The sequence below is a fragment of the Plectropomus leopardus genome, chromosome 14 (assembly GCF_008729295.1).
Source record: "Plectropomus leopardus isolate mb chromosome 14, YSFRI_Pleo_2.0, whole genome shotgun sequence".
In the NCBI taxonomy this organism is placed as follows: Eukaryota; Metazoa; Chordata; class Actinopteri; order Perciformes; family Serranidae; genus Plectropomus; species Plectropomus leopardus.
This window is the reverse complement of record NC_056476.1, coordinates 19,563,230-19,707,408: the sequence shown is the minus strand read 5'-3', so window position 1 is coordinate 19,707,408 and position 144,179 is coordinate 19,563,230. Positions and strand designations below refer to the sequence as shown.

General features: G+C 40.9%; 1 protein-coding gene across 1 annotated transcript; it reads left to right on the top strand.

Annotated features, from left to right (window-relative positions):
* Window positions 1-25,860: 25,860 nt before the first annotated feature.
* Window positions 25,861-138,076, top strand: LOC121953328 (ryanodine receptor 3-like). Its single transcript, XM_042500355.1, has 103 exons — window positions 25,861-25,966; window positions 31,107-31,211; window positions 31,825-31,845; window positions 36,382-36,456; window positions 37,331-37,409; window positions 37,938-38,050; window positions 39,341-39,440; window positions 39,988-40,081; window positions 40,941-41,015; window positions 41,578-41,734; window positions 42,363-42,527; window positions 42,951-43,072; window positions 43,991-44,171; window positions 45,598-45,733; window positions 47,418-47,513; window positions 47,805-47,923; window positions 50,334-50,467; window positions 51,636-51,877; window positions 52,127-52,319; window positions 55,113-55,329; window positions 55,817-55,921; window positions 58,958-59,061; window positions 61,176-61,259; window positions 62,689-62,848; window positions 65,292-65,439; window positions 65,781-65,983; window positions 66,407-66,581; window positions 66,942-67,150; window positions 68,027-68,226; window positions 68,485-68,551; window positions 68,641-68,801; window positions 68,920-69,085; window positions 70,777-70,863; window positions 72,061-72,287; window positions 73,230-74,037; window positions 74,441-74,641; window positions 76,914-77,016; window positions 77,706-77,837; window positions 84,652-84,925; window positions 85,057-85,171; window positions 86,615-86,747; window positions 87,998-88,101; window positions 88,227-88,362; window positions 88,543-88,729; window positions 88,869-88,977; window positions 89,062-89,182; window positions 90,620-90,789; window positions 91,801-92,021; window positions 92,326-92,416; window positions 93,130-93,270; window positions 94,948-95,111; window positions 95,270-95,348; window positions 95,893-95,982; window positions 96,083-96,229; window positions 97,615-97,677; window positions 97,829-97,904; window positions 98,179-98,302; window positions 98,652-98,767; window positions 98,860-98,927; window positions 99,033-99,154; window positions 99,329-99,378; window positions 100,327-100,387; window positions 101,306-101,544; window positions 101,755-101,836; window positions 101,946-102,076; window positions 103,222-103,545; window positions 104,217-104,457; window positions 104,566-104,653; window positions 104,753-104,845; window positions 107,200-107,370; window positions 107,501-107,560; window positions 107,658-107,792; window positions 109,175-109,287; window positions 111,630-111,726; window positions 114,172-114,281; window positions 114,574-114,625; window positions 114,701-114,757; window positions 114,853-114,952; window positions 115,030-115,109; window positions 115,346-115,422; window positions 116,635-116,708; window positions 117,822-117,839; window positions 118,502-118,582; window positions 119,269-119,357; window positions 119,446-119,574; window positions 119,698-119,802; window positions 121,652-121,733; window positions 122,593-123,905; window positions 124,076-124,134; window positions 125,393-125,567; window positions 125,687-125,773; window positions 125,857-126,054; window positions 127,192-127,322; window positions 127,410-127,452; window positions 127,555-127,682; window positions 127,794-127,854; window positions 128,016-128,162; window positions 130,308-130,442; window positions 130,527-130,683; window positions 131,417-131,481; window positions 134,809-134,909; window positions 135,632-135,683; window positions 136,989-138,076. Exons 2-103 carry the CDS (start codon window positions 31,179-31,181, stop codon window positions 137,082-137,084), a joined length of 14,430 nt encoding a protein of 4,809 aa, XP_042356289.1. The 5' UTR covers window positions 25,861-25,966; window positions 31,107-31,178; the 3' UTR covers window positions 137,085-138,076.
* Window positions 138,077-144,179: the final 6,103 nt, after the last annotated feature.

Below are 144,179 nucleotides of genomic sequence, written 5' to 3'. Positions count from 1 at the left end.
CCAGTTGCTCCAGCCCACCGATGCTGCTGCTGACACACACACACTCCTCCTCCGGGCGGTGAGCGGGGCTTGAGCACAGGGGCTTGAGCACAGGGGTTTGAGTGACACATGCTGCGGTAGTCGTCCCCGCTGTATGGCCGTGGATTAGCTATATATGCTAATATCGATAGGAGAGAGGAGCCAGCGGAGGCTTCCCGAGTCTGAACAGGCTCCTTTGCAGCCATGGCTGAAGGTGGAGAAGGAGAGGATGAGATCCAGTTCCTCAGAACTGTAAGTACATTTCCTACCGCTTGTGCTTGAAGCGCCGCTCTGGTGACTGTGGAAATATGTGGTGCTCTTTTTCATGGTACCTTGCGTGTGGGATTATTACTGTCGATTGCCTGTCACTTGGCTTTCCTCCCAGATGTTATAGTACCCTATAGCCTAAGATAACCCTCTGCCTTCTTGCAGATGTTAGAGGCGGTGATAGTGCTCTATTGTTTTGCGCATCGCTCACTGACAGCTATTGTCTTTTCTGCAGTCTCTGTCTCCAGAAGTTGACAGCACTAATGTCCCATGTCAAACTTATATATACACCTTGTCTCACCAGTTGTCTACAATTTGACAGGTTGACAGCACCAACACTGTGATTTAACTTAGTCTTAAAATAACTCACATTTTTATAAGCTTGTTCTTGTATCATTTAAATCTTGCTGATTGAAAAATGGACTTCTGAACCAGTGTGCATACTATGTTATGATGTATTCAAAGCCTGGCAGTGTAGGCTGCCTGTCCAGACAGTCACCCCAGGGTTCCTGTGCAGCAGCAAAGGTCTATGCAAATGAAATGAGGACAACATTTTGTCATAAATACAGTGTTGGTGCACTGTTGCAAGGTTATTAATGCTGTCTTACTTGTTGGACATAAAGCCGGTGTGGACAGACTCTATTATATTCTCAAAAAAAACCCATTGTTTAGTATCAAAGAGGCTCAATTTGCTCTTCTTGGCTTAACTACACAGTGAAAATATTATTAAAAATGCATTTCTTAAGCAGAAAATGGGCGTTTAAGATTGGAAATGCCCAGCAGTGTTGGTACAGAGAGGAAAGGTTTCCACTGTTGACAAAGATAGATGATGGCACGATCTGCTCATTTATGGTAAAATGCATTGAGAGGCATATCATGTCTGAAAATACACACTCGTCTGGGACAGATGAAAGAGCAGAGTGCTGGAGGTCTTCCAGAAAGACCCCGAGACAGTAGGAGGTGTTTGGTTGCACATATCACTGTTACTGCTGCTTGTGGTTTCCCTTTATTAAGCTGCTCATAGATGCACAACCTGCTGTAGCTACTTTGAGGTAAACAAAATTGGGATGTTCTTTTTTTTTAATGTAAACCGCTCATTTTCTTTTTTTTTTGTTGGAACTTTGCCATTAGTGTCCAAGTTTTAAAACACATTTTACAAGGCTATGCCTGTTGGTAATCTCTTTGGCAAAAAGGCAAGGCAAAGAAAATGTATTTATATGGCACACTTCATACCCAAAGGCAACCCTAAATGCTTTACAGATGAATCAAGTTAAAGATCATTGTATCTTAATCACAAAGCATGCCCTAAATGGCTGTACAAATAGTAATTTACAAAATATGACATACCTCTGTCCTTGGACCTTTACAGCGGATAAGGTAAAACATTTCCCTTGGTAGAAACCTCAGAAAGAGCAACTGAGGAGGGGTCCTTCTACCAGGATAGATAGACTCCTAGTAATCAACTGTATTTCACTAAATTAATAACAGTGTCAGTGTGCCAACATAGATGTAAGCATACACAATTCAGCTGCATAACACTAACATTTAAGTATCAGATACAGCAAGTGATTGATTCCTGTTGTTTTGGCACTGAAATGTGTACCTACACACACAAGAATGGCAGTGATCTTTAAAACGTCTTTTCCTTTCACTGAGAAAAAGCAGCTACCTCCTCCTAATTTGTCCCGCAGCCCCCCCAACCTTTTAACCACAGCACATAGAGGTCACCACATCAGCATGGCTGCCACTCCAAAAAAGAGCTGACATTTCAGCTGCACTTCTCCTTTTTTGTGGGCCTGAACTTAAATGCCAAACCAATCCACAATCAGGACTTATTTTAAACAAGCGTCATGAGACTTGTGGATTTAATTGTTTCTGCTCGCTTGGCTGTTTTTGGTCCCATTTGCTGGATTCACAGGGAGCATTTTTCCATAGATGTAACCCAGGGAAAATAATTGGGATGTCATTGACTAAAGGAAACGGCTGTTGCTTTAAAAAAAAAAGGGCTTAGCAGCAGCTTGTTGCATCCCTCCACACAGGGAAGCAGCTGACAGGCTGGATGGTGTTGGGATGGGGGCGCAGTGAGCAAGCTTGGTGTTCATGAGTGTAAAAGCGTGTGTGTGTGTGTGTGTGTGTGTGTGTGTGCGCGCGTGTGTGTTGAATGCAAATGCGGAGCTGTAGCTGTGTGGTGCAGTCAGGCTGCACCAGACGTGCCACAGCAGAGCACAGTGCAGAAATTATTCATCAGTCCCAGCAAGGCACAGCTGAACTGCTCAGTGTAGAGGAACAGAACAGATACACACACGAGTATGTGCATGCACACACATACAGACATACATTTGTACACACTACATGAATGACTAAGCCCAGTCATGCAGAAGCAAATGCTCAGTTGGATGCACATATGCTTGTTCAAAAACATACATGCACACACGCACTTGTTCCAAAGTTGCTTTTACATCAGTGGCGCTAAGTGGCGGACAGTCTGTGAGGATATGTAGTGGCTGTACATTTCTTGCCGGCATCCAAATGTTACTTGTTATTGGAGTCAAGGAGCTTGATAAAGCAGTTCACAAACTGCCTTTTCTCCAACAGCACAAAGTAATTTCCCTGGAGTGGTAGCAGAAATTACCCCTGCCGGACTGCTGCCTATAAAGCCAACTCAGTGGGAGGAAAGGAGGAGAGGGAAAAAGCGAGGGGATCTCAGCCATGGGTAATTTGATGTTACAGGAAGAGGAACAGTGCTGATTGTGAGCCAGGAGAGTCAGAGCAAAGCTTCCCCCAAACTACTGTTTAATGTCGGAGGGGGCAAAGGGGCCACGCCGACACTTTAATAAGGCTGAATATGCTACAGGAACTTTATCCGTCCTTTTTGGAAATTGGATATGTCCTCAGATGCGCAAACTCTAGCAGCACTGGTTTCATTATAAGCACTATAGTGAATAAAATATCAGCTTATGGTTACATAGCTCAGGCTGCTCATTATGTGAGAGGAGTTTTTTAAATGAATTGCTTGCCTACTGTGCGTTGTGTCATTAGAGCAGACAGAGAGGAGAAGAAGAGGAGGGTATCCTAAAAAACTTTAGGTTTTGTCTCACTCTGCTTTTTATGTGTGTTTAAACTTGTATAACTATTCTGACAGATGGTCACTTATTAATAAATCCCACAAACTCAAAAAACCTACACCTGACTCTAATCCCCCAGTAACTACAGGGCTCATTTTGAACCTGCCCATCCTGTCAAACTGGAGAGAGTCCAAATCCCACCTTGACTGCAATGACCTCTAAGAGCTTCTTCAGTTTGGTTTCTGCTCAAATCTGAGATGAGTCTGACCCAAGTTGTAAATTACTTATTCTTACCCTTGGATTCTGGTTTTATCAGCATCCTTATCCTTCTTGACCTCAGTGCTGCTTTTAACACCATTAACCATTTCATGCTCATCATTTACATGATTCAAATCCATCCTTGGTATAAATGGCACTGCCCTGTCCTGGTTTCAGTCCAACTCTCCAACAAGCATCTATTTATCCTAATCAACAACTGCAAATTGACCATAGTTTCTGTTGCCTGCGGTCTTCCCCAGGGTTCTGTGCTTGGCCCCCTTCTTTTCATCCTATACATGCTACTACTTGGACAGATCTTTCTCCGCTGTGGCCTCCAGTTTCACTGTTATGCCGATGATACTCATATCTATCTGTCCTCCAAGACCATTGGTGCTGTGACTCACTCCACTCCTACCACCTGCCTATTAGACATTAAAATAAATATAAATTTTTCCAGTTACTTGCAGTTTTTTTTTTTTTTGCAGTTTATGAGACATTTCGTGTGAAGTTGCTCATTGCCCCCCTGTTTTCAAAAGAAATCAAACGAATTTTCTCAGGTTCAAGAGGCTTAAATGCTTGTAAAAGGCGACTAAACCCAGCACAAGATGTCAATCCAGGTGTTAAAGGGTTAATTTTTTGCTTAGACTTAAATACTTGTTTGTTTGTTATCCAAAAGAATGGAAAGCATTTTTGGGAACTCTTAAAAGCTAGAAGTCTGGTGTATTACTATCATTAAAAACATGGCACAGCACGGGGTGAGACCATCAATGCACAGGCACACGCGCTTAGCCTCTCCGTTGCGAGAATCCCTGCCAGGCGAATATCAGAATCTGGTGATCTATTAGCAGTTCGAGTGGGAGTAGCAACTTTGAAAAGGCCAGACTAGGGCTGTGACTAATGCACTGTGGCAGCACTTGGCTTGTTTATGTGAAGGCACCGGTCTCACTTTGCATCCAGGCGACAACTGTCGATGTGGCAAAACAGAAGTAATGCATGGAGCCAAACTGGCAGACCGAAACATTAACCACATCAGCGGAAAAAAAATAAGACCGTAAAGCAGTAAAGTGTTAATTTTGGCAATGCAAGGTGCCCCTGACATCAGTGCCAGAGCTTTTTGCTTCTTTACACACTTATGTCTGTGTGAATTCCCTGTTGGGTGTCACTTCCTTGTTCTTTTGTTGCTGTTGCTCTGTTTTGCTCTTCACTTTGTGATATATCGTGGCTTTGCATGATATTGGTTTGCTACTATGTGTGTTCTGTGCTGTATATTTTTGTGGAGGATGTTGCCCCCAGTTTGACATGGTGATGTGAGAAATCCTTTGAGGGTGGAGGCTTTGTCTAATGACTCCATGCTGACCCATAGACATCCAAAGGTGCCCTTGATCTGCAGAGTGCAGTGAGAGATACACTGTTCTTACAATAAAACTGTACAGAAGTATCTTAAGTTAGGCACAAATTTCCAAGGTTATTGCCTGACCTTCCTCCTCCCACTGAAAAAAGTATTCAGTTTTCCCATGTGTCCTACATCTATGCTGACACTCGCTGATTTTAGAGCTACAAGTACGCCCGACTTGCTTCATATTTGGCTCCTCCTGTTACTCTGTCACTTGCCCCATGTATAATTACTAGAGATCACCATGAAATTATTCCCACTGATGGGAATTCAGTTCAGCACATCATCGCATTCTACTTGACACTAAGGAGGGGAGCTTTAATGTTATTATGATGAGGTCTGCTGTCATTTCATGGTTGAATTAAAAAAAGTAATAGCTCAGTTTCATTAGCAAGCGAAAGGCTTTTTGAGCATAATGGTGCAGATTTGAGTGCAGAGATTCATTCCGAAATAACTTTGTAAAGAAGAGATTTCATGAAACCGAGAAAATATCCTCCTTTCATGCAAATTGTCGCAGGGAATGCCGTCTTGCCTGGTATTTTTGCCATATGTCTTTAGCAGCTGTTGTGTGTTTTCTGAGATGCAGAAAAATGATGCTGCATGGAAATACTTTCCTTATTGCTATATAATATATTCATTTGTGAGCAAGTGTGGAATGGAATTGATTTATAGTGGTTCTTTTCATAGATAAGCTGCCTTTATATATTCTCAGAATGCAACATTATATCATGTATAAGGCATGGTATTGATCAAATGCAGTCTTTTTCTGCAATGCACACATATATACTTCCATATCCTTACTGCAGTATTGATTTCCCTCATATCTCCCATTTAAATCACCTGAGACTCATTCAAAAAACTCAACTTGCAGAAAAGTAAGTTGGTGTAAGGTTCAATGTGGAAGTGTTGTTCAGCAGCAGGCTGTTTCTCTGTGTTGCGTGATGAAGATGGACAGATAAGATAGGCCTGTGATGTAGAGGGAATTAAGCCAGCAGGCCTGCCCAGAGACAACCCAGTGTAAAGCTGCTGTAATGAGCTATTGATCGTGCCACCAAATGAAGAAATTTCCTCAGTAATGTCAGTGGCATGCAGTAAGCAGGCCTGATTGATCTGGCGTTCCAGGGCATGAATATTTAATAAGGCAGTGTAGGAAGCTTCCTTGCAAAGAAGACCCTTTTGTTCTTTTCTTTTTGGTTGTAGACCTCCAACATAATGACCATTTATGTGTCTGCAACCACAGAAGCTTTGATATGGCAGTACTGACTAAAATACATCCATGCATAGAGTATATTAGTTATTTGACCCAAGACAAAGTTCTTTGGTATGGAAATAAATGTGCAAATTACGAACAAAACAAGCAACCAATGATAGTTTAACTCAGAGGTGGTCTATCTGAATATCAAAAATGCTTATTTTTCTTCTTACTTATGGAGAAATTTATCAATCTAGATTATTTGTTGTGAGTTGCTGAGTGTTGGAGATACCGGAGATTTCTGCCTTCTTTTGAATTTAATTGAACAAGAGTTTGTGGTGCTCAAAGCGCCAAAAAAATACATTGGAAAAAGTTAACAGAAATCAGAAATCATGACTTGGTTAAAGATAACCCTCAGACCTTGTTGTTAGCAGTTTTATGTTGGAACTATTCTCTTTATACTGAACTGCATCCACCAACTGTATCTAATATGTAACTGTGTGTTGAGCACCACAAGCCGGGTACTATCTAGTTCCATTATATTCAAGAAAAGGCAGACATCTCTGCACTCGGCAACTCACAAAGCAATCTAAATCAATAAATAGCTCGACTAATATGCGTTTTTTATTTTAGGGTGAACTGTCCCTTTAAATTCTCCACTTAAGTATGTGGGAGAACTTCATCACATACAAATTGTGCTTCTACACACATCAACGTGCTTAAAGTTTTCTCATGTAGCCACATCCAAATTGTTTAATTATTAAAAGATATTAAACATTAACCAGTAAAATATTACACCTCCACTTTGCAAAGCATCAGTGATGATTAGTGTCAAGCCACTTTTGGGAAAGATGTGAATGGGTTCATGCCTCAACACTATAATGTGTATATCTAGTTAGACCCTGAATGGAAACAATAAGCAGATTTACTGAAGTAAATGATATCAACACTTCATATCTGCCTGCCTGTTATCATAAAGTTTAAGTTTAAAACAAAACATTTGATTTGTAATTAATGTAATTTCACTACTTTACAAACTTCCACGAAAGTTTAAAAATGACACGTTTACATTTGATAAAGAATGGCATTCAGTGCATTAACATGTCTGTTCAAATGTGCTAAATGTTTTTTCACATTCAGATAAATAATTATTTGATTCCCTTTTCTGTAGAACAAGCTAATTGTTATTCACAAGAGAGACAAAATAGCTATTGTACCCCGACCAATCCTTCCCTGGCACAGTTCACTTTAATCACAGGCAAAATGATTTTTCTCCCTTATCTTTACAAATAGCGCTGATGTTGATGAGTCATAGCCCTTTTGGTTCTCGGTAACTTCTTTTGTGCTTCAGCCACCTCGTGATATCCACGGCTGGCCACCAACAACAATGCAGTGTAATTAATCCTGCAAGCTCCACTGACAGAAAACATGCAAACAGAACATTGTTGCACACCACTGCTGTGACTTTCAAACATTGCTGCTCATTTTGTGGACAATAAAGGATACGTAAGTGAGTTGTTTTGGTCTGTGTAATGTCACATTACCCAAATTAAAGTTTGAAACATTTGTTGAGCGCAATATCTACGCTGAATGTATTCTGCGGTACATTAGCACGGCCGCTGCGTGATTCAGAGATTTGGTGTTGTTGTTTGTTTGCCATCTTGTTTTCATTTTAACCCAAATATTACCATACGGCCACGTGTGCGCTTGCCACATAGGCTCCACCAGCAGCAGCCACTGTTAGCTTGTTGTTAGCTGCTGCCTCCTCCATAACTAGCAGGGCCATCTCTGCATCTCTGCCTCTCTTTGCCATTGCCTCTTGGCAGTTAATGCTGGCTCACACATACAAGGCTGTATTTCTGAATATGCTGCACTCCAAAAGGCTGTGGCTATCCATTAGTCACTGGCTGTAGAAAATATGTGCCCTCCACAAATTTGTAATGGTGTGCTCTGCACAAATTTATAAATCACAGTTATAAAATCAGTGTCTACGAGCAGTTAAGTGCAGGTGCATTCATAAAACCTAGAACTGCATTGGCTGTTGTTTTAGTTTTAGTGTCGAAATGTGTAGTAATAGATATGGTTCACCTGTATGATGTAATGGCATCCTCTGATTGAACTACCGCTTAAATCTGTTGTAGATTAGCACAAAGACTGGAAACAATGGGAAATAGCTAGCATCAGTCCCACCCAAAAAAGAAAAATTTAAAAATACACAAGTTGGTAGGTGGGCCTCTTTTTACCTAAATACAGAAGCAGGCTTACTGTTTTCCCTTTTCTTCCAGCCTTTTATTGCCTACAAATGGACCTTGTCAACTTGTGGTTAGGACATTTGGAAGTTGTGTACACGATAAGTCGTGCAAACAGCGCTGCTAGGGAGGGGCATCTGAAAGCCTTAAGGCTAACAGTTTTGCAAGCTTTTGAAAAGGTTACATAGAGCAAGAAATGTGAAGGCATAATTATTGAGGAAAAAAAGAGGCCTTTGGGAATATCAACAATTTCTTCAGATGTTTTGTAAAATTATAAAAAACTACAAAACATTAAACCTTTCTTAACCCTTTGGACCCTTGGCAAATTGGCTAAATTTTTTCCAAAAAATGGGAGGGAGACAATGAGCATCTTAACAAGACATCGCCCAAAAATGAATAAAAAGTGACATTACTTTTCTTGTGCTGCTTTCAGACGCCTTACATAGTGTTTAAACCTTTGAACCCTGAGCACATTTGTTTCAGAAAGATAGAAAAAAGGCAATGTACACCATTTGGAAAATTATTTTTTAAAAATACTGTAGGTAAAAAAAATTCTGGGGGAAAAAGAAAATGCTCAAGAGAAATATCTAGGGAACCAGAAAATGTAAGGGATAAATGCACAGGGGAAAAAAAGCTGAGGAAAAAAATATATTTAAAATGATGGTAATTCAATTTTTAAAATTTTGTGACAAAATGATTATGTTCTACGCACTTTCCCACAGTCTTTTTTAATTTAATTTAATTTAATTAATTAATTAATTTTTTTTTTTTTCACAAATTTCAGGTTATTTTCATGTATTTTTTGAACAGAGAATTATCATTATATAATTTCTTTAGAACATACCATCTTAACTGACAGCGAATGCTGTTCAACTTAAACATTTTAGGATTTCCTCACCTTCAAAAGCCCTGTTACCACAGTAACAATGTCAGTGTATCAAACATTTTACCCTGACTAAAAATCATTAAAACGCTCACTATTTTCTGGCCGGGCTTGTGGATCATTCTCCTCCCACATAAAGCAGTTCTGGTGTCTGCCGTAATTATGTCCAATGCTGTCTCCCCACTGTGCCCCTAATAGGCCATTTAGAGGAGTGTTTACTGCTGCAATCTGCTGCTGTTGAGGCTCACTGTGTAGGAGAAACTTAAGTTTACTGAGTTTTTAAGCAAACCTTAACAGTCTTCTGAATATGTTATCCATATGCTGTAGTAGGCAAGGTACTGCCAGTGCCACCAGTGCATGTTACAACTAAGCATCTTATTGACTCGACTTGGTGTGTGTGGTTGAGTAATTTGCAGGATCTTCACACATAGGTGCATCCAGCACTACAGCAATTGCTGTGTTGAGAAAATCCAGCGATTGTCCCCTTCCGGGCGAGTGCCAAAGTCTTGGGCTTTTCATCTGATATTGACAACGGTGGCGTTTCCCACCTCATAAAAGATTCATACCTCTTTAACAACCTCTGCGTTGCACCACGCCAGTACAGACAAGGAGATATTACCCTCTTTATTGGGTCTTGTTGCTGCAGAGTCAACGATGTGTGTTATAAAGAAATGCACTATCCTGCCTTGCCAGCGTGCAGGGTTCAAAATGCACGAAGAGCGAGCATACTCATAACAACACACATTCAACCCACGTTGCCCTCATCAGTGCCCAACATGTTTGCACTTTTCGAGAGTATATCCTGCTAGCATGGCAGCAGCTTTTTGAAGCTTAGATCTGAGTTTAGCGCTGCAGGTGAGGGAAAGCATAGAGACAGTGTAGCATTTTTTTTATTCCCCCACTGAGTTGAGTTTCGCTGCAGCACTGCTCAGTTTTTTTCCTCAGCCCCCGGTAGCACTCCCTCCCAGCTTACAGAAGTGTTTCTGTGGCAGTATAGCTGAGGAGCTGACACTTCAAAAGTACCTCACCAAGCTCTTAATGGCCTCTTCCTGAAGTATATGACAAATCAGAGTGCTGCGGGTTGATATTTGATGCAGTAAAAATTACCCTACAAGAGGCTGTCTTCTGACTCTGAGCCCGGATCAGGGGAGATGTCTGTTTTTTCAGCTGCGTTTTCCCCTGACATGTTGCTCAGGGTGATATGTCCCTAAATTTGTCACTGACTCTGACTATTTTAGCACTCTCTCGTTCTATCTGCCTTCTCCTGTGTGATCCTTTTCTCTGAGCCTCAGCTGTGCTTTAGCTATGACGCCACAACCCCTCACCTGGGCATCGTCACTAGTCCACGAACAAATAGAGTTTGACACGGCAGTCTCTCAGCTGTAGTTCAATCTCAGCTCTCCTCTGTGCAAGCATGTGGATGAGTGCTCCGAAGAATTTTAGTCGGGTCAGGCCTTAAAGGACAATGGATATTTTTATCCCTGAGAAGCTGACACTGCGATCACTGTTATAGGGAATAGGTGTAATACTGTCACGCTGTCCAGGTCGCTGCAGAACATAATTTCTAACATTTTTTTCTGCTGTCTGTGAACAGATAATCTAGTTAGAATAGAAAACTGTATCTATCTTTGCAACAGCGAAGTGCTGAGGGCAATCTTCCCTTTAGAGCTTTTGAATATAATCTATATGTTGATTGGATCACCTCTCCATTGCCATGGCCTAAATGTGAACATGCTTGCACTTGATAAGTCTGTTTAAAGGTCTAGTGTGTAGGATTTAGTGGCATCAAGGGGTTAGGTTGCAGAACGAAAAACTTGTCCCGTGTGCAAATCGTGTAGGAGAACTACATTTGGCAAACACGAAACATGAATGTTCCCATCCAGAGCCAGAGGTTTGTCTGTTCTGGGCTACTGTAGAAACGAGGTTGAGGACTACATGGAAGAGGACCTGCTGTGTCTATTAATATAAAAGGCTCATTTTAGGGTAATGAAAACATAAACATTCTTACATTAAGATGATTTTAAAGATATATAATTTAAATTTATAAAAGAAATTATAATTTTGTATCTATTTACTTCTTTGTCTCCCATTTTTGAGACTCAGTTCAGTGCAAATGTATTGGAGAGAATGATTCCAGGTTAGATTATTAAGACAGGGTGATTTGTATGAGACAGAAAGATACTCTCCTAAACTGTCAAACCTCTGCCTATTTGTCATCTTATGTTCAGCTATTCAAATGTTGCCACGATAAGCCTGACAGCAAAGCTGGATTTAAAAAATGGCAACGTAGGAGCATAAAGAAAAAGAAGAGGTTGCAGGAATACAGAACATCTACAGCGTCTGGAGTTATATAGTCATACATGCTAAACTAATCTAACTGTCTCTTGGCTCCAACTTAAGTCTTAGTAGACTCTTAGCAAAAAAGCCAATAAGCCTTTTCCCTAAAATGTCAAACTATTTCTTTAAAAGACTGACAGGTATATACTGAACTACTGTAGTTTGATATACAGCAAACGACATGACATCCTTTCCTTGTGGACTGAGCGCAGGCTGTGGCATTGCTAAAACACCTGCAATCACTGCTCTCTTTGATATTCTAGGTCACATATACAGTGCTTCCACTCTCTTGACCCGAAAGTAAAATGTAATTTCCATCTCCACACCACTTCAGCCTCTCTCTAGCGTCACGCAGTTGAAATTGTGAGTCAGGTTTCTCTTCCCCTGGACGCGGGATGGTTACAAATGCACCTGTTAGTGCTGCTCTCCCTTCGGACCTCCAGGAAGGCTCTTCCTCTAAAAATACAACACGTTGCTTGTCAGAAAGTAGAAGCAGCCTATTTTCCCTTCTCTGTGTTGTGCCACAAAAAGTCTCAATTCCCCCGGTAACTGCGGCTACTTTGTGGAGAGGAAGCAAAAGGGAGAGGGAGGTAGTTTGTTCCTTTTGTTTCCCTGGTGCAAGTCCCAGCTGTAGCACCGTCACATATTGCCCCTGAGCATCCCCGACGCCATCATGCAGTCAGAGTAAATATGCAATAGAAGCCCAATCTTCTTCCATAGTCACTGCCTCATGTCAAAGCACGTAAAAACATTACAGAGATGTTTCATCGACAAGTTTTTGTTCAGTAGTATGGACAGTGGAAGCCTAAAGCTAGGAAGTGATGAAAATGCTTACTTAGCCTTTCACATTAAAACCACCGCCAGGGAGGAAAAGCACTGCTGCAAGGTGCAATGAAACACTTTAGAGCCCCCCCCTCTGCTCCTTCGGTACTGAAGCATGCAGACAGGCTTAATGCCTCTAGACCTGGGAGGGGTTTGATCTGCCTGCGGGGCTCACTTACGAACGCTTGTTTTATAAACTTTCTCCTCACATGACCTGTAGCAGCCCTCATTTTTAATGCACAAATACTGTAACTTTTACGTAATGTCTCTTCCCTCTGATATACTGAACATCGCGACGCCAACAGCAGCTACAAACCATCCGTGCCATTTAAGATGTAGCCATTTTTCACCCGGAGCTATTTGGCTCACAGTGATCGCCATACTCGTCCAATCTCCGAGATGGATTGCCTCTGTCCATATGGTTGCTGCTGTTCACAGCTGTATAGTGTGAGTGTATGGTGATTGTGTAATTAGATTGCCTACAGTGATTAGGCAGTCCAGGTCTGAAGTGTAATATGCGCCAAATGACTGTTACACACAAACGACCTGAGTGGATCAAATATGGATGGGACTATTGAACCGACACAGATTAGATTATTTTGCAGGGCCTTTGTTGGTATTTTCTCGTTTATTTATTCCTAGAAAGTTAGGTGTGCGGCAATAGACTTTTCAGCCAATTATTTACCTTAAACCAAGCTGGAATTGAGAGATAAAATAGTAGTTTAGCTATTTTTCAGGCTGCTTAAATCTGTGGAGAGAGATAGGACTGCTTCAGGAGCTTTAGCTGATTTGGGTGTGTAAAGTCTTTATGGCTGTGCAAATGAGATGCACAGTACTGTGCAAAAGTCTTAGACCCTATACTGTATATAAAAGTCTATATATAGAGAGAGAGATAGTTATTTTAAGTCAGTTTATTAAAATATAAACAAAGAGTACAGAGAACATGGACAATGAATTAAAACACCAAAAATGTCAGAACAAAATTGTTCAGACTGAAGTCAATATTTTGTGTGAAACATGGAATCATACAACCGTAACAAAAGGTAGCTTAAATAATCAATATTGAGCTTTGGACATGTCTTGAATGCAACCTGGTGTAAATACACCAGAAGATTAGTATGTAAATCTCATATTGTCTGCAAAAAAGAGGTCAACACAAACTAAGTGGAAATGGAGGTCACACTAAATACTTAAAACTTTAGCCTGGAGTTGTTTTATTCTGAAATATCTGTGTTTTCAATACTGTATTCATATTCCCTGTGTGTTCTTATTGGGCGTGTAACGATACATTTTAACAATGATACGATGTGTGTTACGATACATGGTTGGCGATACGATACAAGAACGATATGTGCTCACGTAGAGCGATACAATATGATACGATTCAATGAATAGAAATCGGTCACAGTGACAAGCAAACCAAAAATGGAGGAAAAGAAAATGCCTGTTACTATGCAGTGGTAGTGGAGGTAAAACACTTGAAAAGCATGATACATTGATCTTCACAAACATTCAGTGCAAGGCCTTTATTCAGTATGCAAATGTGGACAAAAAATCCCTCAGCTGACCTGGTATTTCCCTGCCATAGTCTGCCATTATCTGAAGCAACACTGCTGGTTGCTGATGCAATACGAAAGCCCAGAACTTCAGCGACTGAGAGAATGAACCGGAGTAACGGTTACAATTACTTACCATTATAAATGTAAAAAAAACATCCACATAACAATGTTTGACATTCTAAATACAAGGCGCAAATTCTCAGTATCAGTACAATTGATTTATGCCCTAAAAATGATTTTAGATAGATACAAGTCAGACTAGAAAGACGACTTGCTGTTTTCCCATCAACTCAGTATGATTGCAGGAATATCAGTAGATGCATTGACACAATGGATGTATTGTTACATCCCTAGTTCTTGTTGTATCTTAGTAAAGAGACTACTGAGAAATAAATATGTGTGATCATTATAACCTTGCTAAAATAACAAAGTTTAAGGTGGCATAAGACTTTTGCATAGTACTGCTTAAACAAACTTTCATGACCCGATATTTGCAGATTCTGAGTTTGGATCTACAGGTAGAGCACACTGCGTACAAAGGGGAAATGTGTTTAATGATTCTTGCAGCTGTATCCATACTAGTGCAGTCCACAATGCAGCTGCGTGCATTTTGTGCCAGCGAGCGGCCGCTGACTCCGTTCAATAACAAGCTGTAAAGCTGTCATCCTCAGCACCCTTAGCAGAGCCTTTAAAGGAGGCTGAAATTTTAGCGCATGTCGAGATTAATTTATGTTGTTACTCTGGCCTGTGGGTTTTAATGATGTGTATGTTTGTGTGCGTGAGTTCCTTTTCGCTCTCTATGGCTCTGTTTGCCTTTTTTTCCTCTGTCTCTATCGCTCTCTCTGTCTGCGCTCTGGGGGCAGTGTGTTCAGCTGTGTGCCTCAAGATGAGCATTAGCGCTCCCATTTACACGGCGTCATGAGTCATGAGAACAAAGCTTCGCTCCTCTAGTCCAAGATTTCTTTTTTTTTCTCCTGCTCTTTCTGTCTCTGCTGGTGTCACACCACAGTGTGAGAGAGCATTAAGCTACAAGTCTATGAATCAATCCAACAGTAAGCCAGCATAAAGCAGGTGTAAACTCCACCAGAATATTCTAGAACAAACCATTCTTGTCTACAATGCTTCATCTGATACTGGACGACCATTATATGGAAAAAAGGAAATATCCTGCTACAATTACTGTCGAGTTCAAGTGTTGGTGCAAATAAAGCAAGCGTGATTTGAACCTCATTAACAAATGACATTAACAAATGGTCCCTCATTAACAGCATGAGGGACCAGCTATTGATAAATCCATTTCTAAGTTTGTAACGTCCTTCCTAAGTTCTTAGTAACTTTTCAAACAAGTGGTTCTTGAAATCATGTTGCACCATTAAAATTTAAGAAACGTCTTAGCTTGTAAATACTTAACCCAGCTAGCAGGGAATGTTCCCACAACATTGGCTGGTGCAGATCTAGAATTTCTTAATTAGGGAGAAAGAGTAGACATGGATTCGGCCCCTTTTTGTGGATTTTTTTTTCTTACTAAGGCCATTCATGTTTCAAGTCAGCCACTGCAGCCCCTCTGTGGCGAGATCATGAGAAAAACCCAGATTTTGAAACTGCTGTACTCTGGGTTTTTCCTGGTTTTAGTCACTGGCTCCGTTCGTTTTGGAGTGGAAGAGACCTCTGCAGATAACTCTGCTAATTGAACATCAGGATCAGAAATAAAGTGAGCACACATTAGCAGGTGTTGGGTTAGCAAATTGTCTGTGACGTGCAGAACAGCAAAGGCGAAACACTGATGTGTAACGTGAAACAGCCTCATTCAGTTTTTTGTTTTTTTTTAACTGGTTTTAATCATCTGCTCTGTTTGTTTTAGAGATGAAGAGACCTCTGTGGATAATTTGGCTCCTGGTAAAAATCCCCTTTGCATTGCACACTGAAGCAATTCCAACCAGGAAAAGTTTCAGCTGGTTGTCATCTGCAGCACCTTGCAATCAAAAATGATCCTGTGTAAACAGGAAGACACTGTACCATTAAAAGCAGTAGCATAACCACCAAAAATTTGGTTTAGAGGGCCAAAGTGATATTTTAATTTCAAGTGCAAGTCCTTTATGAATGCAGGCAGCATAGTGTGTACTGCAGGAGTCGGTTCTAACATCATCTTTCATCCTACACTCTATGATTGTTATACTGTAGGAAAAGATGGCAAGAAAGAGATATAGTATGCACCTCACACTTACTGTATTTAATTACTTATGCAGATATTTTTAATCTGATTACTGGAGCTGATAACAAAATTAAGCCACGTTGATTTAAGCATGAGTGACAAATACAGTTTGACCTGCTAACTCCTTTTGCATTTTGATGATTCAGAGGTAGTTGATGCCAGTCTTAAAGGGAATAAAAATGTACTCTACACAATGTTACATCATGTTTAACATGTTTAATCTACACCTAACATGACCAGGATGCATTAACAGATGGTTAGGTCAATAATTCTCCTGTGTTTTAATAGTGCGTCATTATAGACTGCAGTCCTCTCCTCTCCTGTTACTGCTTTCTAATAGCCCAGGAAACACCTGGTCTTTTTCTGTACGTCCTCTGTGTGAGTAGGTGTGAGAGGAGAAAGACAAGGCAGGAGTGAAAGCTTGTAGGGGGTGCAACCACTGCCCAGCTGCATTTTGTTCTGCAGTGCCCGACCAGCTGTATCAATCTGTCCAGAACAAAGTCTCTGCATGTGAGCCAGCCTCTGTACAGTGTTGACTGGCAGCAGGCCCCTGGTGATGATGGAGACTTATTAGCCAGTACACTGTAGAGCGGTGTCACATGGGGACAAAGGCAAGTGGAGGCAAGTGCTGTGGTCTGCTGTGTGTGTGTGGTGCATTGGATTTGCTTGCAGGATCTTTTCCATCACTCTCCGTGCTCCTTTCCCTCTTTCCTCTCCCCTCCTCTCCTCGGCTCTCACCTGCGCTGCCATACCCTTCAACCTCCTCCCAGAGGGCCGCTCGGTGCCACTTTCGGATCAGTTTGCTGTTGATTTTTTGGCATGGGATCAAGCCAAGAAAGACAGAACAAATCTGACCTCAAAGAGCGAGGCGGGGAGTGGAGAGCTGCTACAGCTGCAGGAGTGGAGTGGAGTCTGGATTTTATCACCACAAGCCTTTACTTTGATGGGGCGTACTTAGCAATGGCAATTTCTTCTTAACAGGAGGTGTAATTGCCTTTTCTTTATGAACTCCTTATATTTACAAACCCTCTTGTCTCAATGCTTTTTTGAGAGACTCAGGCTTGCAGACGATTGGTAGTTTGGGCTGATGCTGTTTTTATGCCTCTGTGCTGGCCACAGTTGCAGCCAGAGGCATTTTGTTTTCAGGTTTTACCACCATCTCAAGAATGCCTTGAGGGAATTTCTTTGAATTTGGCAAAAAGGTCCTCTTGGACTATCGATGGACTGTAGTGGTCATAGAGTTTCCTAATATTTGGCACAAACGTTTACTCGTACCCAACGACGAACTGATTAGGATTTTGTAGTGATAGGTCAAGGTCACTGTGACATCTTCTGTCTCATTCCTGTGATCGTGATATTTCAGAAACACCTTGAGGGAATTTCTTCAAATTTGACACAAATGTCCACTGAGACTTTGCAGTGAACAGATTAGAATTGGTGGTTGAAGGCTAAAGTCACTGTGATCCTACGTCTGTCTCATTCTGGCCAATGCGATATCTCAAGAAGGCCTTGAGGGAGTTCCCTCAAATTTGGCACAAAATGATTTGGATTTGGTTGTCTAAAGTTAAAGGTTGAAGTCACTGTGACCTCACAAAACATGCTTTTGGCCGTAACTCAAGAATTCATACACTTATAATGACAAAATTTCACACAAATGTCAATAGGATATCATGATGAAGTGATTTTGTATCTAAAAGGCTAAAGGTCAACTTCACTGTAACATCAAATTGTTCTGCAAAAACACTTTTCTGACCATTGTTCAATGGCATATCTCAGAAACAGAAGGGGAGACATTTGAATTGGCGTCATTGATGTTGGATTAGTTACATGCTGAAACTGTGCTGATTGTATAGATCTGCTGTGTGTCTGAGAGGGGGAAGATGTATGTGAAGCATCCATGATTTCGCAGACATGGATGTAAACTGTAGGTGCACAGAGGCATACAACCGGGAGACAGTAATTATTTAGCTTTATGTGCAAGCTTTATTTAACACATTTTATGGATGTGACAGAACACGTTGTTGACATGGATGAATTTCTTGTGGCACTGCCGGGTGTCAAGGCATATTAGAAGCCAAAATCTGTTTCATGAATTCAAACAGGAGGCACATTAATGATGACACTTCTTGTCATGTTGCTTCTGTCCTGTGGGAGTTCTAACACTGTACACCCAAAGTCCTTATTATGCATTGTTTATTTTCTCTGCAGCATTGATGCTTTAAACTTGAGGTCAAATATCTCACATGAAAGCAGATAAAGGATGTTAATGTCATGAGTATAGAGTGCTGGGTGCAACATAGTGCAAGTAGTGGTAATAAAAGCCTTATGGGAGGCATTAGAGCAACACATGAAATAGCAGAGCAATTCAGTTGGCATCACACCCAAACTCATAGAGCTCAAAAACAGGAAGACTCTTGTTTTTCTGCAGAGAGGTACTTCGCTCTTTTCCTCTGTTGCTCCTGCTTGTTTGTGTCTGTAAGATATTTTGTGACTCCGGCTTTACAGTAGTTATTGTAGCGCCTACAGGATGTACTTGAGAATACATTGCCAAAGCACTGCAGCCCTGCGCAGTGCACGATAAGGTGGTGAGAGTCTTTCTCCATGAGCGTGATGCCATGCACTGCACTGCACTACCTGCTGAAAATGCTTTCGACATCTCTTCAAACCAAAAGGCTTAGATACTCCGGACTCCTCCTGAGAGCGTTTTGGTTCAGACCGCTTCTACTTATTCCAGCACTTAAGAGGAAGCCTTCACCAGAATAAGTACACTCCACAAACCCTGGACTTCTCATCTTTGTTGTCTGTATCAAAAACTTTATGTGCATACAGAAAACCGAGCTGGGAAGGAAAGAAAAGACATACTCTTAAATAATTGCACATTTATAAGAGCCTAATGCCAGGATAATTTTTTCACAAGCAATAACAACCCATTACATACCTCTAAACTCTGTAATCACTCCTTACTGTCATCAATAATGATAATTTATTTAGAGACAGTATTGTCAGTGGATAAGTCCATACCAGCAGCTCTGCAAGGTCAGGCCTGTAGGGCAGCACTGGCAGGTTTACACCTTCAGGACTTTAGTGGTTTACAAGAGAAAGTGTCTCTCGTCTCAGCCTAAATTCATTGGCTGGTTGGCTCACCACTGAGACCTTTGGCATGCCTACCTGTCACTATGCAGAAATTTCACCAGGAGCGCATGATTGGATGAAACTGAGAAAATAAGCTGAGTTGTCATCACAGCCTGCTCATTGATATTCTCCAGCGTTACACAACTCACAGGAGTTTTACGCTTTTGTTGTTGTGTGCATGCACACACTCACACACATATACCCACATGTATACACGGTGGAGATGACAAATGCATGGATTTACACAGAACAAAGGAATAAGACTGAGGGAGTACTGTATGAGAAGGGGAGTATTATGATAGAGTGAAATTCAATCTCAAGGTGCCCTTGGAGACTCATCTCACTTCTTACATTATTAAAGGACAGCTGAATGAATTATTGTTTTCTTTAATCTACAGAGAGCTGATGCCCTGACGTCACGTGTGATGCTGGCCGTATCACTAGCTTCTCCAATTTAATTCAGTCTTACTGAGGATTTTTTAGTCAGTCTGAAACCACTGGATGTCCCTGGGATGAATTCTAATGAGTCTGGTGATTCGCTCTGAACGCCACCAGCAGGTTTGGTTTTCAGTGAAATATCTCAGCAACTTATTTGTAGATTGCCATGAGATGTGCTACTCAAATTCATGGTCTCTACAGGATAAAATGTAATTATTTTGGTGACCCTCTTAATTTTCCTCTAGTGCCAATCTTATGTAAAACTTATGACCGCAAACTAATGCATTCCCATCAGCTGCAGCTGTGCTTTGTGTTTAGAGTTATGTAGCAAATATTAGCATGCTAACATGCTAAGATGGTGTACAAGGTAAATATTATACATGACAAACATCAACGTGTTAGCATGGTAACGTTAGCTTAAAAGTCAAGTGTGTAGGATTCAGTGGCGTCTAGTTGTGCGGTTGTAGAACTGAAACTTCTCCAGTGTGCAAAGTATGTAGGAGAACTATCGTAGCCAACATGATAACACAAATACACAAATGGCCCTATCTAGAGCTATTGTTGGATTTGTCCATTCTGGGCTACTATAGAAACAACATGGCGGACTTCGTGGAAGAGGGCCCGCTTCATATGTAGATACAAATGGCTTTTTTTAGGTTAAAAAAAGCACAACAATTCTTATTATGAGGTAATTACAACCCCTACAGAGCCTCTTGTGTTTCAGTACTCTTTGCCTTGTTTCTGTCAAGACAAAGAAGTGAACCACACAACAAAGAGTTGAGAAAGCTTCTACTTTAAGTCATTTGCATATTATGAAAGATTTGAATTAGGTTTCTCTACCTTTGACAGAACCAGGAAGTCCCAGTTTCTCTTTGGCTCACTTTACAGCACTCTGATTCTATGTGACCTTTCTCACTGTTACAATAGAGATCTTTACAGTCGGCCAAAACGAGCACAATCCCCTAAAGTCTGATGTTTTCTCCAGGTTTTGTAAACTGACCCATCTCCAAACTGAGGAGAGCATCTCCTTCTCCTTCTGTTCTGACTGCCATCGCTTAGTGCTTCACTTTATGAATGATTGATAGCAGTGAGTGCCCCCTACTCCTCTGTAGCAGCCAGCTGCAGAGGGGGGTTGAATGAATAAGACGGAGAGAGGAAGAGAAAGAGAGAGAAAGACAACGTCAGAAACATAATTGTGCTCCAGTGCGGGGGTTACACGGGGGAAAAGGGCCAGTTGAGGGCCAGACATAGCCAGAGACATGGGAGATAGCCTCTCTGATCAAAGAGATGCTTGTGTGTGTGTGTGTGTGTGTGTGTGCGTGTGTGCGCGAGCATCTTGGCACCCAGACAGGCAGGAATGCAGTGTGTAGATCGATGCTGTCCTTATATTGCCCAAATCAACCCCATACTCGCTCCCTCAACAAGGAGACTGATTGCATGTTCCATCCCAGCCAAGTGTTGATTTACCGTACAGAGCTATTCATTTCAATCTGCATCCGAGCTGAAGAACATTTTCATATTGATCCAAGACTGTTAGCATTATCAAAGTCAACAGTCCCATGAATGGCACAGTCAATTCCAGCAGTCAGTATTATCTTAATCATATTAGCCTCCTACGGTACAAAAGTATCCCTTACTTTATATTATATAATGACGGTCTGATGGCGACGTTGCCAAACGTTATGATTATGTAATTGCGCACTATTTTTTGAAAGTGATATTCATGAAAATATGAATACTGAAAATACTTGTTTGTTGTTTTGTATGAACTTATGTTTCTTTTAAAAGAAATTCTTCACATCAGAGCCAGAATAGTGTCTAAATCTGTTTCCCCATCAAATGGTGTTTCCCCTTATCTGAACCCAACCTTATCCCCAATGCCACCGTCACGTTATATGGAAATAATGGAAGAGATGGTTAACATCACCAAGACTATTCTAGAGTTGTTCATGTGAGGATATAAGATAAAATATAAAATACTCAGATAGACAATATGACACCATATTTTAGTTCGCAGTCATCCATACAACTTCAAAGTTGTGTGAAATGATAGAACGCTATTTACCAGTTAAAAATGACTAGTGGCGCTGTGCGTGTTTTCACTCATTCACTCCACGGGCAGAAGACGGAGCAAGTCAGCGTTATTTATGAAGTATATTTGTACAAAACAGGCACGGGCAGCGATGAATGAAACACACAGACAGATGGAGGGAGGGAGTTTTCTTCATTTTTTAGTAGGATAGTAGAATTGATCACAATAACTCCGATATAATCTCTAGAAACACATTATGTATGCAGAATCGGTAGGCAACAGGCTGAGATTTTGGTATTGAAAGTGATCTGGTGGTCCAAGTGATCGGGATGAGTGTGTATACCATCACTTGTATCTATTTAACCAACTACATTATCTGTACATCTGTGCTTGGAATTGATGGGGTTTATACTAGAAATGGGTGGGACTTAATTCCACATTGTTGTATTTATTATATATTACAAAACTATTTACAGAACAATCTCAAGATTAAGTTCCAGATCATTTTTTGATAACAAGAACAAGAAATTGAACACATTTACCCACATTTACGAGAACTTTCATTGACACATTTAACTCGAATGATCTTGTATTGGTACAGAGTATGTTATCTGCACTGGATACTCTTTTTGTCCAAGTATTTGGCTCAACCCAACCAAGAAGTGTTGACCAATCCCGTTTGAGTGTGCTTTAGTTGCATACAGCTAAACTAAAATGCATTCAACCCATTGGGTGTCATCTAAAGATGATTTAGCTTTTAATCGTCTTTCTTCAAAAATTCGTCCTCATGTATTTGCAGATATCTGTAAATAGAAAGTAACGAGGCTAAATTGTTGACTGATAGTCAGTGGGTTCTTGGTTTTTGTAAACAATGAACGGCACATGGAAGAGGAAGTCTGCGACTGGGTATCTGTTATATGGATATCTGCCAGCTACACCAGAACCTCTGAAATACTGTCCAGAGTCTAAATTTTCATCAGACCAATAGCCAATAGAAGAATCTAAGATTAAGCCCAATGACGCATAAGCATGTCACAACCCCAGCCAGCCATCCCTGCAATGACTAACCATAACATAATCTAAAACGGAACAGTCTGGGGCAGTGATAGGAAACACTGTTCTCAGGGGAAACAAACTCAAAAAAATACGACCTTCTCCAACGTCACCTCATCTTTCAGTGATGCTCTTTGCTGCTGTAGGCGGTCACGATGAAAAAACATCAGCACGCTACTCACTGATATCGCAAGGCAGACTTTTTTTATCACATCACAAATAACTGGTGTTATCATGAAGGACACAGATCTTTTCCTTCATAGACAAAGGCGCACAATGTGCTTTGAATTAGAATCTCTCTGTGGATCCCATCTGAGGCACACGTGAGCATCAACTGGAAAAGAAAAAATGTCATGCGTGCATTATGAGAGGCCTGAGGCTTGTCATATTGATTTTCATGCAGTGCTTCTAAACTCACAAATGTTAAAAACAAAGCTGTACGCACACATGCACTCAGCGACACACTCATGCAAGTCATCTTTGTTTCTCTCTCGCTCATGCATCATGCTACACTATAATGGAGTGCTTTACTGTTACTACTACTACTGCTGCACCCTGCTCTCAGCACAGTCCCCCCCTTACATTAAATAATGCAGCTGAATGCATTGTGCTGAAGCTCCCCATCCCACAGTGGCCCATATCAGCAGATTCCACTTGCTATTGCAAAGAGTAACTATGTCTAATTTAGCGTTTACAGGGCCAACACTATAAACATAATCAAGCCATTTACACAACAGCAGCATCAGATGTTTGTTTTCAGATGTTGTTTCCCGGAAGAATGCGTATTGGGAGAATTGCTCTTTACTACACCTGCCTTTGCTGAATTGCTACAATTGATACACCACAGAACAGGCTCAATACCCACATGGCTCATTCACACTAAAGATTTAATTGTTTATGTAAGTAGAGTTCCTGCTTATGCCTTTCTTTAACATAAAGAGCGTTGAAAAGCTATGGATTATGTTGTTAATCATTGATAAGATGGTGACTTTTACTGTGTCCCTCATTATCCCTATGCCTATGGCTGTTTGTGCTGATGCTAATATTTTTTTTAAGAGGGCAGTCCAGTAGTCGCATACGGCAATTCTCTAACGCAAATATCAGCATGCGACAGCCTAATTAATAGAAAATATTGATTTTTACTCTCTGAGGGTTGTATTTAGATTCATGTGATTCTGTATTTAAGTTTACTGTGCTCACATTTTCATTAAGACATTTCTTAGATAATATATCCAGAAGTACAACCAGTGGTGGAATGTCACGAAGTACATTTACTCATGTACCGTTCTTTAGTACACATCTGAGGTGCTTGACCTTTACTTGAGTATTTTCTTTTCATACCATTGCATACTTTTGTTGATATAATTAATTTTCTGGATAATGGTTGTTTTTTGGGATGTTTTTTCTCATTTTAATAATTTTTTAATTTTTTAAAAATATTTAGGGGTTTCTATGTTTTCTTTTTATATCTGAGTTTTGGGGTGTGTCTTTTTTTTCTAATAATTTTGAGTTTTTTGGGTATTTAAAAATAGTTTTTTTCTTTTTTCTCCCAATATTTTAAAGGTTTTGGTGTGTTTGTTTTTAAAGATTTTTCTGCATTGGGTATACTTTTTTTTTACTTTTAATACTTAAAGTGTAATTTCCTGATTATACTTACTTTTATCTAAGTAACATTTTCAATGCAGGACTTATACTTTTAACAAAGAATTTTCACCATGTGGAATTAGTACTTGTATTTAAGTCGTGGATGGAAATACTTTGTCCACCTCTGAGTATCACACATATAGGCCTACATGCTCCAATATATGCACGCAAAATTTCACGCATAATTACTAATGCAACATCAAAGCCTCCCTTTTACATACATAAATTAATTAATTTACCACCGTTATTTTCTTTTTAAACGTGTAACGCTCCAATCAATTGCCTCATTTGTACCATATAAACAGAGTAAACAGCCTAAAGGAGATTGGGTTGACTCAAAGGGATCAGCCATGGTTACTCTCTGTTTGATCACCACATTTAGACAGGAAAAGCTCCCAATTAGCCAGGCAGAGGCAGAGAAAAAGGGATAACATGTAGAGGAAGCAAAATATATGTTAGTAGTTAGAATGAATAACCCTTTGTGGTGCACTTGACTGTTTTGTCGTCTTGAATATTTAAGTTTATTGATCCTTATATAAAAATCAGTGACTCCAGATAAAGATGGACAATACATTTCCACTTCTTCCCACTGTGCAAAAATAAAGTTAAAGGATCTTGGATATGGCCGCTGCTGTGTTTCACTTGGGATGCCCTTTGGAGTCACAGTGTGTGCAGTAGCGATGTCCGCGATATCACGTTCCCCCTTGCAACCAATAGCAAACAGCAATATTTATGATATTAAATTATAGAATCAGTATTTAATTAACATACATCAGTGTGATACAAACTGCCTCAAATGACAAAAACCATCATTGGGAAAATCAGTTTCATATGTACTTTGACTTTTGTTTTTAGACCTGTAGACCTTTTGCACAGCAGACATTTTGACATGTCATTGCAGAAAAAACATGTTTTCGAATTAGATTAAGCCAATTTGCTCAGGTTTCAAGGGGTCAATTCTTGTTTTTGTCTGAATATTTATTTACTTGTAGACAAGTCAACAAGTCTAAGTTTTTGTCTGAACAGTACAGAAAATTAGCCATGTGGAAGATAAGGACTACACAGTGGTTCTAAGATAATTATTGTATTGTGAGAGTGAAATTGCATCTTCTGTTGCTCCTCCACTGTGGTGAGGAATGGGTGGCAGTGTAACATTTTCAGTGGCAAAAGAGTCTCCCATGATCAATGCACTAGACTGGGCATGTGTGTGGGTGAAGTCAGACTCTCTCGGGACATGACGCACACACTCACGTGCACAGACACACAAACTGAAGTCCGTTTTGTCTTGACAGGATGATGAAGTGGTGCTCCAGTGTGTGGCCTGCATCCAGAAGGAGAATCGCAAGTTCTGCCTGGCTGCTGAGGGGCTGGGCAATCGGCTGTGTTACCTGGAGCCCACATCAGAGGCAAAGGTAGGCACAGAGAGACCACATCGTTGCACGCTTTGATTCTCTTTAATCTTAAAAACATTCAGCAGAACACAGAGATGCATGTTATTGGTGTGGGGAGTCTCTGCTCAGCTCCTTGATCAAAAATCATCCACTTCATTTGTTTTTGTCTGCAGTTATATAAATCAACCACACACACACACACGCGCATATGCAGCACATAATCAACAAATGCTACATGAAGCAGTTCGCAGAAAAGTGAAGCAGATGAAAGGAAGCATTCACACAGGCATGAGCACCATGGAAACCAAACATCCTTTTAGTTCATCCTCGTTTAGGTCCAAGCGAAGATTCAGTGAAGCCAAGCGGAGACGCACAGATAGGCAGCTCAGCTCAGCACGCTATCAAAGCTGGAACAACAATTCACATCCACCGCAGCCTTGTTGATGAGCTTTTCTTCCAAGGGGGTTTCAGGGATGACGCGACATCTCCGTGGGCCCACCGTCAGATGATAATTCCCAGAAATTACGCCCCTGGATGTGTCTGATGGATTGTTTCATAAACAGTGCTGTTGTTGGCTCTAATTGCCTACAGCTTTATTGCATCTGAGCAGTAGCTGTGGCTGCTGACGCATTTGCTGCGACTAAGTGCAAAGTTGTAATTGAGACGGTTCAATTTAATTGTTTGCCTTTGTAATCAGCAGGTTGCCACCTTTATTGCATTTTTGTGTAACAAATGTGGAAATTATGAAGTAGATCCTCAACCTTGTTCTGCAATATGTTTGTGATCAAGCCATCAGGGAGAAATATTTGAATGATTATTGGCTGTTGGGAAGAATCATGACAATTCAAAGATGCTCTCACCTTTCTCTGGCCCCTGTCGCTCTGCTGTTCATGGCATTAAAGGGATAGTACAGTTTTTTAGCGGGGTTGTAGGGACTACTTATCCAAAGACAGTATATAACATACAGCAGACGTCATTTGGCATGCCCCCAGTTTGGAGAAGCAGACTGAGGTCTGACATGGAAGCTAATAAGGTTGTACCCAACTCAGAATTATGCGTATGCGAATTAAGTTGAATCATATTTGGCTCTTCAATACAAATATTTGTTTTATATACAAAGTTTTAAAGTTTGATGGGGCTAAGCAGGATGTTCTGTGTGACAGCGGCATTCACGTCATATAATAAAAAAGCTAATGGCGCCAACAACAGATTGCAAATGCACATTTTTTGCCAACACCAGATATCAGAGACTGTATCCTATTAACTTGCTGTGAGCTATAAATTCACCACTACTTCACCTTATGTTGTGGTCTGTCACTCCCTCTGTGTCGCTGCAGCATGCCCGCAGCTGCAAAGAGTAGCATGAATGTAAGGAGCACTCGCTGCAAAATTTAGGGGACTAAAGGGTTCCCAGAAGTACACTGCACACCAAAAAACAACTGTTAGACTTGATGCACTCTCAGTCAGCTGAGGGTCTCTGACTGATGATTCGAGTCCCCAGCTTTCGAGGGGCAGCCCTAGAAGCTAAGCAATTTTTTTTTTCTAAAGGGCCAGCAACAAAACATATTTTACCCACCTAAAAAAAAAGTCCAACCAAAAACATCAATGTTTGTTCAAGTAAACTTTTCACTGGGAGTATTTTTACTGATTTTCCTTAATGTCAGACAGTGTTTTTCAATGGGAAAATGAAGCTGATATATCGCTCTTTTCAAAGCCAGACTCCATTTAAAAAAAACAGTGATTTAACATCGCTTAACACAGGAGCTGCTGATGTACAGCTACCTCAGACAGTTATTTTGTTTGTTTGATTTTGTGACTGTGGCGTGTAAAAGGGTTAGTTCAGGTTCACCAAAGTCATACAATAACACACACTAACTAACTGATCGAAGCAGCAGTAGACCAGCAGCCCCTGTGTTCACTGAGCTAAAATCACTGATTTTCTTACTGGAGTCTGGTGACTTTAATGAGAGCAAAGATGGGGAGCTGAAGCCATTAACAGCTTTCCCATCAGAACGGGCTGGCTGACTGCAAGTTAAAGTGCTGAAAATACTCTCATTATAGCGTAAGCTTAAACTGTTATTGATTTTTTTAGGGCGGACTCTTTTTAGGTGGTTAAGATACATTTTGCTGCTGCCGCCGTACACAGTAGTACATTGCTGCTGTGTTGGACTCCAGCCTGCTTCTCTAAACTGGGGGCCTACCAACTTCCATCTACTGTATGCAATACACTGACTATGGAGAAGTCGGCGACCCCATACAATGTAAAAAATCTGCACTATCCCTTTAATGTTCCCATAGCAGCGTCTTTTGACAGCAGGCCTAATTGGCTTTTCCCGCGTTGATTGTCTTTTAGTCAAAATCCATTAGTATTGTCCGAGATTCATTTCGCTCAAGCTATGACACCAGGCGTATACAGTGTGTGAATGTGTGAGACACACAGACACTTTTCAGGGAAACGAGGCTGAAAGAAAAACAAATGAAAGATCCATTCACTTCTGGCGATTATCTTCTCTTCTTTCAACAAGCCCCAGCAACTGCTCTCACAGAGTATGTGTGTGTATGTAGGGGGCTTATTGTGCACAGAGGGAGGTGAGGCTTTCACCCCATATTGCATGGTAATTACACCTGACAGGTGTGATGGATGTTCTCCCTATCTGGCACTTTGTCTTCATTGCTTCAGGTTTTTTTTTTTTTTTTTTTTGAAAAGGCATCAACCCACCTTTGGGATCAACGACAGAGAGGTGAACCCCCCCCCCAGAGATTAGAAGCAGGCCAGGACATCTCCTTTGCTTGGTAAACTAGTCTGATAATGGGACCCAGAACCAGGACGGGGTGAGGTTGATTTAGAGTGTGCACAGTTTAAACAGCAACATCAATCAGCCTGTGAGAAGCTGGTTGATTGTGATATATGACCTGCAGCTCTCGCCTGTCAGCGACTCAATAATAAGACCACTGGAGGGTAGATGCCCACATATTATAATGGAAGTGATGCTGCATCTTTGTTGTTTATTTCGTCATCTACTCTTAATTGTCATTTGCAAATCATCTGTTTTGGCTCCCGTCTTTGTCGCTTCATTTAACAGTTTTAGCAGCTGCAGCTGACTATGAGTTCACTTCCTCTGGGCGATCAGCTTTAACCCTTTTTGACCCTCTCTGTGGAAACAAAAACAAAGACGTCATGTATCCCTGCACACCATCTCACTACGCTCTTTCCCTCATTACACTATTGCTCATCAACCAAACATCGGGGCAAGCTGCTGTAAAGCTTCCCTCCCCCGCTCCGCCTTGTAAGAGGACATCCTGACAGTGCTGGACTCTCATCACCCCTTCCAGCTCCTCTAGACCTTCATTTAACTGCATTGCTCTCTCCAGGCAGCCCCCTCCCCACCAACTGTTACAGTCCTGCACCCACAGAGAGCAAAGGTCCGCTGTTAGTCACCGTCACAGTCAGAGAGATGAGGGCAGGGCTGGGTCTCTTCCCACCAGACCATTTATTTGATTTCTCTACGGTGACACTGCTAGAGGGAAGAGTAGGGACGTGTAGAGGCATCCCTGACCCAAAGAGCATGCTGAAAATGTGAATTATTGCACAGATTATAGGGGGAGGACGTGTAGGTGTTGCATGTACATGTGTTGCATGTGTTCCTCTGCATGTCTGCATGACAATAGCGCATATGAGACAATTAGGATGAAAATAAATTCATATCATGGATATTGCAAATGCATGGATATCATATATGGAGCCTGAAGATGGTCAGTTAGACAATCTGGAAACACTATTGTTGGATCCCGACACATTTGCATGTGTTGCTATAAATCAAGTCATCTCTGTTTGTTTTCACCGAAGCATTTCCACACTCTCGCCTGGAGCGCTTACACTTCAACATGACTTAGATTTTAACGATCAGATTGCTATGGCTGCAAATCTGTTGTTACTACACACTAAAACTGGGCTGTGTGAAGTTTGCAAAATGAGGTTAGATTAACCTGTGTGAATGAACCAGTTTGGGAGGAACTGAGATACTCAGTAAGGAGGCCAGGTCGGGTGTTTAGGTTGATATAATTAATCTTGCAGCCATACCCCACGATATCTCTGTCCCTGCTTCCCTCATTCTGTCAGTGAATCGGCCCTATACTCTCCTGTCCTGGTTTGGGACGCTATTTGGCATCTTCTTCGTCTGTTCAACAGCGTGCTGTCCAAGACCTGGCTTATCTGAGTGCAGACTGACCTGAGAGCACTTAATCTGTTTCTAAAGTACCTTTTAATGAATATCGCCCACTTGATTAAGACGAACTTGGTTCAAGTGCGGTAGAAATGCAGCAGTCAGCACAGATATTATGAGTGGACATCTAATCAGAAAATCCCGGCGGATTCAGGGAGCACTTCTCATTTTTCTGCCTATGTGCGGATGTTTTGCCTGAGCAGCAAAAACTTCTTTACATGCTAAGTCAAAATGAAGATTGATGGGAGGCAGGACAGGTGGCTGTCGTAATCATTATGTTAATGCGGCTTTGGTTATAAAAGAAGCACGCTGGGCCACTATACAGTAAGTAGGGTGCTTTCTGAGGCAGCAACTTTTATAGTAGTAGTCAACTTTTTGGGCCCACACTTTGAGGACATGCTGTACAGTACATACTGTACTGCCATGGTGGTTCCTTTGCTCTACACTCTTGTCACAGAAACACCATATACAAGGTCTAGTCAGTGATTCCCAAGATATTTCTTTCAGGAGTAAGTGGAGGCCAAAAAAAGAGCGAAAAGGAATGTGAATGCATGACTTTCATATGCCAGGTAGACACAAATATGTCTTTTCATGAATGATGCCATGTTGCTCTATTACTCCTGGATGTGGATGTTTTTGCAGATTTAAAGCAGCATTGGACAATTTTGCATCTTGGTGGATTTATAAGGCAGCTCAAGAAAACAGTTTCAAAGATTTCATCACCCCATGAAAAACATGGATAAACTGCACAGTTCTCACACCCAAATGAATTTTTCATTCATCTAAATGAGCAGAGATGGTGTTAAAAAAAATCTGACTCCTGCAGCTTGAAACTATTACCACAAACCAACTACTACAATGAGAACTCATGTGTTAACACTGTATGTAAGGTAAATAAAAACTGTGCTAACTTTTAACCAACTTGTCTTTTGTTGCAGTATGTTCCTCCAGACCTGTGCATCTGCACCTTCGTGCTGGAACAGTCTCTGTCAGTACGGGCCCTGCAGGAGATGCTGGCTAAGAGCGGACAGAACAGTGAAGGGGTGAGTGATGGTGATCACACACACGGATAAGAAACACTCTGACAATCCATACCTCAACTCCACATCCCTGAGTCATGCACTGTATGTCCATTCAAAAGAGTTTGTTGCTTAACAGTTTATTGTAATGAATGCAGCCAGCTTGGTTGAACACTCTTAACTTGTTCAGTCACTATAAAGAGATTAATGGGCAAAAAAGGCCCATTACAGTGGCCTGAGGACCCCGACTGCGGAGAGGTCTGGGCCCCTATGAATATTAATGAGGATAAAGGGGATGCCCTGGAATTACTGCAGCTTTTTCTCAAGTGCTGCATTCACTTTTAGCCCATTTGATTAACACCACGGCTTGAAGGAAAACAGCATCATTTAGCATGTACATATTTTCCTACAAACAAAGAGTGACAGTAGATTTGGCATTTTTTTTTCTCAATCAATATTATGTGACTGAATTTCTGATCAAACACTCATTCATCACCTTAATCTCTGCTCCTGATGTCGTTTTAGTTGTCTTCTTGCAAGTGTGTTTGCTTCTCTTTCGCATTGCTGTGACAGATGTGTAATTCTCCCATCTTTATCTTCTATTCTCTGTGTATAATCTCCATCTTCCGCATGATAGACACGCGGCCCGGACCGATGGGTATGTTCACCACTCATACCATTCCCCTCTCATCCCCCAAAGCATGACGCAGTAGATTAGTCACAATACACAGCCGTCCACTATAAGTCATCACCACTGAACATTTGTCTTCACATCATAAATCATAAGAAATCGTGGTTTATACTAACACCAGAGCCCGTGCTTTGGAATAACTGATGATCGTATGGATTTTTTGTGTACACTGGGTGAGAAGATTGCGTCTGAGCTCCCGTCGAGCTGACAGAGACAAATAGGGGTTCCTATAGACTTCCCAATAAGGTACCCTGTGAAGATCTCACACAACTGTGACGCTGGATTAGCGTCAAATTAACATTAGTCCTGTCCTCTGGAGCATTCAGATGGATGTTCACTGCAGTGTCATTTGTTTTATGCAAACCCCACCACATTGGATAAGCTCTCATTTGTCACAGTGTCTTTAACTCACTCTTTATGATATGAGATGCTGTGAGAGGATGCAAACAGCTGAGACCAGGATTTTTTGCAGCAAGACAGAAAATTATTGATTTTGTCAAAAAAGACTTTGGGTCAGTTTTAGCCACTTTGCTCTTTAAAGCCACGTGGTTAATGATGGTGAGAATTTCCATAAATCCTAAGTTGTTAAGGCTCATATTCATTGACTCAACTCCTGAGATAAATGGATGTTTCAGGGCAAGAGCTTTGTGGCCACAGTGGACTGTCTGTGCAGCCGAATGATGGAAGTCAAGAGCATTGGTTCCACTGCTGCTGTGGGGAGTTTAAGAGCTAGCTGGCAGGGAATTAAGAGCCGCAGCAGAGAAAAAGGGTGCTCAAAATATTAAACGCTGAATTAAAGCTCAAATGGATGTGTTCAACTGGTCGTTCAGCCTCCTCCCTCATGCATCAGCACCTTTTTAAGGCCTTAACATAACAGTTAAAGCCCATCTGTAATTACATTATATAGTTTTCTGCCACAGCACATATATATCTGCTCTGTAAATCACCTCTGAAAAAATCTGAAACCAAAAGGGACACTTATATATTTTGTATGTTTTGGTTTTATGATTGCAATTTGCAGTAATTTGTTGGATTACCATTAGTTCTCTGACTATGTAGATATAAAGCCAGTCAAATCTGAACCATATTTTGCATAAAACACTAATGTCACCTTTCCATCATAGGCAGATGGTTACACTGACTAGCAGCCAGACAGCAGCATGCTAACACAACACGAGAACCACTGTAGCTTTCCTGCTTAAATCTCCATAATATTGAATGTACAAACACACGTCTGGTCCTACACCTTAGCTTGTTAAACCAGCCAACAACATTCAGTGGGTAAAAGTGCACTTGCTAACATATAGTGTCAGGGTAGCAACCTTTGGTCTTAAAAATAATCCTAGCCTCTGAGGCTAAAAAAATGAAGCTTATGTGGAAGTGCCAGAAACTGTTAAAATGACCATTTGAAGCTTGCTTATATAGTAAATCCTATAGATGTATATGTGGAAATAAATTTGTTTACAGCCCAGAAAAAAGGTTGTTTTGGTCTCTATAGCTATTTTAAGCATTAATGACAACTTTACAGGGGGTGAACTTACCCCTTTAAACGTTTTTAAAGTTAAATGTATGCATAATTAGGGGCGTGGTCACTTTGAGTGGCAAGTGGGCACCATCCGCTGACAAGTCGCTAACATGGCAGCTATGTTGGTTCGATAATGTATCTGTAACTCCAGAGTCACAGCTTTTTTTTTTTTTATAGTTTAGTGGAAGTTAATTGTGACATTTTGGTCATTTAAAAAAGTCTTTTTTCAGTGTTTGGTCTTTGCAAGTTCCTTTTTTTCGGTAAGTACATTCTGTTAATAGTTTTAATCCTGATTTTTTTTGCTAGCGAAAATCAGCGTTAGCATTATCACAGTTTACTACAGCTGTAAATGCACGGTGCTAATTAAGCTAGCAGCTAGCGTTAGAGTTAGCTCCACTCTCTCGTCCAAATGTGGTCACTTCTGGCTCCCAAATCCAAAATGCCAATCTCAAGGCTTTAAAAGGAGAGCCCACAAACAAATCTGGAAATGTCATTGCATTATTTACTACAGTCCATGCTAACAACACACTCTTGAAATAATTTGTCAGCTACAGCTTACTGTGCAGGCTTTTCCCAGATCGGACCTCAGTTTACCAGCTGCTGTCAGTCAAACACACACCTCCGGCTTTTGTCTCCCTTTTGAGAATATAAAGCTGATACATTAAAGTCTTTGAAATATGATAAAAATTAGTTTTCAATACAAGAAAGGATCACTACATGTGATTTCAGTTGGACTTTAACATGGTTGCATTTCATACTTTCTATAGCTGAAAGATTTCCTCACCTCAGAAATCTTTTCTTTAACCTTTCACTCCGTTTGTGCCGTTGTAGCAGAGACCCCAAAGACTTTTAGATGGCTTTGGATTGACCATTTGTATTGCGTAACTTCACTGTTTTCTCTCTACTCACTTTTATCTGTTTTCGATACTGTCTTCCTATTCATCATTCTTCGCCCGCGCTGAAATGTCACTGGAGGAAGCGCCATTAAAGGGGAAATGGAGGTTGAATATGTCTCGGCTGAGGCTCTGAGATCAATACGTCTTTGAACAGATGGGCTTATCAATAGACAAGTGGCTGGAGCAAATCGGTAGTTCAGACTGAGGGGACTGCAGACGATCTGCAAAGACAACACGCTTACAACTTGTGTAAATGCCAACCCCCTTTTATCTCAGTACCCACCAGCAACCACTCTGTGTGAATTCGTTGCTGCTCGTCCAAAAAAGCGCTGACCTGTTTGATTCGGGGGTCGCTGGTCAGAAGGGCAAATGATGAGATCAGTGAGTAGATGAGACAAATCTGCTCTGTCGACATTTGTCGTGCTAGTGTTTCTTTTCCTGTGCCACCTCTTTCTGTTGTGGTGTTAGTGAGTCTTCCAAAATCTCTTTATTCAGAGAAACCACAACACTACAGACACACAAACACACACACAGACACACACACACACACACGTGTTATCTGCAGGGCACACACACCAGGAGGCTGCGTCCTGCTAAATGTCATGCCCTCAAATTGATATGATGTCCCTTGTGGTCAACAGCTGGACAGGAGATACACCACTTGTTTTTTTCTCTTATACCGCTCTGATCCAGTCTCCTTCATGGTTCAGTGAGCTGAGGGTAATTCAGTTTTACTCATTTAAGTTGCTCAAGGTGTATTGAATTTTTTTGCTGCAATGTTTCTCCACATGCAGTGGATTCTTTCTCTTATACTGACATGAGCCACAATTCCCCTCAGTGTACTCTCTGTCTGTATAATGCAGTTGACAGCCGGGGGATAAGGAAGTGAGCGAAAGGCTTGGGTTTATTGGTCGTGGTGATTGCAGCTGGATGTGCCTCGCCGCATTAAGCTCAGTACCTCAGCCAGCATATAGCAGTAGCCAGAAGCACAGAAGAAGCCTGGAAGCCAGTGCTGCAGTCTGCACGACACAACTGCATCAAATCACAGGCCCGCTATTGTCCCAGCATCCAATGGAGTGGGGGGGGGTTAATAGAGGGAGAGGAAAGTGAGAGAATGAAATAGAAGAAGTAATAGGCATGGTAGGATGTTTTCATGAAACACTGCCGTGATTCATGTGTCGCTCACATAATCAATCTAATTATGAGAAAATCTACCAAGTGTTGGTAGATTTCCAGTCTTGACAACATATCATTAGTGTCCTGCAGTGGTTAAAGGTTCAGTTAAATGTGACATAAACTATTGTTTCAGAAATTATTTCTGGATCTTGTGCCAATGGCATCACTTCGTAAAACGCAGAAGATTGAGAGTCAACTTGTTTTTCCTAATCCCTCTCAAAAAATTGACTTTTTGACAATCCTGCGTGCCCCGGGACTTAAATCATTTGTACTAAAGACTAAAAGAAAGTGGAGGCAGGCAGAAAAGCTCAGGAGAACAATAGTTCTTTCTGAATAATGACACTCTTTCTTACCTTAATGCTTCCTAGAGGCTCATAAGGAAGGTGAGTAACACGGGAGTTGCTTGCCGAAGAAAAACAACAAAAACTAGTCTTTACCCCCCTTTTGCATCTCTACCAGTAGAGATACCATTTGTTCCCCTCCTGCATCTTAACCCAACCCCATAAGCGGCGAAGTCACTCCCTGCTAATGTTGACATTGCAACGGAGACTGACAGTAGTTCTGCATCCTTCCCGTATTCCTGTAGTCGGAGTGCTGGAAAGATGAGCCCGTATCCTGTTCGCTCACGGATACAGGAGCCAGAAACACCATCTCCCGTGGCAAGTCAGTTTGCATGTCTTCATTGGAGAGATGGGGTGGCAAAGACCTCCTCAGGAGATATGTGGCTTGCAGTCATCATCACTGGCGAGAAGGTCCTCGCAGAGGTCGACATTTAGTGTCAGAGGTCGGGTGTAGATTGAAGCGGTTGGAGGGAGACCACTGGGGCTGTTATGACAGGAGCTTGAGCTGACATGTAACTATGTATTTGTGTGTGTGTTTTTTTTTGTGTGTGAATGTTCTCTGTAGGCAGCGCAGAGCGGAGGACACAAGACACTTCTGTACGGACACGCCATTCTCCTTCGGCATTCCTTCAGCTCTATGGTAAGAGATTGCATGAAATTCAGACCAAATTATAACAACAGTAGGGTCTAAAACAGCAGCATGTAAGAGTTAGAACGATTTAGTGGTATCTGGCGGTAAGGATTGCAGATTGCAGCCAGACGAATCTTCTCCCAGTTAGAATTCCTTCAGTGTCACCTGCTAATGTGTGCTCAACTTTTTTTGCAATCCAAATGTTTAGGAGGTTTTTAACCGCCTGAGCTGAAATATCCGCAGCAGTCTCCTGCTCCAAATAAATTGACAGGATGTTTTAAACTGATAATTACTATAAATTAAGCAGCTTCACTGTAAAAATCTGTGTTTTTCTAATGCAATTTGGTGATCATTAGAGAAGCGCTGCTAGCCCAGAGTCTGCTAATATGTGTTCACTTCTATTTTCTGATAACTTAAGAGCCAGACTACCAGGAGGATTTTACAGGAAGCCAAATTATCTGCAGTGGTCTCCTCTTCTCCAAAACAAACAGACAAATTCTGAATATTAAAAACTACTGCTAACTACTGCGGATGACAAGAAAATGCAGTTGGCCCTATCCATAGCTAGTATTTTTGGTTGTCCATTCTGGGCTACTCTAGAAATATGGCAATGCAACATGGTGATCTCCGTAGACGATGATCTGCTCACTATGTAGATAAAAACATTCTAAGGTAACTATTCTTATTTTCAAGTGATTATACACTAAAGAAAACGTACTTTTTATATTATATTCCATTTTTGCCAATATATCCCCTTAAATCCTACACACTGAACCTTTAACCACCATTAGCATTTTAAGTATATGGCTGGCAAGGTCTTCTGCAGAGACGTGTGTGTGTGACAGCCCTGTTCTGTGTGGTTTGATGTGTCCGTTGACCACAGTACCTAGCCTGCTTGAAGACATCAAGGTCGCAGACAGATAAGCTGTCCTTTGATGTCGGCCTGCAGGAGGATTCAACAGGTAAAAGAAAAGCGCTTTACAGTTTGCTTTTATCCACCTCTTTTTCCTCTTTCATTCTGGCCAGCTCTGTCTCTCTTTGTCTGTCCCTGTCTTTGTTCCTGCGTCTCTGTTTGGTTTCTTTCACTCAGTCTATCTCCTTCTCTCTGCTGTCTGCGAGCCCAGCTCTCTTTATCTCTCTCTCTCTGCACCGTATTTGTTCATAAGCGTGTGTTATCTCAGTTAATATTCCCCGTGGAGCACTGTAGACATACTGTGTGGTTCTTTTGTCGGTGCCGATTTCATCACTGCTGCACATTTGCATTATTATTTGTTTCATAGCATACAGCAGATGAGCAGTCACCTCAATATGACTTAAAATGATTGTTGCCATGGTGCATCCTTGTGCAAGTTCTCATTTCTGCCTGCTCTCGTCTCATTGCATCATCAGTAATCACAAATGACATTGGGCATAGGTAATAAGGTGCTTTCATCGGGTTGTTTGGATTAAAATATGGAGACAGCGTATATACAGTATGTGTATCATTGTAGGTGAGGCCTGTTGGTGGACGATCCACCCTGCCTCCAAACAGAGATCAGAGGGAGAGAAAGTGCGCATCGGTGATGACCTCATCCTTGTCAGCGTGTCCTCAGAGCGATATCTTGTAAGTTTATTGTTTTCTGTTTGATCCTTGAAGCTGTAGCTACTGTGTGTGTGTGTGTGTGTGTGTGTGTGTGTGTGTGTGTGTGTGTGTGTGTGTGTGTGCATAATATGGAGGTCTTAGTGGGAGAGCATCAACTCTTCTTCCCCTGATGTGACAAAATTTCAGATTATCCCCAATCCTGTTACTACATGCTGCACTCTCCCATGACCTCTCTCCTGCAGGAGGCTTTAACGTTAAAAGCAACAACTTTTCCCCTCTGGATGACTGCATGGCTGCTAACAGTTACATTAAACAAAATTTGATCTGCACTGGAAATGTCTGCTTCGGTGGATTATGCAGCCAGTGCCATTTTAAATGAGCCTTTCCTGTTTTCATCCTCGTCACATCCCCACGTCCCACCGCCATCAATAATGATTATGTTCCTATTGCACTTCTGAACTGACCTTTTCAGCAGTAGGCTTCCTCTTTTACTATTATGCCTTCCTGCCCTCTAAGCTCAGCATCATAGCACCGTGTGATGTTAAGCCCGGGAAGCATGTCCCCTGTGATCCATGAAGTTGGTGACAGCCGCCAGCAGGCTGTGTTTACCCCCCCCATGGCAGCAGGGGCACGGCCAGATGACCACTATTGCCTTACAGTCACCAATGTCAATCTAGTAGTCTGTCCCGGCTATCACCCACACAGTGGTATGTGGGGACAGCACCTAGGGCTGCAGAGGGACTCTGGAGAGGGATGATCAGGACACAGCTGCCACAAAATTTGTTTTTGGACACACAAGAAGTTTGAAAAACACAGCCATCTACATACACACTCATTCGCATAGCATCACAGGCCCCCAGATGGTATAAATTTCGAAGCACTTAAGGCATCTGTCCGTCATGTTTATGGTTCAATCAACACTCAGTGATAAATTGGAGTTTGCTCCTGGATGATAAATGATTCCAGAGAGTTTCAAAGTTAAGCTTAACTCTGTCTTGACAAGTCAACATCACATTTATTTTGAATAAATTATTTCATTTAGATATCAGGTATCCAGTGACAATCTTCCCATAGCACCCACGTTTGTTTGCAATAGAGTTGTTCTCTGGGGATTTATTTACAAACAAAAATGTTTAATGACATCTTATTCTGACAGGTTCATTGAATTCATTTCTTTTTATTGTGTAGAACAGAAGAGATGCCTCATAATAAAACATGCTTCGACTGTCTTTGACAGTTAAGCCCATGTGCTGTCACTTCTGTTGATGTATGCAAATAAACGAATGCCACGTGTAATCCTCTTTCCTGCAGCACTTATCCATCTCCAATGGTAACATCCAGGTGGATGCCTCCTTCATGCAAACCCTGTGGAACGTCCATCCCATCTGCTCCGGTAGCAACATAGAAGAAGGTAAACACAAAACTCCAGCCTCCATAATTTCGTCAAAGGTTTCTTCCACAATCCTCTCCATGATTCTCTAGTATTGTTTTCCACCAATTGGTTAAAGGGATACTTTACCAATTTCCAACCGGCTTTGTATTATACTGTATGTAAAAATGAACTTCTCTCCATCTTACCAGTGTCCAGATCTCCCTACTCAAGTCTTTTCGAATTATCGCTGGGTCTAGGGCTATTGCGGAAACTACAGATAGGCAGTGCTGATCAAATATTAACCAAGATTCTGTTACTATGCTGCTTTTTTTCTCACCCCAAATGTTTTCAGAAACGTTTTTATCTTAGTGCTTAACTGCCACCGGCAGGAGTGTTTATTGGTCCAGTGCAGCACAGAAAAACCTGTAAAAGCAAAAGTGCGCCCTAAATTTACAACCCACCTTTGCGATCTAGATAGTCCATGTTTCTAGTACGTATCCACGAGATCGCAAGCATTCACAGTAGAAGCAAAATGTCTAGACTAGAGCCACCATATCTGAATCTTCTGTCCTTCCTCTTCCAATAGGCTACCTTTTGGGTGGTCATGTGATGCGGCTGTTCCATGGACATGACGAGGTGGTCGCCATCCCAGGATCAGACCAGAGTGAAGAGCAGCAGAGGTGCGAAAAACAGCAAGCAGTTGAGCAAACTCCACTGCAGCTTTAGGTGTCACCCTGTAGTGAATCCAAGGCAGTTATGTAGCACACGAGAAGCAAACTGACCCATAAGTTACCTATGGTTCCTCAGCTCCCATCTCCCTTCATAAAAATGCCTCTGACCAGCATGACTCTCAGCCCTCTGGGGAGCCAAAATGGCTGCTGTGTTATTTTTATCTACAATATAGATGCTCAGTGCCAACACAGATAAGGTAGGCCACGGAAAAAATGGCACACTGGGCTCAAAGTGGGTCACAACAGCGGGCAAGGCCCATTCACATTCAGCCAGGTGCCAGGAGATGTGTGTTCCTCCTGGGCACAAACACACATAACCACATGGTGTCTATTTTTAGAACAGCGCACAGCAAACATGGAGGCGGGATTGAATATAATTTTCCCGCTTTGGCTTTTTCTCCCACTGTTGTCCTTGAAATTCACCAGAAGGAGCAAGCTGTTTTAGAGGTCTTTACATTTTTCTGGGGCAGATCAAACACACTCCAAGCTGTCAGCGAGGGGGTGATGAGCGATTTCTTTTATCTCTGGACCCAGTCACCCATATCGCTGATAGACAGTGTAGCTGTGGGTTATCAGGGCGCACACGTCTCCGTTTGAAGGATGTGATGCTGCAGACGGCAGAGTAAATACAGCCAGTGTTTATGTGTACATGCACATCCTCCCCAGTGAATATCAGCGTGACAAATGAGAGGAAAGAGGTGGTGTTCATCTAAGCCAGGATGAATGACCTTGACAGTATCAGTGGTGGCTAGACGTTTAAAAGCATCCACAGACAGACAACCCACTCATGCTTCTCTGGCATCCCCAGGATAGTCAACTATGAGACGGGTAAAGCCGGTGCCAAGGCCAGGTCCTTGTGGAGGCTGGAGCCGCTCCGAATCAGGTGGGTTGGATTTTATCTTCCTGTTTCTCACTACCTATTTTGTTCCATCATTCTCCTATTTTTCCATCCCACCTGTTTCTTTGTATCTGCAGTTTCCTCTCTATTTATTTCTCTCTACACCCGTCTGTCCTTTTCTTCTTCTCCCTTCCTGATTTAACGCTGCACTGTGGCCTCTCTGTCTCTTTTTTCCTCTTTCTCTTCTTCTGTCACTCTCACTTTCTATGTCTTGTCTTTGATGCTGGCAATGTTACAGCCTCACGGAGATGCAGCCTCTTCTTTGTCCATTCCAAATCCTGTGTCATCAATGTTTGTCACATTTATCAAGTTTGTGACCCCTTATTTGTTTCATATTTCCTGAACAGAAACAAAACTGCATAATTAGAGAAATGTTTTCAGCAATTTGCGAATTTTTCCAGCACATGGCAACCGAGATAATTAACAGCTGGCGGCATTGTTTAGATCAGCTAATTAGCAGCTATTAGGCTTCCAGGGTTTATGAAATGCACCTTTTTTTCTCCTTTTATGTTTGCTTCATGTCCATGTGTGGCTGTGACCTTGACAGCTGGAGCGGGAGCCACATCCGCTGGGGCCAGCCCTTCCGACTGCGGCACCTGACCACCGGTCACTACTTAGCCCTGACCGACGACAGGGGGTTGGTGCTGCAGGACCGAGAGAGGTCCGACACCATCGCTACCGCCTTCTGCTTCAGAGCCTCGAAGGTTAGGACACACGTACGCACACAAGGGCACATCGTGTGTTCACTTGACTCCCTGCTGTTCCTCAAGGTGACCTGGGATCAACCGCACACTTGCTCATTAAACGCCAGTGGAACAGAGTTACAAACCTTCACAAATGAACCACCCACTTCCCTTGGACTGGAAAATCACCATTTTCCAAGGACAATGAAAATTACAAGAATTATCGGACCAGTGAAGGCTACACCATAGAGGTTAATTTAGCTGAACTTGCCGACTCTGACTGAACCGTCCATTTAGCCTTACTTCGTGTAATGGAGTTTCTATATATGGCCAGTGATTGTGAGCCAATTAGTGACCCGTCCAACGTGGATTTAAAGCATGTATTATGGCATATAAGTGAAGTCGTTTATCACTGATGTCAATTATGGGTTACAGCTATATCCGATCCTAACAGCAACACATTCAACCATCCCACAGTGATGGATAGAGCCATAAACAGCAGATGCAGTTGACATTTGATTGGTAGTTGATTAAGACCAGATCTACATTCATTGTGTCTGAATGTGCACGTTTATTTTTCTGTGCCAGTTTGCTCATGAGTTCTGCACTGACAACTTTGACGTGTTCATTTTCTCCTCCCCCTGCGCAGGAGAAGCTGGAGCAGAGCCCCAAGCGGGACATCGAGGGCATGGGGGTGGCGGAGATTAAATATGGGGACTCGCTCTGCTTCATCATGCACGTGGCCACGGGACTCTGGCTCTCCTACCAGGCACCTGATGTCAAATCTGCCCGTCTGGGTCCCCTCAAGAGACGAGTGAGTGGAGGCAAACACAAGCACCGTTGAGATGCAAAGCACATACAAAAACAAACAAAATTAATAAATAAAAGAGATTCCTTGGAGCGGATAATTATTTTGAGGGTAATGAGTTGATTGAGTCAAGATTATTGTCTATTAGTTCATATCTCTGCCTGCACTAAATATAAACCATGTCCCTTGGCTATTGTGGCAGAAGTGATGGAGGTGTGCGCGCGATTATGTGTGTGACAATGTGTCCTCCGTGTAAACACAGCCAGATAGCCTGTAGTGTCAGCACCTGTGTTCCAGACATTGTGGCTCAGTGCTGGCTGACGATGGCTTGACACTTTCGCTCCATTAAATTCCTTTTTTTGGTCTTTTTCCTCTATCGTCTCATTGTAATGTCTCACACTCTGTCTCTTCCTGTCATGCCCTCTCAAGGCATGCCTGCATTCGGAAGGTCACATGGATGACGGGTTGACCCTGCAGCGCTGTCAGCACGAGGAGTCCCGTGCCGCACGAATCATCCGTAACACCACGTTACTCTTTAACCGATTTATCAGGTATGCTTGCAGTAGCTGTTCCTCACAAATGCATGCCGTGACGTGATCGCACAAATTGCTCAATTAAACCAAATTAAAGCTCACATTTGTCTCGAGCCACGTTATTACGGTAATGTGCAAAATGCCCTGTCATTGGTACAAGTTGCGTAAGTGCCACGCTGATGATGGTGGAGCCTAATTAATAGAGATGATAAAACAAAGAGTCGCCAATGTCTCCACATCACCAAATTTCAGATGAAGCCTAAAAACCTGACATCTCAAAGCCCCGCAGACTCTTACACAGTCCACACAAATGTGATGCAACGTCCCTCCAGATTGTGAACGCACCCAGTGGAGAGGTAAGCTCTGGGCCTGTGAGTTTTGACTGAGTGGGGTGCCAAAGCCCCAGACAGCTCACTCAGTGGTCCAGTCATGCGTTTCCAAATGGCAAACATTGCAGCGGCGTCACGGCTATGCACTGCCAGCTATGAAAAAGGGAGCCGCCGAGCACGTAAGTGGATGCTTCCAGTGCCCTTATTTGTTATCAAACGGCCTACTTGTCCCCTGGGTCGGGCTCGTGGGCCACTCATGGCGGGAACATGTGAGAGTCTGTCAGCCTCCCCTGCGGCTGTGACACATACATCTCCCCGCACCCCTCCCACAAGTACGACAGGAGCTATTTTTAGCAGGCCAGCGGAAATCAGCATTTCAGCATGGATGAACCTGTGGGCTAAACATTGTGTTAGTCATCACAGCCACTCCGCATGTCTGCTCAACCTCCCAAATTAGAGTGTCTTTACCAGGAGGTTATTATGATGAATGGGCGTATTTTGAAAGCTATACATGATCGCAAACATAAGTGGGGACTGCTGTCATGTCTGTAATGAGAGGTTATTTGTGTGCTGACGTTGTTGTGCCCAATCTGTCTCTCCCTCCCAGAGACCTGGATTGTCTGGGTGTTAAGAATAGAGCACTGGTCGCGCTGCCTGTCGAGGAGGTCCTCCAAACCCTCAATGACCTCATCACCTATTTCCAGCTCCCTGACGCTGAGCTGGAGCATGAAGAGAGGCAGATCAAGCTGCGCTCCCTCAAGAACCGCCAGAACCTATTCAAACAGGAAGTGAGTGTCACCATAAAGGAAGGCGCAGCAAACCGACAGTCCATGAAATATCAATTAATAACACAGTGAGCTGTTCCGCAGTGCAGCAAAATATTAAAAGCCCCCTGGAGTAAAGAGCTTGACTTGTGATTGAGGCAATTTTAGTAAGTGACTGCACGTATGAGTGAGCCGAGAGCAGCGGCAAACTTGCAAAAGACAAAGTATGTGAAAGGCGAATGCAATTGATTCTTTGTGGTGTGTTTCAATGCCATCTTGTATTTGGAGGCATTGCATTCGAAGGTGTCAGCAGTTCTGGTGTTATAAGTTTTCCTGAGGCTGGCACGAGTGCACTGAGGCTTTCTGTTAAGCCTCTAGGATCTAAATTGCTTTCATCAATTACGAAATGTCAGCTGCCTTACTGAGGGGGCCTATGATGTCAAGTGTCTGTACTCCCCTTAAAGGGACAGTTCCCCCCAAAATCAGAAGTACATATTTTTCCTCTTACCTGTAGTGCCATATATCAGTCTAGATGGCTTTGGTGTGAGTTGTCGAGTGTTGGAGATATCGGCTGTAGAGATGTCTGCCTAGTCTCCATATAAAGGAACATTTGATGTTTACATCTTTTCATGAGTATGAGCCCCTCTTCTGTGAATAGACGTTAGCTTCCCTCTGCATGGCGATAAGGTTGGCGGCTGCAGTTTAGCAGAAAGAAAATAGTTACATAATATATTCTGACTGCCATCTAGTTCCATTATGTTGGAGAGTAGGCAGACACCTCTATGACGGATATCTCTAGCACTCAGCAGCTTACACCAAAACAATATAGACTCATGTATACCACTACAGGTGAGAGGAAAAATGTGTATTTTTTATTTGGGGGTGAACTGTCCCTTTAATGCTTACCGGCCCAAAACAATGCGTCATCATATCCTCATGCCAGCATTCATGAATGCAAATGAGCTAACTGATATATATGTGCATTTCTGGTGATGTAAATATCATCAAATTATGTATATTTCAGCAATTCATCTTTCAGCTTATTTACCTGTCTTTCTATGATAGCGACACATCTCCGTCCCACCCCTAATGCATTACATTTAGAAGGTCAATTTGTCAGTGTAGACAGCTGACTCATGATTTTACATGGCATTATAAATCATCTGCATTTTCCATTTTGTCTTTTCACGGTGCCCATTTAGCATATCTGATCACTATAGATATTTCTCTGTGGTATAAATCACCATGACACAACCACCAAATGGGACAGGTGAGGGCCATCAGGCTGCGTTCAGGATAGTCGAGTAAATGAATGCTGCAGAAAAAGAGCTCATCAAATTTCATTGTCATGCTAATGAGAGCTTTGTTATTGATACGAAATGTGTTTTTATGGGATTGTTTTCATGTGGTTATGTGTTGTTGATGTGTTTGATTACTGTGTATTTCTCAGGGCATGCTGACTCTGGTGTCAAACTGTATCGACCGTCTGAATGTCTACAACAGTGCAGCCCACTTTGGGGAGTGCGCAGGGTCAGAGGCCGGAGCAGCCTGGAAAGACATTCTCAACCTGCTATATGAGCTGCTTGGTAAGAAACTGGTCTACCACAAACACACACACACACACGTGCAAACAAACACATGTACACACTTGTACCAATCCTTGACTGTAATCAACCACAGAGACGGGAGTCATTGTTTGAAGATAAAGTGGCTACAGTGGCAATGAAGAAGTTTGCTGACCTGGTGTTTAACAAGTAATTTAGAGATGCCTCAAAGTGGAGGATTGAATTCCAGGGTTAACACAGTCATGAAAAAAATTGCTGAAAAGTCATGGATTTTCACTAAAACATTTTCCAGGCCTGGAAAAGTCACGGTATTTGTAAAAAAAAAAAAATGTCGATTTAACTTTGCTGTGTGTGTGACATTTTGTTTCCTGTCACATGTTTTTTCATTTTCTTCCCACATTCTGACCCTCCCTTTATGTACGCCAGTTAGCTTAAGTTTGAAAAGAGTTTGAATCTGATATTATTGAAGATGCCTGGCAAGTGGGGCAAGAATACAAAAAATGTGGGTTCCTTTAAAAGTCATAGAAAAGTTTTGTCCATAAGTCAATTGTGTTGGAACCCTGAAATTGTGAGGATGCCAGAATCTAGGTTTATACACACACACACACACACACACACACACACACACACACACACCATACCATACAGTAATTACCCCATCTCCAACACTCACGCACATTCTCACATTTTTTGGGAGAAAAGACTTGATGGCATTTAGCTCCCTGAATACCAAAGAGCTTCCCAGTTTATGTTATGCTCTTCCAGAGCATTGGCACAACAACATCAGTCATCACACTCAAAATTTTGGGTGTCCCCTGTTGGCCAGATGGCCTTTTAGCCACTGAATGTCAGTCCTCATCACTGTGCGGTTTTCTGTTTCATGTCCTTGTTCTGGCTGTGCTCTTTGTGCTCCTATAGCACAATGTCATCAGCCATGCCTTTGCAAAATCACTTTAACCTCTTGTACTGCTACCATATGCTCTGTCAGACATAGAAGTATCTCACTAAAGTGATCTGGCAGGAGAAAATATGTATTTCTTGCTCCCCTTCTCTGTCTGCTGTCTACTGCTGCGTCTGATGATGAAATGTTTGGCTGGAACATTTCCTTCACTGGTGGTGACATCAAAGATGCATTTGCGAGCATGCAATGCAAGATTTTCTTCTTGGATATCTCACGTTCCTGAAAAGAGAATATGTAAAAATTATCTTTCGTGCTGCAACACCAAAACCCTGCTGCCCTCCAAGTGTGTCCTTCACACTCTTATTTACACTGATTTCCCCCTCCTGGTTTGTATTAGATTTCCAGCCACGTCTCTCTCTTCCCCCGTTCGCTCCTTCACACACCTGCTCTGGCGCAGCGTTAAGTGGATTTGGGACGCCTCCCTCCTTTCTTCCCTGTCTGTCTGCGTTGGGTGACCCTGTCTTTTTTTTTTTTTTTTTTTTAACTAGGACATACGTGGGTGTGTTTGTCCACTTGTCTTTTCTCTCCTTGTGTCATTCCCTCCCTCTATCTTAAGCATCTTCCAAATTAATATGTATTAGGGTGTCAAAGCAGAGCCTTCCTTGGCTTATTTGAGGTGTCCACCTTTGGATGACATTGTTTTTGCTGCTGCACTAAAGGGGATCCATCAATCCACTTTGGACAAAAACACTGTTTTTGTTCCTGTAAAATTTGACTCAGGCACACTTTCCTTGTGTCCTGCAGCTGCGTTAATTCGAGGGAACAGAAACAACTGCACCCAGTTCTCCAACAACTTGGACTGGCTGGTGAGCAAGCTGGAGAGACTGGAGTCGTCTTCAGGTATGCTCATTATCATTCTCATAAGACACTGAGCCGCCATTGTGAGACAAGTTGCAACACAAAGCTTTCCTTTAACAGCAGTATCGACACGGACATGAGTCTTAAAGGATGTAAAGAGATGACACTGCTTGCTTAGAATTTATATAGGTACTTTTTAAATGTATGATTAAGAATGTACCAGCAGGGTACTCTGTTAATCTATGCAGACTGGATATCTCTTTGACGTGTGTCCTCTGGTGTGTCTTTCTCTTCTGTGGGTGTTAACTAATTGATGAATTTGCGGCTGTGCAGGCATCCTGGAAGTTCTGCACTGCATTCTAATCGAGAGCCCCGAGGCCCTTAACATCATCCAGAGAGGACACATCAAGTCCATCATATCACTGCTCTACAAGCACGGACGCAACCACAAGGTGAGCAGCAAGTCGTGCTTTAACAGTCAATTGTTAATCTGGGGTACCATCTCTGCTGTGATGTAATATAGTGACACATCAGGGCTCGAGGAGAATGTTGAATGAGCCCAGGTGAAGAATAAAGATGGTGAAAATAAACCACATAAAGGCTGTACAGTGGGTGGAAACTGCATTAGGATGAGGCGATAAAACAATGGAATATAATCTTAAAGGAATAGTTTGACATTTTGCTTTCTTTTGCTTTCTTGCTGAGTCAGTTGAAAAGATCTATACCATACTTTCATCTGTAAGGAAAATATGCTGCTGGAGCCCGCTGCTACTTAGCTTATCTTAGCCTAAAGACTGGACAGAAGGGAAAAAAGCTAGCTTGGCTATGTCCAAAGGTAGCAAAATCTATACCAACACCTGTGTAAATATTAGTTGAGACCAGTAGCTTCCTGGAGTCTCTGCTGATTGCCCGGCAACTGTTCTTAAAAAAAAAACGAACAACGCATCTCCATTAACCCACAATGTTTTTAAACGAAGCCTGTCCAAACCAATCACGAGCAGTGCCATTGACTGTGAGCACACTGATCGGCACACACAGCTGTCAGTCATGATGTCAAAGCCAGTTTTTATGGCAGTAAATAGTTAATTAAACCCAAACATGTCAGAACAATGAACACTTGAGCAAACATCAGTGTGATTTCAGGTAAGACCTACCTAAATTGACATCAACTATCTTTAGGACAAATGTATTCGACATGTACTATGATTTTTTTAGTTTGGCTCATGTCTCATTAGCTAACATGAAGGATGCAGGGTTTATGACCTATACTGCAGCCTGCCACCAGGGGGTGTCTGAAATGTTTTGGCTTCACTTTTGCGGAGCTGTCATCTTGTCTATATTTACCATACTGTCAATACTCCTGACAAAGAAGTAGTCTGGCACATAGCCCCATGTTCAGTCTCAACATGTTGTTTATGAGTTATTGTACAGATTAAAGAGCTGAGATGTAACACATAGGTTAGTGAGCTTTAGAGATGCTGGGAGGAGGATTTTGTTATCAAATTTGGAGAGAGCCAGACTAGCTGCTCCCCTCATTTCCATTAAACTAAACTTACTGTTAAGCTAACAGGCTGCGATAAAGTGGTATCAAACGTACACACTGAAGCAGTATAATTTGTTCAGTTTTGATAATTTTCTAAAATTCTCCTCCCTCAACTGGTTTTTAAATGCCTGCAAAACATCAGTGGTGGGAACACCAGGGGGAAATCACGCTGCAATTGTAAAATTGCACATCTTAATTGCACGTTCTACAGTTGTGTGTTGTATGTAACCTTGATATGTTGCTTTTGTGTCTTTTTGTCTTTTGTATTGTAACTGTATGTCGCAATTTTATGCATCTTTAGTGTAAATATTTATTTATTTTTTGTCCTCTTTTTTTTACCAACCAACTGTTATTGTTTTTTCTTTTTTCTTTTTCTTCACTAAAAGCCTAACAGGAGTTGGAAACGTTTTTTGTCGGTTCTGGGCTACTATAGAACAACATGACAGACACCATAGAGAGAAACCGCTTATGTAGATATAATCAGCTCATTCTAATGTAACGAAAACACAAACATTCTTAGTTTCAGGTGATTATACACTAACGATGACATAGTTGAAATACTGAAATATCTCCAGTAGCTCGGATGTTGTCAAAATCTTTTAGTCAAGCAAGAAAGCACACAACAATCACGTAAAGTGCCTGTTTATCTCACATCCAGCCATCTCCAGTTCTTTCCTCATTAGGCTCCCCAAAATGCTTGACTGGATGCTCATTCATTTCCATAACAGTTCCCTTTGGGCCTCTTTGTCACCTCTTCTTGTCTGCAGCTGCTAATTCATTGTGCTTACCTTCTACCAGAACACAAACTTCTGTCTCTGACAGGTGCTTCCTGGGGGTTTGGTTGCAGAGCGTCCCCATCATGAATCAATCAGGTTAACAGTGAAATGAGATCAGGAGCAGGGAGTCAGCTGGCCGGGGTCATAAATCAACCTGAGTGTATAATTTAGCTCTGGAAGCAGGAGAAAGGGTCCATTGATAAAGCAGAGGTGCTCTGGCCTGTCGCCCCTGGCTGAGCTTTCCAGCCCATTTAATTCTATGGCTTTGTTAAGCTAACATCAAAGGGATATTATTGGACATGTTTTGCCCCCAATAAGCATCTCTGAGTAATTATGCAGTGGTTGCATGGAAAGAGTCTGTCCCTAGAGTGGCAACCTGGACAGTGATGGGGACAGAGATAATAAGTAATTTCTGGAAAATGATAGAGTCATATCCAGGGTTTAAAGGGGAAAATAAGGTCAGTGTGACATCAGCTATGTTGGTCTCTTCCTTTCAGTATTGTTGCTTATTTTCTTCCCTGCTGCCTCCACTTTCTGTTTTAGATTCTGGATGTGCTCTGCTCGCTGTGTGTGTGTAACGGCGTGGCTGTGCGAACCAATCAGAACCTTATCTGTGATCATTTGCTGCCCAAGAGAGATCTGCTGCTTCAAACCCAGCTGGTCAATGATGTCCAGAGGTTAGAAAGCCACTCAGCATGTCTCCTTTCATGCTTTTTTCAAATTAATCTACTTTTCAAAATTGCATTTATTTGTCACCAAGTGATTTAAGCACTAGTCTTTGAGTTGTGCTGGCTGTTGGTAAGGGTATTTCTAGAGTTCTTTATAACTATCAACTACTTTCAAACTATTTTCCAAATAAGATTACACTGTAATAGAGTGCCCCAGGGTTGACATTTTTCCGTATTCCAACCTGGAAGCTAATGCCACCCTGGTTCCCTCGTCAAAGAGCCTATGGGATTTTTCCATTGAATTTTGGTTTAACTGGCAGACTTTTAAGTATGTCATCAGTTTGCACCTTATTCTTCTGCATTGGTGTAATCACTAAACAATTAGCGCGACCTGCTGCCTGTCTGGATGAACCAAATCCCAATATTCGCATACAGCAATCCATGGAAAATTGCATAAATTTGCATTTTCTTTTACGCATTTTCTAAAAAGTGGTTAAATGGATGGAAACCCAAGTAAGCTACATCTGGTAGTTAATGAGTGTAAATATTTAGTAACAACTCTTTTTTTAATGTATGACCTAGCCTGTATGATGCAAGTAGATTTAATTTAATGATATGTAAATCTCTACCCAAATGCCCATGTTACAATGACTTTGATTTTATCTGATGTAACCGGCTCCAGACCAATCTCTGTGGGTGTGTGTACATTCAGCCCTCCAGTCTGTGGACCGTGTAATTGAGTTTACAATGTACACATCTAAGACTACATGTCGAGCATACACCGTGCACACCTTACAACATGGTTTATAAATTGGACTGTGGACCATGTACGCTCAACCATGACGTGATAGTTTGGACAGTGAAGCACGCTGAGATTGTACCTGGCCTTTAAATCTCCTGCTATCTCAGCTGGTGAGATCATTTTAACTTTAAAACTGAACTTCACAAATCTCTTTGGATCATTCTCTTGACACTGTTGAAGTGATCTGCTCTGCTCTGCATTAATATTGTCACTTTTAAGGAACTTCCCGAACAAAATACATTAGAAGCAAATTGAATTAACTCATCCTAAGGGCAGACTTTTTCATTAGTTTTCAGAAAAAAAACAAGATATTATGAGGATATCTCACTCCCTCCGAGGGATAACTAATGGTTTCATGTTTCACTTCATCGCCAGTATGAGACCGAACATCTTCCTGGGGGTGAGCGAGGGCTCGGCTCAGTATAAGAAGTGGTACTACGAGCTGATGATTGACCAGGTGGACCACTTTGTGACCAGCGAGCCCTCCCATCTGAGGGTGGGCTGGGCCAATACTAAAGGTTATGCTCCCTATCCTGGGGGAGGAGAGGGATGGGGAGGAAATGGAGTTGGAGACGACCTCTACTCGTATGGTTTTGACGGACTCCACCTCTGGTCAGGTCAGTGGGGTCGAGAAAATTCAGTGTTTGTGCATTACTCATATGATATCATAATAAGCTAACAATGGGCTACAGCCAGGTTGTGTCTAGACAGGATCAGTGCCCTGCAGGGATGATCTCCTTGCCCAGAGTGTGTAATCGTGTGTACAAATTCGTGTGTTCAGTCTTGCGTGTGTGTGTGAGAGATGTGTTCTGTGCCAGCATCACTCACTGGGTCGTATTTCACATGACGTTGTGTGTCCTGAACAGGTCGTATCCCGCGGGCGGTTGCGTCCATGAATCAGCACATCCTGACCTCAGAGGATGTGGTGAGCTGCTGTCTGGACCTGGGAGCCCCTAGCATCTCGTTCAGGATCAACGGACAACCCGTCCAGGGCATGTTCGAAAATTTCAACACCGACGGGCTCTTCTTCCCTGTCGTCAGCTTCTCTGCAGGGGTCAAGTGAGTGTTTATTTGTTTTTCCTGCGTTTTGTCTGAGTCGAACACTCTCCCTGACATTCGGCGATGATGAATGAGCTGCACACAGAAACATGGGCAGATGATGCGGACAAGCCGAAGAAAAATATAGATATATATTGTGCACACTCACACAAACACTGCCCTGCATGAAATCCGTCTAATGCACCCACTCAGTCTGGTCCAAATTCATTAATCCTCAAAGCCTTGAGATTGGACACAGGTAAAATAGACTGGCTTTGGATTCTGCTCTGTTGCCATGGTGACAACAGATAGTGTGATTGACAAGACTTTAAAATTGAATTTCAAGCTCCAGCAGTTTTCCCATGATTCCATGATCGACTCTGACTGTACAGCAAAGCAGTGTTTTGCATTAACAGCTTTCTCCCCCTGTAGCCCGAAGACACTCGACACTAAGAGGCTGCTCTGATTTCATTTGGTCATGTAAGCCATTGGAAAGTGAATTCAGTTCTTGTTACTTGATGAAAATGAATTCTCTAAAAGTAATGTCGTGTACCTGACAGATATGAGCCGCGGAAAGGGAACTGAAAGTCGTGCGTGACTCAGTAAGTTTTGTTTTGAGAAGAATCAGGTTGGACTCGACTTCCGTAAAATTTTAATTAATATCCTGGGCTATTATTTGCATAAACCACTAAACACGTTTATATTTGGAACCAGTGTCTATATCAGAAAGGCTTTTATTTACTGTAATGCAAAATTGCTGAGCAAAGATGGGAAATACAATCATATTTTTTTTATTTAAACCTCTTTTTGTGTCTGTTTTGTTTACTATGACAGTATTACTGTCTTCTTTGGTGCTCGTGGTTTCAGTAAAATGTAGCTAATGACTGAATTGTAGAGAATCTTACCAAGCTAATAATGTGTAGCATGTCCATGAAGCATTTATATTTGTCTGTGTGATCTAAGCAGCTAATTAATGTTAGCTCCAGTGAGTAGCCAACAGTTCTATACACTCTAAGAACTTCTAAAAAATTAACTGCATGGCAACCTGGCCCGACCTCTACTTGAGACAGGTGTTTCTTTGTCAAAATGTGCAGCCACTTTGAGCTAGTAAAAGGGACTGGGTGTTTAATTGGGACTAGGCTGATATTTGAAGTTTTACGGTATTTTTCCTAAAAGTGCAGCATATCGTTGCCTTTTAATGATGATGGAAAGTATAGGGGAAATATATCCTCTGTGGCTGTTAAGACTTTATTTCATCAGTGAAGAAGTCTGCAGCCATGGGGAGTGTATCTATGTTCCTAGGGTCTTATGTTCCCCAGCTCAATATTCTCACAATGTAACACACCTAGGAAACCTTTCAAAGGGTTTTATATTCCCACCAGTGTTTTTGTCCTGGGTCAATATGTTGAAATCACCAACTCATAGCTCATAACCTGCTGATGTTTTACTCTTTGAAACCTACGTTGTGATATTTGCAGGCAGGACAGTTTTCTTGACTTTAATTATTGATACAGTTTCTCCAGAGTGGCTGAACAAAATTTTACCATTCAGACTGATGTAAAACGTTCAACTCCATTTGTGTTTCTGCTATTTCAGCTGTGAAGATATCATTTACCAATCTCTAACAACATTGGTTTTCATCAAAAGACACATGCTCGATACTTAACACAATGCTCGATAAGATAAGGTTTTTGGGAACAGAGGGATGACCTCCAGCCATGCTCTGTGAGCCTGTACTTAGGCACAGCGGTGCTTGAGCTACAGTATATGCCTGCTGCATGCACACAATGACAGTGCAAACATGTGGCTGTTGACCAAAGTTCATCACAGTTTTTCCAGAGGGAACACGGATGTCCATACCAAATTTATGTCGATCCATTCAGCGGCTGCCGAAAAGTTTCGTTTAGTCTTATCGTTCAGCAATTCATATGGAAAGAGCCACCTTCTAACCACTTCTGTGTGGGTAACGACAGCTCCAAGCTTGTACTTGAATCTGACCCACTGAACGGGGTGAATATCTCCACGGATTTGAACGTGCCAGAAAATGACAGGCGTACATCTTTACTCCTCAATAATTGAGGGCTGCAGTCAGAATGGGCTCGGTTGCGTCACCACTACTACTTGAGTAGCTATTTTCGGCGGCCTCTGGAGAGCCTCTTCACAGTGATGGCCTGCGACGTTTTTTGGGGTTTTTTTTTCTGTCTCTGAGCTAAACTTGTCCCTGTTAGAGCAGAGGGTGGAACTGATTGAAGTGGATTTAGAGGAGAAAAACGGTTGCATTAAGCTGGTGGGTTTTCTTTTCACTGGATGCTTTCATTAATAGCTGTCTGATTATCAATTATGATTATAATTTATATTTACACACACTTTTAAATCATTGACTTCTTTTTAATCTAGAATTTTAGTGTGAAAATAATAAGATGAGATAAGATAATCCTTTATTCGTCCCACAGCGTGGAAATTTGCAAAATTACAGCAGCAGAGGGGATAGTGCAAACAGGAAACATTAGTAAAAAAGACACACAGCAGTATAATAGTATGTACATATCAGTAAAAAGGCAAAATAAAAACTACACAGATCAACTGCAAAAAACAAAGCAATAGAATAAAAATCAAAAAGTTAAAAGAAAAACCTAACAAAAAAAAAACTTGGATATTTAATAAGTTAGCAGTCACAAAATAAACTATAAGACATAGTAAGTAAATAGAAGACATTGGAAGTAATAGATTTAATAACCATAATAAAATATTGCGGCAGATTTAATAACAAAAATATGAGACGTGCATAGATTTAATTACATTTTATTTCATCAGGGTGCGTTTCCTGTTGGGTGGCCGACATGGTGACTTTAAGTTCCTGCCGCCATCGAGTTACGCACCATGCTGCGAAGCTCTGCTGCCGAAAGAGAAGATGAGGGTGGAGCCGGTGAAAGAGTACAAGAGGGATGCAGATGGTGTCCGAGATCTGCTGGGCACCACGCAGATAATGTCGCAGGCCTCCTTCATCCCCACACCTGTTGAAACTAGTCAGGTATGCTAACAGGTGACGTGCAGACAAACACGTCTATCCCTTTTAACTGTTTAACTCTTTAATATTCTTTGATACTTTCCTGTTTTGGGGCAGCACGGTGGCTTTGTGGTTAGCACTGTTGCCTCACAGCAAGAGGGTCCCTGGTTCAAATCCCGGTTGGAACGGGGTTCGGTCTGGGCGGGGGCCCTTCTGTGTGGTTTACATGTTCTCCCCGTGTCTGCGGTTTTCTCCGGGGTCTCCGGCTTCCTCCCACAGTCCAAAGACATGCAGCTCAGGTTAATTGGTGACTCTAAATTGCCCTTAGGTGTGACTGTGAGTGTGTATGGTTGTTCGTCTCTATGTGTCGGCCCTGCGATAGTCTGGCGAACTGTCCAGGGTGTACCCCGCCTTCCACCCGATGACAGCTGGGATTGGCTCCAGCCCCCCGCGACCCTTACGAGGACAAGCGGTTACAGAAAATGACTGACTGACTTTCCTGTTTCCTCAGATTGTTATGCCGCCTCATTTAGAGAAGGTTCGAGACAAGCTGGCTGAGAACATCCACGAACTGTGGGGCATGAATAAAATTGAGCTGGGCTGGTCGTACGGCAAGGTGAGAAATATTCCGATTTTCTTCCTGTTCTTATATAATACTTTTACAACTAAATCATCACTCAGGATCGAAAGACAAAAAGCATAATCCATACATTTTGCCATGTTTGTGGACAAATAAACTTCACAAATTACACATTTTCTTAACACATTTGAGTTAAAGAGCAGCTTGAAGTGCATTAGTTGTTGGCAGTATTAGAACTGAGTCATCAAAAGCCTGTACGTCATCTTGCTTTCTCTTTTATAATTTGCGGTTCACACCAAAAAGAGGGTAAGTGGAAAAAAAAACTCACATTTTCCATGTTCGATGCTTTTCACACCATTCATTTAGATGCTTCATTTCAGTTTGTTTGTAGGTAGTAGAGTCATTGTGTCTGTGTTTAGTAGAAGCCATGAATTACAAAGTATTGTCTCACCCAAAGGGCAGAACAGGGTGTTTTGGCAATTTCCGTGCAGCAATAAACCAAGAGAGGAGCCTGTGTTTTAATTGTCTGCCTTTAGTTTTTCTCGTTTAAAAGTAGTTTAATTGATTCTTTAATGACATTATCTGTCATCCAAATGTTAACCCAGGGGCCGCTTTGATGGTGCAGTTATTGTTTGACATTTTGGGTAAAATGCTTGTTTGTGATCTTGCTTAGAGTTATATGAGAAGATCAATACCACTCTCTTAGCTTTTCTTAGCTTACCATAAAGACGTGAAGCAGGGGAAAACATGGCTCTGTTCAAAGTTCAGAAAACACAACCAAGACTCCAGACTATAAGTACAGATCAAGCAAACGGGATACATTGAGTTAAATGGTGAGCTTTAGAGCTGCTTTTTGTTTTGTTTTGTTTTGTTTTTTGATACAGAGAGGAGGGTTTGTTTTTGGAGAGCTTCGACCCAGCTGTTTCCTCTTGCTTCCAGTTTTTATGCTAAGCTTACCATCTTCTGGTTCTCTTGATGAGAAAGTGAATAAGTATTTCCCCAAATATCCAACTATTCTTTGATGAAATCTAAAGTATTAGTAAACACAAAAGTAGAACACCTCTGTATATTTTGAATATGATCATTTGAATTATTATTGTGTAATATTGCATCAAACTCTTTACTTCTAATTGTTTGTCTTTTTTGTCTTCATCAGTGACTTTCTTGGTTTATTGTACATTAACTCAAGGATAACACCAAACCCGTTTTGCCCTTTATGGAACAGATGACAAAACAAACAACAATACGGAACACAGCTCTTATGTCTATAATACAAATGTATATTAGAGTCCTTTGATATAGACCTTCAACCTTTCCAGCACCTTCACAAATCTTGAATGAAGCATGAGGATGTCTGAAAATTGTGAAATGTTTTTGTGTCTAAGTGATTAATGGAGACAACAGCTTTTAAAATGTTTCCCGTATTGAGATAGGCAAAACAGCAATGTAATTTCTATGTCTATTGTGCACCATCAGTTTACCTCCACAAAAAAGTGTTTGTTTTTACCACTGACAGGCTCAGATTGTTATTATAAGTGCCTGAAAACTTGGAGGAGAATACCCTATAGGGAAATAAAAATGTTTATCTTTACCTTTTGCTGATCCTGTCTGTTTGTTAGTGTTTGTAACCAAATCTCGCTCAAGGAGAAGTCTTGTTCTAAAATCTAACAGACATTCTCATTTTCGAAATCAGCTAAATATTCAGCCCTGACACTGAAAATCTTTTAGATAACAGTAAGCTACACTCTCTGTGCTCCAACAACAAATGTGTAATTTCTCTGTAGGGTCCTCTTTGCCACTTCTAATAACAATCTGAGCCTGGCAACGGCGAAAACAAACACTTTTAATGGACGGAAATTGTCGATGTAAAGATGCATGTAGGGATTACATTGCATCCTTTTTTGCTGATGCCACTGCAGCACTCTCTCTCAGTAGTGAACCACTTTCAAAAATGGTTGTTTCTAGCAATCACATAGACACAAAATCATGGAAATATAGGGTCCAGGTTGAAGAATACTAGTTTCCCTTTAGGCTCAGGGGATCAGAGGCACAAGTGTGTCAGATTGTGTGAGATGGTAGGGCTGCATGGCACAAAATGAGCTATACATTTGATATCCGATAACACCAAATATAACATATTACTTTTGATAAATAAACAGATGGTAACTGAACATAAGAGGCAGCAATAAAAAAAGAAACATAGTTACATTTTAAAGTGCAGTTTTCTACTGATACTCTCTTTCAACAAACTCAAAAAGTCTCCGAGTGCAACATCATGATGTGTTTATTATGCAAGACATCGCAATGATGATTTAAAAAATATGATATATCATGCAACTCTGAGAGATTGCTGTGGTGCACATAGTGTAAGCTGTAATTAGCTATAGTATTTCTGAATGTCGTTACACAACAGCTCATTCTGTGATTCATTACAGCAGGATTCACAACAGTCGTCCTGTAGCAGAATGAATAAGCAAAGTGTCGTTTGTTATTTAGTTGCATAAAAATACCCTTTTTGTGTTGTTTGTTCCACAAATATAATTCTGTAAAAGGAAGAACTGCCAGAGGAAAGATTTCCCACAGAGTTCTTGTACTATTCACAAAAGAGCTGGCTGGTGTTCATTGGACCCACACACACAGCTGCATATCTGTACGCAGCCCTGCATGTTTTCTTGGTAAACATCCGCCATTGCCATGCCGCCTCTTCTGAGCAGCATTGCCAAAGGGATTATTTGGTCTCCAGAGAGGCATTACACCTCTCTCACTTGGTATTCCAGTCATACACCTTTCTATCTCCCCCAAGAAAACATGCTCCCTTGTTCCTCCTTCATAACATGTTCACTAGAGTAGTCTTATCACTGCAACCAGTAGCACCCTGTATTTAAACCACATTCTTCTCTCCTTGTTGGTTCACAAAGGCACTGACTTACAAGGCTGTGCATTTCATATGCATATATTTAGTAAACTTTCCCACATGATATACATACAAATAGAGTGACTGTGTGCCAGAGTTACAGGCAACAAAGGGGGAAGCTGGAATATGATCTGTGTGACTGTTCTTTTTTCTCACAGATAAGAGACGATAATAAGCGGCAGCACCCGTGCCTCGTGGATTTCTCCAAGCTGCCAGAAACTGAAAAGAACTACAATTTGCAGATGTCAACAGAAACTCTGAAGTATGTTGCGCATTCAGGACTTATTTTCTCCATGGTGCCTTTGTTTTTGAAGTGATGAGAAAATAGAGCGTGAGACGGATCAAAGAGAGAAACAGACAGATGCATTACAAAGAAACAAAAATGGAGATTAGATTTTTTCTTTTAGTTTGTTTTAAACAGCTGTTCATGGCCATTAATTAGAACATCACACACATAAGAACAAGGATTAGAAGAAAGTATCTGTAAGACAACAATGAATACATATATTCCTGCGGTCAGATTTGACCCTCACTTGCATACTGTTAAATACTGAGGCTTTGTCATGCCCCTCGATGTCTCAAAGAGACTTACAGGGCACCCTTTGAGTCAAGTCAATTTTATTTATAAAGCCCATTATCACAAGTCACAGTTTGCCTGGGAGGCTTTACAGCACATGACATCCCTCTGTCTTTAGACCCTCACATCAACTAAGGAAAAACTCCCCCCAGAAAAAAACTTATAACAGGGAAAAAAAATGGTAGAAACCTCTGGAAAAGTGACTGAGGAGGGATCCCTCTCCCAGGATGGACAATAGTGCAATAGATGTCGCAAAAACCAATTAAATTACAGTAGATGACAAAATGACATATAGGAAAGAGAAAGCAAGAGAAGAGAAAGATAGGGAGGAAGAGAGGGGGAGAGAGGGGGAGAGAGGGGGAGAGATGCACAGCAACAATGATGGTAACAATAACGTAAAATATAACAACATTAATAGACATTAAATTAATAAATGTAATTGATTATAGCATGTAATGTTACATGCAAATATTGTAAGTTGAAATAACAGTCGTGTATAATAATAGTTGAGGCATGACTCATAATAATGGCAGTAGAAGGTGGCGTCGAGCAGGTTCACGACATCAGTGCAACAAAGACCCACTAAATCCTGATCCTGAAACATAACTCTGAGGTTCCTTACTGTGGTGCTGGAAAACAAGGCAATGCTATCTAGTGAAATTATATCCTTAGAAAAACAGTTTCTGAGATGTTTGACGCGGAGTACAATAACTTCAGTTTTGTCTGAATTCAGCATCAGGAAATTGTGGCTCATCCAGGCTTTTATGTCCTTAAGACACACTTGTAGTCTAGATAACTGATTAGTATCATCTGCATATTTTTAGGGTGATTTCTAATAATGTTGCCTAGGGGAAGCATGTATAATGTGAAATGGATTGGACCAAGCACAGAGCTTTGCGGTGCTCCGAAACAGACCTTAGTACGCACGTAGGATTGATCATTAAAATGAACAAACTGAGAAGGATCCAGTAAGTATGAGTTAAACCAGCTTAATGCGTCTCCATGTGCCGCACAACTGAAACACATTGTTAACATTAGTTAAGGTTGTGAAACGGTCACATTTTTTTTTTTACCCATCCACCTCAATACGTGGACTTAATCGTTATTTATACCATGCCAGTTGCTCTTAGTATCAAATATTACTGCAAATAGGTTTACACTAGCGTGAGTTAAAAGCCTAGTGTGTGTCATAAAGATGCCAAAGGGTGTCAATATCAAACACAGAGGGTTGTGACAAAGCGGCAGTATTTGATGCCCTGGGAATGAGAATAGGCTGTCCCTTGAGGGTTAGGAAATTTCCATTTCTAGTGACGCTCAGCCAAACAAGTCTTGCAGATCCCTTTTCCACTCCTCAGATCTCTGCACAACACTAGTTTCCAGTTATAAAGGTTCCCGCGAGACTTATTTCAAGTGCTTTACATAAATGCTCTTTAAATGATACAGGGGAGCGTTGAGGGTTTGCTGTGATTAATCTTGATCCGTGGCACAGGCAGACACATCTGGGTGACTTCGATGGGTTTCTGAGTGACATCAAACTCATTTTTACTGTCACTTTGTCCTCTCACAAGGTGTGAAGAAAATTTGTTAAAAGCACTTCACACCCAGTGCATTCCTCTGGGTTTTCTTTGGCCTTTATCTCCTGACAGATTAGGACACGCACAATTTAACCCATCACTGCTCCATTTGAACACTACCAACCCCTCAATCACGACTGATGGATCTACATGCACAATTCAGACGTAATATCAAGACAAAGCATCATTCGTTAATTCACTTTCTGCTGTTGTTCCCCCTCGCAGGACCCTGCTGGCGTTGGGCTGTCGTGTAGTTCAGGTCAATCCAAATGCTGAAGGCTCCCTCAAAAAGATAAAACTCCCTAAGAAGTAAGTTTGTATGCTTTAATTTTCTGTAAAATGTATTCACACATCTTATTTAAAGATGTAATAAATAACATTTCTACATTTAAATGTCTAAAATCAACTTGCACTTTGTTATAGAGTATTTTTTCTTGAGTTTTGTACAGACAATATCCAAATGTTTGACACAATCTTTATATTCAGAGAAATCTGTAATTTTATTCAAAGCAACAGTGCATTTCATCTGTTTACCTGTCAATGTTGTCAGAAAACCTTTACCCACCTCAGTTGCTCTAACTTCCAGGGAATTACTAGAAACATTAGATGTCATTGCAAACCATACAATGTCACAAAATTAATACAGCATTGTTTTTCTGCAGCACATCTTTTTTTTTTAATAGCATACCATTTCTGAGCACAGTAATTCAGTTGAGACGGATAACAGCACAGGATTACTCCACAATTAAATTTGACACATAAAGTTAGCTACAGTAGTGGAATGGATAGTTGACACATCTGATGGTGAGTTTTAGATTAAGATTGTCGGTCAAACACTCGAGTCTAGATTTTATACTGCATTTACCAAAAGAATGTTCTCTCTGGGTGGTAATAATACGACCAATACTTTTCACACTTTATTTGAAGAACATCAACTTTTGCCATCAAACAGAAGATTTAGGGTCCCACAGGCTCAATTTAGCAGGTTAAGGAAGTCTTTTGTTCCTCGGTCTGTCAACCTTTTACATCAGAGTATATGGCCTCTAAGTAGCCTCTGTTTACCAACAGTCCAACAGTTACAGTAATGGGAAAGATTAATTTGTTGCATCCACTTTTTGTAATATCTGAGTTCGTGGTACAGTTGTGTTGTTGGGTTTAATGTTGTTTGTATTTTTTTTATTCATGTGAATCTAATACATTTGACATCCTGGAATGCATATCAAAAAATGTTTCTAAAAAAGTGAAATCAAATCAAAGCTAGCATGTTAACGTTATCAGCTAATGTTACTTGCAGGTATTTCATTAGAATGAAATGACACAACTTGAATAGACGTAATAAAAAGTAACATGAATGAAACTGTGATTTCTGCCTTAAAGACAACAACTCCCATGATTTCAGCCTACTTCATGACAACGGTGGCAGAAATAAGATACTGTGCATTTAAATGCAGCTTGTGTCTGTAGTTACTTATTTTGGTTGGACAAAAAAATTTAAGAGACAGTAGTTAAAAAAGCAAATTATATCTTGATAATCAGTTAAATCATATAATACCTTAGGCTTTTTTGCAGTCAGAAGGAAGATGGCAAACTAAATAAAAAGATGTTTTTACTCAGAAAAAAGGATTTTGTATGGGCTGCTTAAAAGATTTATATCAGGCTATACATGTGGGTAAACTAGTTCTGGTGGATTTGCGGTTTATTACATCCATAACTTTTTTCATTATGTTTGTTCCTGTAGCTACATGATGTCCAATGGCTATAAGCCGTCTCCTCTGGACCTGTCCGATATAAAACTGACTCCAGGTCAGGAGCTGCTGGTGGACAAACTGGCAGAGAATGCACACAATGTGTGGGCCAAGGACCGCATCAAACAGGGATGGACTTATGGCATTCAGCAGGTACACACTAGGCTGGGACCAAAAAGAACTATTATTTTTTTGAAAAATAAATCTCATCTTAAAAAAGTAACTGCGATGCTTATTACGGTTTAACCCTTGCTTTTAAACTCAATGAAATGAAACAACCCTATTAGCTTATTATACAAAGAAAAAGAGGCAGTTTTGTCTTCTTTCTTCTGTGTCCAACTTTCCTACTGTATTTTTACACGCTCAGTCTCTCCTTTATGGTTCATTAAATCTCCTCCTATACAGTCTGTATCTTACCTGTGCACAGACAGTTTGCTAGCCTGACATTTCCCAGCTATATGTCATCATTTAGTACACAGCAAGATGTTCTGCAGTAAAGGGCAACAAGACACACAACATATTGTGCAGAACACACTCAATACAGCACGTCTTGTTTCATCTGTTAAACGAACAAGTGCTAAAAAGTGCTTTTGTTAATCAGGTTTTTGTTTTATTTTGGTAGCATTGCCATTAAGTTGGATAACCCCCCACCCCCGAAATCATTGCTGTTTTCTGGCATGATGTGATGTGGAATGTGTCATTCCAGCGAAAACTATTTATTTCAATGCAATATGACTAAATTATTCTTGTTTCTGTGGTCAAAGTGGTTGGTTTAAGTAAAAAATAATGGCTATAGTTTGTTTAGTTTGATTGGTTTTGCTTTTTATTAAGTGTAATCATTCTTTCCCCATTAAGTTAATCAAAGTAAGTAAGTTCATTTTGCCCCATTCAGCTAGGTGTAAAAAAAAGAGCCTTGCTGTATAAACACTGGCCTCTGAACACAAGTCAGGGTTAGAATAGAGTGAAGCGAAGAGTTTTGAAATTACCTAGTACCCCACCCCCACTAGGGAGTGGGGTATGAGTAAGAGACCTTTGTCAGATGATCTGAAGGGCTTAGAGGTGCTATACAGATGTAAGAGTTTGGAGATGTATTCTGGGGCAAGACTATGTTGAACCAGTATCCTGAAGCCTATTTTTGTAGTAGGGGAACTAATGAAGGGATGCTCGGATCGGTGTGATGTGGGATATAGAATTGGATTTAGTTAACAGCCTGGCTACAGCCTGAGTCTCAAGTGCGACAGTGCTGCTTGATTGGGAGTAGAGGAAAGAGCATTGCAATAGTTTAGGTGTGAAAAGATGAGGGTATGGATTACCACTGGATCTCTTGTTGATAGTATTGATTTTATTTTTGTGGTGCTGTGGGGTTGGAAGAAGCATGCTGGTACAAGCTTCATCGTCGTCAAGGTCAAAGTTCAGATTCTTGTTAGAGATTACACCCAGGTTTCAATTCAGTTCATTCATTTTCCGTAACCGCTTGTCCTCGCAAGGGTCATGGGGGGGCTGGAGCCAATCCCAGCTGTCATTGGGCGGAGGGCGGGGTACACCCTGGACAGGTTGCCAGACTATCGCAGGGCCGACAGACAACCTTACACGCTCACAGTCAAAAAGGTCAATTTAGAGTCACCAAACAACCTGACCGGCATGTCTTTGGAATGTGGGAGGAAGACGGAGACCCCGGAGAGAACCCTCACGGACACGAGGAGAACATGCAAATTCAAGAGAACGGTCCCCGCCCACGAACTGAACCCCACCTCAACCAGGGATTGAACCGGGAACCCTCTTGTGAGGCAACAGTGCTAACCACAAGGCCACTGTGCCGCCCTTCAATTCAATTCAGTTCAGTTCAATTCATTTTTAAAAATTTTATTTTGTTTTTATTTAATGTTGTTTAATTTTTTTAAAATTTTATTTTATTTTATAAATGATTTAATCGTCATTTATTTCTCACATGGAGTTATACAGAGTACAATTCCAGTAAAATGTGATCCCATCAATTTCTAACTCGTGCTTTGTAGTTTAGTTCTTTTTTTTTCTTCCTCATTTCATTTGCATCTTCATTTATTTCAGTTTCACATTCAAGATTAAGTTAACAGGACCAATAAGATATTTGGTTATATATTCTGTACAGTTTGCATATTAAGGGTCGTAGTTGATAACATGAGACCAGCTAACTGACCAGCGCTTTGGAAATGTGCCACAGCCTTTTTAATTAAGCCCTTTATAGATGTCAGAGAGGGCTGTTAGGCCAGACCAAACAAACATCCTGTGATCTGCATAACCAGCACAAGATTTCAAATTAAGCTCCACAAATCTGCTTAAGTGCTATTAATGCGATACTTCCGTGGTTTTGCCTCGATCCCCTGTGGGAGAACTGCCATGGGAAATGACACAGGAAAGATAGAGGAAGTGAGGGGCAGCAGTAGGGCATTAGCGATAAATTGTCAATTAACTTCTCAATTACAGGGAGGGACTGACAGCACTATTGTTATGTAACAAACATAACATTTGAGAGCTGGCCCACAGTTAAATTGATGAAATTAGCTGATTATGTCTTTTTCTGCATGAAATCATCTCTGTCTGCCTCTCCTCTCTGCAGGATCTGAAGAGTAAGCGCAACCCTCGCCTGGTTCCATACATTCTGCTGGATGAACGCACGAAGAAGTCAAACAGGGACAGCCTGCGGGAGGCTATCCGCACTTTGATTGGCTACGGATACAACATCGAGCCCTCGGACCAGGAAGGCGGTAAGTCTGACTCGTGGACGTGTGCCTATCTGAATGTACAGACGTTCAAATTATACAGTAGTTTTTAAAATGCTGATTACAAAGAGTGGAGGAAAAACATTATGTCCTGACAAATGTGACTTAATTTTCTAGTCCAGATAAAGGATCCTGCCTCCTACTCCCTTTGAATCGACAGTGAAAGAAAACAGTGATGTGAAGTGATTGCCTTTATTCTCCCACAGTGTTAAAATCTTGCAATTAATGGTTCTGCTTTATAATTTCCGTATTTCTTTGACTGATTCTGATGGTTTTTAAGCAGTAATCTACAACCTGACAATGTGGCTGTCCTGTCCACCCGGCAGGACAAGTTGTTGAGCGGCTAAGCATCGACAAGATCCGCTTCTTCAGAGTGGAGAGGACGTACGCGGTGACGACAGGGAAGTGGTACTTTGAATTCGAGGCTGTGACGGGAGGAGACATGAGAGTAGGCTGGGCCAGACCTGGATGTAAGCCGGATGTGGAGCTTGGCACGGATGAGCTCGCTTTCGTCTTTGATGGATACAGGGTAAGCTGTAATCTAAATCTAAATCAATCGCCAAATAATCCACAGAATTGTTTGGTGGGATTCATGTTGATTACTTGGCAGAAAAAACATTTTTTCAAATCAGTAGAATCCTACTCTAAAGTCAGTTTCTTTTTGAAATCTTTGATTGTAATGTTGTTGGATCAAGTGTAATTTTCTTCATACTGTCTGCACTAACTTACCTTGACCATGCCTCAACTTTTTCTTTACTTAAATACTTCATACTTGAAGTTTTTGATATAAATAAAACTAAAATTATGTTACTCCATAAAAAAATGACCATGTTCAAAAAAAGAATTGTTGTAAAGACTAAAACACTGAAAATAAATTACATGAGAAAGATGACTTATGGTGATATATATGCTAAAAAGTGTTTTATGTCATATTTGCACGTGCTGTGTTAAGGGCCACTGTCTGAACATGGGCAGCCGTTTGTTCGGGCGGTGCTGGCATGCTGGGGACGTTGTGGGCTGCATGATCAACATGGAGGACAAGTCCATGATCTTCACCCTTAACGGAGAGATCCTCATCACCACCAAGGGCTCTGAACTCTGCTTCACTGACTTTGAAACTGAGGACGGTGAGAAAGTTTATATGTTGTGGATGTGATGTGTGTGGTAACAGAGCCTGATGTAGAAGCTTAAGGTGAGAGGGTGTCAGACCTGTAATTATAGAAAAAGTTGTTGGTCACTCATCTTTTAATGAAGCCTTCGCATGCAGGGCAGGGAGCCGCAACCCAGAATGACCACGCTGGGGATGTAAGCGAAAAATAAGTGGCTCCCTGTAATGAAATCACCCTTATTTAATGTGACACTTGTAAATTGCCTTTTTGCAAAAGCTGGATTGATTTTCCCTGCCCTCCTACTGTGTGTGTTCTTAGAGGCTATTTATTCTCTCCTCTTTTGCTCTCCCTCCTTTGCTTCCTCTGGCCGTCCTTCAGGGTTTATTCCAGTGTGTAGTCTCGGTCTGTCCCAGGTGGGCCGAATGAATCTGGGGAAAGACGCCAGCACCTTCAAGTACTACACCATGTGCGGCCTTCAGGAAGGATTCGAACCCTTTGCTGTCAACATGAATCGCGAGGTCACCATGTGGTTCAGCAAGCGTCTGCCAACGTTCGTTAATGTGCCGAAGGACCACAACCACATCGCAGTAAGAACAAAAGCACAGACTCTATTTGTTGGTATTAATTAGACAATTGGATGAACCAATGCAGTACCTTTTCAAAATGTGCCTGGTGCATCTGTCGTTTTTCCAACCTTGTCCAACTGCAGCCACTTCTGTTTAACTGAAGCCTTGGTGGCTGTGTTTCCATGGACACCAACGCCATGCGAGTCTTTAGAAACATGAAAGCTACAGCAGCTTGGAAAATAGCAGAAATGGGCTGCAGCAACTTGAATTCAGACTCCTGTACTGGAGGTCTGATCTCGGACTGCCTCAGCTCTTCACCAGATCAGCAAACTTTCTTTTGCTGCCTTTACACAGGTTAAACTCATCGCTGACAAGCAGCTCGCTGGGACTCCAGGCGCTGGGGTTTTGGCGAGCTGTATTGTTACAGCTGCTAACTGAAGGTCCATCTCCAGCCGCCCTCTTTCTATAGAGTAAATGTGTCTTCTGGCAGAGGGGAGTGAGGTGAAGGAATCTCATTTTACAGTGGCTAGTGAGCCTAATTCTTATCTCTTTTCTGGTCTGATTAACATAAAATTAATTATATTCAATGTTCCCTATGGCTATTTTCCAAGCCACTGTAGCTGTGACATTTCATTTGAAACCCACATTAGCCCAGTTTCTACGTGATTGTAGCCAACAAGGCTTTTGTCATATGGGAGTCAGTGTGCTTTAATCTAAAGTAGGTTCAGAATCGGCTGCTTGTTTGGCCTACAGCACTGCTGCTAGCAGCTTTCTTAAGAACCGCTTTGCGTGAAGTCGATCAGATGACCAGTTCTAGAGATATGTGAAGGACAGACAGACAGACAGACAGATTCCTTGCTTTATAGTTAGATGCAAAGACTGTCCTCTTGTTTGCAGGTTACCAGGATTGATGGCACCATCGACAGCCCCCCCTGTCTTAAAGTCACCCACAAGACATTTGGCACCCAGAACAGCAATGCTGACATGGTGTTTTGTCGCCTCAGCATGCCTGTTGAGTTCCACTCCTTCTTCAAACCCAATCCTATTATAGACATGAATGGAGTACATGAGGAAGATATCCTTAAAGTCAAACACAGGTACTCATCTCTTCAGTATCACAAACTTGCCATACTGCAAACAAATCCTGACAAAACACCATACCTACTGTTTGCTGATCAACTTTTATATCGTTGACAATCATGATATCATGTTCAGTGTCAGCAGTATGCAGTGATCATGTGGCGAAAGATGTTTGGTCGTATCAGACATCGTAAAATGGCTTTGAATGTTACTCAGCCATTTAGAGCTGAGGACTTTAATATCCATAATCTCCTTTTGAATGTGGTTTTCAATAGATATCCATTGAGATCTGTGAGGCACAGTGATGAGAGCAGACGAGTGGACTACAGCAGCATCACCACAGTAATGAAGAACCTTTTTTATTTATTGTTTTGGTACCATTTGGTGCAAACACCTGCAGCATTGGTTAACTCTTGCATGTGTTGTTATAGTACTACCACTCTGTAAGGGTCTTCGCTGGCCAGGACCCCACCGGTGTGTGGGTTGGATGGGTTACCCCCGACTACCACTACTATAGCAACAACTTCAACCTCAGTAAAAACCGATCAGTCACTGTAACCCTGGGTGATGAGCGAGGACGAGTCCATGAGAGGTGAGACTGTTTTTTCCTTCTTGCAACAGTTTAAAATTCTTTACTTAAAACTGTTTTTTTAATCAAAATGTAATGTGTGTCAAGACAAGATGAATGACTTATATTTGCACTCTAACAGTGTGAAGAGGAGTAACTGTTACATGGTGTGGGGTGGTGATGTGACCAATGCTGCTCACGCTTCGAGCCGCAGCAACGTTGACCTGGAGATTGGCTGCCTGATAGACCTGGCCACAGGCCTGGTGACATTCACTGTCAATGGCAAGGAAATATCTACTTCCTACCAGGTACTGAACACATATGGTGTACAATCTAAAGGAATAAACCAAGCCAAAGTCATATAATTTTTTATGAAGTAGATACAGTATAAAAAGGTGATAAATCTAGGATTTAATATGCAGAAGAAAACGTTTTTAGATCTTGAACCAGTTTTGAGATGTTCTTAAACTTTGTAAGGACTTGCAGAGTATGGTAAAATTACTTTTAAATGCATACCATGCTGGAATTGTCTATTATGTAAACACAACACTGCAACCTGGCCCCTCCTCCCAACGCTACCTGTACCTATACTGCAAGCTTCTATTGTAGGAACATTAAATTGGATGTAATGGAAAAGCCAATACTTAAGCAAGCTAACTAAGCTAACTGCCAGCACCTATTTTCTAACAGAAAACAGGCCAACTCCACATCACTGTTCATCCTAATCCTCTCCTTTAGTGCCCACCAGCTAAAGTGAAAGTGAAAGTCAGCCCCAGTGTCACTCTTGTTTTGGAACGAGCTTTGTCCTCAAGGCGTTTCACCTCGCAATACTTGCACTGTTTAGGTGCTGTGTCAGCAGTTTTCGTAGCTCCTTCTTGGACGTGAGCTGCTTATGGTCTCGTTACCGTTTTGCAAAGTCCTGATCTCTTTTGTATGCTGTTATTGGCTTACATGCCCAATAAACATACAGAACACAGCAAAACAAGAAGGGAAATCAGCATATCCATATGAAACTATTTTAGGAGATACTATGAAAACGCACACACAATGGTTCGTATGAGCACCCCATGACTGACGCCATGTATTAAACGTTAAGTTATGTCATTAGGTTGAGGCAAATTGAATTACTGTGGTGGTGACAATGTACCTTAAAATGACTCAAAAGATCATTCAAAGTCCAAGCAGTCCAAACAGCAGTCTCCTGGGAAAAGTCCTCTGTATTGTTACCCATACACCACCCCTGCCTCCTTAGAGGACCCTCTTTACTCCTGTTAGCACATTGTTCATGTGATCTAAGCCTTCCCATATACATGGATTATACCAAAATTACTGGATCATGATAACATGGGATATTTAGGAATTTTGGTGCATTACTTTGTTGTAGGAAAATGTACAGTTTAGCAAGTGCATGAGAAATGCAGAGTCTCTGCAGATAATTACACTGCCACACTTTAAGTGTGTCATAAGAGATTAATGAGAGTGATCATTTGAGTCCATACATTGTTTTCTAGGATCACTATTTCATTTGTGTCGACAGTTATTCATTAATGCATCCATGCACCTGTAAGTCACAATTACTACCCATTTAAGCGTCCATATACTCTTCTTTCTCTGTCTGCAGTTTTTCTCCTTGACCTTGAGATTAACTCATCTTTGCATATTTTCCTTACAGAGCGGTGACGTCTGTATTGTTGAATTTCAGATTTAGAATTTCCCTGCACAGATGTACTCTGAGAACTAAACCTTGAAGCACCTTACGTATAATCTTCTTATGTTCTCCCTCACTGAAACTCTGTGCGGCTTCACCCGGCGCTGAGTCATACTGCTAAATGACACACTCCAATGATCATGCATACACATACTAAGTAGTCAAGTTTCATGATGCATCATTAAACTGCTCTCTGCAAGTCATGGTCTTTCACTGCTTCTTAAGCATTTGATATATACTTTCTGTTTTCTGACCTGTTACTGACTCACTGCTCTTCTCTCTCTGCTCCAGGTGGAACCAAACACCAAGCTTTTCCCTGCTGTGTTTGTGCGACCCACCAGCCCTAACCTCTTCCAGTTTGAGCTAGCGAAAATAAAGGTGGAGTCCCTTAATTGCTCTATTACAACAACCTTGTTGCCTGTGCAGTGTGATGCCTGCCATAACAATGTAGAAGAAAGAAGCCGAAATCCTACAAACACACACAGTATTGATTGAGGAAATGCAATTTTACTGCTCACAGTCGGCTCCTTTTCATTTTAACCTTTCCCGCAGTACCTTAGTCTACCTCACACTGTGTTCAGAGATGCAGCCCCCACACAGCATTATACAGCTTCACACCCTCCAGCTAGGTCCACTAGGGTAATATTATAGCATGCTTATGTCTGCAAAGCTTCACTAACAAGAAGGGTACCTGTGTCAGTTGTTTGGAGGAGAAGAAAAAGAGAAGATGTCGCATGACTAAGAAAAAAAGATAGCACTGACACAACAAATATGACAAATTACTTCTTCTTTAGAACAATGATAGCATCATTTTTTCATGCAGTTCAATTGAATTTCTTTTCTTTTTTTAAACTGTAGGAAAAGGTAAGATTATGGAGGTCAGAGTAGTGAATTAGTGTAAAAAAGCCTTGTAACTGCTTGTTTTGCATAGAAAAATAGGAATATTCCAAGTGTGTATATGTAAGTGTACATATGTATATGTGAAAATAAGTCAGTATATGTGAATATGGTAGTGGAAAAAAGAGCGAGAAGATGTCGCATGACTAAGAAAAAAAGATAGCACTGACACAACAAATATGACAAATTACTTCTTCTTTAGAACAATGATAGCATCATTTTTTCAGTGGGGAAAAAATTTAGTGTAAAAAATATAAAAAAAAGCCCCTTTGTAAAAAAAAAAAAAAAAAAAAAACTTTGCTTTTTGATTTGGCAATAGGAAAAAAATTAGGGAACATAATTCCAAAGTTGTGTATAAATAATGTTTAAAAAGGTTGGTTTACAATCATATGTATATGTGAAAATAAGTCAGTATATGTGGATATGGAAGTATTTTATATATATATATATATATTTCTTATATATTTGTATTTAACAAAAACAATGAGGAAAAAAGAAATTAAAGTAGAGACAAGAAAAGAAATGCAATTATTATATAAATGGTACTATATCTGCATTACACAGGCACTTTGATTGTAAGTATTGGAAAAAAAACTAAAACTTTTTAAGCTGTGAGAAAAAAAGAAAAAGAAAAGTATTCCTTTAATCTCCCCCTCGATGTCTTTGTGCCCTCTCCAGAATGCCATGCCTCTGTCGTCCGCCATCTTTAAGAGTGAACATAAGAACCCCGTGCCCCAGTGTCCGCCCCGTCTAGATGTGCAGACCATCAATGCTGTGCTGTGGAGCCGCATGCCTAACACCTTCCTCAAGGTGGAAACAGCCAGGGTCAATGAGAGACATGGCTGGGTGGTCCAGTGTGTGGAGCCCCTGCAGATGTTGGCCGTACATATACCTGAGGAGAACAGGTGCAGGACATGACATAGTGTGCTTATATGTATCTAGCCGTTATCTTTGCCAGGTGTAAGCCTCGAGATGATCATGAGTTTGGTCGTGTGCACGCATGTGGGATTGTGTAAGTGCCTGTGTGAGTGTGTCTCTCTGCAGTTTATCTTGCAAGTTATTTGACTAATCACCCTAATATTTTGTGTGCACATTTATGACTGTATGCTCAAGTACCTCTAGTAGTTTGTGTGATTCCCAGAAAAACCTGTTTTATTTAGTGGTTCATACTGCTTACTCCTCACTCCTCTTGGTTGGCTGGTAGTTGCCTCATACATAGAGAAAATCTCATATCAAAAGGCATTTTCGTCAATCATCTTTGCTAAAAAAAAGCCTTACCTAGTCTCAAACAGGCCACATTTTGGCCTTTGTCAAGGCTGAAAAACTGACATTTTGTCTCGTTTTAAAGACCTGCACATTAATCCCATACCCAGTGTGTTATGATCAACTAAAGTTTGGCACCATACGAGGTGAATAAATCCTTGTTGTTTTATTTGCCACTTTAAGGGAGCCAGGAGGAATAAATAACGACTTATAAATTTGAAATTAAGAACTCGTCTTGTCCTGTTGATTGTTCTCTTATTAAGTGTATACAGTGAGGCAAACCCAGGACTCATAGTTACAGCACCATTACACAATTCTATACATCTTAAAGAAAACTGAGATTATACAATACAAAAATACTTTATTCATTTTACTTACAAACTGCTAAACTCTACTGAGAGCACTTTCCTAATATATTTGTGTGCATTTCCATACATGTGCAAGAGGTAAACTAGAGGACTAGACTCCACAGCGACCCTTACTTTATTATCCTGTGTGGTACACAACACCTGTCTGGCCTCTGAATAGAGTAGATCAGAACAATAGAATGTATTTTGCTCATCCTCCCTCACTTCTTTTCAAAGGTGTGTCGACATCATGGAGCTGTCTGAGCAGGAGGACATGAGGAAGTTCCACTATCACACCCTGAAGCTCTACTGTGCCCTCTGCGCTCTGGGAAACACCCGCGTGGCCCACGCCCTCTGCAGCCATCTGGACCAGTCACAGCTCTTATACACTATCGACAATCAGTACCTGTCGGGCATGTTACGCGAGGGTTTCTACAATATTCTGATCAGCACGCACCTGGAGACAGCAAAAGAGGCTCGGCTCATGATGAAAGACGAGTTCATCATCCCCGTCACGGCTGAGACGCGTTCTATTCGCCTCTTCTCTGACGCTTCCAAAAAGCACCTCCCGCCAGGGGTGGGGCTTAGTACCTCACTCAAACCTCGCCTCAACTTTGCTCCTCCCTGTTTCATCAGCACCAAACGGGAGCAGCATCTCTATAGTCCTCAAATCCCACTGGATATATTGAAGGAGAAATCAATTTCAATGTTGACCGAGGCTGTTCAGGGTGGCGGCCACCACATCCGAGATCCGGTGGGAGGAGGCGTGGAGTACCAGTTTGTGCCGATCTTGAAACTCATCAGCACCTTGCTGACCATGGGTGTGTTAGGTAGTGAGGATGTCCATAAGATTTTACTGCTCATTGACCCAAATGTTTTCAGAGAGGCACGTGAGGAGGGGACCACCGGGGCCACAGACAAAGAAGGACTTACAGGGGCGGAGGAAAAAGCGGTAGAAGCGGGAGAAGAGGAGGCGGCCAAAGAGGCTAAACAACCAATCAAAGGGCTGCTGGAGAAGAGGCTGCCAGAGCCCGTCAAACGACAGGTGATAATGAGCACACAGGAACAGATCTGGCATCATCTTACATGTGTTAAACCTTTGCGTAAACCTCTGAAGTAAATCGCCAAAACATGTAAAAATCAATTAACATCTTCATCTACAAGTGTCAATTCACTCCTACAGACGAACACAGCTTCGCTCTCAATCCCATGCTCCATAACTGCTCCACTGTAATAGACCCATTCAGAAGTCAGTCAGATATGAAATGGCTCTGTCTCGTATCGAACAAATGATCTCTTAAATGTTTCTTTAATAAGTGGGATGATGTGAAGCCATATGGCTGTTTGTATGTATCCCCAATAGACTTGCTTGTAACAGCTGCATCTAGGTGCGCAAGAGTGATGCAACGATGTTTGCTGTCTGTCTCCTCCCCTTGTCTGTTCCACAGATGTGTGAGCTACTTCACTATTTCTGTGACTGCGAGCTGAAGCACCGCATCGAGGCCATCGTGTCTTTCTCCGACAGCTTTGTCTCCAAGCTACAGTACAACCAGAAGTTCCGCTACAACGAGCTGATGCTGGCTCTAAACATGTCCGCTGCTGTTACGGCAAAGAAGACCAAAGAGTTTAGATCGCCCCCTCAGGAGCAGGTGAGATGAGTTCATAGTCACTGCAGGTTTGATGGGCAGAACGTAAAAGTGATTAGAAACACTGATGAAACTAATATGTACAAATCAGCAGAGGGTGTAGTTTCAGGTCACGCATAAATCAGTCTCGAAGCCCATTGGCTATTGACGAGGATAAGTCTCTTGGGGCAATTGCCAATATTTTGGGGGTTCTGGTGTAGCCAGTGTATATCTAGGCCAAGACTTCTCTTCCAAGCGCTGGTTATTTTGGCTAATTTCTATGAACAGAATTCTGAATATGAAGGCAGATAAATAAAAAAGCTAATAACACTATGTTGTCTTCAGGCATTAGCCTATGGGGTTAAAGATTGCATTTCTGCACATGCGTTCAGCCTCATGATTGGTCAATACTACTCTGATTACAAATGGAATCCAGATAACAAAATCTTGTACCATTGCCTATAGATTCTGCATACATATGCAGATGTCTGTTTATAAAGGTAACTACCTTTTTCTTTTGTGCTAGTGTGCTAACATGTGTTCACCAGTTCCAAGTATCTAAGCCAGTGTGTGCCTTATGTAAAGGCAAAGGCAAAAATCAGTACAAAGATGTGCTGTTTTTTTTTTTTTTTATTGTACATTTACCACATCAAAAACCAGGTGCCAATAACATTACTGGAATTTCATGTTTCATATTACATGATATGGCTTCCTCCGTCAGTCCAAAGACATGCAGGTTAGGTCAATGGTGACCTTAAGTTGCCCGTAGGTGGAAGTGTGAGTGTGAATTCTTGTCTTTCTCTTTGTGTCAGTCCTGTGATAGTCTGGCGACCTGTCCAGGATGCACCCCACATCTTGGCCAATGTCAGCTGGGATTGGCTCCAGTCCCCCGCAACCCTGAATAGTATAAGCTGTGATGGATACTGAATATTATATGATATAGAGTTTATACAATGTTATGTTAAAATATATCGAAATGGTCGAAATACGCATTCAAATATTAGCAATGCAGTGCACATCAATGTACATCATGTTTTCCCTTGAACAATTAACATGTAAACTATTTTTACCTTTATAACAGAACAAAATGAATACATTCATTCTGTTTGCACACCTGCACAAGTGTTTTTACTTATCCTGGCTCATTAGACTGCTGCTTACTGTTGGTGAATTTGGACAGATTGAACTCCGTGCGTCGATAAAAATGATGAAAATAAAAGTGTTATTTGTCCAAACCTGACAGGTGCAACAAAGCTAACTTGAGAATGAGGAGAATGTCAATCAAACACAGTCTGCACACTCCCACACACTCCTGAGAAAAGCTCTAATCATTCTCTGTGGTTTAAACATTTTGGTAACCACTGATCTATGCTAACCTGGACACACTGCACAAATGATGACAGGGAAACAGCATCCACACTCATGAAAACCACATCCGTCACTGTCTTAAAACTAATAAGTAGGTCATTTTAAACTGAAAAAAATGTACTTGTGCTTCTTTAAAATGAAGTCTTGGATAAGACTGCCATAGACTATGACTCCATGTCAAATGTTTTTACCTACTTACAGTGTAATTAACATCTTTACCCCGGCAGTTTCATAATTTGCATCTCTGTTCGTGTGATTTTGATGACTCTCACGTTTTCCATGTGACCTCATTGATACTTATGTGATCTAAACGTGCAAATCAGCCGCTGAGGCTAAACGCCACACACACATCTATAATAACTGACCACAAAGAAAGCCTGCAGGCTCACTGCTTCAAATGATGCATGAAACTGGATAATTCAAGGGAAAAATGTTACATAACTTCTTTAATTTTCCACATACATGGCTAATTTCTCTCCCCACCCTCACATTCCCTTTTTAGTTTTTATATAAAACATTCCCTCATTTTGGTTCCAGAGTGAATGAGCACTGGTCCTTGCTTCAAATGTTGCGAGTGCTCTCTTTTTTGTGTGGAACAAAGCCTCAAGGCGAATTCATCCTTCTTCTCTGTGGTGTCATTGCTCCACTGAGCGCAAGCTTACACACACATACAGTATCCCTTGAGGGTCACAGCTGGAGATAAAGTTCAGCGCTTCACAGCTACTTTAATGACTTGTCATAGTGTCCTTCGGTCCGTGAGTGCCGAGGGAGAATTAGCCACTTAAGCAGTGTTTTTTTTCCCTGTGAATCCTACAGTGAGATCACATCATGCTCAGGCGATTGCTTTTGAAACTAAAGAAGGCTTAGAAAGAGGGAGAATTTCCAGATATTGTTTATATGTGTCTGCTTTTATGTTTCTATACTTCAGATCAACATGCTGCTGACCTTCAGTATGGGCGAGGACTGTCCATGTCCAGCAGACATCCAGGAGGAACTGTATGATTTTCACAACCAGCTGCAGCTCCACTGTGGTAAGATGCAGATCTTGCAAAACCCTTTATGGGTGCTGTTGTAACACATGCAGAATGTGGCTTGGCATTGTCTTGTTGGAATAATCAGGGACGTCCCAGAAAAACACGTTGCTGGATGACAGCATATGTTACTCCTATATATGTTGTACCTAACTGTTTTGGAATTGGGGTTGAATATGTATTGTAAATGTTTCAATTGATGGTAGAACTCAGTACATACATTTTTAAAGGTAGCATGAACTGGTAGCATGGATGAAAATCTAAAAGAAAATATAGAAAACATACAGAGTTGTGTCTTTTCCATCAGCTGAATTGTTCTAGTGCCTGTGCTCAGAAATTCTTTTCCCGTCTCTGCAGCTTCCTGTCTCCCGGTGCAGGAGTTACAGTTCATTGCCTCTCACATTTCTCTGACATCTTGATGTTTTGATAAATAATTGAATTGCCCATCTCTCTGTGGTACAACAGATCTAATGGCAGTTTCAGCCGTGCCACATACAGTAACACTGACAACACAACACAGCACCCTCCACACATGAACAATAAAAAGCGTCTCGAAATTGCTAAGAAATAGAAGATGCTGCACATCCAATGCCATGTATGATACACCTGACATGTCTGCTAGCCCCACTGGAAGAGCAGAGATATTGCTCTAATATGCTGAATGCACTGTTTGTGTTTGTGTTGTGCAGGAATCCCCATGGAGGAAGACGAGTCCGAGCAAGACACATCGATCAGAGGCCGCCTCATGATGCTGGTGAACAAGATCAAAGGCCAGTCTCACAAAGCGGAGGAGCCCACAGAGAAGGAACAAGCTGCACCATGTGAGGAAGTCACTGCTTTTATTAGTTTTATCAGCAATGCTACAGTGTGCCTGCTATATCAGTTTACCTGGGCAACAAGCACATACCAAATTGGATTGGAGGTTTGGGATTAAATGTTTTTCATGCATGAATTGGCTCACATGTAATGCCTGATCTAAATATATATTCTGAAGAGCGTAAATTCAATCAGATCCTTGAAACAATAGCAACATAGTGAAACAGTAGCAAGAACAGTGATGCATCATTTCCACAGTTTTGTTTTGTGTCTGTATTCTTGTGTAGTATATAGAGTTAGCCCCCTAGTGTTCAACACCAGGAAATGCCTCTCTAAAGAATGGATAGAAACACCACAGCAGAAATGACAGGAACATCAACTTTGAGTGTTTTTTGCCATGCAGTTGTGTTTCTCCCACTGGCCGCGAGTTTCTACTTGACTCATTGACTTAACAATGTGATGATGTCACAGATTTTTTAAGTCAAATTTTTTACCTCAGGAAAAGTTTAACAAATGTGAAACTTCCATGGATCCGAAAATCATAAGAGAAAGAGCCATAATTGACCTTGTTTAGTTTGGAGCTATCCTGTCAACAATTTTACAAACGTCTTTTTTACAATGGTGATCTATGGCGAAAATGCTTTTGGGCCGCTGGGGATTGTTTTTGGCTGCAATACCACGAGTGGCCACTGGGAAAATACTAGAAGCAAGGCTGAGCTGCTTTCTTGGGGGCTAATTTGCTATTTGGAGGCCTGGTCCATGGATGTATTATAATAGCAAGCATGGTACCAATGTTAGCTAGCTGAGCATGGAGACGAGCCTTCCACTGAGAAAAATGTATAAGTAGAGCTTTATTACATTCATCAGTATCTTAGCAAATTTGTTTTTATGCTACCTTACTGTGGCACAGTGCATGTGATACATCAAAAATCTGCTGCAGAAGTTTCATTTTTTCAACCTGCTCGAGGAAAATTTCAAGCCAGAAAAAAATGGAAGGAGTCTTTGCAAGTACATTGAAGATCACAGAGGTTCTCACAGGAAAGAATGGCCTTCTGTATGAGTCATATACTATGTACACAACGCTATGTGACAATGAGACGTAAGCAGTTCAAGCTTTGGGAAATATTTTCTTTTCTTTTTTCAAAAAAATATCCACGGCAAAGTCCACAAAACCTCCCAAGAAAAGTGTCCTTGACATTGAAGCTGTTCTTTTTCTATACTGCCTGAGCAACATTTGTTATTTTCCCATAAAAGCTCTCACACACAAGTTAGCACTCTCCCCTACATTCTGCTTGTTTATAGTCTCTTTCACTTGTTTTGGTACGAGCTCTCTGTTTGTATTCTTCGCTTAGAGGGAGGCCAGAATTAAAAGCTCCTGTATTGCAGCTCTTGCGCCCTCAGTCTTGCCACTATTTTTCTGCCAGTGTCATGTGGACTGAGTCACCGGGTGGCAGTCATTTCCATTTCAATTTCTTTTCAATTTCGTTATGGTAATATGGAGCCGATGTGGGAGAGACGCTCCGGAGTGAAGAGCGTCTTCAGTCAGCCGCTCCTGGAGATGAGAGAGGAGCGATGAGAGGAAGAAACATTGGTGATAAAACCAAATCCTTCACCTGATTAAACCCATAGACACATATGTACAAATACACAATCGTGAGCACACACACCAGAACAAAAAAACATTTCAATCACAGCACTCAATAACCGAGGTGCCACAACAGTATAAATGCAGAACAAGTTGTATCTAATTTCCTATCTCAAGTAGCACTCTGTGTAAGGGACCAATCAAGTGGATGATTGCAAATTATTACTTAACTTGTAGAAAATGCAGTCTACTTTGTTCTGTTAGCCTATAATATAGACAGCAGTTTTTGTTTTGAAACTGCTTCTCACTGTTCGGGTTTTATTTATTTGTGTGTGTCTCTATTTACAGCAGCAATATTCTATTACAAATGACCTTTCTTAAAAATGACCCTGCTTTGGCAATAAAATGAGACGTGTCTGTTTTTAATTGCCTATATTGGGACTAACTAATGTGAAACGGGGTATTTTATTACCTCTGAAAACCCCTCTGGGAAATTGACCATTGCCACACCATCCCCTGTCTATTCTTTAAAAGCAGTGTTGGCAACAAGAAGTGGCCCAAGTTGAAGATGGATACATTTGAATTGAAATATGCGATCCAGAAAGGCAATCTCTCAGCTGGGATTTGGTGTGACCCTGCTGTGGAGCATATAAGACCACCACGCTGATCTCCAAGGAGCAGGGCTGGATGAAAATAGCAGAGTTTGTATTTCCCATAAAAGAGTGCTTTGGGTGGTGGTGGTGGTCCCTGCAGGCTGATGTGTTCAGGCTGATTGATTAGAAGGCTGGTTTGTGGTGGCAGCTGCAGTTCAGGAGCTTCACATCTACATCTATAGCAGCTGGAGGCATCAAAAAACGAGGGAAGGGAGTGGAATAATTTACAATCTCTGCTGGCAAATTGTCTTATCTGCTGGAAGTGTTTTTTTCTTTAAATCATTCTGCTATTATATATACTGTACGTTGGTGTTGAAGCTTGATTTGTGAGCTACATTTGTTAATCTTGTTTCTTCTGCAGCTTTTGCATAGTAGATTCAGACTTAGGGTCTGGCTTTTTTAGGGATTTGTGATTATTTTTTGGAGGTTAGCAGGAACACAAACAGAAAATAAAAAAACAACAATAAAAGGGCACAAACAGGTGCAACACATCCTAGATAATATCAATAACCACTGTTATAATTAAGTTAAATACAAGCCTCTTTTTCTTCAAAGTTCCTATATTATGCTGATATCCAGATTCTTACTTGTATTTGGCATTTCTAACATGTTGACATTCTTTAATTAAAAAAAAAACAACAACACATTTTTTCTCATACTATCTGCCTGAAGGAACCTGTTCAGCTTTAGTGCCTTTCACTTTAAGACCTCCTCCCCAAAAAGCCCAGGCTGCTCTGATTGGTCAGTGTTTGCAGGTCTTCCACATATGTGCTGTCAGTGTCTCTGCACCATCATTGCAGCCGAGAAATGAGTGTAATCGCTCTGTAGCAACACTTTCTGCTTTTATATTGCATAGTTGAGACATCGTAATTTCACAGCGTTGAACTGAACACGGACTGTGTGCATTTCTTTGTGCATTGGGCATTTTAATACTTTCACAGTATTAATATAGCACCTGTATCTGCTTTAGAATAGGAAAGAAAACACAAATCTGTCTTTTTTACCATTATGGGGCCTTTGAAAGTCACAGAGGAACACGACAGGCCACGACACATTAGTCCCAGATCGTATCAAAAAAATTTCCTCCATCTTCATAATAAAATTAGTGTATCTCCAGTATTTGCCATTTTTTCAAAAACTACAAAACATTCATGCCCACAGAGTCCACTTTCCACACTTGCAAGATTAACTTGCAATCACTTTACAGTCACCACTTCAAACAGTCATTTTTTCACATTTACTGGCAAAAGATGAGGAGCTTGTGACTTCAAGGCCTCCCAAAAGCCTCTGAGAAACAATGACAGATGCTCTTCCAGTATGTGTAAAGTTTACTGTATGGCCAGAGAGAATGTGTTAAATTACTCATCTGGCTCTTTGATTCATATTCAACAAGGGCTTTTCCAAAAAAAAACAAAGATGTACAACAAGACTAAAAGTCTACAAGCAAACCAACTGCTCTGTAGTCAAAGCTAAATGCTACCGTCAGCATGCTATTATGATGACTCTAAAGCCAATTTTTTCCATGTTTGCCATCTCAGTTAGCATGCTAACATATGCTAGTTAGCACTGAACACAAAGTACGACAGAGGCTGATGGAAATGACTTCAGCTTTTCGGATATTTATCATAAACCGCTGGACTGTTTGTGGACGTGTTTGCATGCTGATTTAGTTCATGTTTTGATCTGTTTGGAATTGGATGTATTTTATTTGTAGGCACAGTGTGTAAGAGCTGTGATAGTTGGTATATATTTTGAAAAACAAAATAAAATCTTGTATAAGAAGAGTGATTGCCAGGAATCAGGGGGGTGACTGGAGTGAAGATGACATGATATACTCTGCACTGTTATTGCAGCTATAACTCCTTGCACAGTGGGAGCCTGAAGATACAAAAGGCGCCGTCGTCTTTGCCATTATTTCATAGGAATGAAGTAAGAGGAGTGCAGAAGTCGTTTTCCTCCTCTGATGAATGGTTTATCCGTCAGAAGCATTTAACGCTCAGACATGATGACTTGCCTCACAGAAATGTGTGTGAGAGCATGGGAATTTAACACCAGACTGGTCCGATTTGTTTGTTGGGGTGTAGTGAGGCCAAATTGCTGGAGGGGTGTATTCAAAGGCAAAACAGAGAGGGATGGAACGAGCATGCGTGTTTGATAGTGTGACAGAATGAGAGTCAGGTGTTGTGAAGCATCTTGGCTCAGAGGAAGAAATGTCGCTTCTCGTTCTGGAGCAAGCTGGTGCTTCTGCCCTTTCTCTGACACCCACGCAACTCTCAGCAGCGAGATCGGTTACCGCTGACTGTGACATTCTGCTGGCTCCCCACCCATCACACAACACACATACACACACTTGCAGTGATTGACAGCCTTGTGTCAAACAATCTTTGGAAAACCAACAGATCTAATCAACAAAACAGACACAGAGGCCTTAAAAACACAATCACATAATTGCAATACTTTTAAGGAAATCAATAGCTTACAAATGGCTCCATCTTTTATGGTTCTGAGTTGTTTAATTGATGTCTTTCTCTTCTTTCTCCTCTTTGCACTCATACCCCAGACTCACAAAATATATGTGCGCGCCCTCCTCCACACACCCTATTGATCCAGCTTTAATGAAGCCTTAAGGGTAACCCACATACGAGCTGTCCAAACAAATGTCTCAGTTTAACCACAGAAGCAGAATATTGTACTGTACTGAACTATTAATACCTTGTCCGCTTACCCTCTCTTATTTGTTACATAACAGGGCTTCCTCTCCTCTCTGCTCCGCTGAAAATGTGTCTTTTCATGAATGAGCTTGTGAACTGTTTGCTTTTCGACAGAACAGAATAAAAATAACTCTGACGCTGTTGAAACACAGCTGATTACCTCTACTTTACACAGGCAGTCTTATTAGCTCTACTCAAGTCATGTGAAAGACTTTAAAGAAGCTGCCTCTTTTTTTTTTTGTCATGTGTTCAAGGTCTTATTTGCATCACAGAGCCAGTTTGGGGAGAAAAGGGAGCATCCAGCTGAGTGGAGAACCTTTTAACATCAGTCTAATAGAGCTTTGTGTTAGGTGTGTGTGTGTTTTTCAGGGAGAAGTGCCTCAGTGTGACCTCAGTTAATGGAAGGAGGGTTACAGTATTTGCTCTTAAAGCTAATGATATGCAGTAAGGATTACACAATGCAGCGAGCACTTCGCCATCTAAGCAAGCCTTTCTCTGATATTTTAAAGGCATATCTCCTTTCAATATTAGAAAATCTTTAACCAATAGTCATATTTAGAAAATCTGCAGCAACTCACACCTTTCTTGTCTTTATTATAATCTGCATTGTCACAGAGTTATAGTCATGATGTAGTTTTAATGACCCCTTAAAGCGGTGCAGTTGTTGTTTTGGTTTTATTGCCCAAATTGTTACTGTTTTGATTCTCTCTCACCATTCTCAGCAGCATCATTTCCAGGGGCGCTAACTCAGCTTGGTTGTGTTGTTGTTTCTGGTGCTAAACTGTCTGATGTTGCTCTCTCAGTTAGCGGGCCTTACTTAGATCACCAGAATTAATAAACAGGCTCTTGTGTCCTCTGTCGTGAAAGAAGAAGTCCAATTCTTCTGCTGCGAGACGATGGTGGAGTTTAAAGAGCTATGCGGGAAGCAGGGAGAAGATCAATTTTAGCTGCTTCATGCAGCAGAGAGGTGAAGAAGAGATCAGAGCGGGGGAGGTGCAGGTTGACCCTCTTTTGTAGAGAGTCCCGAGAGGAGAGTGAGCAGCGGTGGAATCTAGGGTTTGGTTGGCCTCACGATGTCACAAGCCACAGTGACCAATGGTGATTGAGCGTTGGCTCCATGGGGAAGGTTTCACACCTAGGTGTGAAAAATGGAAATTTGTGGGAATCTCACTCAGGATGTTCTTTTCAGAATAAAAAGACCTCAGCTGCCATTTTTAATGGGCTGAGGTTACAGCCCGCTGTTTACTTTTTCCAATAAGTTCAGTTGAAGTACCCAAATTAACAAATCATCTGTGGAGTCCAGTGGTCGAAAGACTCAGCTGCCACCAAGACTACTGTTGCTACTTTAATGTTAAATCTTGTGGAGTGTATAACGTGTGAAGTGCCTTGGCCCTTGGTAGGAGTCATCTCCATGAAATAGATCGCTTTTAAAGGCTGATAATAATGTAAAAGGGCCAATTCACTGCTTTTCATGTCATGAGTTGCACTGGAAGTGATTTGAACCAATACTCAAAGACATCTGAACCTTTGCTGCATAGTTTTTGCCCTTTTTATTTTCATAATCCATCTCTCCAAAGCCCACTAAGTTTCTGACATGTCAACTAAATCACTGAAGTGCCCTTTTAGCAATTTATGCAAGAGCTTTATAAGCTGAAAAACATTATTGTTTTAAGTTGGAGAGATTCTGTATCTGGCCCCGGTTTAGTCAGTGTCTAATCAGAGGTGACGTACATGTTAAAATTTTCATAAGCAGATGTTTAAGGCCTTTAAACACAACATAATTCAGTCATAGATGAATGTAAAAGTTTTCCATGATAACAAGTAAACTTGTTATGGAAAAATGATCATTCGTCCCCAAATTTCTTTCCAGCTAATCTGAAGGAGCTGATCTCTCAGACGATGGTCAGCTGGGCTCAGGAGTGTCACATCCAGGACCCAGAGCTGGTCCGAAAGATGTTCAGCCTGCTGAGGAGGCAATATGACAGCATTGGGGAGCTGCTCCGGGCCATGAGGAAGACTTACACGATCAGCGCCGCCTCGGTCCAGGACACCATCAACCTCCTGGCCGCCCTCGGTCAGATCAGATCTCTGCTGTCTGTTCGTATGGGGAAAGAGGAGGAGAAGCTCATGATTGATGGACTAGGGTAGGTGGTGATTGCCTCAGAGGAGCTCTACCTATGTAAAACATATTTAAGTTATAAGCTCAACTTGTGAACTATTTTAATGTACTGTTCTTAGAGAATGCATCCATTTTGTCCTTTTTTTATCTCTCCAGTGACATCATGAACAACAAAGTCTTCTACCAGCACCCCAACCTAATGAGAATACTGGGCATGCATGAGACTGTCATGGAGGTCATGGTCAACGTGCTCGGAGGACATAACTCCCAGGTTGAACAACTTCTACCTCTATATATGTCTGCTTTCACAGGCCATTAAAGAGGCACCCACCGAGTTTAATGTACCATAATGTATCTAATGTAATGTATCATCAAAACTGATGTCGCGCTCACTGGGAAAGTTTGTGTTTTAGTTCAGTTTTGTGTGTTATCATTTGAGTGCAAATTAATGAAGACGTGGTCCCAATAGGTGGGCTTCCTCCTCAGGCTGACAGCATCAGAGTCTGGGATGGAGGGCAGAAAGGGCAGAGTGAAGCTGGCAGTGTGTGAAGATGTCAGGCCTTTAGACGTTAATTAGGAACGAAGACATGCAGAGGACGTCACAGTTACAAGCCTGGAGAAAGTCATTTCAGCAAACACAGCACCCCAGAATTAGAAAACAACCTCTCCAAAAGCACTTAGTATGAACTAACAGTATTTTGTTTGACTGTCAATTTGTTTGGCCACACACACACATACACACACACAGACACACACAATTTGTTTTAATTACATAGTTAAGCAAAAAAAGTGGATAAAGCCACTAGGGTTAGATACCAAACTCTGCACTTTTAATAAAACTGACCAAATTATGTTGGTATTACTGAGTAAAAAAAAAAAAATGCAATAGTAGTCTAGTAGCTATTCCTGTCAAGCAGACACACAGATACACAAACACAAGCATACAGACAGAGACAGTGTGATTAGAAAAGAGCAAATTTGCATTTGCATTGCATCCCCCCCTCCCTCCTTCAAAAATGTAATTTTTTTATTACGGAGGAATGAAAGTTAAAGGTAAAATTGGGTACCAGTACCGATTTTAAGATACTGGAAAGTGTATCTGTTCAAATGTTAATGTTACCCAGCCTCAATAGCTACCACAGTGTCACCCAATGGTTTGTGCACTACCATTCTGAAGTCTTGAATTTGGCATTTTGGCTGTCGCTTATCCTAGTTTTTGGAGCCAGAAGTGACCAAATTTGGACGAGTGGGTGGAGCCGGGGAGGATACATATTGCTATGTCTCCTCTCTGACTCATAGGTTGCCATGGTGGCGCCTTGTCAATCGCAAGTTAGCCATGCCCTAAAGTGTACCCAGCTTTGTCATCTCTCTTACTCTAAGTGGGACCATAATTTACAAAATGAACATCTTGCTGTATTGAAGAAGATTTGAAAATAGTAATTGAGACCACAATCTTATTATAAAAATATTTATTAAGGTAATAAATTAAGTGAGAAGTAGGTTCATTTTCTCATAAACTTCTAAACAATTTGACTTCTTTTTGCAGCCAGTGAAGTTGCCCATTGTTTCTATGTCCACTTCTTTTATACAGTCTATGGTTTGTAAATATAGATTTTGTGTACTTTTGCTTTGTCTTGATTTTACTACAACTGTTTTTTAAGTCCAACCAGGGAAGGTGTTTGAACCTACTTAGTCATTGTGTGCCATTCCACAGGAAATCGCATTCCCCAAGATGGTGGCCAGCTGCTGTCGCTTCCTGTGCTACTTCTGCCGGATCAGCCGTCAGAACCAGAAAGCCATGTTCGACCACCTCAGCTACCTGCTGGAGAATAGCAGCGTGGGCCTGGGTGGGTACATCTCTGTGTGTCTCTGTTAAGCTGCTACTCTTACCATTGCAACATTATTTTACTGGATAAAGACCACAGGACTCGATCAGGAATAAATCAAAATGCGCAGACTGTAGATGCTTAAAGATGTTTTACATACCTGTAAAACCAACTCTAGGACAGATGAAAGACAAACAGCCAGTGCTCTCATTAATATGTGTGATGCACCGTAGTCACCCTTTTGCCATCCTCGGACTTGTTCTGCGCCTATGAGCTTGCATATATTAGCCTCAGAAGACGTGTGTGTAATTGTGAGTCGGAGTGCTGAGAATCTGTCAGCGGAGAGAGCGACTCATCTCACATTCTGTTAGAAGATGGCGGTGCCACAGTCTCAGAGAGACCCCGCTGGGGTGAGAGAGTGTCTCCCTTGGATGCACCCAGTCATGAACGCACACAGACACTTTAGGCTACTCATTAAACAGATGACAACAAGTTATCTAACAGTAAAAGCGAAATAAAAATTAAATGTAAGAGTAAAATCTTAAAATTTCACAAAATATCCTCCAACCACAATGTTATAGTTGAGGTGTTTTGTATGCACAAGGTTATTTACCATCTTTAACATGTTATTCATATTGAATATATTCTGTTTATTATTTTTGTTATTCTTACTTACTCGTTTATATATCTGTTGTCAATTTTAACATCAGACATATATTTTGTATTTCTAACTTTGCATACTAGTTTTATATGTTGTATTGTAGCATAAGGCACATTGTACACATTGAGTACATTATACATATTTATACTTTTAAATATCAATATTATTAAAATTATTATTATTAGACTATTTAAATATTCACATAGTGGTGCTAATTGTTTTTTATCATTACTGTATTTCTGTTTTATATATTTACATGCTTTGCCCTGGTACTTATTTTTTCTTTCTATAATTCTCTGTGCTTGGCATCAGAGAGACTGTAATGAACCACTATTTCCCCCCGGGTATCAATAAAGCCACGACTGATTCTGATTCTCATTTTGACATAACCTGTTTCCTATAAACCCTGTGGAACCTAATATGAGTATATGAGTCCACAGCACATTGGTAGGGGAAATCTCCCTTTAACACATCTCTTAACTGTTAGCAGATCAGCTACTAGTGATATTTTGGCAACACCACCCCCTGCTGTTTGCACAACACTTCACAAAAACATGCTAACATACAATAGAGTAAATAGCTGACTCTGTATGCGCTCTCTGTGTTGTAGCTTCACCGGCTATGAGGGGCTCCACTCCTCTAGATGTGGCTGCTTCCTCTGTCATGGATAACAACGGCCTGGCTCTGGCTCTAGAGGAGCCTGATCTGGATAAGGTAAGACTTCATCATGTGTATCTGCTTGATGCTAAGACATATCAATAAGATCACCTAGGATTAATAGATTAAAGCTACAATAGTATTAATCTACATGTGATGTTATTTATGTGATATGCCTGTAGGTGGTGACGTACCTAGCAGGTTGTGGTCTCCAAAGTTGTCCAATGCTGCTGGCTAAAGGTTACCCAGACATCGGATGGAACCCAATTGAGGGGGAGCGTTACCTTTCCTTCTTACGGTTTGCTGTCTTTGTCAATGGTATGACTCTCGCTCGCTTTCTGTTTATCATTGACTGTATCTCTATCTAAAAGCTTGAAAAGATACAACTCAGTTTGAAAGACCTTCATTCAGCTGCTCAAGGCTACCTGGAGTCTCTTCTTGCTGACATTATGTATTTTCTTATATGTATGCACTCATGATTTTATGCTTGTGTTCCAGGCGAGAGCGTGGAGGAAAACTCCAGCGTTGTGGTGAAGCTGCTCATCCGTCGTCCCGAGTGTTTTGGACCTGCCCTAAGGGGTGAGGGAGGGAACGGCCTACTGGCTGCCATGAAAGAAGCCATCAAGATCTCTGAGACGCCGGCGCTGGACCTGCCGGGCTCTGTGCATGGAGTCAGCTCTGATGTGTATGTAAAATCAATCAAATCAATACTGAGGATTTACCCTTTAGATTAGCTGCTTATCCTGCTTTGCTTGCATCTTTGCTGTGATGCCCTCTGTTTTCTTTTCTACTCCTCCCGAACTCTTCACTTTTCCCACTGTCAGGTCTGCTGATGGCGATGATGAGGAGGAGGTGGTACACATGGGCAACGCCATCATGTCCTTCTATTCCGCGCTCATTGACCTGTTGGGACGTTGCGCCCCAGAGATGCACGTACGTTTTATAGGAATTCTTAATTTATGTTATTTTTCTGGGACAGATTTTCCACTATTTTTACTTCCTTTTTGTCTTCTTCAGCTCATCAACAAGGGGAAAGGCGAAGCTCTGCGTATTCGTGCCATCCTGCGCTCTCTGGTGCCCACTGAAGACCTTGTAGGAATTATCAGCATACCGCTCAAAATGCCCATCACAAACAAAGGTACTGGTCAGGATCTTGACTCGATTAACACACAGCACTATACTGCACACTAGACCTTGATCAAACAGAAGACATTTTCACAAATTCTCAACTCATGGAGAGCTCTGCCTGCGCTGCGTTCACAGACCTGAGAGGGGACACTGAGTGATACAAAGGGGCACACATGCATTCAAAAGAAAAAAAAATGCTGTCACCTCAACTAATTTCTAACATTTTACCAACTATAATGAGGCCCAAAGACTGACAGCAGATTGTCAAACTGTCCCCGACTCATCCTAAAATAAGATTTGAACCAAACATCCTCAAGGTGAGGCTCCTGGACCAGCTGGTGGTACCCCCTCTCTTTCTGGGGGTCTCGTACTTCCAGATCTCTGTTTCCCTGTAACCAACATCCTATTTGTGTACAGCCTGTCACTCTCAGTCAGAGCCCTTTGCCTGTCCATTTTTAGTTTAAGGTAAACTAAGGCAGGGTTTTCCTGGGTTTTTTCCACACATTCATTTGTTTTGGCACGAGGAATTTTATAATTCTGGATCCAAAATGTTCATTAGAAACACTGTTGAAATATATATGCTGTTTGGTTACTGAATGTAAAATATTCTCTGAGCGCAGAGCATATTCAGGGCACAGACGGAACAGCATTATGCCAGGTGCAGTGAAAGTGAAAATTAATTGTTCAATGCACTGGCTCTGAAAGTCTGTAGCAGCTGCTTCTCTCATCTATTGATCTCATCAGCTCTGATTGAATCAACAGATCAATTATCCACCCTGTGACTCAAACTGCTGTGGCGGGAGAAAAGAACTCAGGATGAGTTCTGCCTGCGCTGAGTTCACAGACCCACAAGATTGTCAGAATTTCGAAAAGGGACACAGACACCTACCCAACTTACAAAACATGCTCTGTCTGATCGGGACCTTACACCTGCACCAGAGGACACATTCTGTTCATTTGCATGCTACTCCAGGGTGTCTAGCTCACATGAAGGCACAATGGTTTACGAAAGTCTGCACATTCAGGGCAAGGCGGAAGGTTATTGATTACATTTCACTGCTCATGCCTTTTTAATCAGCACAGCGCTTTACTGCACACTCCCATAGCTCTGAGTAAGCCAGATCATTTCTATAGCGAGCTGTCTTGCTCTATTGATTGATCTGCATAAGCATGGCAAGACTCGCCTTTTAAATTTGCTGCCCAGAGCACCGCCACACAAGCTCTGTCAGCAGGCCAGGAGCGAAGACAGCGAGCCGTGGCTCCAGCGCTAGAAAACTCTTATCCGCATGCTGCTGCATGCCGCCTAATGAATACATATGACTCCCCAAATCAGAAAAGACTTGTCATTATGCACTGTGGCTGCTCTCTGGGTATTTCACTGCTTCATACCTGAGAGTGGTTTACTCTACACGTTGTCCCTTCCTTTCCCCGTTTCAATCCCTCTCAGACGGGTCGGTGACTGAGCCAGACATGTCAGCCTGCTTCTGTCCAGATCACAAGGCCCCCATGGTGCTGTTCTTGGACAGGGTGTATGGCATCGAGGACCAGAGCTTTCTGCTCCACCTGCTCGAAGTGGGCTTCCTCCCTGACCTGAGGGCCGCTACCTCTCTGGATACAGTGAGTAAAGCTGACAGCAATATCGGGGAGAAATAATGAATGTAACATGAACTTCATGAAGGAGATTCAGGATCAATAATATTGGGCAACCTTTTATTCTAATGAGGAGTTCCTTATTAAGCCCTGGTTCATGCTGCTCTTTGCTTGATTAATTTAATTGTTCTGTACTCTTATTTATCAACAAATGTCTGTGGAGTTGATGGTGTGCTCAACTCTAAACTGTCAAATCCATAGTGGGCAGAGTTATGGCTAAAATGAATCCATCATCACACAATATGTTAAAGCGTTTATTCAAAGCACAGCAGCACACAAGGGAGTGGAAGTTATTTTGAGCACCTGGCCTGCTATAAAATCAGCTATTTTATGAGCGGAGTCCCCTTGTGTGTGTGTGAGAGCCTGTTTACACCTGGTATTAATATGCGCTTGATGATCTTAAAACAAGTGGACAGCTGAGACCCATCACCGTTTAGAAAAAATAATAAAAAAATACTCAACATTATACAAACATTTAAACTAACAACCCCAATATTCAAAATCACTTAAACAAAATAGAAATCCTAAAACTAATTGTTTTAGCTTGACTTTCTCACACTCTTTCATAATTTATAACAAAACATCATATTTTATAAACTCTTCTTGTGTTTTTCATGCAAAAATTGAACTTTGTAAAGTAACTGAAGCTGTCACATAAATGTAGTGAAGTAAAAAATAGAATATTTCTTCTAAAATGTAGTGGGGTAAAAGTATAAAGTTGCATTAAAAGATAACTCAGGTAAAGTCCAAGTACCTCAAATTCATACATATGCGCTGTACTTGAGTAGATGTACTCAGTAACATTCTTCCACTGGTCACTAGTCATAGCAGCAAATCCTTCAATAACATAAAACCTCTCTTATCTCAGCGGTAGAATGAGTTCTTTCTTCTTTCTTAAATTAAATAGTCTCACTTAAATTTAACTAATGTCCCTCCATCACATGTTGTATGACCCTTGACCTGTTTTTTTTTCCACAGGAGGGTCTATGTACCACAGAGACAGCCCTTGCCATGAACCGCTTCATCGGCTCAGCCATGCTCCCACTTCTAACCCGCTGCGCCCCTCTCTTTGCCGGCACCGAGCATCACGCCACCCTCATCGACTCCACTCTGCACACGATCTACCGCCTTTCCAAGGGCCGCTCACTCACTAAGGCCCAGAGGGACGCCATAGAGGAGTGCCTGCTGGCTGTCTGCAAGTGAGGAGCATATGAAACTCTATTAAAAAAGTTAAAAGTTTTCTCTAGGTTTTTTTTTTTTTTTTTTTTTTGCCCCTGATAATACACCAAACACTTGTGGTATCTCAGCTGACAAGAATAGCAAGGATCAACAGTACATTTTATCTGCTTTCTAACAAAAACTCTATTCTAGCTCAGGGCCTGGTTTCCCTAAATATCCGTCTAAATCAGTGTGACAGAAGCGGTCAGAGTCAGAAGATGTTCTGGTTAAATGCAGCTCAGGGCAGCAGCTTCAGTCTTATCTCTCTCCCACCTTATTCTGCAGGCACCTTCGTCCCTCCATGCTGCAGCAGCTCTTGCGCCGCCTCGTCTTTGATGTGCCCTTGCTGACTGATTACTGCAAGATGCCTCTCAGAGTGGGCAACAATTTATTCACTTTTCTCACTCTTTTCAAAATTCCTTTGCCATCCTGTATCTTGCCTTAATTTCTTTTTGCATGTGGGTCTGCTCGCATGCCTCAGTTTTAGTTCTTTCTTGTCTGCCTTTTCTTTTCTTTTCTTTTCTTTTTTAGTTAATCTAACTTTTCTTTTGCCTGTATGGTTGCTGCTTTGTTTCCTCAGTTTATTAGACTGTCACCTCAGTGGGGAGGTACTAACAGCTAATTTTCTCCAACTTTATTGCAGGTGTACCTTTAATATAATATTCTTGTGATACACCTCTGCCTTCACACACACACACACACACACACACACAAACTCAAAGGTGCACATTTCTAACTTACACACAGTATTAATCATCTGCTGTGGAAGAAGTAGGCAGCTGCAGGAGGGAAAACAAGGGGATGAAGTATTGGACTGTGTGATTACAGGCTCCACTGCTCCACTCAGTCCATCAGGAATACACGTTAGAAATACTGAAGAAGTAATAGGCTGTGACTGGCCTGTGAAATGCTTCACGCACTTGTTCTGTACTTTCATGTACACATTTGGATTTCATTCGTGCTGAGGTGATATTAGCTTTACACGCATGGCCCAGTGCTGGTGTGTTGTGAGTATTTTGTACAAGCTACTAAATGTTGTATATTTATTACTCTGCCTGTCTTGATCTTTGCCCTGTGTGTTTTCTCCAGCTGCTAACCAACCACTACGAGCAGAACTGGAAGTACTACTGCCTCCCGTCGGGCTGGGGCAGCTACGGCACAGCATCCGAGGATGAACTGCTGCTCACCAAGAAAATCTTCTGGGGAGTATTTGATTCTCTGTCCCAGAGGGTGAGAGGTTTCTCAATTTTTTTTCCATTTTTTTCAGTTCTACAGATAGGCACGTTCCCACCCTCCAGTTGAACACAATTGCACCTTATATTGGAAAAATATGTACAGCAGTCATTGGAAAGAGACAAATCACTTTTTAATTATGTTTGAATTGTGCCATGGATGATGGATGTGTTTGATTTAAAAGATAATTTTCCAGGTCAGGAAAAATGTTTTTTTAGGTATAAGGTTTGAAAATGCATAATTAGAAAAACTAAACAAGTTGCATGGGTGATGCGTAAGCGGCGATGTCTTCGTGTTTTGTACCAGGGTGTATTCACATGAAGAACGTGTCTATTTCTGCTTCCCAGCTGATAAAAAGATCAGGAGCCGCTGGATAACACACACCAGATAAGATAATGTTACGTTAATGCGCAGAGCTACGTTGCATCGTCAGCTATCTGGTGTTAGTGAGGTTTACTTTGCGAGATAAGAGCTATAATTTACTGAGCAGTTTTACACAAAACTAAAAGTACAATAACCAAGTGCAGTTTTCTTGACTTGCAAAATTATGTTTTAGATTGACAAATTGTGTAATTTATGGCACAGTTCAAACGGGATCAAAAGTTTACTTATACCTAAGTCAATTAATGTACATATTTTTTTCAAAAATAAGGTCCCATCAAGGAGCTTAACAATGGAGAAGTCATGGCATCATATCAAGTCACATTATTGTGGTACATGCTGAAGTCATGGAGCAAAGGGATGACTGATTTGTTTCTCTGAGATGTCCGTAGTCTGCCTAGTCAGAATATAACTGATATGAACAATAAAGATATGGATTAGAATTACAAATCTGTAATTATTGAACAAAAACAGATGCTGTCTGTTGTATATGAAAATGTTCTATTATATATCAGCCGCAATCCATTTAAGTGTACCAAAACAAGTTTAGTCAGGCCGTGCACACCCAAAAAACACCTGTGGACATCACCCCATTGTTTCTAGCGGTGTCTGTTGTAACCATCCAACACTGCAGCTCCAGTTATATTGCACATGTGTAACACCCCCATAGCTCCCATTAGGAAAAAACTTGTGTCCTAGCATTTGTTTGGTAGCCTTGGGTCCACTGGGGACACTGCAAGGAGAGGGACTTCATATCTCTCTTGTGACTTTATTATGCTACATTTCCATGTATTTGGAAGAGGATAACACCTACTTCTTGTTAAAAAGCAGTTTGTAAGAGATTGCAATACATATAATGTTCTACAAAGGCAATAAACAAGTAATATTAGTAATCTGATTCGTCACAGTCTTAACATGTATGTAAACGAGGGATTTATTGGCACAAATATCTTTGAGGTCTGTTCATGATACAGATGGCGGGGCTCAGCACCTCCCTAAGTGCCCGCTCATGAAAGGAGACTTTGCAAAGGGCCAGCCTGAAAACATCAATTTCTGTACAGCCATCATTGATCCAAAGCCTCAAACTGGTTCTTCAGCTTTTAGGATAATTCTTCATTAACGTCTCTTCTCCTGGTCCCACTGCACTGTTACGCTGGAGTAGCTGTGTAGCTTTATTTCAGTCCCATCTTAAATGAACATTTCAACACTTTACTTGTTTTTGTTAAATAAAAAACTGTACTTACATTTTAGGTTTTGCATTAACTGTATGGCTTTCTTTCTCTCACCATGCAGAAATATGACGCAGAGCTATTCAAGATGGCCATGCCTTGCCTCAGTGCTATAGCTGGAGCTTTGCCACCAGACTACGTGGATGCCTCCATTAGTACCACAGTAGAGAAGCCTGTTTCTGTAGATGCTCAGGGCAACTTTGACCCCAAACCCATCAATACTGCTAAGTAAGCTGTGCAAGAGCCAGACATCTATAAGAAATATAGTATCGCCCTGACTTATTTGATCATCCTGTGATGGCATACATGCATGTGCATTAACTGAGTAACATGCAATTGCAGACACAGGCTAAGTAATTGTCATTTTTTCTTGTTTTTTTTGTCAGCATTGCCCTTCCAGAGAAGCTTGAACACTTTGCCAACAAATACGCAGAGCACTGCCATGAGAAATGGTCAGCAGAGAAGGTAAGGCCAAAAGATAAGAGCTTTCACCTAAGAAAATGGGTATTAAATTGTGCAATATTTGACCTGGAACAAGTCATGAGTGTTGTAAGAAAAGGAGAGGACACTTAAAATGTCCGAAAAGAAATACTGCACGTGAAACCAGCAGGAAAGCATCCATATCAAAGTGAAAAAAAATCAATTCAAATCAATATTGATATTGTTGTTTTTTTTCCAGAATCACAGCATTGCTTTCTTTTGGCAATGCTTCCTTTTTGTTACTGCTGAAAGGGATCCTCTGGGCATGCTGACAATAATTGTGCAAGTCTTGGTGTAGAAGGCCCCTAGTCTCTTATGTGCCAACTGCTTAGGCTGCATTGTTGTATCTGTCAAAAAATTTAGCAAGAGCTGAGAACAGCAAGAACTGAATGTACCATGACTCCTTAATGTGTTGTGCGTACTTAATCTCTTGCCCAGTCTTTCAAATAATAAATCATATCCTTAGGGGACTGTGAAGGCAATGAAGATTGCTTTCACCCTTGAACATCCCTCTGTGCTTGTGCCTCAGGTGTTGCTGGGGTGGAAATACGGAGACTGCGTGGATGAGAAGGCTAAGATTCACCCTCAGCTTCGAATTTACAAGGCCCTTACAGAGAAGGTACAGTACGTTGAATGTGAGATTTGTGTCGAGTTGTTACATTAAAGAGATCAAGGATTCTGGGCTAAGTCCGTGTTCCCTTTTTCTCTCTGTCCTTCAGGAGAAAGAGATTTACAGATGGCCAATTAGAGAGTCCCTGAAGAGCATGCTGGCAATGGGCTGGAGCATCGACAGGACCAAGGATGGAGAAAGCATGTCTCAGCAGAGGGAGAGTGAGAAAATGCGAAAGATCTCTCAGGCTTCACAGGTACAGTGCACAGAATAGGACAGAGACAGACACTAATGTAATCTAATGTGCTTGTCCTCCAAACAACTGTTAAACTAAATATTTCATTGCCAGACACTTAATAATGTTTTGTAAAAGGTTCAAAATAAACCAAAGCTAAGGCATGTTGTGAGTAAAGTAGGTCAAAAAATGATGTCTGTTTGTCCACAAAATTGTCTGTCTCTGCTATGAAGAATGATTATAAGCTCATGATCCAGTATTTCATCTTAAGCCCTCATGAAACAATATTTATGATTCTGTCAGTTTTATATTAAACAAGCTGTTTTACACATGCTGATCATTTAGACTAATGGGGACTGCAATCTGGGTTGTATTTATTCTTTTCAGTGGATGTTGCTACAACATACATATTTTTAATGCAATTAAATTCAATGTTTAGGTTGCTTTGGTCAAGTTGCACCACTTATCAATAACCATTAGTTAACTATTTCACCAGCTTTTCCTTACTTTTTGGTAACTATTTCAAGTTTTTTAACCTTCACTTCCAGCTAACTATTTCAACAGTATGCTGTATTTTTAGCTGAATAAACTAAGCAAATAAAGCATTTAACTAAAAGCTTACTTTTAGGTATTTCAACACCTTTGCATGCTAGCTAGCTCTCACACACTCAATTGCAACATGTGTGACAACTGACTCAGGTTGATGACCCAATTTGTAATCCTTTTTGGCTGTTTATTTTCTTCCTTAAAGGGAAGATTCACCCCAAAATCAAAATGCATATTTTTCCTTTTATATGTGGTGCTTTTTATCAGCCTTGATTGTTTAGGTGTGAGTTACAGAGTGTTGAAGATCGACCATAGAGATGTCTGCCTTCTCTTGAATATTATGGAACTAGGTGTCACTCTGTTTGAGGTGCTTAAAGCGCCGTCTATACCACCGATATCTCCAACACTCGGCAACTCACACCAAAATAATCTAAATTGATAAATAGCTCTACAGGTGAAAGGAAAATGTGTTTTTTGATTTGGGAATAGATGGTCCCTTTTAACACAAAGTGGATATGTTTTTTAGTTGGTTTGTTTACTCATCATAGTTTCTATTTTTAGTTGAGTTTGAAAATCACTGCTCTGAGCTTACAGCTGCTATCAGTTCACATTTTCTCGCTTTTAGGACAGTAGCACTTGTCAGCAGTCACTGTACAGTTGTAAACATTCAGATCCGACAGTTATTTACTGTGGAAACAAAGCTGTTTTTCATGCTAATCTCCTGACATAATAGACTTAAAGCCTAAAGACACAGAGTAATCCTTTAACAAATGTTAAATCTTGTGAAATCAAAATGTTGGTTCATAACTAATAACGCACTTTGTCTCCCTGTAAATCTACATCTCTTTAAAACTTTCCAGGCAAATGGCTTCAATCCGAGCCCGATAGACACAAGCAGCGTAGTTCTATCCAGAGAATTGCAGGTGAGTGACCCCACATTTGTTTTTTTTTCTTCACATCAAACGATCTATTAGTCTGAAAAAAAGGAAAAAAGCAATTTTTCCTGAATGTGAATTGAGTAATGTGGGCAGGACGTGCTCCTCACTAAGATGTATCTTTTGTCTTTGGTCCAAGGGGATGGTGGAGGTGGTGGCTGAAAATTACCATAACATCTGGGCCAAGAAGAAAAAGAGTGACCTTGGAAGCAGAGGTGATGTGCTTATGAAATCAATCATAGACGCATGTTACACTCAGACACCTGCAGAACACAGAGGAAGAGAAGCGTGTGGGTGTATGTTAAGCGCCACCGGTTTGTTGTGGTGTTAATATGTACTTGTGAGCATATGCATGTGTTTGCCTCGCCGGGCTTGACTAAACAGGTTCAGCTGAGTGGTGCATCCACTTCATGTCACCATCTGCCTTCAAGCACAGACACACAGTGGCTGATCAAGGTCTGCTTAACACTGGGTTGTCTGTGGTTTCAGGCGGGGGAACACACCCACTGTTGGTTCCCTACGACACGCTGACAGCCAAGGAGAAGGCTCGAGATCGGGAGAAGGCCCAGGAGCTTTTCCGCTTCCTGCAGATCAACGGCTACAGCATCACGAGGTCAGGATGTCAGCCTTATACTCTCATGCTGAAGTCTTGCAGAAACTACATCTTCCATAGGATGTAATTTGGGCTCCTTCAAGTTCACTCTTATAAAAATATATTGGATAGATTCTGGTCGACAAAGAATATTTTGCATAATTTTAGAGCTGATTTGTGATTATTTTTGTTTTTTATTTTTTGTTTGTATGTTGTGATATTGTTTTGTTGTATGGTTTGTTTATTGTAGTGGGTGAGTGTGAGGATTTGTGTCCTGTACCAGATAAACTTTCATTAAATCTAAATTAAGTTTCTTAACTTTTCCATTTAATAGTTTAAGATTTACAGCTAATATCTTATTGTGTTTCAGAGGTTTGAAGGACTTAGAGCAGGATTCCTCCTCCATGGAGAAGAGGTTTGCTTACAGGTTCCTAAAGAAGCTGCTCAAGTATGTCGACCAGGCTCAGGAGTTCATCGCTCACCTGGGTATGGTAATATTACATAGGACCTCACTATACAAGACTTCAAGCAGTCCTGTTACTTGCTGTTAACAATGTATTTTTATGCTTTCAATCCAGAGGCCATGGCTGCCAGTGGCAAAACAGACAGGTCCCCTCATGAACAAGAAATCAAGTTTTTTGCCAAAGTAAGGATGTGATATAAATACAGCTGCTGTAGACCTATAAACAACTTTTCAATGAAATGTCCATCACCCTGATACAATCTTGCCATTATCTGTGTCCTCCCTCAGGTTCTCCTTCCACTCATTGACCAGTACTTCAAGAACCACTCTCTCTACTTTCTCTCCTCCCCCAATAAGAACCTGAGCAGCAGCGGTTACGCCTCCAACAAGGAGAAAGAGATGGTCACCAGGTACAGATCATTCATTTTCACACAGCTACGGCAACACAGCATGACAGTAACTCTTCTCCATTCTTCACTGAAAATCTTAAACTCTCATAGTCTTAATGACTAATCCTCTCTCCAAGATTTCCTTCTTGTAACTATCTGATTTCCTTCCTTCCTTTCCGTCCATCATACCTCCAGCCTGTTTTGTAAACTGGCTGCTCTTGTCAGACATAGGATTTCTCTCTTTGGTAAGCTGGTTACTACTGACTGGTCAGCAGTATGTGTGTGTGAATGTGTCAGTGTGTGTAACAGTGAATCATGTCTTAAAGGATCAGTGTGTAAAATGTAGTGACATCTAGTGGTGAGGTTGCAGATTGCAGCCATCTGAATACCCCTGTCGCTATGTAGATATACCATCAATTCTGCAACAGTGCTTATTCTAATGTGTACTGTTTCAACTACCAGTAATTTGCATCAAACTTTTCCAGTAATTAATATAACGTTATTGGAATCGTTTGTCAATAGATCCCCCTAAATTCTACTCACTGCTCCTTTAAGTTGGGTCTTGTAAACTTATTTTTGCTTCTCATGAACTGAGGTGTCTTGCCTTAAGGACTTTTAAACAGTGGTCTAAAAATATAGTTTTCAGTGCAGAAAATCTAAAAGCTTTTGTATCTAACCTAATATTAGATACTAAGTACTGAAGCATTTTTCTGCAAAGCTGCACTTTCATGATTTTTTTTATGAAACAAACAAGATATAACAAGTAAATTGGTGAGAGTTAAAGATGCCCGTAGCTGATTTTCTTTGCTTCAGGAAGTCAGGCTGCCTTTTGATGCAGGTTTCCAGTCTTTTTTTTAAAGTAAGCCAAATGACTGCTGGCTGGAGCTTCATATTTTCCGTACAGATGTGAGAGTGGTATCAGTCCCCTCATCAAACTCTTGGCAAGAAAGCAAATATGCATATTTCACAAAAAACATTGTACTTTCCCTTTTAATGACAGCAACTGAATAAAACAACTGCTGAATTAAATACTTGAGCCCAATTTGATTGGAGGCTGTTGGGTCTGAGGCACATACACAGTTATGAACTTACTGCAACCATGAGGCCCTCAGTTCAGGTGAAGAAAGTCCCCTAAACATAAGTGAAAATGTGTATGTTCACTTCATATTAAAGTCTTTTATGTTGTCTTGTAGGGAGCGACTCCACCACTATTGTCAGCTGTCTGCACATCCTGGCACACACCCTGGACACCAGGTGAGGACAAATCTGGCAGCACTCAATGCTCACAGGGAACCTGGCACCTTTGGGTTTTCTCTTTGAAATAAAGTTTTGTTAAACGAACAATGTAAAGAACAGCTTTTAGTTTGATGATGACAGCGTTTAAACAATAATCGTTTGAGAAACTAATTATATATTTAGTGAAATGCAAAATATGACATTGAATCTACCCTCCGTGGGACCCTCAAGTGGAGCATATTTGTCAAGAACATTTTCTTTGAAACAGTTATTACCGCGGTGTCTTATGGGAGGCGCTGGCATTAACAAAGAGCATCCTCTGGCATTTAAATAAGCAAAACAAATTTCATATGGCACATGTTGCCCGAGGCTTCTACTGTTCTTTGGAGGCAGTGTACTGTTTGTTAATGCAATTCACACATACATAATGAGGCTAAATGAGCAATGTATTATTGTGTTTTGCTTGTGCTGAAGAGCTCCAGCTGATGCCCACAGACCCTGTCTTTCATTTCTCCTTCCTAGCAGGACACATCAAGGCTTAACAATGGGTAATTCATTTAGCTCTGTTATGAACTGTGAAATACTGAAAATGGACGGACTAATCATATTAATGCATTGTGCTTTTTCAGAGTGTTACACAGTATGTCCACAACATTGGCAAACTCACCTTGGATTTAAATATTCACCTAATTCATTACATAAATCACTGATGTTTCAGTGTAGGGGCGTTAGAGTTGATACGCACATCTCATATTTCATTACTAAAACCTTCACCGACTGGGTGAAGTAATTGCATATGTGACCGTGTCCTACTGTGGATAAACAACATTCTCCTTTGCATACCAACAGGTATCCAGCTGTTTATTATAGCCCTGCCCTTGCATATCTCCTCATTTGGCTTCAGTCGTTTATCACAGCTCCCTTTCGCTTCAACAGGACGGTGATGAAGTCGGGCTCGGAGCTGGTGAGGGTGGGGCTGAGGACGTTCTTTGAGAATGCCGCAGAGGACCTGGAGAAGACGTTCGAGAACCTGAAGCTGGGGAAGTTCACTCATTCTCGCTCCCAGATGAAAGGGGTGTCGCAGAATATCAACTACACCACCGTGGCTCTGCTCCCCATTTTAACTGCTCTGTTTGAACACATCACTCAGCACCACTTTGGAGTTGACCTGCTTTGTGAGTCCTGACAGTAAAGGAATGATCAAACGTAATGTGTGAGATGCTGCTAAAAAAACTTGAGTCAGTGTGAAGTTTGTTGTAGTACAGTGCTTTTAGCATCCTGACACCAACATTATCTATCACTTACTTACACAAATATACAGGGAGTTTCACCTCTATCAATATGGGTAAGCATGATAACAAGATACTTTTCTATATTTTCTTCAGTGGATGATGTTCAAGTGTCCTGCTATCGAATCCTGACCAGTCTCTATGCACTGGGTACTGGGAAAAACATCTATGTAGAGAGGTATCTCAGCTTCAACATTATGTCATAAGTGATTTAAAAACCTCAGTGAAGAAACCCACTGATATTTAATGCAGCTTTTAACAACTCTCATCCTCTCTGTGTCCCTCAGACAGTTACCAGCTCTCGGTCAGTGTTTGGCCACCCTGGCTGGGACCATGCCTGTGGCCTTCCTGGAGCCGCTGCTCAACACATACAACCCGTGCTCCGTCTTTAATACCAAGAGTGCAAGAGAACGAGCCAGTGAGTCATGTAAGGGTTGATGCAGGAAATGTCGAGATCCTGCATCACCCTGTGGGGGGTTATTTTGCAATATTGACCTGCTCTGCATGTATTATCCAACTTGTTAACACAGCTACATATGAAAGACATCAACAGTGTGACACAAAAAAATTCATTTAAAAAGTGATTTTATTGCTTCCGCCAGAGTTTATGATCAGAACTGCATCTGCAGCAGCAGTCAGAAATTACAGACTGTAGAATGCAGTAATTGACCAATCAGAATCGAGTATTTAACAAAGCCTTGTAATAAAGTGCCCCATTGATGATGTTTTTCCGTAGCCCAACCCGGAAGCTAACGTCGCCCTGGTTCCCTCGTCAAAAAGCCTATGAGATTTTTCTATTGGATTTAGGATTACATTTATACATTTATGATTTGGAACATTTATAACTCTTACAAATTTTGCTCAGCAAGATAACTGCCACAAATGAACACCACTTTCAGGATTTTGAAGCCTTAATGTAATCTGCAGAAGTAAAATGCTAATGCTAGACTATAACAAACTACTCTATGGTCGCGACGCCATTGTTATGAGACTGTAAAGCTGTGTTTGACATGGTTTGACGTGAAGACGTTCTATAGTCTCATTTAGCCACTTGACAGCAACAGCGTTTTTTAAGATACATAAAAGCTTCAAAGTTCCTGAGTTGGGGATTTATCAATGTATTTTATGTTGTAGAACAAAATGTGAAAGTCTCTCCAGCTTGTGTTAACAACAGACCTTTTTCAAGGCCTCTAACCAAAAACCCATTCACAAAGCCATTGAGACGAGGGAACCGAGTGTGCTAAAATGCTAATGGATTTCCAGGTTTTAGGACTCATTACTTAGGTGCTCTATAAATTGAATTATTATGAATGTTCTATGGCATGAATAAAGGCTGAAATATACAGTGTTTAACTTTTTCCTACATTTAATCAAACGTTATGTGTATATCTATCACGTCAGCACAGTTACTGTGCGTAAATAATATTCAGTTTGAGAAATAACCCTCTCCTTCATAAAATATATGAGAAATATGAGGGCTATATGAGATATAAGAAAAATGTGATATGATCATGCAAACATTGTCGTATTATTGTTAGAATCTTGTGTGAATCCTGTTTTTAGTCCTGGGCATACCAGACTCAGTCGAGGAGATGTGTCCTGGGATGCCGCGGCTGGACGGTCTGATGAAGGACATCAACGACATGGCCGAGTCTGGGGCGCGGTACACAGAGATGCCCCATGTTATCGAGGTGGTGCTGCCCATGCTGTGTAACTATCTGTCCTACTGGTGGGAGAGGGGGCCTGAGAACCAGCCAGCCAGCGGGGGCAGCGTCTGCTGCACAACTGTCACCTCGGAAAACCTCAGCCTCATTCTCGGCAACATCCTCAAAATCCTCAACAACAACCTGGGCATCGATGAGGCCTCCTGGATGAAGAGGATAGCAGGTGGGCGTGAGCTATTATACGATCTCACAGGAATACTTCCTGAACCATAGGACCCACAGAATGTCAGCCGCTATAGGCAATTCAGCATTGTTACCATAACTGTCGTGTTTTGGTTTTGCCATGAAGGCTGCTCATTTTAGGTACCTATTTCATCATTTCGTCGTTCATTACAAAAAACTGAGTTTAGTTCCCACTATTGTTTTTCTTGACGCTTTAACTATATCTTTTTAAAACCCAAGATCTTATTATCATTTTATTATTATTTTTATTATTTAAATATTTTTGATATTTTTTGCTCATTCTTTAAAATTTCTTTTAAATAATATTGTTGTAACTTTTAATTAAGTTGTTTTAACTTTTCATTAAATTTGTCGTTTGTATTTTTGTTAACTTATCTGTGCAGCATCTTGAACCTACCTTTGCGTATGAAATGTGCTTTATGAATAAAACTGCCTTTCCTTGCTTAGGAACACAAGCATAAGACCTGCATCTTTGAGTTTTGATGTTAAGCCAATCTCAAATATTCATGGTTGAATTGCTAATGTAAATTTGATGTTATTTGCATGAAAATGTTGCCTTAATACTGGCAACTTTCTCACATATCTTTACATTTTAAATAAAACTGAACAAATGTAATAAAGTAACATTTTCGTCTTTCTTCCACTGTTTAGTGTACGTGCAACCAATCATCAGCAAGGCTCGTGCAGACCTACTGAAGAGCCACTTCCTGCCTACACTGGAGAAGCTGAAGAAGAAGACAGTGAAGGTGGTGTCTGAGGAGGAGCTGCTGAAAGCAGACTGTAAGGGAGACACTCAGGAGGCCGAGCTGCTCATCCTGGACGAGTTTGCTGTTCTTTGCAGGGATCTGTACGCCTTCTACCCCATGCTTATCCGCTATGTGGACAACAACAGGTCAGCTCACTGAATAGCGGATGATGGAGTCGTTTTAAAGGAGCAATAAAGAGGAGATGATGCAGAAAGTATTACAAATGCTGTAATAATCTCTCCTTTTTACTGCAGGTCGAGGTGGCTGAAAGAACCAGACGCTGACTCCAATGAGCTCTTCAGAATGGTCGCTGAGATATTTATCCTCTGGTGCAAGTCACATGTAAGTTCTTGCATCTTCATTTGTGTTTAGATACAAAAATTAAAGGCAACTTTCAGGGATTATAACACTGATCTGTCTTTGACATCTGCCTTTCTCCAGAATTTTAAAAGAGAAGAGCAGAACTTTGTGGTCCAGAATGAAATCAACAACCTGTCATTCTTGACCGGAGATAATAAAACAAAGATGTCTAAGGTAGGTTTTGTGTTTGCCCACTCCCTTTCAAAGCTTTCAGCTTTATGTCCTCATTCTGGCAAAAGTTTTAAAAAAACTTTTAGTCATGTGTAATGGCACTTTGACCCAGTGACAGTTGTGAGAAGCTGAAAAAGATTCAGAAATAAGCAGGATTAGTAAAATGAGCAAGATACATGTTAACATTTTCTCAGCCATGCTACCACCTTGATGTATATGTATGTTAAAGTGATAGTTTGGCTCTTTCGAAGTGGTGTTGTATAAGGTTCATATACATAGTCAGTGTGTTGCCTACAATCACTGGTGTTTGGAACGCCTCCAGTTTGGAGAAGCAGGAAGGAGTAGATACAGAAGCGAAGCAATGAACTGCTGCAGACGGTGGCAGCAGCAAAATGTGTTTTAGCCACCTAAAAAAATCAATATCAGTTTAAGTGTATGCTATACTGAAAATATTTTCACCGCTTTATCTTGTCATCTTGTCGTCTTTCCGAAGGGGTTATCAATGTTTTATTCCACTGAGAAAAAACGTAATTTAACATCGCTGAACATAGGAGCTGCTGGTCTACCACTGCCGGGAGTTTGTTTGTGTTTTTGTGCAACTTTGGCGTTTTAAAGGGTTAGTTAGGATTCACCAAAGTCACACAATAACACTAAATTACTAATGGAGACAGCAGTAGATCAGAAGCTTCAATTTTAAGTGTGTTACAATTACTGTTTTTGTTAATGGAGTCTGGTGGCTTTGACTTGACCATAGATGAGCAACTGAAGCCGTATACGGCTCCCTTGTCTGCAAAAAGATAAAGCAGTGAAAATATTCCAAATGTAGGGTACGCTTAAACTGATATTGATTTTTTTGGTGGCTAAAATATGTTTTGCTGCTGCCTTCGTCTACAGTAGTACATTACTTATCTTCTGTAGCTGTACTCCTGCCTGCTTTTTCAAACTGGGGACGTGCCGACTGACATATACTGTATGTAATACACTGACTATGGATAAGTACCTCATACAAACCCACTTCAAAAAATCGGAACTATTCCTTTAACATGAAAAATGCCGAGGACAGTCTTAGAGGAACACACACATGCACACATGTGACAAACAAGACGCTTGCCTGCTTCAAATTTGTGAATGAGCGGAGTGGATAACATCTTTGTTACCACATGACTATAATAAAATGGACTTAAACTTATGACTGTGTGTATGCGTGTGTGCATCTTTGAAATTCTGCATGCATGCTTGTTACAGAACATAACAGGAACTAACATTCATACTTTCAGCCCTCTTCAGCATTTCAGGGATTAGAACATTTCATTTCTTGTCTGCCTGGTTTAGCTGTTTTAAAGGCAAACAAATGGTTTTCATTGCAGTGCACATCCACATGAGGACTGCGTACCTCCATTAACTGCCCTCTCATTGTTTTCTTCTATCTGCCTTTCTCTTTCTGTCTCTCTCTCTGTCTCAAACAGTCCTTTAAGGAGAAGGTAGAGTGATGCAGTGCATGTGCTGTTTACCTGCCAGCTTATTGGCTTATATGCTGCGGTTGCCGAGCAGAAAAGCCAATAGCTTGCGCCGCTGTGCTATATAGTCTATAGTGTAGTTGTAGATTATGTCACTTGATTATTTGTGGTCTCCATTGATCACCATGTGTGACATGGTAACTTTGCTCATTCCTCATTGCCTTATGGGCGGAAAACATCTCATCAGGAGTAATGAAGCCCGGCCCTTCTGTAGCAAATCATGTGATCACCTGCCACTGGTGTGTTTGCAGTTGATGGATTGTGGTGTGTTTGGCCAAGAATTACCGCAAGCTATATTATGTTGTAGCCGATGTGTGATAGGACTCTGTGTGTGTGTGTGTGTGTGTGTTTGTGTGTCAGTGTTTTTATGTAGTATCTATACTGTTTATTAATATGGAAATTAGTGTTTTCACTGAGCCAGCAGCTTCAATTTGGCACCAAAGTGCAGTTCTCCCTCACTGGTAACATCTTGCTGCTCTAACAGCATCAATCTGCTAGTTCTGCTTTTCAGCTGAGGTGTGAAACTTCTTAATGCTTCAGTGGCACAGATTCAGTCTGGTCACAGATTTTGCCAGGCCTGAAAAATAAATGCCTCACTTGCCTCTGGCTTTTGTTCAAATACAGTGGGAATGCTCCTGCTGTGAAATAAGCTCCAATAATATGCTGATAAACTATCAGTATAAATGTTGAAAGCAAGTGCTTTGGTGCAACATTAATCTCAGCAAAAATGGGAAAATAGTAGGTGTTATGTTAAAAGACCAGCTTATTAAGCTGCCATACGTCTTCTTTTTATCCACCACTTTGTGTTTGCTGAGGTTAATGCCTGTTATTTTTTTTCAGTCTGGAGGACAAGACCAAGAGAGAAAACACAAGAAAAGGCGTGGTGAGTTCTACTCTATCCAGACCTCGCTGATCGTGGCTGCTCTGAAGAAGATGCTGCCGATTGGCCTCAACATGTGTACCCCAGGAGATCAGGAGCTCATCTCGCTAGCGAAGACTCGCTACCTTCTCGTGAGACAACTTTTATGTGACGTGCAATGGCCACACACTTAACAAACAAGAGCACTTATTTAAAACTGCTACAATTCACAATAATGAAGCTTTATCTCTATTCATCTGTGTTCCTGCTTTTGTTTCACAGAGAGACACAGATGAAGAAGTGAAAGATCACATTCGGCAGAATCTGCATCTTCGAGAAAAGGTAAACATGTCAAAATCAGTACCATAACTGTAAATGCTTTTTAGTTTATCTAGTATATCTATTGAATTTCACATCTTTCTTTGTACCACACCCTCAGTCAGAGGATCCAGCAGTGAGGTGGCAGCTAAACTTGTACAAGGACATAGCAATGAGAAGCGAGGGGCCTCCGGACCCTGAGAGGGTGGTGGATCGTATCCAGAGGATCTCTGCTGCCGTCTTCAACCTGGAGCAGGTCGGACTCAAACTGTCATACACACCCAAACATATTATGACTTACTAATGAAATTCATTTTTTTTTTTTCACTGACAGTTGTAAAGGTGCAAGGTCACTAATCATACAGCTAATGGCACTTCAAATATGCTGCTGATAATTTATATTGCAGGGCAGAGTCCTGCATGGGTCTGATTTTCAGGAACTGCTCCCGAGCTGGCAATGCAATGTGCAATACCGTACCTGCCCCACCACCAGCGCATACGACCAATTAGTTACGCAGCCCAATCTGACCAATCTACACAAGATCCGCGGCCTTACCCAAAACGACAAATCCTAAAATAACCATGCGCTGTTCAAATAATTCAGTCAAGCAACACATTGAAAGGGATCATTTTTTGGGACATTTCATTCATATGGAACTTAGATAATTCAGGAAATACAATTTCTTGCTTATTCTCATGTTATTAAGCAGCACATCTCAATAGATAACGTGCCTGTTAGTAACAAACCTGATGGAGGCAGCTCTCATATTTCAGCTGGTGTACAAAAAGCTGACAAACAAAGTCAGGATTAAAACGTTAAAAAAAATAGATTCAATTATTATTATATTATATTATATTATATTATTTCCACATATTTATCATCAAAAACCTGAAGTCTGACCCACATGTTCATTTTTTCACCCAGAACGGAACCCAGAAATAAAATTAAGATAAAAAGACAACCCCAAATCACCTTTTTGTAGTTACCCATGGGTACCTGACTCATTGCAGGACTTGGGCTAGGGTCCTTGGAGAACTATCGTCAAATGTGGACAAAGGCATCTACAAGTCAGTCTTGGAGATCTGAGTAGGATATGCTCACCTCCACACGCACACTCACTCTGTCCATTCAGTTCAGCTCATAATGAAAGCTCAGGTCAGTGTGTGTAACGTATATTATGAGATTAAAAAAACATGGAGACCTACAATGGCATGTCCAGAGTACTTTTATTGGGGTCTCCCAAGTGGGGCACTGACTTAGGGATGAAAGTACGAGCGCTGCTGGAAACACTCATGTCAGCAAAGCTTCAATTTGTTATATTTGTCTCCACTATCCTACTTCAATATGAACACTGCAGTGTCTTACATTCCTGTTTATAGTTTAGTTTAAAAGATAAATAGACCGACCATTCACAACACAACAGAGTAACACCACGCAAATGTAAAATAACTCTTCCATACTTTATTAGAAAAAATGTTTGTCCCAAAGTAAATAGTACAATAGCAAATACAAATAAGTGCCAACAAGATTAAAGTGCCAAAAAAAAAAAAAATAAGCCTGTGTGAAAAAAGAATGCCATTGCCAGTGTTCTTGTTTAATCATCTAAACTTAACACCGGCTTCTTCTAATCCTATTAGGTGGAGCAGCCATTGAGATCCAAGAAATGTGTATGGCAGAAGTTGCTGTCGAAGCAGAGGAAGAGAGCAGTCGTTGCCTGCTTCCGCATGGCTCCACTTTATAATCTACCAAGGTATGATTGCATGCATTACACTTGAAGTGTCTACATCTTTGCTGGATTGTTTTTACTCCAAAACCAAAACTCAAGAAAGTAGCAGAGAGCTCCATGTGGTGCTACCAGTAGATGAGAAATTGTGTAGCAAGTGTTGTAACATCACCTCTGTGTGTGCTGGTCAAACACCACCACTCTTTTTTTCTTCTTCCATTTGACTCACAACTCTCATTTCTCTCTCTTCTTGGGTCCTGACCCTGCATTAATGCACAGCCTCCCTCCAACTGTTTGTAGGACAAATGTCTGGCCCGCAGCTGTTATCAAGGAGTAGAAAAAAAGGGACACTAGCAATTTCATGCCCTGCTGCTCTGTAACTCAATCACAGGAAGTCAGGCAGAGAGCTACAGTAGGGAGGAAAACAATTATGAGGCCCAACCTGGGGGTGGCCATCTTCAATATGGGCTTAGGCGATGCCGCCCGCCTGCCTGACAGCATGACTCATTTATTTAGAGTTGTTGACAGTGAAATATGACACAGCATACCTTATAATTATTATTCACTATGCGGGCACAATTGTTTGTTTTTGTTTGGGTTAATAGATTTATTTGTGAGGGCTGAACGTGGAGCTTCTGGATAATGTCGACTCTCCCGCAGTTTCACGCATTCAGATGTCATCTTTTCTCTTTTGTCTCTCTATTCAGCCTTTGTTCTCTCCTCAATGTCACAACTCTATTGTACCTCATCCCCTCAGGCACAAAAATAATAATTACTTCCTGAAATCCTACCGACATATTTGGCTGGAGATAATGCACGAGAACACAGACTATGACAGTCTGCTCTCCGTGCTGACGGTAACGTAGTGCTGATTCAGTGTTGCTACTGTACGACCTTGCATACCTTTCCTAACTACCCCTCGCTTTTCTCCAGGCTCAGTTAATGCTACAAATGTAACTCCCATTCAGATATTCCTGCTGGTTTTTCCACTGGGTCATACCTGTACAGTAACGTAAGCAATAGTTTGACATTTTGGGAGATATTTGTAATTGCTTTCTTAAGAAAATTGATACCACTCTCATGTCTGCATGCTAACTAGAGCCAAAAGGCAATAAGCTTAACATAGCTTAGTATGAATACTGGAAGAAGGAAACACCTAGCCTGGCTCTGTCAGAAGGTAAAAATCAAATCAGTCTAACAGCACCTCTAAAAGTTAGTAAATACACAAAACGCAGAATGAATTTTCAACTCTCATTACTAGTCTTTTTTTTTGGCTCCCCACGCATGGCATTGTTATGTTACATACTTATCGTAAAGGTTTAGGAAAATTTACATTTTAGTGATGTAACTTATAATAACTCTGGAGTTCTCTTGATTTCACACTCGACACAAACACCAGGCCCCTGGTGTAAAGTCCTGTGTTTGTTTGACCCATCCACCCCCACAATCTACCTCCTTATGTTGACAGCACACATGATTGCAGACTTCCAGATTACATAAGTTATATACAAACTGTGATGCATGACTTTTTGTAGGTGTATGTATAAACAGTGTATGACAACAGCCTGAGCAAACACCTATTTTCAGAACTTGTATGTAACATGTAATCCTATGGCTCACTCACTTTTCTCCAAGCCTGCTCCTTATTTTCTGCATCTGTAATGCGGTAAGGTGGAGTCATAGAGTTCTGAGTGCCCGCAAGCACCAACAATAAGTTTGTCCTTCATTTCTGATTCTGCTGACATTGGGAGAATTTCAAGATTGAGAGACTTTTGCAAAGACAGTGTCACGGAAAGTTTTTGCCCAAGTTGAAACCCCTTTGTCAAGCGGACACATATTCTTGTCTATTAACATCAACAGGAGCCAATTGGTATCATTTTGTATATATTCATGTACTGAAGTAGAGAAATCACACCACCAAGCCATGTAGGCGTCTTTCACCTGTTTCTAATATTTACACATTTCTATACTAAGTTAATCATCTCCTGGCTGTAGCTTTCAACTTTGCATGCAGACATAAGAGTGGCATTAATCTTCTAACTCTTGTCAAGAAAATATATTTCCTTAAATGTCAACCTTTTCCATTAACTGTTGCTGATGTGCAGATACGGGTGCTCAATATAATATAATTTAAATGTCAAGAATTGCAATTTCTGCCTGCAGATGTGACTGGATGAACAGTCTGGCAGAGAGCATGTACATCACATTTGTGTATTTATAAGCAACATGGCAGTTTCCTCTGAAGAGACCATTTGGATGTACCAGCAGCCCAAACTAACCAGCATTAACCTCTTCTAAAAGGTCTTCTCACCTCCTCCTCCGCTCTGCTTCTATCTAACCCCTGCTGATCTCCTCTCACCCTTCCTTAGGCATCGCTCTATTAACCTCTTCCTCCTGGCCTATCAGAGAATATGGATAGAAACAGAGGAGTACTCTTTTGAGGAGAAGCTAGTGCAGGATCTTGCAGTAAGTACTTGTGTCACCGCCCAGTGCCCTCTTGTTGGTACTCGTGCTATGGGGAGCTGAGAGTGCGCACCCCCAGCACCACTTTCCTTTACTTGTGTCATCGTTAAAAGTGCCCCAGTTCCACCACGAACCACTGGGTCGCGCACAGTCATCCATACGATGTATTTCAGCCTGACGTCCCATTTTTGGCAAGCATGACATCACTGCTGATGTCAGAGCCACCTGATGTATTTCGACCACCCCGTCCCATCCAATCGGTAAGACAGCATCTTGCATCGATGCTTTGACTTACCAGTGAAATTTCTGAAAGTTGTGGTGTCTTTCTTAAATTTGAGCAATCATAAAACATCAGTCATGCATTGAATTTGTAAAGAAAGCAGAAGAAAACCAGCACGTAGACTAGCTGCTTTCTTTACAACTTCACAAAGTGCTTTAAAAACATTTTTGCACTTTGTAGCCCATTATAACCAACAGCATAATATGCAGAGATTAATGAAAAATGCTTAAAGGATTAAGGAAATGGAGTTTAATAAATTCAGTTTTCTGATCTGAAATAAGAGGCTATCATGAAGGCACGCTGGAACTCGACATACCCTTCTGTGCTCAGGGGTGGGCTTTTTTTTTCCAAAATGAAATGAAGATAAAATTTGAATTAAAGCAACTTTTAAAAAATCTAATCTTTTTCACTTTATTCGAAATGAAAGCCAGAGGGCACCGCACAAGACGTTAAGGGTGTTACAGATGAGGGACATTATGGTCGAGCCAGCAAAGCACACATATTTGCAGCAGCTCTACAGAAAAAAATAGTTCCAATGTCTGCTATCATGTCGAGTGTCTGCTATCATGATCAGTCCCTGCTCTGGTGTAAGGAAGTCTATGATAAAGTGTAGACTGGGCTCATGGAGAGTCATGCTTAACTCCACTCTTTACCTTTTAACACTGCTGAACATCATCCGCTCTATGTGTGTGTGTGTGTATGTGTGTGTGTGTGTGATGTTATAAGGATCTTACTGTTTTTCTTGGCATGACATTTGCCACGTAGCATTCAAGCACTAGTGATGGTGCTTATCTGACCAGAGCTGTAAAGCTTTTTCTACGTTCATTGAGGTGGTTTAATTTATTACAAAACATTATAATTTATAAATTCTTCATATGTGTTCTTTTTACTGGTAAAATCTGTAGGCTTTACCAGGGCTTGAGAGACGGTCATAGTGGGTGAAAGGAGAGCCAGGTTCAGGGCTGCACATCCAGAGGTGTAAGGACACTAGTGGAGAGCTGACAGAGAGAACTCGTCTGTGGTCATTGACCCTGCATATCTTCCACCATCCCTTTGGTTCTCCAGCATGCACTGTGGTCCCTGGCTTAACTTCAGCTGATTGGCTCTATCCCGCAGCCCCCAAGCAGCCTCCATCAAGCCCCACTGACCCCTATTGCACCAACATGGAATGGGTTCTGTTCTGGTTCCCACACCTAGTTGCGAACCATTTGGAACATTTTGATCAAAAATAAGTTGATTGGAACCTAAAAAGGTTATAGCAGGTTTTTCTTGACCTGAAGTGCGATCTGTGATGACATTAGTTGGTGTGTCATACTCTACAGTTTGTAAAGAGCAGATGAAGAAGGCAATAATAGAGAAGTTAAGTGAGAAGTCATTAGAAAAAAAAAGTGCAGTGGTCTCATTAATAGATGCTTGTTTTGGGATAAAAAAAACAAACATCTGTAATAAAAGAACAAAAGTTTGCAGGTAATCACTGGAATCCACCATCTTTCCACTACTGTTTACTTCTGCTGTGCATAGTGCAACACCCTCCGTTGATGACGCTTCCTTAATTATAATGGTTAGGATTAAAGCTGGTAGAAATGCAGGCTGGTGTGCCAGATAATACCAAGGTTCCAAGAGTCACAAATGTAAACAGTTCAATAACCAGAGCAAATATGGTAGAGAAGGGGTAAGAGAGGGCGGGAGGGCATTGGGGTCCGTGCCCACAGCCGAGGGCCTGCTGTCGGCTTTTCTTTAACGTTCACATACCCCCTTGCATCTGAGCTTTGTCTTTTTTCTCCTGGGATTTGGTGCCCTTGTTCTCCCAACGTTTGTACGCTGATTGCATGAAAATCTTTTGTGCTCTAGCCAATCACAGCACAGTGGGGTGGGACTTGCCAAGAAAAGCATTGGGATCCATAGTAATGTGTAAGTGTGTGTATGTGTGCCAGCATGTGTGTGGATGTGCCTGTCCATGCTTGCGCTTGTGGTTTATTGTCCGCATGCTGTTAGTGTATCCTGTCATTGTCTTTTTTTCTGATACGACCTGATTCTTTTCAGGTAAGTGTTAAACATTTAAGTGATAGTTAGATATCACTCTAATTACTGCTCATTCAAAGTATCTTATAGTCTACATTAAGATGAGGTGCCTGAGCTCCAGTATTTACACGCATGGGTTTGTCCAGAAAACACAGCCCAAAGTGGAAGAAGAGGAAGAGGAGGAGGTCAGAAAGCAGCCAGACCCTCTTCACCAGCTCATCCTGCATTTCAGCCACAATGCTCTGACTGAGTGCAGGTGAATACACACTCACTGTCACACACCTGGCCACCTGGCACCAACACACTTTCCTCCATCTGTGCTTCATAATAGTTTTGGCCTGACTCTTAGTAAATAAAGAGCTGCATTAAGCTAAATCATCACTATATATTTAATCTGGGACAAAACACAGGCAGCTTTGTAGTATTTCCCTGTAGTCTTGCTACACATACATCGCACTAAAAACTTGCTGATTATTACTATAAATAAGAGATGTGATGGTGTGCTGCACAGGTTTTAACCATCAGATATTTATCTTCTTTTTTGTCAGTTCTTTGGAAGAGGATCCCTTGTATATTGCATATGCAGATATGATGGCAAAGGTATTTCATTCTCTAAATTGCTTTGACTGAAATGTATGCAAAGTTTTGCAGATTGAACACTCTGCTCTCTTTCAGAGTTGTGATGAAGGTGAAGAAGAAGAAGATGAGGAAGGAAAAGAGAAAACATTTGAGGTGCAACTGATTTCTTTCAGATACTGCTCTGCATTTCACTTTAATTTTGAGTCATGTTCGTAAGTGGTGCCTCACTGTGTTATAATTTCACACAGGAAAAGGAAATGGAGAAGCAAAAGATGCTTTACCAGCAAGCCAGACTCCATGACCGAGGAGCTGCAGAGATGGTGCTTCAGATGATCGGTGCCAGCAAAGGTAGAAAGAGGCACATTCACCTGCCTTTTGCCACTTTTTGTATTGCCACTATGTGATGTATGATTTGTGGTCATCAGGTCGACTTGGTGCTATGGTGATTTTCACCCTCAAACTCGGCATTTCCATCCTCAACGGGGGAAACATACTGGTGCAGCAGGTACCATATATATATTTCACTCATACCCTGTACATATTGCTTTTGTACTATTCTGCACTTTACTGTTTATTTGCACTCTGGTTAGATGCCAACTTCATTTTGTTGTACTGTACTTGTATTGTGTAATGACAATAAATTTAAATCTCATCTACTCTAATCTAGACATCACAATCCGTGTAGTTAACAGCATCTTTATTATCATCCCACGCATTTGTTGTGCTTTTATCTTGATGCAGAAAATGCTGGACTACCTGAAGGAAAAAAGAGATGTCGGCTTTTTCAAAAGTTTGTCTGGACTGATGATGTCTTGCAGGTAATGAAGCCAACCATCACCAAGTATCACACACAAAGCACCTGGTGCAGTCAGCAATTCTGATCCAATACACCTTTTTCCCCGAATTCAGCGAATATTGAACGTTCTGCTAGCTGTCATGTCTGTGTGTGCTGAAAAAAAATCTGGTGTTCATACACAACCATGGGTCTGTAGATGGGAATCAAATAAAGTGGGTTCAGACCGAGCCACAAATTGCCATTGGGTGGGAGTGAGAGGGACGCTTCTGAAGGAGCACTGGTGGGAGGGGTTTAACTATTTTGATGTTTGGGTCAGAATCGCAGACTCCAATACTAAATGGGAACTTCACAGTTTATACTGAGAAAGGTCAGTTTCCTTGTCACAGGAAGCACTACCCAGACTGTGAAGACAGTTGTCTTCTGTGGCTTTGGTGGTGCTTTGTCAGGTCTGAGAAACCAACCTTGGTTATGTCATCAGGATTATCTGAGCTTGAGCTTTAAGACTAATGATTTAACAGAAAGCTTCATTTAAAATCTGGGGCTGTTGAAAGACATAGGTGTCTCCCAGTCAGGAAAACTTTAACGAAGACATACTATTGGTTGAACTATGGGAGGTGTAAAATCCAGTGATTTTGGAGCTTCACCTATATTAGGGACTTAAAGTCAGGATATTGCTAATTTCTATAAACAGATTCTGCATATTTATGCATATGTATGACAAGATTTTGATACCAGAAGTGTTCTGGTTTCCATTTTTACTCTAGTGTTGATCAATCATGTTTGAATGGCAGGTAGATTGTCCATAAGAACACACTGAAATGCAAACTTGGAACCCAGGGGTGACAGTTTAGCTTATTATTCATATTTTTTAATTACTCTGCAGTCATATGCAGATATATGTTCATAGAGATTAGCCAAAATGACCGGTGCACAGAAGAGGAAGTCTTAGCTTGGATATCCACTAGCTACACCTGGTCAGCCCAAATATTGGCCCTCGCCCGCAGAGACTTATTTTTATCTTTTATTTTTGACAATGGCAAATTGCTTCTGAGACTGGGACACTGCCAGCCATTTTTTGGCCATTATATTTTGAACTGTCTCTTAATAATCTTATGACTTAACGGAAGTGCAACACTAAATTGCTGGAGTGCTCCTTTAAAATACCTACTGCAGAAATAGAGAATATAGAAAGGAAATATGTCATAGGTCAGGCTTTGTCTTTTGTCTCTTACAGCGTTCTGGACCTAAATGCATTTGAAAGGCAAAATAAAGCTGAAGGTCTGGGAATGGTTACTGAAGAAGGATCAAGTAAGTGAGGATAAAAAAACATGTTAAACTTCTCTGAGGTAGCCGTAGATGTTGATTTACCAACAATAGTAGGAACGTGTCTTCCACCAGAAGACTTTTAATCACGCTGAGGCAACGTATTTATGATCTTAAGGTAGTACTGAATAAAAAACTCAATATCTGTGGCATAGAATGATTTTTATGCTTTGTATCACTGTATGAAAAAGCGCAGTATAGACAGAACCTCAATATTAAAAGTTCAGCAATTTATATGCTACCCTGTGTTGTTGCTGAATGCTGATCTACTGCAGATCTGAGAGTATCTTTGTACAATGAAACACAGGTTATGGAATTTATAGCTTCATTTGTTCAGCAGACAAACTTTTTTTTCTTCAGCAACAGTTGAAGTTTCCGCCATTCAGTGTTACAGATGTGGCCCAAACCACGGTACAAGCTATAAGAGATATCTCTGAGGACACATGAAGACATCTTTTTGTGGCATGATGTGTCTCATTCTTAACGTCCTTAAGTTAGGCTCATAATCGGCTGCAAGACGAATGACGCAGCGTTAGCTTGACGACAACATCTGCTCTTTAGTTTGCTGTTGTGCGAGCCCATCTCCATGTCACGTGCGTCTCTTGTGTCATGTTGTACGTCATCATCATGCAGGTAAACCTGTGCTACTGTATGTCTAAGTCCTGTCTGGGCCTTGTCTGCCACTTAAAAGCACTCACAGTCACATCCACATTAGAAAATCCACATTTAATCAGAGGTGTCTATTTGATCTGATGGGTTGCATACAGTATATAAATTTATAAGTTCTTCTCATGCATATTCCAGCTCATTGTCACCTCATAAGCTCAGGCATAAGTGATGGTAAACTGTCTAACCTGTAGTCTAAACACCTGCCTAGCGAGCAGACTGTACTGTTAAGACTTTGTTTAAATGTAACTGCATGTCAATGTTGCCAATCAGTGTGAGTATGTAAAGATATATATATATATATAGCGCTATCACTCTCTCCTGTTCCTACTTCTTCTGATTGAATATCAATGTCTTCTCCTTTGCTTATGTCTGCTTTTGTTTTGTTTGTTTGTTTTCTTCTGATCATGTTTTTTATCTCATCGGTCGCAGTCAACGTGAGTGAGCGGGGTAAATACATGGTTTAGATTCTACTCATTTTTATGCAATGCTGACATCTTGATTGCTCTCTCGTTCAACGCCTCCCTCCCTCTCCTCATTCCCTTTCAGTCCTCCTTTACCCACATCCCTCCTCCTCCTCCTCCCTCCTTGTCCCTGAATGCAATACAACCACCTTCTTTGTACCTTGGACTGAAGGAACGCATGCATGCTTCTTTGACATCTGGATAGATTGTTCAGTCCATGGTCAGGTGCCCCAAACTGACTCAAATCTCCCCACTTCTTATTTAGTAAGAAGTCAGTGCTTGTCATTTTTGTGGGACTTTTTCTTTTTTATTATTTTGATGATACTAACCAGCGTGTAATAAGAAATAAATCTGCCAAAGCTTTGTTTGTAGGAGACAGCAAAGCTTTGCTGGTGTTTAACAACAAAGCTCGGTTTTATTCCTTTATAAAACTTGTCTTTAATTTGTAAAATGATGCACTATACCTTGTCTGTGTGTTCTGAACCTCAAATATAGTGCACATAATTTGATGGCGTTTGACAGCTAGACAGCAGCTTCACGAGGAAGTGAAAGCTATGCAAGCCTTTATGCCTGTACTGACATTAAAATGATGGGTCTCTGACCTTCGTATCACTGAAAGGGGCAGTTAATCTTGTTTCCTGTCCTCAGGTTCCAAGGTACTGCAGAACGATGAGTTCACTAAGGATCTCTTTAGGTTTCTGCAGCTTCTCTGTGAGGGCCACAACAATGGTAGGTGGACACTTTTGCATAAACCAAACTTAAAGTGGAAATAGACAAGTCTTTGCTTTAACTTATCATTAAGAGATTAATATTTATTGCACAGTGTAATGGCTATAGAATAATGACTCCATTGGTGATTAGAATGGTTCCCAATGAGCCTCGCTCTCACTATGCAATTTTGTTTGCCACCCTGGAAAATAAAGGCCCAATATATGGTATAGAGGAAGTGGATCAACTGCTGCACAACCAAAACAGAAAACGGAAAGCACTTTTGTTTTTCCTAGTAGCTATCCCCAGTTACCAAAGAGTATCAGTGTTAGTTCTTTGCAATTACTATCCCCACTATTTCCAGAGGAAATGACAGACGGCGAAACAACCAAAGTGATGATGTAATTTTGTGCCTAATTGAGGGTATTTTTTTCATTTTTCTGTTTGCTTTGTGACTCTGTAGTCAGTATGTGTTAATTTGAGTGACATTTTGCAGGTGAAGGCCAGGGGCGGCCCTTACACTTTGGTCCCCTGGGCCTGTGCCTGGGAGACCCATTCAGTAATACATGCATGTTGAAAAAATGCTCAGAGCGAAAAACCTAACAGTGGTCTTTTCTCCTTTTAAATAAGCTGCATGTCATTGTTTAAGAGGCTTGGGGGTGTGAATGTACAACCAATTATTGTTTCAACTTATTTTTTTCTTTTAGATTTTCAAAACTTCCTGAGAACTCAGACAGGAAACACAACTACAGTCAACATCATCATCAGTACTGTAGACTACCTATTAAGACTTCAGGTATGATATTATTATGGTCAGATCTAGGAAAAAAATGTGGATTCATTCACGTTTTCTTATGTTAAAAATCATTTTATTCTTCTTTCAGGAATCCATCAGTGATTTTTACTGGTACTACTCTGGGAAAGATATTATAGATGAAGCAGGTCAGAGAAACTTTTCCAAAGCACTGGCAGTGGCCAAACAGGTCTTCAACTCTTTGACAGAGTATATCCAGGTGCCATATTATAACACACTGCACCACATTAAGTTCTTATTAAAACCCTTGGCTTAAAGACTGATGATGCTCTGTAATAATCTGTCCTTTCTCTCTGTACCTTCTCTCTGCTGTGTGCTTTAGGGTCCATGTATTGGAAACCAGCAGAGTCTGGCTCATAGCAGGCTGTGGGACGCAGTGGTGGGCTTCTTGCATGTTTTTGCCAATATGCAGATGAAGTTATCCCAGGTTTGTACTTTTGTTTGCTCTAATGTGGTGGCACTGCTATGTTTTTGTGCTCTGCCTAAGTACAGTTTTGAGGTTCTTGCATATATTCAGTGTGCAAACTAAACCATGGCTTTTCGGGAAGACGAGGTCGCATTGCTTTAGGTCAGCACATTTGATGTATAATAATCAATTAATGACCTCATTAAACCTCAACATGGGTATCAAAGTCAAACATCTCAGTATATATAGAAAGCTTTGTTGTTTTCTTTTTGACGTGCCTGTATGCTGACTGCAAAACAAAGAAATGAATAGGCTGGGTGAGACTATAGAAGCTTTTTATTTCCTTATTATTGAGTTAAAGTGAGTGAAGTTTAAGATATTGCACCGCAACACTTCAACGGTGATGGCAAAAATAGCATGCATGTCACATCATTATTAATCTGACGTAGTTATGAATCACCTTCATGAATAAATTGTACATCAAACAGTCTAATTGAATGCCTGATCTATGATGATAAAGCTGCATAAAAATAGAAATGGATAGAAAAAATTGCAAATAATTAATATTTGAGAGACCCCTCTTCACAAATTATCTTTCCAGGGGAGCTCATATTTTAAAAAGAGGAGCCAAGCTCCCCCTGGCTCCCATGTAGTTGTTTACACCCTAAATATTAGCATTTTAATCCCCTTATGTATGTGACAGCATCTAAAAAAGTTGCAAATTAAGGTTTTACATATAAAACATATGATCTTTAATAAAACATATTGCAGTATTATTGATTTAAGTTCCCATTAGTGTGTAGTGTTTATCTCCTATTCTTTTTTGGCTGTATGGGACAGTTACTGTGTAGATAATGGGAGAGAGGGAGGTGTGACATGCAACAGAGGAAGCCTGCTGGAATAGAATAAGGGTTTGCATTAATGCATGAGATGAAATTTAATATTGAGGTCTTGTAGCCAAGTGTTTAAGCTGTATACATTTTAAGGGGCTTCATTGTATGCATCTTAATTACTTGGCTACCAGATGTCCCAGGGATTAAATTTCTGCTTATACATCAGTGATAATAATCCAATAACATAAAACATGAGATGTACAGTAATGAACATGTTATTCTGCAGCATGATGAGTATTATTTACCTTTATTACATTTTTTTCTGACAAAACTAATGTTCTTTGACTGGAGCGACATTGAAAAATCCAGTAATTGTACTGTAATGGAGTACCATTGAGAACTGCTACTTTTAGCGAAGTAACAGTCTGAGTACTTCATCTACCAATAGTATGTGTCCAGCTCCTTTAAAATATCTGTGGCCACTAGAGGGCTCTCCAGGCTCAAGAATAACCTCAGGCTACTGCAGTACAATTACATATGTCATTCCACTCAGCTATATGATGTATGACTCCATCAAATCCATAATATTTCCTTCCTACCCAATTACCCAGAAATGGGATGAATGGGATGAAATCCAGCTGCCTAACCTCATCCCATGGTCATCAGTAAGGACAGTAGAAGCCTGTATGACGGAGAGCACAGGTGGAGGGGTCTGAATTTAGCACATCAAAGTACGCCTCAGATTTATGGCATGCTGAATACAGACTCCATAGAGACCCTAAATGAGTCAGACTGACCTAGCCATCTGCTCTTAGACAGTAAAATAACATTAACCCTGGTGCTGATGGATGGATTTTACGTAGAAGGCCCCTCTGGGCCCCAGCAGGGCCTTCGTGGGTCCCTACAATCTGAGGCAGCCTTGATCTCTCAGGGATATTAGACAGGGTGGCTTTACTCTTACAGGCAGGCCATCAGTAGTCTGTGTGATATAGTGTAGCGTGAGTCACAAGGTTTTTTCTTTTATCTTTCCCTCGCAGGACTCCAGTCAGATTGAATTATTGAAGGAGCTGCTGGACCTTCAGAAGGACATGATCGTCATGATGCTCTCTCTTCTTGAAGGTTTACTTGCTGATGACTCACGACATTAGTATACAAGGATATTGTATCTGTGATGGCTTTTATTTTGTTTGCTTAGAGTGTGTCAGATATTTACCAAGGCTGCTTTGCTTAAAGGGCCAGTTTGTAGGACTTAGAGCCAGATAAGTAATGTAATGAATTAAGCATAAGCATGCATGTCATTACCTTAGAATGAGCCATTTATATCTACATCAGGAGCGGGGCCTTGTCCATGTAAATACACAATGTTTCTACAGTAGAAGAGACGAACCAAACACTGACTCTATAGATAGGGCCTTTTGTTTTCAGCCACTTTAGTTAGCAGTCCTTCCACGATGGGCAACACAGTGTCAGAAAAACACTTTTTTATTTTATTTATTTTTTCATGAAACTGCTTTAGTCAGTGTTTAAACTGGTTTAAGTCACCAGGTCTGTTTGTTTTGGGGAGAAAGAGACCTCTGTGGATAATTCGACTCCTGGTAAAAACTTCCTGAATGTCTGGATCTTAAGTTACAACAGCAGAAAGGTGACGACACATTGGCAGATGCTGGGCTAGCGGCCTGTCTTTGATGTACCAAACAGCAAAGGAGAACCACTGATTTGTAACGTAAAAGTGCTTTATTTCAATTTTTTAAGAAGAGATCTCTGCAGATAATTTAGCTCTTGGAAAAAAAACTCTTAACCAGAGAAGGAATTCTCACAGGGAGTTCACACTTGTCACACAGATGTTTCAGCTAGTTGCAATCTGCAATCCTCACTGCTAGATACCAGTAAATCCTAAAAACTGTTCCTTAATCTGCATGAGTGTTGCTTGTTATTATGTGCACTAATCGTCTTTGCATCTCTCTCCTTTACTTCACAGGTAATGTTGTCAATGGAACTATTGGCAAACAAATGGTGGACACTTTGGTGGAATCCTCCAGCAACGTGGAGATGATCCTAAAGTTTTTCGACATGTTCCTCAAGTTGAAGGACCTGACTACCTCTGATAGTTTCAAAGAGTACGACCCCGAGAGCAAAGGGGTCATCTCAAAGAAAGATTTCCAGAAGTCCATGGAGAACCAGAAACAGTATTCCCAGTCTGAGATTGAGTTTCTTCTCTCCTGCGCCGAGGCCGATGAGAACGACATGTTCAACTACGAGCAGTTTGTGGAGCGATTTCATGAACCCGCCAAGGACATTGGCTTCAATGTAGCTGTGCTGCTGACTAATCTCTCTGAGCATATGCCTCACGATGCTCGCCTCTCGACGTTCCTCGACCTGGCTGAGAGCGTGCTCAGCTACTTCGAGCCTTATCTCGGTCGTATTGAGATCATGGGAGGAGCCAAGCGCATCGAGAGGGTCTACTTTGAGATCACAGAGTCGAGTCGCACCCAGTGGGAGAAGCCTCAGGTGAAAGAGTCAAAGCGACAGTTTATCTTCGATGTCGTCAATGAAGGCGGGGAGAGCGAGAAGATGGAACTGTTTGTCAACTTCTGCGAGGACACCATCTTTGAGATGCAGTTGGCTTCTCAGATTTCAGAGCCGGATCCGGTGGAGCGTCCAGAGGAGGATGAGGACGACAACCAGAGTGTGGTTGAAAACCCAGAGGAGGAAGAGGAGGAGAGCGTGATGTTGGAGTCTTCCTCGGCTTTTACGGTCGCCTGCATCTCCATGAAAAAAAGCCTCTGCCGCTTCCGTCAGCTGCTCACTCTCAAGAGCATGAGGCGGCAGTACAGAAAGTTCAGGAAGATGAGCATACGGGAGATGGTGCGAGGCTTCTTCTCTTTCTTCTGGATGATCATCACAGGACTCCTCCACTTTGTCTACAGCTTGATTTGGGGTTTCTTCCACATCTTGTGGACCACTATGTTTGGGGGTGGCCTCGTCGAAGGAGCCAAGAACATGAAGGTGACTGACATTTTGGGGAACATGCCAGACCCCACCCAGTTTGGGATTCATGGAGATGTGTTAGAGATGGAGAAGATGGAGGCCAATGAGGCATCGGCGCTGGCGGAGATGGGTCAGATGGCTCAGGGAGATGCAGGAGAGGCAGACCTGATGGCGGAGTTGCTGAACATACAGCCCAAGAAGGAGGGAAAACACGGGGCGGAGCCAGGATTGGGGGACGTGTCTGAGGTGGTGGTGGGGGACGCTCCGTCCATAGCCAGCGCTGTCAAGCAGAAGAAGGCGCAGGTCAGAACTTATGATAAATCCAATGTTGTCAAATTACTTCTATTCCTTAATTGTGTCTTTACTGACGGACACTAACGACACTGCAACATTATTATTGACATTTTACTTGAAACGCATCTGTTATTATATTTGAACTGTTTAAGTGATTGATGGTCGTGTCTTTGTTATAGTTGGCTGCAAAGAAGAAAGCTGTAAATGGAGACTACAAATCTGACTCAGAGAAAGGAGAGTGAGTGTTTTTTGATCATTATTTATCCTCTGTCAAATTGCAGTTGATGTGTTTATCATGTGATTGTAGCATCTTAAAGCATTTTCTGATGGCGCCGTCTATCATTGTGTTTCGCTGTCCGCCACTTCTACTTTTTTGTAGTGTTGTATGAATCATTTTCTAATTCTTCAGGAAGGGGGTTGAAGTATGAAAATTGTCAAAAGTTTAACAACATTGAAGGTAAAGGGTAAGCCCGGCATTTTTCAACCTGGACCATTTTTGTCCCATGTGCTTGTGTCCAAGTGCCTAATTGGAAAACCAATTTTTGGAACATGAACTGTATGAAAATGTAACCATTTAGGGCATGTTTGCACTGCCAATTACATCCACTAAAAGCAATTGTTTTTGCCACTAATCCAGCAATCTCAAATGTGGTTTGGCTGAAATAAACCCTTAATTTAGTTTGTTTTTTTTTCCAAATAAAAAACTGTTTTTCCCCCAAAGTGGTGGATAAACTACAGAACTCAGGAGCTTGCCACGAACATAAACCCCCCTCCAAGAACCGTGCAATAACTGTAAAGAACACTTATGCACTTTACTAATCGGTTGGAATTTTAAGAAGAAGCTTACATTTCAATGCACATTCTTACATTTATCTATTTATTTATTGCGGCCTTTATCCTACATGTGATAGTTTTGTCTATTTTATATCTGTTTTAATTTATATTTAGGCTGCTAAGTTTTACAGATGCGGCCGAACAAAATTTCGTTGTTTAGCAATATACAATGACAATAAAGTCATATCTATCTGTCTGTCTATCTGTCTGTCTGTCTTTCTGTCTATCTTAAGTTACATAGCCAGTTATAAAAATATGCTGCATCTTTATGGTTCATGCTGAAATTACTGTTGATTTGAATGCCTGTCAGCGACAAAAACAAGCACTTTCAGTGGATGTTCATCAACAGTGCACACATGCCCCAAGTAGTTACATTGCAGCCTATTTCGCAACTGTCGGCTGTAGCTCTCTCACTCAACTATAAAGCAAATTCTGAAATTGTTGTTCCCATCGATCATTTAGCCACAAAAACATTGAAAAAGAAGATCCAGGTTGGAAAATATCAAAGTTACCCTTTAACTCCTGGTGGGATGTGAATGAGTAAGGTGTATCTATGGTTTTGTTCCCCTCATTGTTACAAATGCGTGTGTGTGTGTGTGTGTGTCTGTGACCTTGCAGCAGCATGCATCAGACTCTCACTAACTGGGAAATTATTGTTACAGTTCAGAAGATGGTGAGAAGAAGGATCATGATAAGGCCAAAGACGAAGTCCCTCCAGAGCCTTCCCTAGAGGAGAAGAAAGCCCCGAAGAAGAGGCTCGGCCAAAAGAAGGAACCACCAGAGGCCTTCATGGCCAGCTTCTTCGCTGGCTTGGAAGTCTACCAGACCAAGATGCTGGTCAGATATTTCCCTCACACAGAAATTAAGATCAGAACTGTTAGCTAAAGCACACCAAGAGAGTACAAGTGAGCTTGTTACACACTTACAACTTATGCAGTAATTATTTTTTTTTACAGAATTACCTGGCCAGAAACTTTTACAACCTCCGCTTTCTGGCACTTTTTGTCGCCTTTGCTATCAACTTCATTCTGCTCTTCTACAAAGTAAGCACACATAATTTATACTCTGTAATACTGCTGTAGAAGATTTCTGTTATTAATTGCCTTTAAACATCTCATTGTCTCAGGTGACAGGTGATTACTCAGATGATGAAGACCCCTGGGATGGTCGAGGCAGAACTGGGGAGGAGGAGGAAGATGAGGGTGCTCTTGAGTATTTCGTCCTGCAGGAGAGCACAGGTTACATGGCGCCAACGCTTCGCTTTCTGGCTGTACTGCACACAATCATATCATTCTTGTGTGTAGTGGGATACTACTACCTGAAGGTACAGTAACACAAACACCCCTCTCACAATCTTACTAATCTTAAACAAAATTTGGGTTTTTTTTTGTATTTTTTACTTAAAAAAAAAGCTTTATAGTGCTTGTTAGCATTTTTATGTTGCGATCGCTGACATACAGACACAGCAATGCACTCCCTGTCAATTTTAGCTTTAAACAGGCTGGATATGCAGCATGTTGACTAGAATGTGGATGCTCAGTCTGAACAGGCCAGGCTGGGTTAGGATGAATATTTACAAATGATGTTCGGGTTCGAACTACTTTACATGCTGTTTTAATTCTTTTTAGTAAAAAATATTTTGAACAGAGTTCCCATGGTCATGGACAACCTGAAAATTTCACAACCACGTTTTACAGGCCTGGGAAAGTCATGGCATTAGTAAAAAAAAATCATTTAAATTGTCATGCAATTTTGTTGCATGTAATGAAATTATTACAGTAATCTTTCGTGTAATGTAACATAACGGCAAATTTCTTTTCTGAGCTGATCACGTAACATAGCTCTGATATTAGTCAATGTGTGACAACGTTTTTTTTTTACCGTCATGTTTGTTTCTTCATTTCCGCCAGCTAGCTCACATTATGTTTGAATAGAGTTTGAATCTGATATGTTTAAAAAAATGGGCAGGCATGTGGGACAAGGAAAAAAGAAATGAATATGGTTCTTGAAAAGTCATGGAAAAGTTTTGAAATTTTATCAAGGAAAATGTGTGGGAACCCTAAGTGTAAAATAAACAAATATATGTATAATATATATATGTGTTATTTATGTGATTATGCATGGACGCTACTTATGAATTAAACACATAAGCTATTTCTAGCAGTAAATATTCTTGAAGCCTTATTTAGAGTGCTGGAGGTTAAGCAAAATATGTCATTGGGGAAGTATAAAACTGCAGAAAATCTGGGGACTGCAGCAGCCCAGGCTTGAGTCCTTTGCTGCAGGTCCTTCCCTCTCCTATCATCTCTCTGTAAAGCATGAAAAATGGAAAATTATGGTATAGAGGTCATGGTGACAACAATTAAATGACAAGTGCTACAGATTTTATTTCAGACATAAATAAAAACAGAAGCTGAATGTGAAAATGCCTTGATGCAGCCAAATTCCCTTTGTGTCCCAGGTGCCCTTGGTGGTGTTCAAACGTGAGAAGGAGATAGCGAGAAAGTTGGAGTTTGCGGGTCTTTACATCACAGAGCAGCCGTCAGATGATGACATCAAGGGACAGTGGGACAGACTGGTCATTAATACTCCGTGAGTCAACTGCAGAACTACTCATCTCTGAGTCATTATCTCTTATTAACAAATAATTAATGCTGATTTGTTATTCTGTTTTACAAGTTCCTTCCCCAACAACTACTGGGACAAATTTGTCAAGCGAAAAGTGAGTGTTTAAACTTTTGTGTAATCTGTTGTGCAAACACACCATAAACCAAATCTAGTGATACTTACTTGTTTACTTTTGTTTCTGTTTTGCTGCTTATAGGTGATCAAAAAGTATGGAGATCTCTACGGAGCTGAGAGGATAGCAGAGTTGCTGGGGTTGGATAAGAGTGCCCTGGATTTCAACCCTACGGAGGAAACTGTCGCCAAGGAGGCTTCTCTGGTGTCCTGGTGAGAGATAACACAGATGACGAGAAGTCGGGCCAGAACAGCTTGAAGCAAAAATAGAGGTCAAATAAAAATATGCGCCCCTCATATTAACTTTTTTTTTTTTTTTGCCAGGTTGAGCTCAATTGACACAAAGTACCACATCTGGAAAATGGGAGTGGTGTTTACAGACAATGTAAGTTTGAGTACAGTTTGAGATGATTAATGTCTCTGTCTTGTGGTTTTATGGATGGCAGAGTCAATCATTTGATGGATGGCTGGATAAATGGGTTGATGGATGATATTAAAACACAACAGATGGATCGTGATTATCTTCTCTTTTTGTTTCTTCCCCAGTCCTTCCTGTATCTAGTGTGGTACACAACCATGTCCATCCTGGGCCATTACAACAACTTCTTCTTCGCCGCTCATCTGCTGGACATCGCCATGGGGTTCAAGACCCTTCGCACCATCCTCTCCTCTGTCACACATAACGGAAAACAGGTGAGGGTGAGGAGGATGCAGGTCCTCCTCCAAACAGCAGGGGACACTGCAGAGTTGGTGGTCACAGTTGGGTTATAACCGCTGCCTGTTTATTCCCTGATGTTCAACCGCAAACCACTTTTAGCAGCGTTTCTATATTCCTGCCCCACTGATGGTATTTTGGATAATACTGATGTCATGCCTGCAGTCAAATGCTGTAGAAAGAAATCAGTTATTTTGAATTTTGCTGTAAATGGCAACACAAATGACAACCATGATCTTTTATCTGTAATGACCTTTTTGATTTTTAACAGATTATTTATGAAGAGCAAAGAAACAAAAACATAATCGTGTAAGAATCAGGACTTTTATGTATGTATTTTTCTCACAAACTTTCAGCAGCTTTCAGCAGTTTGACCACCAGCATACAGAAAGTCTGAAGCAAAATTACACAGTCAAGCCTTGATATTATGGGTGAATTACTAAACAAGGCTACGGGGCACAGGCCCAGGGGCCCAGAGTGTCACAGGGGCCCCTGGCCTTCACCTGCAAAATGTCACTCAAATTAACATGTATCACACAGGAAAAAGACTCGTAATGACCACAAAGACATAAAAGGACCACAAAGTGACGCAAAGGAACTGTAAAGAAATGCAAAATAACTACATAAAGGGGCAAAGCAACCACTAAATTACTATAAACAGACAAAGAAGACCCTAAAAACACAATATAACTTTAAAGAGACACAAAATAACTACTGAATGACACCAAAGAGAGACAAAATGTCTAAAAAGACAGACAAGATGATACAAAAAGACACAAAATGATTACAAAGTGACACAAGATATCTACAAAAAAAGTCAAAAAATACTACAGAAAGACCCTTCATGATCTCAATGAGGCACAAAATGTTTAAAATACACAAAATCACTGCAAAAATAAAACAAATTTACCAAAAAAAAGCACATTACCCAAAAGAGACAAAGGACTACAAAGAGTCTCAAAGCAAAAAAAAATACACAAAAGAGACACACAACCTGCAAAAAAGATACATAAAGACTAAAAAGACATGCAAAAGAACAACAAATAAGAAACAAAACCACCACAAAGTCTGTGTGTGTGCTTCCATGTTCAGAAGGAGGTGAGGAGGGGCTTTGAGCGTATATGTACCCAGGGGCCCATTGTCTCATAATTCCCCATATTCTTGAATTACATTTTGTGTAAAACTAGTTTTGGCTTTGATATTAACAGACTGTAAGATATTTACACATTCATCAAACACAAAGCAGCGTGGGGCTCCTATTCTACTTGTGTCTTGTCACATGACTTATCTTACTTTCCTTTTAACTGCAATTTGGTCTTTTGATTACTGGGAGAAATATCTACACTTCCAGTGAGTGGTTGGTATCACACTGCAACATGTTGTAATGGATAATGGATGTTAAAACAAGCAAATTTTTGTGTTGTGTCAAGTCCTGTATCTTTGCAACCAATACTTGCATCTTTCTCTTGTAACATAAATTGGCAGAACTGAGGCAGATGCAAGCAGAGGAGGCGAGGATTCGTAAATGTCATTGTAATGAAATGTAAATTTCTATGCACCCAGCATCCTTTGACATTTCAGTTCAAATGGCTCTACTGCCTGCATTTCACTCCAAATTCTGACTGTCAGTTCTTGCAGGGGAGATTCTCATGTCAACTGACCACAGGCACAAATCAAAATTTAATGTCACCTCAGTCTCTGAGGGTGGAAACGCACCCAAATGGCGAGGCCGCAAGGAATCGCCGACACCTCCTGCACTAAGCTGCCTGTGTGCAGATCAATCACCCTGTCAGTCCAAATTCAGTTCACTGCTGCTGAGACTGTTGCTGCTGTTTAAGTTCATTAGTGTCCGAGTTGCGTATGAATGGAATTTTACGTCAGATGTAAACATTTATTTATATGAATATAAAAATGATGTGTGTGTGATTGGTTACTGCGCTACACTCTCCCCTCTCCATTCTAGCAACCAGTAATCCCATCATGTTCCTCGTATGGGTTTAACTCATTTTTATGATAAAACAAATCTGAGCTGGCAGCTTTGTCTTGTGTGTTTCTACACCAAGTACATAAAAAGACAGGGAGTTTTTGATATTTCACTGCCTGCTGTCTGTTTTTCCCTTCAGCTGGTGTTGACAGTGGGCCTGCTGGCAGTCGTGGTCTATCTCTACACTGTGGTGGCCTTCAACTTCTTCAGGAAGTTCTACAACAAGAGCGAGGACGAGGATGAGCCAGATATGAAGTGTGATGACATGATGACTGTAAGTATCTGTCACATTTATGTTTAATTATAAACACATCCAGACACCAACACTTGAAGAGGTCTGTTCTCTGTGTTTCCACAGTGTTACCTGTTCCACATGTACGTTGGCGTGAGAGCAGGAGGGGGTATTGGGGATGAGATCGAGGACCCGGCTGGTGACCCCTATGAGCTCTACCGCATCCTTTTTGACATCACCTTCTTCTTCTTTGTTATTGTCATCCTCCTGGCTATTATCCAGGGTGAGCTTCAGAACTGTACTCACACTTTTTACTGTTTGTTTTAGTGTATTTTTTCCACCAGACAAAATATCTCTCAAAGATTGCTTCAACAAAATTTACTGGGTCTCATTCGTGAAACATGAGCAGAACGGATTTGTGTGTCAAGTGTTTGCAGAAGGAAATTTACATGTGTGTAGGCATCTGTCAATATATTAGTAGCTCCGATGTTTCATTATTAGAAATTACAATTTTAATTTATACTGTGCTCTGTTATGTTCAAAATACGCAGATGCTTTTGTAACAAGTCTGTTTACAGCATATTCACAGGTGACAAGTTGCACCTATGCATAGTAATTATCCCCTCTTTGTATGGTGATTAATGACTATTCATGGGTGGGGATGTACGCAAATTACTGACTAGTGGGAGCCTCAATTTACTAATGATTGGCATTCATGAGCTACACACATGTTTTCTGCAGCTTTCATGAATCCAGTGTAGTTTTTCAGTAACAAGATGTTTTATGTGCAGATGTACTCACAGATTTACTATATTTCATGAATCAGGCCCAGTGTATTTCATGGCCACACATGCAAAGACACTGATATTCCTCACAGATTTTACAATAATCCCTTAATCAGTAGTCGATCCAAATAACGCTCCGTACTGTTTCATGAGGAAGTGAAGGGTTTAAGATTGTGGTTGCAGAGTTGCAGTACATACGATGTTCTCACAGCAGTTTCGGTGTGATTTCAGGTTTGATCATTGATGCCTTTGGAGAGCTGCGAGACCAGCAGGAACAAGTCAAAGAGGACATGGAGGTGAGAGTGAATTCTCACCCGTAGTTGCTAACCTGTGGAGCACTGAAGGAGGAAGCAGGAGTGGGTTGAGGATGGAGGTAGTACTCAACAGGGATTCTCAACTTGCTTTGGCAGGAGGCCACTTTTGCAAAACAACAGGCGGCAAGGGGTCCATTCATAAAAAAAGACAATAACAGTTAGCAGATAAAATGAATGAAAAGTTAAATACATCCTTCTGTTTTTCAATGAATTTTTAAATTCAACATTTAGACATTTACTGTCCTCATTTATCTTTGCCTAGAGGCAAATCCAGTTGAAGCAGCACTGCAGCACCGTATGCAGGATCCGAGGTATTTAGCCTCGAGTTTGGCTTTTCGGCTCTCGTTGTCTTGCTTGTTTGGATCCAAAAGTGGTGATAATTAAACAAAAATGTGAGGTGGGGGGTTGAAGGTTGGGTCTGAATTACAGACTATAGTGTCGCTTGCAGACAGCCCGTCTCACAAGTGGTCCCACTTAAATATGAATAACTGTTTATAAGGATTGACTCGCTTGTGGAGCCAGCCTCAGGTGGCCATTTGGTGAACTGCAGATATTTTTTCCACATTGGCCTCATTTTTCAGTCTTGGAGGTTGCTTCTTGGTCCTCACACTGTTGCTCTTTGTTTGTGTGCAGTCCTCATTACATCCCCCTCGCCGTCATCATCATCCACCCGAGTATTACTTTCTTACTTGCTGACAGTAGGTTATCCGAATGATAAAAAGATACCATGCGAGCCGTTTCTTTGTTGTTGCAGGTTTGTCCTGTCCCAACATTTTCCTCACTGTGTCTTGGTCAAACAGCTTCTGTAAAGCTGTTAAAAAAAAAAGACAAACAGACGTTTTGAAGTCAGTGTGCAAACACGAGTGACACAACATTAGAGTTTTTTTTCAATTTCAGTGGAAAAGAAAAAAATATGAAACAGGGCCCTCCACATCTGAGGAATGCTTTTCTGGTATTTTATTTTTAACAATATATATTTAATTTATTTCTTAATGAACCTTGGCACCTTATTTACATTTAGAGTGCAATAAATAAATAAATCCACTGTGATCAATTTATTTTCACTGTGAATTAATCTTTGGGCCACCTGGCACCCTGTCACTGGCAATAAGTTGAGTTTCATTGCTGTAAAGGAACATATTATGATTTACTGACCGTATTTACAGTATGATGGTTAAAATTATAAAAGTAACCAGATGAAATGGATAATTATCGTTTACTTAATGTTTGTCTTGAAGCAAAAGTATAATCATATTACAATTATATAAATTACTTTGATAACAAAGTTAATATGAATATGTACAGTATTTATAGCTGCAGATGACTGAAACCACCTATTGTACTATAACAAAGACAAGGAAGTAATAAATCTTTTGCGTGCTAAGAGTTTTCTTAATAGTCACCATGTCATACTAAGTCTGGTATATTTTACAGACAGTAAGCCCACAAGCTTTAAAACTGTCAGAAAAGAAAATTCCTCTCCTTTCAGGGCATCTGGAGTTTAGACATGTGGCCTACTTTTGTTTCTTGAGCTCTCCATCTCTCTTCAGAGTCCTCTAAGCAACAGTCAGTCAGATGAAGGTCAGAGCACACTTTTGGTCCTGAAGAGATTGCAGTGACAGGGGAAAATAAATATTTAGTTTAAAACATGAGCGACTGAAGTAAGCCCAGACAACCCTGATGCAGAGATGGTGAGTTTATCAGCCAAATGTACTTAATCTATTTATTTACTTTGAAGTATTTTGTAATGACAGAAAAAATGCAACATAATACTTTCATAGTTTGCATTTGTGTATTAAAAATTCCTAAAATACATTATTTTTACAATATCATTTAAAAAAAAAGGAAAGAAAAAGTTTTATCCCAAGGTTTAAACTGTAGAACATTAATATGTACAACAATTAATGGCCAAATGTAATCACGAATCATGTGACATGTCCAGCTTCTCTTTCTCTTCTACTATTTTGCGCTGTATTATACTATACTGTACTATACTATAAGGTATTATGAGATAATGATGTATCTTTTGTACTCATTCAAATAGTTGCTAGTAAAGAAGTTACTGACTCCACTGTATTTAAAATCATCACTCTTGAAAAAGGAATCAGCTTAATTCTTCGTCTTATGGTTATCTGACAGAGGTAGCGCATCACCGTGGTGGCCGAATTGTTCAGTTCCCAAAGTTTCATTTAGCTGTTTAGTCAGTTAATGGCCACTTTTGACGCGTTTCCTTTACATGGTGCGGCCTGACTACTCAACTCTACAATTCTACAATTCTACAATTTCATTTAGCAGACACTTTTATCCAAAGCGACGTACAACACAAGCAACTCGCTCTTTTTTCCATCAGCAAGAGTTGCAGAGCGTCTGGTACTTTTTATAGTACCATCTTATTCAAGATTCAAAGTGAGCTGAGCTAATACTAGAAGGTGATGCTAGAACACTGCAGACTTATCGTTCATAGAGAATCATTCATCAGTGAGACGAGGTCCTGCATAAACCCACCGTTTCTAGCCAAGTTACCCCACAATAGTGACTGCAGTTTGTTTTTGTTGCCCCAAATTTTTAAAAAAAAATGCAGCCCATAAAACTATGCAAAACAACTGGCAAAGTGCTGAAATTGTTGCGGATGAAAGGATTCAGCAAGTGCTGCATTGAGGACGATGTCACTGCAGTTTCATGCAGCGGCGCTATGGCAATCAGCTGAAAACTAAAAATGAAAAATGTAACAAAGAGAAGGACCTGGCACTAAAAGTGGGATGAGTTGAGCTGTAACATGCAGTAGAAATGAGGCATCTGATTGACAGAAACTAACCAGCATGCACTCCTTAATTCGAAGCCTCCCACCTCCAAGATATCCTGGGTGGCCTCCTCAAACCCGCGATGTGGTAAATTAGCAGAGCTCATCTTTTTAATGAAGCGGGTTCAGCTCAGACCTCTACTGGAGCATCATAATGTCTAAAATGTGATCATATCAGTTTGTATAGAATTTTTTTGGAATTACAAATTCCTTGTATGTTAATTAATTGCCGGTATTTTGTATTCTGTGCTGATACATTTTTAGGAGCAAGTATTTGTGATTTGTAACAAGATAATTTGATGTATTTTTCCCCTGATGACATTATCATCGTTATTTTGTTTTAGAAAGCTCAGAGCACTTTATACAGCTGCTCACATGCTGAATAGTGCTTATCATGATGAGTAAACTGCTAATTATGTGTAAAAGGAGTGGAGCGCCCCTTTAAAAATAATCCACATTGTCCAGCTGTGAACAGGTGCTCTAATCATCTTTTGGTTTTCTGTCACCAGACCAAATGTTTCATTTGTGGGATCGGTAATGACTACTTCGACACGACACCTCACGGCTTCGAGACTCACACCTTACAAGAGCACAATTTGGCCAACTACCTGTGAGTATCCCGCCTTCTTTATGTAACCTACAAATGAGCTCTTTACCTTTTTCACTGCAAACGTAACAATCATTACTGTCTTCCACCAACACGTATTGCCTCTTTTCTGTAATTTAACCACATGATTGATGGCTTTAGCACATCACCACAGCATCAGGGCCACAGTCACTAATAGCCGCAGTGATCCAGAACACTAGATCCCTTCAGGTATTCTTTTCCATCTGCCTCTGTGTTTCCCCTGCACTCGCTGCTTATCCAGTGTTTCTGTGTAATGCCCGTGACAATAGAAAGTCTCAGTCCATTTGCGCTCACAGTCAGCTGGCCGGAAGATATGAGCGCGACCTCATTATGTTGCTTCATTACTATTTAATGCCACGAACTTTATTGGAAAATAGGTTTGTGATAGCGTGCTCTCATACAGTATTCATCAGGACTTGGAGCTGCGATGCCCACAGAGATACTGCGGCCCTTTGCCGTTTACACCAGATTTGGGAAACAACAGGTGATTCAGTGTTGAGATGAGATGGTGTTACTTTGTTTGACACACGCATCAGAAATGGTCTCCTGGTAACACAGAATCTGACATTTCCTGTTTACACGGCATTGTGGAAATCACATGTACCCTTAAATATTTAGGTAGCAGAATATGAACACTTGTAATGTTTTTTTTTTATTCTGGTCCGACATTTTTGTTTTGTCTCATTGGCGTGGTTTCTCTAAAGGTTTTTCCTGATGTACCTTATCAACAAGGACGAGACAGAGCACACTGGCCAGGTACAGTATGACTCTCACTAATTACCTTTTTCTGAGGAAGCTTCAATTGACCGAAAAAAATGAAATCATTATAATTATTCCATCACTGTCCGAGATACTGTGCTGCTGTCTGTCTGTGCTGAAGCCGAATTATTTATCAAATTTCAATTTTCTGACCAGTAATGCTGTTGATTTTTAAACTGGGTTTATTTTCTTTTGTCAAAACTACAAACCTGTATTTTTGTTCTGCCTAAATAAGATATTATTGTACAAACATATCTGGTTTCTACATAAATAGAATCAGGTAAAATGATGCAGTAGCTTCTTGTTTTAGTCCAGTTTTCCACAGAAAAATTGATTTCACATTTATTAGGATATTAACATTTGTGGTAAAACTTGACATTTCTCAATGATATTCAAATTTATTCATGAAATGCAAAAGTGCCAACTACATATTTTGTCATTTCTGATATGACAAACTGCTGGTAAGTCATTTTGAATGCTTCAAAGCCCTGAATCCTGGAAGTAAAACAATGATTCAATGTGCATAAAAATCTAACTGTGAGATGCCAGCTAACAATATTCATTGCTCATCTGTCATTCATACCTGACAGCTGTGTAGCTACAACTCTTTTGTATTTGTTTTGTTAACTCATAGAATCAACATTTTTTGGCTATAGCGGAGTAATTTCGATATAAATGTGATATAAATTGGCTATAATGACAGCTGAAATTATGACAACTATAATGGCAGTTGGCATTACCACCAAGTCAACGGTCATCAACTGAACCTCTTCTACTTCTTACAGTTTATTAAGACAGGCTTGATTGTTTATATAGTAACTAAAAGTTGCAGGTCTTGCAATTCCAAAGGTGCACATTTTAAATGGAGTTTTTGAAATTAACTATTTCAAGCTGGAATGTGGACTTTTACATATGAATAACTGCCGTTATTGACAAACTAGTTCACACAATGCTTCGTTGGCCTGTATACCAGAGTTTGGAGGAGTGGATCTTCCAGCTACAACAGAAACAGAGGAAGGAATAAAGTATAAAAAAATGAATAAATAAATAAATAAATAACAAAGCGCGCTCCTTGAGGCAGGAGTAATATGGCGAGCTCAACTGCCGGCATACGTTATGTTCGACCCAGGTACGTTGAGGCTACTCTGAAGCCATATTCTGATTTACTAGGTTGACAGGCTGAAGAACAAACGAGTTCCTCGGTCCGCTCAATCTGGTCTATGGAACTCAAAATTTTTATGTGCAAAAAGTGAATTACTTCTAATTTTGCTTTCATGTTGACGTATGTGTGTCTGACTCCAGGAGTCCTATGTGTGGAAGATGTACCAGGAGCGCTGCTGGGATTTCTTCCCAGCTGGAGATTGCTTCCGCAAACAGTATGAAGATCAGCTTGGATAGAGCAGATACATCCTCTTTACCTCTGTCCATATCAAGTGGGCTGCTGGGACATGTAGTCCTACATACAGCTGCTGGACTACAACACCACACAGCCACCCCACCAACACTTCAGACTGGCCGAGGAGAGATGAGACATGCTACTTTTTTTTTTTAATCTAAAAAAAAAGAGGACCGTCTCCTACCTGTGTCAGATGTACCCTTATCACTGTCGGTACAATGCCAGTCTATGAAGAAACGACCTGTTACTTGCCCAGACATTTTTGTTTCGTTTCGGGACTCGTCTTTGACAGCGTGTTGCCTTTTACTCCACATAACCCCAAATCATTGCACAATTTTTTTTTTTTGTCTTTTTGAGAAACACTGGGTTGTGTGGGGTTATGGGACAATGTGTCAGTCATATTATGCACAAGAACCCAACTTCAATATTTTGAGAATGTTGAACTTGAGACTTAATGCCAAAAGAAAAGTGGAGGAGTTCAGTAGATTTACATAGTGCGCAAAAATGTGATACGAGAAGTTTTTTTTTTTTTTCTTTTTCAGACGTAAGCTTACATATTGAGATGACGTTTTAGAATGAAGTGGCAAAAGGATTTATTATGTAGGATTAAAAAAAAATGCCTAATTTTTTCATGAAGTGCCTTAAAGTACTGTATCTACATTACAATGAAGCTATGCAAAACTTTTGTTTCTTCTTTATTGTATGTAAGTACAGTAATTCCCCTGGAGCAGTAACAAGTAGCTGTTCAGATATGTAGTTTGTGGCTGAACTTTTTCATTTGAACTTGGAACATTTGATTTGACCGACTTTTTTGCCGAATGCAGCATAACTGCAAACGTTCAAGGTACAAAGTGTAAAAACGACACATCAGAATTTACTGAACACCTTCAAACCAGAACAAAAATGTAATTGCTATTGTATGGCCATTTGTATGTAGTAGCTTTGCTGATCTGTGCATTTCTTTTGATGGGAAAAAATAAAGAAATTAATGCAAGAAATATTAACACTTGTGTTTTTTTTAGGGATTTGTGAACCATAGCTGGGACCAATTCATTGTGTTGCAAGTCACAAGTAAGTCTCAAGTTTTTCAAGATAGTCAAGTCTCTTAACTTATGACTTAGTCCTAAACAAGTCATAATGCACTCTTCACCAAATGTAATGCAATTTTAAGAGACATGATATATTAAATTAACAAAAATCACAAATGTTTTTTAAAATTTGTGTTTATTTTTACAAGTTTCTTTAAAAAGTTACTTAGCTGTTAAGCTAATTTTAGCTTAGCATTAGCTCACTAGCTATATAATATTAATCCCGACTTAGTGCTGTTTTTTGCAGTATCAAATGTCGAATGAAGTTGGAAGTTGTTGCGTCTCTGTCTGAAATATTTGAGCCACAAGTTTTGCATACTTCAATCCATTTTTTGTTGACCACTACATAATTTTTGTTCTTGAACAGATTTATCTTTGGTATCACTTTCTCAAACTGGCCCTCAGTCAATTTCATGTTGGTTCTTCATGGTTAAGTGTCGACTTGCCAGGTATGAATATCATTGATTCAGGAAATTAAGGTATCCTAAATTGTTATGGGAGCAGTTTTAAATAATATACTTTTTAATGTTTGGGAGATGGTATCAAATATTTTCAAGTGAAAAGGGTCAGGTCCAAGTGAAGTCACAAGTCCTGGGTGTAAAAGTCAAGTTGAAAATCTATTTTGATTTTATCAAGTCAATTCTAAAGTCATTAAATGTGTCACTTGAGTCCAAGTCATGTGACTCAAGTCCACACTTCTGTGCACTCATATTTGATATTCTAAATACACCCACAAAGAGTACACTGGAACTTTTAAAACTGTTCCTCCACCTGTTCACATCAGCATCTTAACAGGAAAAGTTATTTTACGGTTTTAAGCTCTGAGACAGCGAGTCATTTCAGTTCCAAAATCAGCAAGAAGCAACATCTGCCTCTGCGGCTAATCCAAATCTTTTTTCAAAATAAGATACCTACTGTGTGCAAACAGCGTTTGGCTTCAGTTCTAAGTTAATCTGACTCATCCCAAACCTCAAAGCTATATCACAACCGTGACCATCCTGCAGCTTTTAATTACGGTGTGGTAAGCTGTGGCGAGTAGATGTGCACTTCTGGTTTGGTCGGAGAGGTAGGATGGGGCCTCAGTGGGCTGCATGATGGGAGTTTTAGCCCTATTACCCATGGTGCCACCTGTCAGCTTGCATCATGTCACCACACCTCAGGCACCACACAGTGCTGCAGCCTGCTGCTGAGAGCAGCTCTGCCTCTTCAACTCCTCAACTTACACCTGCAGCAGCTCCAGGGCATTAACTGGTTTTTATGGTTCCAGCACACAGCGAGAACTATATTTTTTAACATAAAGAAGTGACTTCTTGACATCATTCTTCTTCTTCATTCTTTGTGTTCAAAAATATGTGACTATCATAGTAAATAGTTAACATGGTTATGAGTTCAGTGTATAAAGCAAAAGAGGAAACTCAATTTAAAGTTTCAGACTTTGTAATCCATGCTCTAACAAGCAAATTGGCTGCTGCATTATTTAGCATATTATGTATCCATTATGGCAAAACAATAATGTGTGAAGTCACTGATATGATCATTCTCAATAATTTCATAATGAAAGCTGTGGGAAGTAATTCTCAACATGAAATAGCGACAGTTAAGCCATAAAATAACTGGAGACATATTAGACCTATTAAATTGTAATCTGCTAACTCTGGTGGCAGCAAAATGAGGAAAGGGCTGTGATTTTGCTCTCAAGTAACTTGTTGAGGGAATGTAGGCAAATGTTTAAGCAACTAAAATATGGACTTGGTTTTGTGTTATCCAGTGCTTACACAATATCGAGCTTTCTGGTGAAGTTTTGTTGAACTCAGATATTACCTTGGCTCGAGCAACAGATATATTGTTCTCTATGAAAATACAAGAAACTGTACAATATACCACTGTCTGTATATAAACTGGTGGTGGATTTTTCTTCATGCCTAGGCCTGAGCTAAGTTAGCTGTTTGCAGCCAGTCGGGCTGTATGTTAGCTTCATATTGGTTGGATAGACATGATAGTGATATTTATTTATTTGTTTTTTTTTAATCTAATTCTCTGCAAGAGAGTTAAAAAAAAAGAAAGAATGAAAAAAAAGCTTATTTCCTATGTAAAATTATATATTTGAAAACATTAACAGACCGGTGATGGGCCGACTGATCGTTTTCATCAGTTCCTTTGAGTTGATTCGGGCAAATGTATCGAACATTTCAAGTTTTGATACTTTAGTAAACTATGGTGTCAGTTTCTCTGTGACAGTTGTAGTATGTCATGCACGCTGATAACTAGTGTTACCACAAAACGTCTCTGCAATGCATTACCAGTCATCATGTATAAGTCTACATTAATAAAGATGAAATATTCATTTTATTGCATTGATTCAGCATCCCACTTGTATGCTGGAAGGCTTTGCAAGCTCAATTCTCACAGTCCTGATGACTTTTTGGGAAGACTGGACAAAGTTACTGTAAAAGATCAATTTCAGTTCTGTAATAGTTGTTTTCACTCAGTCGGTTTATTATTAGGAAGATTGTGTTTTCTAGGTTTTGGTGTTGACTGTGTTTTTCTCTTGTGTTGCTGTGCTACCTTTGCTTCCTTTGCTCATCTACACAGCTGCCCTGCATCAGCCTCATTGGTCCTCCCCTGTTCCTCGGTTTTTCCCAGACAATCAGCTTCCTGTCTGTTCTTCTGCCTCATCACCTTATATTCTCCCCACCTGAGCTTCTTGAGCCTTTTTTTCCACCTGCACCTCATCTCCTCGTCAGACTGGTTTGTATTTAAGTTTTGGTTTTCAGTTCATTCTCTGTTGGATCTTTGATTAGGTTGTGTGATCTTTAGTTTGCTGTTTCCCTTCTCAGACTTTGAATTCAGTATGCTCTATTTTGAGTGCTCCTGTTGGCTGCGGCATTTACCTGCTCCACAACTCGTGACACGTCATACACGTTCTACAGCTAGTACTGCCCGCCACACAAAAGCTCTCTTCAGTGCATTGCAAAATTTTACAAATATAAACCTCCATGGCTCAAAAATTCCTAAAAGAAAGAGTCATAATTGACCTTGTTTGCAGTTCAAGATGTCCTGTAAACAGTCAGACATGTCTTTTATAATGGTGCTTTATGGAGAAAATGCTTTTTGGGCTGCAGGGGATTTTTTCACTGCAATACCGCATTGCCACAAGGCTGAGGCAGCTTGCCTGGGAGCGCCCAGCAGACTTCCCAGTCACCTCGGCAGTCCTCTGACGCAATCAGTGTTGGAATAATCAGAAAAAATAGAGTCCCTGATCAAATCACATGGCTCACCTGATCTGTTCCCTTTGCTCTGCGTTTTCACGATGTTGATTAAATGCTCTGGGCAATAAAATACAACACATCATCTTGGTAGCGTTCATATTGTTTCCGCATTACAAGTCAAAGCTCATTAACACACCAAAGTTTGAAGAATGGGCATCTAGGGAGCACCTGAATGCACCATTGTCCTTGGCTAGCAGAGGTCTCGAATCGCACTGTGATTTTTGAGCACTCAGATGTTCTGTTACTTACCAGACACCAAAAAAGTCATTCAGAAACATTTATTTGTTCATTTTGCCTATCACTAGAAAGAAAACAACACATTTCCCTGAGAAACTCTGACACAGTGCCTTAGCACAGTTACTTCATGACTTTACCTGGGACAAGGTAAGAAGACAGGGTTGTTTAGTTTAGCTGGTTGCTAACAGATGTACTTCACATGTGCTTAATCTCCTACACAGAGCTGTAATGGAACAGGACACATGGCCAGAGATGACACAACCCAGGAGACATTTTACACTTCATTCCAACACTGTCCTCCTCAGGTAGACGACCTGCTTTTAAGACTGCGATGACTCTAAATGCCTTTACACACCAAGGGCATTTTTTACTCCTGCTATTTGTCTGCATGTCAATATTTTTTTCTCTGTCAATATTTTTTTCTAAGCAATTCTTTTTGTCATTTCACATACATTGCAAATATTATGCAGAGAAAAAGCAGTGTTTTTGCAACTGTAGCAAATTCTGCCAGTATAAAATGTTTTGACTTTGGCAAGTATTTTGCATTTTCTTTCTGTTTATTTGTCATTTGTCTGGTGTTTAAAGGTCTTAAAACGTATTTTACTTTTGTTTTGGTAAACATCTGTGGTTTAAAATGACTATTAAATCGAATTGGGAGTGCTAATTTGATGATATCAGCCCCCTATCTGTTTTTCATTTAGTATGCAAGACACTTTTGTATAATCTTGCCTGCTGTAATGCCTCACCTCTTGCCCCTTCTCACTATGAGCCCTGCAAATAGCCCATTGCTGATGTAATGCAGCTGAAAGTCGCATCCGGCCTGCCAGCGCCTGGTGTGCGGCGCTGTGCAGAGACAGGTCAGAAGAAAAAAAGAGAGCAGCTTGAATCACAGGCCGTGCTGTCATCTTCAGCCGGCAACCTGCGGAGAAACCTCCAACTGGTGACAAGCTACCGCATATTGCCCCTCTGATGCGTCCTGTCAATGTTTGAGCCTTTCATGCACATCATGCACACACAACAAACAACACCTCAACAGCTTCACCCGGTATAAAGAAGTAGAGAAGCAGTTTGAGTTATTTCCCTCCTCATTAAACAAGCTTAATCAACTCTGATGGCCTTTACAACACCATTAATGGATAACCGAATTTCAATTTGTCTTACAAACTGATAGGACAGCATACTGCTTAACGTCAGCTGATAGCTTAATTGTCATGAAAACTGACGACCTGCCTCTGTCCTTAAAAAAAATGCCAAATGAGTCATCTGCACATAATGAGATGTGATTAGTCATTTCAGGAGAAGCATTTTTGCATTTTTAAACCTCTCAGTTTGAGCATAAAAGAAATAAATTTAGAAGCAAGTTTTGTATTGGCGTTTTTGATTGAAAAGGACTAAACGAATGACTCAATTACCAAAATAGTTGCTGATTGATCGATTAAGCATATTTAGTGGGCCGCATAAGTAAACCCAAAAGCTTGATAGTTTTTTATAGAATGTGCCAGGTGGGAAATTATATTGGACCAAATGGGTACCATCTTGTGGTCTGGTATCAAGTTAATATTATACGTCTGTGCTCTATCCCCCAGTACAAGATGGCAGCACCCATATCTGGGATATTTTGGCTTCATTCTTGGACAATGGGAGGAAGTGGAGAAGTGATGTCCATCTTTATATTCACTCTATGACCAAGAATCAATCAGACATGAATTTCAAGATAAATCATAATGTAGATGACTTTTTTCACCGACTACATGGTAGTCATATAGGAGATTCCTTTTTAATGCTGCGTTCACGCTTCGAGCAACACAGAAACAGGCTGTAAGTTTTTTTCAATGAAAGCCTTTGACATGAAGCCACAAACTGACACTAGACACTTTGCTGTCAGCGACGGGCATGACGCACCACAATGACGTGGTGAAGCTTAAACTCGCTATAATTTTGTTTTTTGCTCTGGTACACACTGCAGATGACGCATGTTCGAGTTGCTGTGTGGCAATTTGCAGACACATACATAAGACTGACACTACGTAATTACGTTAACAAGCACTGCAGCCGGTCATGCTGTTGCTGTGTCGCTCATAGTGTGAACACAGCATAAAAATGCTTGTTATTTGGAAGATGAAGCTACCTGCAATATTAATAAATGAGTTTTTTACTGATTCAGTGAGGGTTGTGACCTTCTGTAAACACAGGGGGCTAAATTTGTGCAGAGCGTCCAGTGAACAGTAGAAATAGAGAGATGAGATTTATTCTTAAAATGCACTTACTACACGAAATAGGAAGGCACTTTTCCTAAAATTTGTGTGTGTGTGTGTGTGTGTGTGTGTGTGTATGAATGCAGTAAGCGCACTCCACACTATTATAAAATCCTCTGTCCTCAGCTCACACACTGCAGTACTGGCTTCCACTTCTTCGACAGATGTGTTCCTCCCTGAAGCACAATTTACAGCAAGAGTTTATGTGCGACTTTAAGCGCGCGTGTGTATGTGTGTGTGTGTGTGTG

Coding starts and splice junctions, on each gene's coding strand:
- LOC121953328 (XM_042500355.1), top strand. CDS start 31,179: ATGCTGGCTAAGAGCGGACAGAACAGTGAAGGG. Junction 51,878..52,126: donor CGGACTCCACCTCTGGTCAG/GTCAGTGGGGTC, acceptor TGTCCTGAACAG/GTCGTATCCCGCGGGCGGTT. Junction 107,561..107,657: donor ATCTGCATCTTCGAGAAAAG/GTAAACATGTCA, acceptor CCACACCCTCAG/TCAGAGGATCCAGCAGTGAG.